This window comes from Mirounga leonina, unplaced genomic scaffold (assembly GCF_011800145.1).
Source record: "Mirounga leonina isolate KUSES-001 unplaced genomic scaffold, KU_Mleo_1.0 Mir_115, whole genome shotgun sequence".
NCBI lineage: Eukaryota > Metazoa > Chordata > Mammalia > Carnivora > Phocidae > Mirounga > Mirounga leonina.
This window is the reverse complement of record NW_023270268.1, coordinates 48,774,724-48,918,902: the sequence shown is the minus strand read 5'-3', so window position 1 is coordinate 48,918,902 and position 144,179 is coordinate 48,774,724. Positions and strand designations below refer to the sequence as shown.

Here is a 144,179-nt window from a genome sequence, read left to right as displayed (position 1 = left end):
CAAGAGAAATTTCTTCAAATAGACAAAATTGAAATAATATCTATTGCAAGGTATAGAAAGGAGATTTGGATAACTGATGGAGAGTTTGGTGTTGAACTCGTGATATATAAGAAACCAAACAAATATAAAAACTAGAAAACTATTAATTCCACCAACACAAAAAATATTCAGGGAAGGAAAAGTTATCAGAGCCTACTACATTACTCAGTCATGGAAAGAACTTATGTAAACTCTGAGTATTGGGAAAGAGAGGGAGAGGAAGTATACAGGTGTGCAATGGTGTGTGTGTGTGTGTGTGTGCACACAAGAGTTGTGCTTACCTTTTCTATGGTAAAAAAATCAATATTTAATGGTTAAAAGTAAAATATCAAAAAGCAGCCATGCAAGTGTGCTATTTAGAAAGCCAAAATTTTGAAAGTATTTGCTCCTGGAGAGTGGGAAGTAGGTTGGGAGGCTAGGGGATTATTGTTTCTCATAACAAGTTTTGTAAAACTATTTCACTACTGAAACCATATACATTTTTAACTTTTATTTTTTTATTTTTTTTTATTTTATTTATTTATTCATGAGAGACAGAGAGAGAGAGAAAGAGAAGCAGAGGGAGAAGCAGGTTCCCAAGGAGCAGGGAGCCTGATGCGGGACTCAATCCCAGGACCCTGGGATCATGACCTGAGCCAAAGGCAGACACTTAACCGTCTGAGCCACCCAGGCGCCCCATTTTTAACTTTTATTAATGTAAAATCAAAATACACAAACACCAGGAGGATGAAAAAAAAAAAGAGATGAGAAACTACCGAGGGATGACAGAGACAGAAATGAGAACAGACAGAAGCTAGATCATGCCTTGAGTTAAACGTTGGTATCAGGGAAATCAACCAGATCTTTCTACAGAGAGCTCTTTGAGTTGAGATACCAATACAGAAGACTTATTTTAGGATGAAAGAACTGTAACTTCTTTCAGGGAATAAGTCTGTTCTAGATTTCCTTTAAGGTCAGAGGATTTTATCAGAGAGAAGAGCCATCTATGACTTTTTATTTAGATTCCACATATAAGTGAAACCATGAAGTATTTTTCTTTCTCTGTCTGTCTTATGTCACTTAGCATAATGCCCTCAAGGTCCATCCACATTGTCGGAAGCTACAGGATTTCCTTCTTTCTCATGGCTAAATAATATTCAATTGTATATGTGTACCACATCTTCATTCATCCATTGATGGACACTTAGGTTGTTTTCATATCTTCTGTACTTTACCCAAAAAGAAACAGGAGATATTAAGAATTATACACAGAACTACCATGCATGGAATAGATTAGAAAGGACGAGGATGGATAAAGAAAGGCTCTTGCAACAACCATGTAACAGAGGCTTAAACTAGGGGAAGATGGAGAGAAATGGTGAGTTGTAGATGATACAGGATATACTGGAAGGCAAAATCCATGGAACTTAGGACTTCATGAATGATTGAATGTGGGCAGTAAGGGAAGAGGAGGGCAGGTACAACGTGGTACAATGTGGTTGCAGCAACCTGAATGGCAGCACCATTCTCAAAGATATGAAGAGGAGCAGATTCCAAGGGAAAAGTCTTTAGTTCCATCTTGGGCATATTAGGTTTCATATGAGAGTATAATAGCCAAGTGAAAATGTATGCTCAAATTTATGTGATTAGACCTCTAGAGAGAGAGAACTTTTATGTACAGGTGACATAAAACTGAGAGTCTTAGATAATAGTTGGAAGCATACATGTAGAAAAGGTTGTGAGAGGAAGGTATAGAGAGCAAGAAGAAAAGACACTCTTAGAACCATGAGAATCACCACCATTTAAGAAATAGAAAATTAGGTGGCTGAAAAAAGAAATGGAAAGAAGTAGCCCAATAGGCAGGAAGAAAACTAGAAGACAAAGTATTAAGAAGGAAGGATCCAATTAAGAGGGACAGAGAAAATATAGAAGAGTGGGAATAATTAATAGAACAATGTACTTGAGGAAATGAGAAGTGAGCTTCAGACAGAGGACGAGGTATGCTAGCTCCTCCAATTCAATATGAGAGAAGAAGTAAAGGATAGATGCAAATACATGTAAGCTTTCATTTAAGATGGAGGTAAGTAGACTGGAGTCCAAATCTGCTTGGTCCTTTCTCATCTTTGAAGTAGGAACCAGGTCATCTGCTGAGAGTGAAAGGGAATAGTAGGTTTGGAGGTCTGAGGAAAATAGAGAATGCTTGAAATTCCCTTGGTGGAAAATGAGAAATAAAGCTTATTAAGAAAATGTCAAAGGATTCCAGGTACTTTTGAGGGCTCTGGTGCTGTTGGGAACTTTGCAGTCTATGTTACATGACATTCTCCAGCAGTCTAAATCTAGCATTTAAATCTACCAAGCATCACAACATGCTGCCTTTATTTATTTATTTATTTTTAACATGCTGCCTTTAATTTCCTTGGCATTCTCAATCTGCACAGTCACATCCAAAGCATTCATCATTTCTATCAATTGCCTTGCTGCAAAAATTCCTGTCCCCTTCCACAGCCAGGTAGAGGGGGGTGTGGTTACTCAGGATTTGCCTGAGGGATTTCTTGTTGTAGATGGATAGGGAGGCTCTGGTAATTCTAGAAAAGTCAGTGGCTAAATTTCATTCTAGTGACACACATATGTAAAAGAAAGTTTAGAAAGTTGGGAATGATAACTCAGACCATCTATGACAATAAGACTAGACAACCTAAGTCAACATGGTTTTATTGCTGCCAGCACTTCACACCATTGCCACAGAACGGGACCCACAGAACACTAATATTAAGGGAGAAGTTTGCTTATGGCTGGAGACAATTGGACAGATATTCTGGCTAACCCAGTTTCCTCCTAGTTGCTCCCAAGACTGAAGAGATTAATATTTTGATTTGAACAGAATAATTATGGCAATGAAACTGAATCGGTAATCAAAAAACTCCCAATAAACAAAAATCCAGGATGAGATGGCTTCACAAATGTTCTACCAAACATTTAAAGAAGAGGTAAAACCTATTCTTCTCAAACTATTCCAAAAAAAAGAAGAGGAAGGAAAACTTCCAAAGTTATTCTATGAGGCCAGCATTACCCTGATACTAAACCCAGAGAAGGACACTACAAAAAAGAGAACTATAGGTCAATATCTCTGACTAACATAAATGTAAAAATCCTCAACAAAATATTAGAAAACTGAATCCAACAATACATTAAAAAAACCATTCAGCCACAATCAAATGGGATTTATTCTCAGGATGCAAGGGCGGTACAATATTTGCAAATTAATCAAGATGATACATCACATCTACAAGAAAAAAGATTAAAACTATATGATCATTTTAATGGATGCAGAAAAAGCATTTGACAAAATACAACATCCATTCATAACAACCTTTAACAAAGTAGGTTTAGAGGGAACATACCTTAACATAATAAAGGCCATATATGAAAAACCCACAGCTAACATCATCCTCAATGGGGAAAAACTGAGAAATTTTCCTCTAAATTCAGGAACAAGACAAGGATGTCTACTCCCACCATTTTTTTTTAAAGATTTTATTTTATTTATTTATTTGAGACAGAGAGAACGAGAGACAGAGAGCATGAGAGGGAGGAGGGTCAGAGGGAGAAGCAGACTCCCTGCTGAGCAGGGAGCCCGATGCAGGACTCGATCCCGGGACTCCAGGATCATGACCTGAGCCGAAGGCAGTCGCTTAACCAACTGAGCCACCCAGGCGCCCTACTCCCACCATTTTTATTCAACATAGTACTACAAGTCCTAGCCACAGCAATCAGACAAAAGAAAGGAATAAAAGGCATCCAAATTGGTAAGGAAGAAGTAAAACTTTCACTATTTGCAGATCACATGATACTATATATAAAAAAACCTAAAGAGTCCACCAAAAAACTACTAGAAATGATAAATGAATTCAGTAAGGTCACAGGATACAAAATCAATATAGAGGAATCTGTAGCATTTCTATATACTAATAATGAAGTAGCAGAAAGAGAAATTAAGACAACAATCCCATTTACAATTGCACCAAAAATAATAAAATACTTAGGAATAAGCTTAACCAAGGAGGTGAAAGACCTATATTCTGAAAACTATAAAACACTGATAAAGGAAATTGAAGATGACACAAATGGAAAGATATTCCATACTCATGGATTGGAAGAATTAATATTGTTAAAAATATCCATACTACCCACAGTTATCTATAGCTTTAATGCAATCCCTACCCAAATACCAATAGCATTTTTCACAGAACTAGAATGAATAATACTAAAATTTGTATGGAACCACAAAAGACCCTGAATAGCCAAAGCAATCTTGAAAAGGAACAAAATTGGAGGTATCACGATCCCAGATTTCAAGATACACTACAAAGCTGTAGTAATCAAAACAGTATGGTACTGGCATAAAAACAGACACATAGATCAGAATAGAGAGCCAGAAACAAATGCACAATTATATGGTCAATTAATCTTTGCAAAAGAGGAAAGAATATGTAGTGGGAAAAAGTCAGTCTCTTCAACAAATGGTGTTGGGAAAGCAGGACAGCCACATGCAAAAGAAATAAACTGGGCTACTTTCTTATACCATACACAGAAATAAACTCAAAATGGATTAAGGACCTAAATATAAAACCTGAAACCATAAAACTCCTAGAAGAGAGCACAGGCAGTAATTTCTCTGACATTGACTATAGCAACATTTTCCTAGCTAAGTATCCTAAGGCAAAGGGAATAAAAGCAAAAATAAAATATTGGGACTACATTGAAATAAAAAACTTCCACACAGCAAAGGAAACAATCAGCAAAAGTAAAAGACAACCTACTAAATGGGAGAAGATATTTGCAAACAACATGTCCAGCAAAGGGTTAGTATCCAAAATATATAAAGAACTTATACAACTCAAAACCAAAAAAGCTAAATAATCCAATTAAAAAATGGGCCGAGGATATGAACAAATATTTCTCCAAAGAAGGCATCCAGATGGCTAACAGACAAGTGAAAAGATGTTCAACATCACTCATCATCAGAGAAATGCAAATCAAAACTACAATGAGATACCACCTCACACCTGTGAGAATGGCTAAAATCAAAAACACAGAAAACAGCAAGTGTTGGGAAGGATGTGGAGAATAAAGGAGCCCTCATGTACTGTTGCCGGGAATGCAAACTGATGCAGCCACTGTATTAAACAGTATGGATGTTCCTCAAAAACATTAAAAATAGAACTACTATATGATTCAGTAATTATACTATTGGGTGTTAATCCACAGAATACAAAAACACTAACTCAGAAGGATACATGCATCCCTATATTTATTGCAACATTATTTACAATAGCCAAATTATGGAAGTAGTGCAAATATTGATAGATGAATGGATAAGGAGGATGTATACACACACACACACAGGAATATTACTCAGCCATAAAAAAGAATGAAATCTTGCCATTTGCAACAATATGGATGGAGCTAGAGAGTATAAAGCAAAGTGAAATGAGCCAGTAAACAAAGATGAATACCGTATGATTTCACTCATATGTGGAATTTAAGAAACAAAAACAAAGGAAAAAAGACAAACCAAAAAATAGACTCAACTATAGAGAACAAACTGATGGTTACCAGAAGGGAGGTGGGTGGGGAGATGGGCAAAATAGGTGAACTCATCATGATGCGCACTGAATAATGTATAGAAGTGTTGAATCACTACATTGTACACCTGACGCTAATATAACACTGTACGTTAACTATGCTGGAATTAAAATTTAAAAAAAGAGATCAATGTTCTGATGCACTGCAGATGCAGATGGTGTGTCTGTCCTGACACACAGCATAGGAAGCTCTGCACTAAATTCTCAGTGTGTTAGCAATTTAAGCATTTAGTCGTCTTGTATCACCAATTCTTAGCCATGTGTCTATCACATACTGTGTACCTAATAACTGTTGTTGAATTGGTACAAACTCATTTCTAGAGCTGGTATCTTGAAACACAGATTACTCATGTCATGAAGAGCGAAAGCTTTTGGGGAGCTATAATAAAGCCTTACTTCCACAGACCATCTTTTGCGATCCTCTCTCTTCCTCACGAGGCACCTTTTCAATCTGACCTGGAGTTTTCCTTGTGAGTACCCGGGATATCACCTAAGGCTCCCGGAACCAACTGTGCATTCTTACATATGTCTGTCCTTTCTCGTGTGATATCCTCAACGTAGGATGTCCTTCATATCATTTTTGGCCTGAGGAAACTTGCTGATCCTTTAAAACCAACTAAATGTCACCTCCTCACTTAAGTCTTCTCCAAATGACTGTCTCCTTTTTGTTTTTCCAAAGTACTTCATTAATAGTCTGTTGTGGAGATTTTAAAAAATCCTGTTAACAGCTGACAGTATTCTTTATTTTTTTATTTTTTATTTTATTTATTTGAGAGAGAGAGAGATAGCGAGAGAGAGCATGAGCAGGGAGGAGAGGGAGAAACAGGCTCTCTGTGAGCAGGGAACCCATGGGGCTTGATCCTAGGACCCTGGGATCATGACCTGAGCTGAAGGCAGATGCTCAACTGCCTGAGCCACCCAGGTGCCCTAAGAGTATTCTTTTTAGGGAAGAAATTGCTTTTGTTTAGGATAAGGTCTTGATAATCCTCCCAACGGGTAAAAGGAGAGAGAAAGATCTGGCAATAAAATAAGTTGCCCAACAGCTGTGCGTGAGACATGAGCAGGAGTATGCGAGTGCAGAGAGTAAGGGGTGGGACTGGGGGAAACGGCTGAGTAACATGGCAGAGTATCCTAAAGGGTTAAGACAGGGACTTGGATACTCCATTTTAGGATGTTGTATCATTACAATGTATTGCTAAAGATTTCAGTGAAGTACACCCACATTTAAAAGCCTCATGGAGGGGCGCCTGGGTGGCTCAGTCGTTAAGCGTCTGCCTTCGGCTCAGGTCATGATCCCGGGGTCCTGGGATCGAGCCCCGCATCGGGCTCCCTGCTCAGTGGGAAGCCTGCTTCTCCCTCTCCCACTCCCCCTGTTTGTGTTCCCTCTCTTGCTCTGTCTCTGTCAAATAAATAAAATCTTTAAAAAAATAAAAGCCTCGTGGATGTAGGCTTCATTTTATTTCATTTGTTTTGGGGAGGTACATTTGGTTTGAAAATGGTAGAAATAAAGGTACACTTAGAAGACAGTAAAAAATAAGGTGGCCGAGCAGAACATGGAGGCTGAAGGTGTTATGAGTTACAGGACAAACACGGGGATTTAAGTCGATCTTCTCTAGATCTCAAGGGGCAGCAAAGCCTTGGCTGCTGTCTGGGTTGCAACTCAATCACAGCAGTTATCATAATCCATTTTAGATTATAGATGATTATAGCTGACGTATATAGTCCCTGGGGCTGGATCCCATTGAAACATGGCTGCCTCCACTGCAATCATGGATATGAGACAATTGATAGAAGGAGAGTTCTAGGCAGAAAAGCAATGTGTGTCTGTGACAGTAATTGTGAATGTCACCTACTGGACTCTTAATTCCGGGCTGTACACTGTATTGCTATTTGAGAGCTCTTACATAGGTCTAGCCATCACAATACACCATAAACTTCTTGTGGGAATATCACACTTCTATGCACTCCCTTTGCATCAAACGCAAGTTTACAAACAAGCTCAAGGGTGGGTTTTATGAGGGCAGAGATGATACCTGTTCTGTTTAGCACTGTATCCAAGGACAGTGCCTGGCCTGCTCTATGAATAAAAATAAATATTTGTTAAGATAATGAAAAAAATTAACAGTTGCTCAGCAAATTTTTAACTAGTTTCTTGAATAATGCATTCTAATGATCTGGAACTGGAAGAAATGTGATTGGCGGCTGATGAGAAATAAGACAGGAAAATACAGAATGTGCTGATCTATATAACCTATTTTTTTTTAAGATTTTATTTATTTATTTGACAGAGACACAGGGAGAGGGAACACAAGCAGGGGGAGTGGGAGAGGGAGAAGCAGGCTTCCCGCAGAGCAGGGAGCCTGATGTGGGCTCCATCCCAGGACCCTGGGATCATGACCTGAGCCGAAGGCAGACACTTAACAACTGAGCCACCCAAGCGCCCCCTCTGTATAACCTATTTTTAAAGTTGCTTTTTCTTTTCTTGGTGCCAACCAACCTCACTTGATACACAATGAAAGCATGGTTATCTTAAATCTGTGTTTGATGATTTTCCAATTAATTCACAAATGAATTTCAATCTTTGCTAACAAATTGAATTGGGTCCACTAAGACACAACCTTATTTTCTGTGCTATTTGAATTCTATTCCCTTTGTGCTTTAAAGCAAACTAGAAACGCATATGAAAGTATGGCCTGAGTTGGGCTGTTAGAGGCTACTCCTAAAGGTTCAAGGGAAAAGTATCTATGAAGTGTATCCTTGCCTGTTGCTTTTCATTCCCTAGGTTTTCAAAATCATAACCTACCTGCACTTAGCTGAAACTTAGGACTGAGTTTCAATAGTTAAATATCTTCCAGTTTCTTGCAGTATCAATTTCCTCTGCGACTTGGAAACATATTTATTGATTTCACATGCATGAATCTTGGAGAATACAGTTCTAGGAGGCATTAAAATTACTTACCAGACTAAAAGCTTTTATTTTTATGAGCAATTAATGTAATTAAAATACTTGGTTACATCTGATGGCCTCGTTTTCCAAATACTCTCATAATCAGAGTAGAATAAATATTCTAATTTTACATTAAATATTACAAATATTACATTACTTTTGCCCTCTGAATTTTTATTTGAGTTTTCCAAATAATTTTGTGTTATATAATTAGCTGTTCTCTTGTTACCCTATATACTATTATTTTATAGTTTGCTGTCTTTTTTTTTTTTAAAGATTTTATTTATTTATTTGAGAGAGAGAGAGAGTGAGAGAGAGAGCGCAAGAGCGGGTAGGGTTAGAGGGAGAAGCAGACTCCCCGCCGAGCAGGGAGCCCGATGCGGGACTCGATCCTGGGACTCCGGGATCATGACCTGAGCCGAAGGCAGTCGCTTAACCAACTGAGCCACCCAGGCACCCTATAGTTTGCTGTCTTTATTTCCAGGGACATCCATAACAAAGTACCACGAACTAAGGTTAGTTCCTTCTGAGGGCAGTGCAGGAGAATCTGCTCCATGCCTCTCTCCTGGCTTCTGGTGCGTTGCTGACAAATGCTGGTGTTCCTGGCTCACAGATGCATCACCCCAATCTCCGCCTTCATCTTCATGTGTCATCCCTCCTGTGTGCATGTTTGTCTTGGTGTCCAAATTTCCCCTTCTTCTAAGGGCACCAGTCACATTGGATTAGGGCCCACCCTTATGAACTCCTCTTAACTTGATCATCAGAAAAGGTCCTATTTCCAAATAAGGTCACACTCACAGGCCTGTGGGTCAGGACTTCAACATCTTTTGGGCGGACACAATCAAGCCCATCATGGTGGCATAGCATTGTCAGGGACTGGTGTAAGGCAAGGTGAGTAAGAAATAGAAATTTCTTTGAAGCTTTGAGCTGGGCCCTGAAAGGGCAAAGTACAAGGCCTGGGGGAGAGAGACAGAACACTTCACAAGCTGTGGGAATAGACATTTACTGTGATTCCTTTGATTGCCATCTAACACCTGAACCAAACACAAATTGAAAGGTTTTTCTGAAAGAGATAAGTGGTAAAAAGGAGCTGGATTTCAGTCCTCACTCTGCCATTTTTCCAGCTAGGTAACCTAGTATAAGCAAACCAACTTCTGCAAGCCTCTCTCTTCTTTTCTGTAAATGGAAGATCTAATAGCTTGAAGCTTAAATGAGACACTCTATGCAAAGTACCCAGAATTGCACCTATAATTTAGCAGAGCTCAAAAATAGGTCCTTCTGGAGTGCCTGGGTGGCTCGGTAGGTTAAGCATTCAACTCTTGATTTGGGGTCAGGTCATGATCCCAGGGTCGTGAGATGGAGCCCCATGGAGGGCTCAGCACTGAGCATGGAGCCAGCTTAAGATTCTCTCTCTCCTTCTCCCTCTGCTCCTGCGCCCCCAGCCCCCACCCACTACATGCTCTCTCTCCCATAGGTCTTCCCTATCCTTTTCCTCCCATGGGAAGCCTGTACTTCTGGGCCCAGGAGGTGTCTGCCAGGCACAGTTCTGTATGTGAGGGCTGGCCGAGACCAGAGGGAGGGTACTGAGGAAAGTTATGGGTGACAAGGGTAGAGCTCCAAGAGCTTTACTTTTGCCTTAGAACATTCCTGATGGAAGGGAAAAAAAGACACAAGAAACTACACACGACTAGACACAAGAAACAATGTATTACCAAGGAAATGAAGAGAGAACTTTGAATCTAGGTACAACGGGTCTCATTCAAAGAGAAGGAATAAAGAAAGCATGGGCTTCCCTTGGGCTCTGTTTCTTATTGTTCGCGGTGATTTACCATTCCCCTTATTTAGTCACGCTGAGACTTCTTAAGTTTCAGTGAAATACAGTGTTAGACTTCAGACATCATCTATCCAGCTCCCTCAATTTAGAAACGAAATTGAAGCATGTAGAGACTAGGTAGCTTGCCCAAGGTCACAGCCTCCTTCCCTCACCTCCAGTCCTATTCTCTTTCCTTCTGGAGTTGTTAATAAGCAACAGCAATAAGATCATTTTAATTTTCTGATTGTCAATTTCTCTCTATATACATTTAAGTGGGATTTGATTTTCTGCTTTCTTTTCCCTGCTTCAATCAAAATTGAGTTGTTTGTTGGTGCAGAGATGCTCTGTGGTTTAAGCTTGGATTATTTGAAATAGAATTCATTACCTTGGGAAGCTTGAATTTTGTCCTTCTCCTTGTGGTGATCCTTCTTTTTTCTGTAAATAGTCATCTTGACATGGTTTATTACTATGTATTCCCACCATTCCTCTAGCTATTCTTACCATTTGATTTTGATTTTCATTAACTACCAGGTGTTAGGCAGCTGCTCTGCTCATTTTGGGTTCATCCTCATTTTCGAGTTCCTTCTTTATTGGCCTGGACGGTTTTGTATAGGCTATCTTTAATGGCTTGGCCCAATTTCAAATTACAAAATAGGTTTTAATTAGTTAAATGCTTGCCAAATCCAGTTGATTTCAGAATGAACCATGGTTTTAAAATATTTTTCACTATTTTTCATCACTGGCCTTATATGATGACTTTATTTGTAATCTTGGATTTAAAAAGAAGTTATCTCATACTGATCAAGACTGGGAATGCCAAATAATTCTAAATTTGTTTTTCATGGTGCATAAGACACAGGCATTCAAACAAAGGAATATTTCCTAATGAAGCTGGTATCTTACAGGAATTTATTGCATACATACCCAGTTCTATTGGTTTTCAGAAAGCAATAGTCTCAATCTTCCCTCAGTAGAACCAAGTAATAGATAACCTTATTAGCTATCAGGTCAACTTGTGGTGATAGACATTTGGTGATAGCATGTGGCCTACATTGTCACAAATGTTGTTTTATTTTGACTGTTGTATAGCATATTGGTAAGTCAATTAAAAATTTCTTGGATGGATGAAGTCTTCACCAGCCCAGTTTATTTGCACTGACCTCTCTACATGACTTACCAAGGAAGATGTGGAATCCTCAGAAGTGAGCAGTGTAAGTTGGTACCTGCCTGGCTGGACTGAGTCTGGGTTAAGGGGCCATGCATTTTCCTGCTCTCTACTCAGGTCAAAGGATCCCCGGGCATAAAGTCCTTTGGAACAAGTGCTATTCTTTTCACAAATCCCTCAGTAGTGTCTACAACTGGATTGCCCTTCTGGGTAATAGATCAGATATATATACTTTACAACAATTTTCTATGGGGAGGTCATGAAAGATAGTGTGAAATATTGATTGAGCAAACTCCCTAACTTTTTGTAGGAAGGGCTCAACTCACTGAATTTCTTTGGATCAGAGACCAATCAGTCTGATAGCCCATGTCATTTTTAAGGTATCTACTTCCCATTTTCTTGTACCTCAACTAGTGTAAATAATGTTTCCACATAAAATTAAATCCCCTTTCAAATCTCTAGACCCATTTAAATATGCCTAACTTGCTCCCATGGTCACATTCTGAGAACACTCAAGAACCTTCAAGGTTGCTGACCCACATTGCTTGACTACATCTTGGCCTCCTCACCAAGTTAGGCTACACTTTCTACCAATCCTATTCTAGCCTCTTTGGTTAAAATAGTGACTTGTATGGTCACTATTTTTAAAGCATAGAGTGTTCTAATATATGTTCCATTCCCGGGGAGCTCTGCATGATGGAACCCACAGAGTCATACCGGAATTTCTTTCATGAGAATCTGCAGAATGATTCTTTGGAGGACCAGTTCTCTATCAATATAGTGTTAAGGTCAATAGAATAGTTTAGGCTTGAAAATGGTTTTGGCTCCAAAACATGAAACTCATGTAAACTCACATATATTATATTTCATGTGGAATCTCAGTATATTTCAATATGTTTGATACGAAGTAGGATGGCGTTTCTGAAAGTAAGAGTATCCAAAGTCTAGGAAACTTAAAATGCCTTCTTTTTGCCCCTGCATGGCTCCTGCAGCCCAGCCAAAGCTGATGGGCCAGCGCCTCACCCCTATGCCAATTCCACAGTCTTGCCAAAGCCAGTGGGTGCATGCAGCTTATGGAGGAGATGCGCCTTGAGTGCCTGGCTGTGGTGGCTGGTGGGGTGGAGTTTCTGGGTCCCATGTGTCTGAAACAATTGGAGAGACAGTTCTGGGTAAAGGTTGTCATCCCCAAGGCACTGCATGGACAGCAGACTAAAACACCCCTCAGTCTTCCTGTGAGAAAGGCCCATTTACTCATCTTGGAGCTTTAGCCTGAGGGGCAGGCATCAGGTTTGCCACACATCTAGAAGCTATGGAGGTGCTCTCAGGGAACATAGGCCAGGGGACACCATCTTTGCACTGTCCTTTGGCCTCACTACTTCCCAGAAAGGAGCTCATACCTTCATTCCAAACCCCATTTTTTTTTTTTTGTATCAAGTTTTATTTACATTCTAGTTAGTTCATAGATAGTGTAATATTGGTTTCAGGAGTAGAATTTAGTAGCTCATCACTTACATAAAACACCCAGTGCTCATCACAACAAGTGCCCTCCTTAATCCCCATCACACATTTAACCCATCCCCCCCCCCACCAGTCCCCTCCAGCAACACTTAGTTTGTTCTCTATAGTTAAGAGTCTCTTATGGTTGCCTCCTTCTCTCTCTCTTTTTTTTCCCTTTCCTTATGTTCATCTGGTTTGTTTCTTAAATTCCACATATAAGTGAAATCATATGGTATTTGTCTTTCTCTGACTGACTTACTTTGCTTAGCATAATACATTCTAGCTCCATCCATGTCATTGCAAATGACAAGATTTCATTCTTTTTGATGACTGAGTAGTAGTCCATTGTGTGTGTGTGTGTGTGTGTGTATATATACATATACCGCATTTTCTTTATCCATTCATCTGTCGATGGACCCTTAGGCTATTTCCATAGTCTGGTATTGTTGGTAATGCTGCTATAAACATCCGGGTGCAGGTGCTCCTTCGAATCTGTATTTTTGTATCCTTTGGGGTAAATACCTAGTAGTGCAATTGCTGGGTCATAAGGTAGTTCTATTTTTAACTTTTTGATGAATCTCCATACTATTTTCCAGAGTGGCTGCACCAGTTTTCATTCCCACCAACAGGGTAAAAGGGTTCCCCTTTCTCCACATCCTCACCAACATCTGTTGTTTCCTGTGTCGTTAATTTTAGCCATTCTGACAGGTGTGAGGTGGTAGCTCATCGTGATTTTGGTTTATATTTCCCTGATGATGAGTGATACTGAGCACAGAACCCCAAGTTTTGCAACTGTCTCCAGGGGCAACCCCCAGATCCCCTGGTCTGGAGGCCAGCAGGGTTTATGATCAATTAGTGTGATATACTACATCAACAAAATGAAGGCTCAAAATCATATGATCATTTCAATAGGTGTAGAAAAATTATTTGACAAAATTCAACATCCATTTATAATAAAAACTCTCAACAAAGTGGGTATTGATGGAAAGTATCTCAACATAATAAAAAGGCCACATTATGTTAAACCCACAGCTAACATCATACTCAACAGTAAAAAGCTGAAAGCTTTCCCTTTATCATCAGGAGCAACACAAGAATGCCCACTTTTCCCACTTCTATTCGACATATTATGGAAGTCCTGGCCACAGAACTTAAGCAGGAAAAAGAAATAAAAGCCATCCAAATTGGAAAGAAAGAAGTAAAACTGTCACTATTTGCAGATGACGTGATTTTATATTTAGAAAACTCAGAGGATCTGAATAGATATTTTTTCAGAAAAGATGGCCAACAAGCATATGAAAAAATACTCAACATCACTCCTCATCAGGGAAATGCAAATCAAAACCATAATGAGATATCACCTCACACCTGTCAGAATGACTATTATCAGAAAAAAAGAAACAACAAGTGTTGATAAAGATGTGGAGAAAAGGGAGCCCTCATGCACTGTTGGTGAGAATGTAAGTTGGTGCAGCCACTGTAGAAAATGTGGAGGTTCCTCCAAAAAATTAAAGAGAACTGCTATTCCATTTCCAGGTATTTATCCTCCAAAAATGAAAACACTAATTCAAGAAAAATGTATGCACCTCTATATCTACTGCAGCTTTATTTACAATAGCCAAGATATGGAAACAACCAGAGTGCCCATCAATGGATGAATGGATAAAGATGTGGTGTATATGTATACAACAGAATACTGTTCAGCCATACATAGAATGAAATCTTGCTGTTGGAGACAACATGGATAGACCTTGATGGTATTACGCTAAGGGAAATAAGTTAAACAGAAAAAGACAGATACCATACGATTTCACTTAAATGTGGAATCTAAAAAACAAATAAAAAGAAACAAAACAAAACTCATAGATACAGAGAACTGGCGGTTTCCAGAGGGGAATGGAGTAGAGGGGCGGGGGAAGGGGGGGCAGAAATGGGTGAAGGGGATCAAGAAAAAAGAAATTTTAACCTCTTAACTTTCATAAAATTAGGGCCAATACTGTAAAATGGGGGCTATCCTGAGTCCTTCCTATTTGGCATATGTTACAGTTTATACTTCAGGGCATATTTTATGGAATTGCAGGGGACTGGGAGTTTCAGGAACAGCAGATTATAACTGATATGTTTAGGGCTGTTGCCTTCCAAAGCACTCAAAATGACTGCTGTGGAAGAGACTGTGGATACTCATGACTATCAATGAGCTCTCTACATTTCTCAGTCTTGTGACTAGTTCTGGTCAATAAAACGTGAGTGAAAATTTTGGCTCTCACTTCTAGCCTTGGGTGTTCTGTGTGATTTCCCCAGGATCTCTCTCTATGTCCCCCCACCCAGTCCATCTGGTGGGAAGCAAAGAATTCCAAGATGGTGGGTAAAAATGCTAGAAGGAGCCAGATAACAGTCATGAGTCAGAGAAGAACACCCAGGGAAAATGCCCAGCTGTACTAGATATCAGGTGAAGGAGAACAAAACTTTGATTGTGCTTTCCAGTTTGGGAGAATCTTCATTACAGTAGCTAGCATTGATTACCAGGACACATTCAACTGTCCTTTAAATTTTATTTATTTGATCATTTGAGTATGAGGGCATGGGAGTTAATATGAGAGAAATGGCTGCAAAAGACACCAGAAAATTTATTTTACTATAATTCTCTCTTGTCATATTAAGTCCTGAATAAGACTGATTGCCATACTGTCATATGGCTTGGAGTGTATAACATCTAACGTTTAAGCCCACAGTTTTCTTCTCAATAGATATTAGTCTCACAGTGGCTGCATGATCCCTAAGATTGTATCATATAGTTTCTCTGGGCATTCCTATACAAATATTTAAACTTTTGTTTCTTCCTTCTGGACACAGATGACTTTATAATGACTCCTTGTATTTGTTAGCACACAGGCTGAGCTGCTGTAACAAGCAGACTCCTGTCCCCCTAATAAAACACACTCAAATTCAAACTAGATAGAATTTTGTTTCTCATTTATTAGTCCAGAATAGGCCCAGAGAGAGCTTTGCCAGGGGCCCAGAGTCTATCTCTCTTGTGACTTTACCTGCCCAGACTGAAACTAGCTCATCAACACCACATTTGTATGTTCAGGGATGTATTATAGAGTACAAGAAATTTCCTTAAATAATATGATCCAGAAGTTGTATACTCTGCTTCTGTTCACATTCTATTTGCTGAAACATAATTACATGTCCAGCCACCCCTGAAACATAATTACATGTCCAACAACCCCTGACTATATTTAAAATATAGTCTCTAGCTGAGTAGCCATGTGCTCACAAAACTCAGAAATTCTGTTATAAAAAGGAAGAAAAGGAGAATGGGCACTGGGACACAGCAGTTTTTACCTGACAAATCACACTGGGACATTAGGCCACATTTCAGTAGCCAGAAGGGATCTGTTTATCATATTCTGTACTACTGTATAATAAGTACCTTTGTGAAGGAAAATCACTGACATTCCTTGAGATAATTATCATTGAGAATGTTGTCACTAGTTCTAATTTGAGTCTTGCATCAAGAGGTCTGCAATAACAAGGAAAACAAACACTATATATATATATAGCACCATTTCTTCTATAATGAAAGCATGTGTTATATATATCCTCCCCCCTTAAAATAAAAATCTTTGTGTAAGGTGGGAACATAAGGTGTCAATCACATGGTAGTTGCTGCAATGGAAAGATTCTGAACGGGAATCTCTGGCCGTAACAAGAGACAGAGCCCGCAGGTCAGATGACCATGCCCTCGGTGTCTGGCATCAGCACTCGGGGAGCCATATCCCTGGGACCAGGTAGCTGAGTCTGCTCCTTTCATGGGGATTAGCAGCAGTAGCCCCCTTTATGGGCACCAGAGCACAGCTACTGCATTAAGAATTGGCATTAATAGGAACAGTTTTCGCAGAAAACTGGAGCCAGAGAGGAGGGAATTCTTGAGTGGTCAAGCGTGCTGGACTTGGTTTGACATGGAACATGAGTGTGGTCCTCGTAGAACTCTCAGAAATATTTGGGAGGAAGTTGTGAAGATCAGGAATTTGTTCCTATGTAATGAATGGAAGTTAAGACAAAGGGAAACTGGTGACATTTGCTGTGACACTTTCTGTCCCATCTCTCCCTGATTTATAAATAGTTAATGTTCTTGATCTATTGTGTCTAGTGCTTGTGGCCTTATCTAATAGAGCTCCAAGTCTGCTGCCTCACTGCTCCTGGACTTTGTCATTGATTTGTCCTGATTCCCAGAAGAAGGAGGGGCTCCAGCATAGAACACTTTCTTTTCAGGGAACAGGTGATGCTGAAGCTGAAATTAAATGAGCCTCCTCACTAAAGTATCCTCCCCCTATTCTATTCAACTCTGTTTCTTTTGTGTTGCCTTGACCTCCCTTTGAGTACCATTGGCTGCTTCGGATTCAAGGCTCCACAACAGACTGAGAACCACACTAATAAGCAAGTCTCCCTTGTTCTAGTCTTTTGTCACAATTTCCTATTCTAATTATGTCTGCTTAGCACTAGTCTTGCCTCTTAACTTTAACCTGTTAATTTTATTTTCATTTTTTTCATTTAAATTCAATTAGCCAACATATAGTACATCGTGTTTTTGATGCAGTGTTCAATGATTCATTAGTTGCGTATAACACACAGTGCTCATCACATCACGTGCCCTATTAATTTTAACTGGCAAAATGTCTTACCAGAGGAAAAGATATTTAAGTCATTTTACAAAGTGACTCAGAAAATAGTTTAAGATTGGCTTAGGTGGAATATATTGGAAATATTTTGACAGGTGTGTTTGGTGGGAGAAGGATTAAGTACAGTGACATAAACTCAACTCATGGTCTCCAAACAGAAAAGAATTTGAGTACTACGATGTGCCGGATGCAGTACCAGGCCAAGAGGTACAGTGGTAAAGGAGACCGACATGAGTCCTCGTGTTGTTTAGTAGGTGTCTGGTGTCACGTTAGCAAAATCCCCTTTTCTGACAGAGAATCAGCCTTTAAATTTTAAATGCACTTACAACGTGTACACTTTGTAGTCTGGAATTCTAGATCCCCACAGTTTGGCCCCAAACTACTTTGAGAAGTGAATTTTCCTCTGGTTAATTTTAGACAACCCCATTGGCTCTTTGAAGAACTGTCCCATTTATCACTTCGACTCAAGTTGTTCCTGTCTCTTGGAATTCTTGCCTTGCTATTTTGAATGGAGCACTGGGTGTTATACGCAAACAATGAATCATGGAACACTTCATCTAAAACTAATGATGTAATGTATGGGGATTAACATAAGAATAAATAAATAAATTAATTAATTAATTAATTAAAAAACTAATGATATAACGTATGGTGACTAATATAATAAAATAAAATTTAAAAAAAATCTGTCCACCTTGGGGCGCCTGGGTGGCTCAGATGGTTAAGCATCTTCCTTCATCTCAGGTCGTGATCTCCCCGTCCTGGGATCCAGCACAACAAGGGGCTTTCTGCTCAGTGGGAGTCTGCTTCTCCCTCTCTCTCTGCCTCTCCCCTGCCCCCTGCACCCCACTGTGCTCGTTCTTTCTCTCTCAAATGAATAAATAAAATCTTAAAAAAATCTGTCCATCTTTAAAACCTAGCTTAATGATGCATCTTACTGAAGCCTTTGCTAATGATTTCAAGTGGATGTAGTCTCCTCATTTGAACTCCCTGGTCATTTCCATCATGACCAAATCATATATCATAGTTATTCCGACTTTAGTTAACCTCCTCAAGTTAGCATTAGCCCACATGTTGCCATTGCATGAATCGGAGGAAGCCACCCCTTTCTCAAAACACCTTATCATCGATTGGAAAACTGTGACATGTTAGAATAAGAAAATTAGAGCCACCTGTAAGAAAAGTTACAAATACACAAACCTGTTATATCTAAGACATATAAGAAGTCCCCTAGATTGTATTACTTCAGAAGGCCAACCCGGTTTCACTTACTAGATTTCAAGTTGCCTTTGGTCATGGCCAGTGGTGTGCTGGTAAATGATGAACAGCTGGATCTCTGGGAAAAATCAAACAACCAACCAATCACCCAACCAGCCAACCCTGATTTGCAGTGTTGGCTGATCTCAAGCTTCCAGAATGATATCAACTGGCTTGCAAAATTCATAAAAATTTAAAAATCAGCTCTCATCAGCTGGTCATAGCTGGCTCCCGCATACCACAGGCTGGGCTTTGTTCATTCATTTTTCTTTCTACAGAACTCAGCAAGAATGAGGAAGCCCTGTACACATGGAACTCATGGGTGTTGCACGTTGAGAAATCAGGAACATTCTTGGTGTTGCTACCCAGGACAGCTTGCACTTGCCAGTGTGACTATCTCCTCTTTGTTTTTAATGTTTGAGCACCGGGGCAATATGTCTTTTTTATGACATACTCCTGAGGCTGAAGTGCAGAAGTTCCTGAGAACACAGCAATTCATTAGCTTGCCCTAAGGTAAAAATAATACCCATAAATAACCTTTCAGGAAAACACAATATGCCAAGTGCAGTAAAATCTCAAGGCTGCTTTATAATTAGTATTTCCATAGTCCTGGGTTTCTATTTTCTCAAAGCTTTGCCTGAACAATTTCTATTTTAGCTACTTTAATGGACAAAGCCATAAATATTTTCCTGACATATTAGTGCTTATATAGGGAAGGCCCTGTTGGTAGTTAATTGGCTTGCATGCTGAAATGAAAGGTGGGTGATAGGCAAGGCTTGTTAAGTGTCAAATACCTAATCTCTGTAAGGTGAATTATGTTTATTTTATAAAGACCAGTGTTTTAGTCTTTGAGCGAGTGAATCAATTATGACTTTGTATTAGATGAGAATAATGAAAATTCATATCTAGTTATTTATTTCAAATTGATGTCATACCATATACTTCACTACCTAGTAACAGATAATAGTAAGTATTCTTTGATTTTATATAGTCGTGTATATTTTGCCATTAGAAGATAATATCCGAGCTTAGCATAATTTTCAAAACGTTTAAATAATTCTGAAGTATTATGTAACTTGCAATATTTATTTATATCATGTATTTTCTATAGCTGCTGTAACAAATTACCACAATTTGTTTGTGGTTGAAAACAATACAAATCTATTATTTTACAGTTCTGTAGGTCAGAAATCTGATAGGGGTGTCCTTGGGCCAAAATAAAGGTGTCAACCGGGCTGTATTCCTTCTGAAGGCTCTAGAGCAGTCTGTTCCCTTGCTTTTTCCACCTCCTAGAAACTGACTGCATCCTTTCCCTTGTGACCCTCTTCCTCCGCCTTCAAAGTCAGCCACAGCTGGTGGAACTCACATCGCTTCACTCTGGCCTTTACTGCCTGTTTTCATTTTTAAGGATCTTTGTGATTACACTGAGCCTGCCTGGATGACCCAGGATAATCTCACCCTCTGAAGGTCAGGTGAGCAACAACCTTAATTCCTCTTGCAACCTTTAATTCCCCTTTGCCCCATACCCTAACATATTCACAGGTTCTGGGAATTAGAATGTGACATCTTTGGGGACAAGAATGCATTTATATTTTTACGTTTACTTTGGAGCAAAAAAGTTTCAAAGGAGTTAAATAGCTTCCCCCAAATCTCTGGGCCAATGCCATTTTCTGAGCAAAGTGAAGGTGATTTGCTTAAATTGTTTTCCCCCAAATTATTGTCTCACTCAAATCTTCAATTTTGTTTCGAGTGTGTTCTTTCTTTTGCTCTTTACTTTTGAAGAAATTCTCTGCTATTTAAAGTTTGCAGGTTTGGGCGCCTGGGTGGCTCAGTTGGTTAAGCGACTGCCTTCGGCTCAGGTCATGGTCCCGGAGTCCTGGGATCGAGTCCCACATCGGGCTCCCGGCTCAGCGGGGAGCCTGCTTCTCCCTCTGACCCTCTCCCCTCTCATGCTGTTTCTCTCTCTCTCTCTCAAATAAATAAATAAATAAAATCTTAAAAAAATAATAATAAAATAAAGTTTGCAGGTTTTGTGCCTTTTCTGTTTCAAGAACGTCTAGTGAGGAAAATGATTTAAAAGGAATCAAGTAAACGACTCACCTAGAGCAACATGAAAGACAACATGGTAAAAAAGAAAAAAACAAAATTCTAGTCTTTTAGCTAAAAACCCTCATGTTTTTAAAGACCCACAGGCTTCATTAGTGTCAAGGAGAAGTCAGAGGTAACCATCAAGGTGTTAAATTTCAGTGCTGCATTTGCTGGCGACCAGTATAGTGACCTTCCCTGAGAGGTGCATGTGGTTATGGCCATTCTGAAGAGGAGGAAATTGAGGCATAGAGGAGCCAAATGCTTGCCATGTAGTCATTTGGCTGGTCTTTGCTTTGACCTTGTGTGTCCCTGGGTCTATCTGACTCTCTCTGGATTCAGATTTTTCCATAACACTGTGCCCTAGTTCCTCTGCATGATGCTATCTTTCATCATCTCCAAGGAGTTCATTTTGCAAAATATTCCATCTGCCTGCCTTCTGGTTTTGAAAAGGCTTTGATCTTAACTCTGATTTTAACTCTAAGACAATGGAAATGCAGAGAAATCGTTATTTGCTAAATGTAGTGATTTAGTAACAGGACTGGAATAAGAGTAGAATTCCAAGTTTCCAGGAGTGGGAGTAATATCCTTATCACACAACTTCTAGCAAATGCAAGAAATGCACAGGACTTCGTTCAAAGTGGAGTGATAATGAAGAAACTTTGAAAATAGCATAAGATCTCTGAATAAATAAGGGAAGCTTTTCTTTCAAGAAATGCTTACAAGACAGGTCAAAAAGCCAACGGCGGACAATGGATAGCTATGTCAAATTCTCAGCAACCTTAGCAAGAGTCTGTCTTTGCTAGTGTTAATGTGGACTTCTTACTCATTTGTTGGCTAATTTTCTATATGAGATACACTTAGCCAATATACTTCCTTGCCTCCTTCTCCAATTGTCAAAATCCCATCCATATTACCAACTGCAACATAGGTGTTAGTGCTTCTGGAATGCCTGGCATGCTAGGAAAGAAAATTTTTCTGAATTCTCAAAGTTTGTTTTCCTGTATCTCTTGGCACATCACACATTCAGCTGCATTTATTTGTGTACATTTTTGATGTCTCTACTATATTAAAAGGCCAGCTGTCTTCATTTATTTTTCTTTTCTAGTGGCCCAGTAAAAGATAATCTCATAGGCCTTTTTATGTGCTTAAAGGTGCCTGATGTTTCATCAAGGAAGAAGTGAATGGATGTAGTAAATAAGTGGAGTGCCAGCCAAAGACTATTACTTTGTCTTATTCTTCTTTTCTAATTATTTTTATTTTTGTTTCTAATACAGTACCTTGAAGAGCAGATGTTCTAGAAGTATCTATTGGTATAACTTCAAAATACTTAATGTTCTTTTAAAAATCACAGTGGCTTCTGTAAAGCCATAGAAGTATCGGAGAATACAATATTTTTCATTAGTTTTTCTTAAAGGATGTGTTTTGGGAGTTATTAGCCACAAATGAGTTTATTTTGATGGGCTGAAATGCATTTTATAGTGATACAGAGAGCTTTGATGGTAAATTTATGTAGATTTTGGACTTCAACACACCCTGGTTTGGTCTCTGGCCTTATCATTTACTACCTGTGTGAAATTGGGCAAATTAGTTAACCTTTATGAAACTCAAATTCACCATCTATAAAACAGGGGTACCAACATTACCTCACAGGTTAGTTATATTAAGTGGAAACTCTATACAAACAACCTATATTATTTGTCTTGCTCACAATAAATATTATTTCTCTTCCTTTTTACCCTTTTATTGACTTTCAGTCTGCTTTTCTAACTAAAATGCATATCTTCATTTTGATTACACAAAATTAAAGTTGACACTTATTCAAAATTTAGTATGTACAATGTAATCCAAACTGAGATATCTTGCAAAGCATTTAAGAAGTATCTAGTGTTACCAGTGTTTCGGATATCTGTTTCTTTTGCTTTCTCTCTTAGGAATGGTGATTTCTTTTCTTTTGGAAAGCTACCCTTCTCTGAGGACAGGATAAGGGGATCAATGATCATAGTTTGTACAACCTCACCACTTCCCCATGCCCTTTCCACTGAGGTAGACATGTTTCCAAAATGGGCTTTTTCTCTAGGATTTTTATTGGGTTTTCTCTAGGATATTAAAAGTGGACTGTAGTTAGATCCTGTCCTTCCCCTGTGAAGGAAGCAGAGAATCTTTGAGCCTGGGCACGGTTGACCATCATGGCTTTCTTTTGGAGAAAGGCAGTCTGCAACAATAAGGTAGGCACATGGAAAGAAGGACCGATCACTCAGACATACCCCACATTTGGTATCGTGGATCAAGAAAATCTCTAGTTTTGGCTAAACTAGCATGAGTGTGATCTTCATTTATGACCAAAGTAAAAAAGAAACACACGTAAGCAGGGAGTTACCTGGGATTCACTGTATCCTGCTGTTTCCTCCCTGTTCAGCCTCTAAATTTTAGTATCTGACCCCCAGGTAAATCATGGTGCCTCCCAGGTAGAGCATTTCAGCCAATCACTGTATAATTTACTGGCTACTGTTTTAGTTATAGGCTGTAACCTTAACCACGGCCAGGATTTGGTAAATGCTAGGGTGTTGTGTGGGGGGAGACCTGGTGGGAGAGAGTGGCAAGATTAGTATCTTCAGGGGGAGTAAAGAACAAAAGACCTCTGGAGCACAGGGTTTGTTCTCAGTGAGCCACTTTGAGCACAGTCAATGGAAGGTCTGAAAATTCCCCTGCTCTGTGTCAAGCAGTGTGTGTCAAAGCCACCTTGGGAAACAGATCTGGCCTGTTGTGGGGCAAGGGGGTTCCTGACCAAAATCTCCTTCACCGGATTCCTTGGGTCTAAGTTGCCTGAGCTGCGAAACTGAATAGCTTCTTAAATAAATGAAAGCATCTTAAATTCAAAGGAATTAGGTTTTTTTGGGGGGGGCTCAATTTCCCCCATTCCTCTCCCTTCCATCTTCTCTCCCTTATTTCCTACTTTCTTCCAAGTAACATTTTTAGATGACTTTTAAGGTGTAATGTTTTCACCTCATAGAAATATTTAAAATGCAGAGGAAAAAATGAAATAAGAATCACCTATAATACTACCACTCAGAGATATTCCCTACTAATTTCTGGCCTATATTCTTCCAACTCTTTTTTTTGCAACAATATTTTAACATAATCATAACGCATATCTATCATTGCAGCCTCTTGATATTTTCTTTGAACAAATCTAAACAGTTTCTCCTATTTCGTTTTTTCCTTCCTATTGCTTTGATATTAAAGGTAGAGCTGCCACGAACATCTTAGCATCGCATCTTTGATGCCATATTTCAGGAGACATAGAGCATCGATAGCATGTGTTTTGAAAGATTTGCACCAAGGTAAACAGATAATCCAGATACTGTACTTGACCCCATTTTTGTCTGATACTTGAAAAAATTATTGTTAGTTTCTGGGTGGAAAGGAAATTCAGAAATATAAAACTTAGTCACAATTGCTAGACTTCCGGTCTTCCCGCACTGTTCAAGCTGAGAGCCCATCATTATTTCTGGCAAGAGTCTATGCTCATTTTTCTGTCAGGCTTTTTTTGCACAACCTAGAGGATCTGCTTTGTCGAACAACAAAATAGAAGCACAGGAGTTTGGCTACAAAGTGGAAAATAACAGTAGTATTTCTCACTGTTTTAGAGGAAATGCAACATTGTTAAAGAAGAGATTAGAATGCAATATACATGTGCCACTTTGACAACAGTCACAGGTGGGTCCTCTCTTCACCTGATTAATCAAGTCAAATCCTTCAGCCCAGGGATGGTGCACAAAGACAACTTTTGTTTCTGCCTAAGCCGTCATCTGGTTATACCCGTGACTCTCTATAACACTTGGCAACCTTTTCACTGAACTTTTGCAAAGAAATCGGATCAGAAAACCATGGTATCTTTGGAAGAATGGGGTGGCATACCCAAGAAAACATTGGTGAAATAGTTTATATCATTCATTTTTAAAAGACCCAATTTGAGGCCAGCAGGAAGTGTAAGACGGCAGGGATGAAAGCTCCATTTGGCCATAACATTTTTCAAGACATAGGGGAGCCTGGAATAGGCAGAAAAGCAGTACTATGAAAAATGTTTGTTTTTATTTTGTATTTTTGAGACTGGAACTGATAAAACTTTCTGATTTTCTATCTTTGACAGGGCAAGTCTCATTTCCAAACTAACAGTTATCTTCTACTTTGAGAATTCCCTCTGAGACAACAGGAATAATAAAGGCTTTAGAGAAAACTAGTAAGAGCAGCATGGACCCTAAGGAGATCAAACTTTAGTCCTTGTCTTTGAACTACAATGTGGTCTAACTGGACTCAGGTATTTACATGAGTTCTGAAATTACCTTATGCAGTGGTTCTTCACTGGGGGACAGATTACAAGCAAAGAAGTATTGGACACATTCTCCTTCTCTTGTTGAGAATACTGATAGAATCTAATTTCTTTTATTTCAGGTGGGAAAAGCAAAGGCCCAAGAGAATGGATCAAAGGCCCAAGGTCACCTTGTCATTAATGGCAGACTAGGACTAGAATAGACTCTTCTCCCAAGATAGCATTCTTTCCACCTCATGCCCAGAATCCACATGGACTTTGCAGCATGGAGGCAGACTCCTTACCAATGAGAACTTCTTTCTAGCCTCATCCCTGAGTTATATTAGCTCCCAACCCTTAGTGTCTCAGCTTCTAAAGTCTTTCTTTGACCAGGATTCAGCCATAGTGAAATCGGATTTATGCGTGAGATTACAGATAGGCCTTATCTGATGAAACAACTCCAAATGATTGGGACTGGTTGAGAGAGACCCATACAACTCAACAACGATGCCATATACAATTAATAATATCCTCATGTGTGGGCGCCTGGGTGGCTCAGTTGGTTAAGCGACTGCCTTCGGCTCAGGTCATGATCCTGGAGTCCCGGGATCGAGTCCCGCATCAGGCTCCCTGCTCGGCAGGGAGTCTGCTTCTCCCTCTGACCCTCCTCCCTCTCATGCTCTCTGTATCTCATTCTCTCTGTCTCAAATAAATAAATAAAATCTTAAAAAAAAAATAATATCCTCACGTGTGAGAGAGGGGGAGGTACTGGTCTTCTCACTTGGGTGTATCCCTCACTCCCAGGAAATCTCCTATTTCTAGACACAGGAGATCCAGGCATTAGAAAGGCTTTTTCCCCCCCCCCGAAAATGTCACTCACGTCCTTCCATAAAGATGGGAGTCTGATGTTTTAAAGAGTGGGGAATCTAGTGTCTTTCTGTAATTTGTACTAGTTGCTCTTCAGCTGCTCTGACAGGATGGAAATTAAATGATTCAAAGGTAGTTGTTCTCTTCAGAACTGGGCGCTCCTAATGTTCCAACCACGAATCTTACTTCTAAGTGTTTTCAGGTTATTTAAGGAAATATATCCACAAGTATACTTTGAATTATCCATAATAATGGTGGTAGTGATATAAGAAGAAGAGGAGGATATCCATGGCTAGTTGAAAACTATATTTTCTTTTCTTTTTTTTTTTTTTTAAAGATTTTATTTATTTATTTGAGAGAGAGAATTAGAGACAGAGAGCATGAGAGGGAGGAAGGCCAGAGGGAGAAGCAGACTCCCTGCCGAGCAGGGAGCCCGATGTGGGACTCGATCCAGGGACTCCAGGATCATGACCTGAGCCGAAGGCAGTCGCTTAACCAACTGAGCCACCCAGGCGCCTCTGAAAACTATATTTTCAATATTTATAATAACTTGACGAAATGTTTGTGGAAATGAGTTCATTAAAATCTCAAGTTAAAAAAGATGGGTAATATGCAAGTATGTATACTCATAATTGCACCATTTGTAATAGCCCCAAACTGGAAGCTTCTTCTCACATGCCTATCAACAATGGAATGGATGAATTGTAGTATAATCACACAATAGGATATTATTGAGTAATGACAATGAGAGATCCACAATCGAATGCAACAATATAGATGAATCTCAAAATGTAACACGAGAGAAAGAAGCCAGACACAAAAGAATACATGGTAATCGATTAAAACTAATGTGTGATATTAGGAGTCAGGACAGTGGTCGTCCTTGGAGGAAGGAAGTGGTAGTTGGAAGAAGGGGTTTCTAAGGCACTCGTAATGTTTTGTTTCTTAAAGGTGCTGGTTACAGGGCTGTGTTCAGTTGGAGAAAGTTCACTGAGCTGTACACTTACGTTTAATGAAACTTTTGGGTATACGCTGCATTTTCATAACTTTTAAAAAAAGGTAAATAAATGCATTTTTCAAGAAGCAAGAAAACCAACACTCATATTTTGAATAGAAATTCCCTCATTTTCATTTTGTTAGGAAAAATAAGGAAAACGCCTCTTTTGTAAAATACTAATCAAGTAATGAAGTTAACCAAACTAGCCAAAATGACAGGGAAAGAGAAGAAGACAAAGCCTCAAGAGATGAGTTCCAAGCAGGGACTAGACAGGCCCCTCCCAGAACTCTAGGCGAGTTCGGATTTCAGAGGCAGGTCTGTCCGAGGTGGGCAAGCCTCTCATTTATATTCAGAAATGCACTGTCCAGAGCTAGACTGATGCCACAGCAGGCTCAGTGAGTAACGGGCTCACAATTCCAATTTAGGATCAAAATATTTCCATCAGATGACAAACCTGAAAAGAGAAGGAGATGCAGAGCTACACAGATGCAGTTTTGTCCTTTTCTCATAGCCACCTCAGGGACAGAGTTTATTTTGAAAATTCTGCTCCAGACAACTGTCCAATGGCAATTTTTAACCCAGAGTTTGTGCTTCAAGCTTTTTATCAATATGATTGATAAGCTTAAAAAGTCTCAAATCTTCATCTGTACATCACTTTACAGATCTTGGTCCGTAACTATTTATCTCTGTCGGAAATGTCAATATTCAATGATTACCTATAATAATAATTACTTAGCCATAAATGTAGTTAATAATTAAATATAAAAATTATTATTTATACATTACTACAAATCTCTTAAAAAGATCAAGTTTTGAGAGAGAGAGAGAACAAGAAATTGCTTAGAAAATTGCAGGGGCCCTCAAGAATTTCAGTATTGGTGAAAGCAGGTACAATGAAAACCAGTTTCAGACATTCATTTTAGCCCAAGAGGAGCTTAAAATAAAATGATCTCAGAATGAATAAACTGATGATTGGCAAAATCGGTTTAAAATTACACGAAGTCCCAAGGCCCCAGTATGTATAAGAATTCTTTGGAAGAGTTCTGTAGGAGTGAAAATGTTACAGATAAAAGTAAAAATAAGTAGTTAGGCAATGTGTTTTTAACCCTCATGCCACTGCTGTGCTTTTGGAGTCAACTGTATGCTTCAATCTCTTTAATTTCCCTTTGATTAGCAATCCCAGTCTACATCAAGGGGTTAACATTGTTTTTAAGAGACGACATCAACTGGCAGATCATATGAGGAACAGAAATGAATGGTAATATCTTTAGAGATCAAGCATTATTTACACAGTGAGAAGTGATTGATTTGATAGACACCAGACACCCCCCTCCTCTCTCCACACCTTTTCCAGAATAACCTAACTTCATTTCTAATATGATGCCCTGTCATCCTAAGTAATTACAATGACTTCTGTGGACAGAGTTCCCCATTTCTGTGGTGTTGGCAAGTCTAGCCAAGGGCCACATCGCTTTCTCCGAAGATCACCACACTCGGCATTTCTTTTCTGGATTCATGTATGAATTCTTGCGGCAGTAAAAGGCCTCTGAAAACTCAGGGGAGTTCTGCAAAGTCCCAATAATCCTGTGAAACAAACAAAAGCCACATCAGCATTTGATACTTAGGCCCATGCCATGTAGGAGGTTTACAGAATTTCTCGATGTAGGCCTATTGACGGAATTTGGAATTTACAGCCTGAGAGGAAAAAAAAAGTTCTATTCATTAACAGAATTTTTAAATGGACAAGTAATAAAGTATCAGAGCACAGATTTTGAAGACTGTGTGACTTGAATACCGCCTATGAGTTGTATTTATTTCGCTCTCTGTGCTTCAGTTTCCTTTTCTGTAAAATGCATATAATAATAGTACCTGCATCTTATGGTTGTCACGGGGAGTTAACTTATAAACACCCTATGTGTGTTGTAAAATAAATGAATAGTTCATATTCAGAATTGCAGTTATTATAAGAAGAGCTTGGTCAAAAATAAAATCACGATTTTTCATTACCTCTTGGAAGGGCTCACACAATTACTTACATATAATAGACTTTAAATAGGTATTTGTCGATTGGATCTAATAAGGAAGATCATTATTTTCGTTTTTCCAAAAGAACTTCATAGATATCAGAAACTGCATTCAGCCTGAGTAACTGGAAAGGGCTGGCAAAAAGTCAATGTCTTCTTATCTCTGACCCCAGTGGGCAAAAACAACACTGACCGACCCACTGGCGGCACCAAGCAGCATTTGAAGGGAGACAGAGGTCAGTACAATGATGCAGAGGTGATGCTTTCACACCAACCCCAAACCAGCTCCTTCCTTTCTCTTCCTACTGGGACCATGCCACCACACCCACCTTGGGCTGGGAGGAAGGGCAGGGCGGCAAACAGACGAGGGTGGTGGGAAGATCTCAGGCAAGTGACAGGAGAGTGTGTTCTAATTACTGAGATCTCCATACATGGCAGGTGTGCTGAGTATAAATCTTTGCAGTCTTACCTCCTCTGACCCATTCTCCACACAGCAGAATGACCTTTAAAGTTTAAGTCAAATCCCCTAATTCCCTTCCCTAAAATCTTCCAGGGGCTTGAATGAAATTCAACTCCTCTCCATGGCCTCCAATGTTCTGAGGGCTCCAGCCGACCTTCCCAGCCTCCTCATAGTACGTTTCTCTTCCTGTTTCTCATCAGGTTCAAACTACCCAGACCGACTTTCCATTCATCAAACCAGCCAGTTTCTTTCCCTCTTTAGGGCCTTCTGCTCCTATGGACCCCACTCGCTTGAAAGTTACTGCCCAGTGACTCCATGATTTACTCCTTCTCAGCTTTCATGCCTCTACTTAAATACCCCTCCGCAGAGGCTTTCTTCAAAGAAGGTCCAGATTAGTTCCTCCCACCTGTAGTAGCCCTATTGGTTCACAATGATCTGTTCTCCTTCTTTACTTCGTGACATCACCACTACACTGTAATCTGAGGGCAAAAGACTGTGTATCTCTTGCTCCCTGTTGCCCTCCCCGCAAAGCCTACCACAGTGCTTTGTACACTGTAGGAGTCAGTACGTACTAACTGAATAAATGACCCTGTCAGCTGGTCATGGTGATTACATGTACAGGAGGAATAGGTCATTATAAAGAAAAACACTACTTAGCATTTTTGTGTTTATTTGCAACTATGGACCAACTATGAGAAAAAGCAAGCATTTCTTTTCCTTATCCCCATTCCAGGAAAGACAGATCCATACCTAATTTCTAAAAGTCTGACTTCCTAATGTGTCAACCATTACCACATCAACTATCTCTCCAGCCCCAACATCACAACTCCCCTATCCTTCAGGGAGAATGTAAACTTTTTTGGTTGTGTGTTTTTTCTTAGTACTCCTAGAGGAGTCCTAAAGATTAACAGGAATCTTCCTGGTATGGGGGTGTTGAGGTGGGGTGGGGGCCAGAGCTGGGGAATTTATATCTATTAGTCCACTTGAGATGGAGAAGACTGGCCTCCCCAATGCTGAGGAGGGGCCCAGTAATTGTGGGTTGTGTGAATGACAAAGACATTCCTCCCGTTGTGAGCAGGGCCCTGAGAGGCCTCTGATAGGATGGCATGTAATGTGGGGGAGCCTGAACATCAAGAGCAGTGGTTCCTGAGGCTGTTGCCCATGACCACCAGAAGGAAATGGAGCCACCTGACTTCAGATGGAGCCTCTGAACTGCAGAGATATCAGCAGTGACCATGGCAGGCTGGAGGTGGAGACTAATTCCCTAATTTCTGGGTCTTTGGATTCCTGTACAACCCTAAAAAGGAGTACACTGAAAACTACTGAAATTAAGTTTCTTACCTCCCTGCTTAGGGTGGGAGTTTGGAGATTGAATTAATTTGCTATAATGATGATGATGATGATGTGTCATTTCTTATGTCTGAAAGTCCAGCGACAAATTCACCTGATACTTGGTCAAAAGTGGTCATAAAAAGATTTTATTTTATTTTTAGTAATCTCTATGCCCAACATGGGGCTCAAACTCACAACCCCAAGATCAAGAGTCCCATGCACTACTGAGCCGGTCAGACGCCCCAAGGAATAAAAAGATTTTAGACATCAGGAATTTGTATTGGTCTTTAGTCTTTTAAGTTTCTAGGCTCATGAACTCTGAGACAGAGAGAAACTTTGATTCATTTAATTCAATCCCCTTTCCACTTTAGGAAGCCCTATGCGCTAGCTGAGTGGCAGTCATCACGATGACCTGATTGTTCCTCAAATTGAGCAGCAAGCTCCCTGATGGACAGGGAAAGCATCTGGGATCCTGTGACTAGAAGAGCTGCTCTTTTTTGTCTTCATTTTATTAAACTTTTTTTTTTTTTAAAGGGCTGTATCTTAGATATAATCATATGGGCACAAATACTTCAGTAAAATGTCCAAACCCATGACTTAATTCTACATTTGTCATAAAAACATGAGAGAAATGAAAAAAAAAAAAAAAAAAAACCAACAAAAACCCCACACACCTCAAAGAAGGGAAGTCTTCACAAAGCACCAATGGCAGTTAGCCATGTAGCAACACTCAACCTAATGCGCACTCAGCTCTCCATTTCCATTCCAGCTCTTCTCTTTCCATCCAAAAGCTTCACTTAGATCATTTAGTTCTGAATAATTAGGTCAACCATGTACCAGGACTTCACTTACCTTCCCATGACTCTGATTAATGTCTTATTGTTTACATTAATTCTTTGGATAGATGACATAAATAATCTATTTCAGAAAGTAGATACATTATTAATCAAATGACTCCCTTCTCTTAAGAGTGGGGTCATCTTTCATTAATATTACATAAAGGACTTATATGAATTTCATGCTATATTAAAACTGTGAAATGTTTGTGTTTATGATAACAGAAGATAAATGGCTTTTATTGATTATGTCTTAAAGTGATTTACTTGAAATTTTGACTTTATTATATAAAATGTTTTATTATACTGTTGTTTATTCCCTTGGCAAATAATCACTTGTTTTAAAAACATCTAAGGGATACGGAGTTGAACATCAAGTGACCAAGAAGACTACTCCTGCCTGTGCCTAACTGGATTTTTTAATTACTGAATGAGATTTTTGCAATTAATTGGTCTTCTGACAACCTTTTGTTACTTCTTTTATTATTTATTTATTTAGTAAAAAGACTTTATTTATTTATTTAATTGACAGAGAGAGAGAGAGAGACAGCGAGAGAGGGAACACAAGCAAGGGGAGTGGGAGAGGGAGAAGCAGGCTTCCCGCCGAGCGGGGAGCCCTATATGGGGCTCGATGCCAAGACCCTGGGACCATGACCTGAGCCAAAGGCAGACGCTTAACCGACTGAGCCACCCAGGCATCCCTTGGTAATTCTTTTAAATGAATGACTTGTTTACAAGGTTAACTAGCTTCATTTATAAATAAACTATCCAATCTTTATCGTTAACTGTTGTTCATGGTTTTGTTAAAGGAAGGTCACATTGATCAGCTTATGTTCCACTATAAATTCACAAAGAAATAAATGCCTGAATAGATTCCCAGATGTGGTTTGAAGATTAACAAGTGCTACAAGGTTCACCAAAATCCAAACTGACATTTACAAATTATCAGAAACCAGTGCTAATATTTAAGGCAAATAGAAGAAACATTAGTATTTCAAACAGGATTTAGCATACATATACTAACTCATGGAATAATAGGGAAAAAAATCGCCATATTACCTAAAAATGTCTACATACAACGCTAGAAAGAATATCTTACAAAAAGTACTAGAAATTAAGCTGTGGAAAAAACGTCTTCCTTTATTAGTGGTGTTAGTTCTGTAAAGTGCTTACATAAAGGACTTACATGAATTTCATGTAAGCATCATAAGCATCTAAATGAGTACCTTTACTATTTAGGTAGTGTATACATTTGTATCACTTTGTGCCTTTGAACTTGCTTTAAAAAACTTATCAGACCCTTATATATTGTTTAGAAGTATTACATCTGAATAACTTTAGAGACACATCTGTAGATTATATGGTAAATATTAGCATAACAACCATTCCAAGTGATGGGGATGGCTAACAGAAACTGAATTTCCAAAAAGAAGTCATTTAAATTGTGAGTTCAATTTCTAGAACATCAAGGGGAAATGTTTTTATTTTAAATACTAAAGTTTTGGGGGTGCCTGGGTGGCTCAGTCGGTTAAACTTCTGCCTTTGGCTCAAGTCATGATCCCAGGGTCCTGGTATCAAGCCCCACATCAGGCTCCCTGCTCAGCTGGGAGTCTGCTTCTCCCTCTGCCTCTGACACTCCTCCTGTCTCTCTCTCTCTCAAACGAATAAATAAATAAAAAAATTTCTCTCTAAATACTAAAGTTTTAGAAGTTTATAGGGGCACCTGGGTGGCTCAGTCGTTAAGTGTCTGCCTTCAGCTCAGGTCATGATCCCCGGGTCCTACCTAGGATAGAGCTCCACATCGGGCTCCCTGCTCAGCAGGAAGCCTGCTTCTCCCTCTCCCACTCCCCCTGCTTGGGTTCCCTCTCTCACTGTCTCTCGCTCTCTGTGAAAAAATATATAAAATCTTTAAAAAAAAGAAAAGAAAAGAAAAAAAAAGTTTATCTAAAGTACGTAAGACTTTAGTTAGGAAGACTAAAACAATTACAGTTCAAACCTAACAAATGGTTTTATAGATGCAGCTTTATATCAAGTATATTTTGCCTTCTGTTTTAATACTGCCGTATTTAAGCATAAGGTTACAAAATCTCTATTTCAGAAATGTTTCTACACAAACCACTATGCACAATTTCTCAATAGCAATTCAATGTCTATTAGTTTTTAAGGCTTTTAAAAAAATATGTTTTACTTTGTACAGCCAGGAAGCAGCCTGTTTCCAAAACTAAATGTAACCTCAACCTTTTGCCGAGGAAATCCCTTTACCTCCAGAGAAAATAATAACTTCCTTGACAAAAGGTTGGCATTCCATTTACCCTTTTTAAAAAACAACACATACTTTTCTTACTAGAAACAAAAAATAGTCAAAGAGGCATCTTTTGCACTAGAACAAAGTTACAAATAAAGTTGTGAATAATTTACATATTTTATTTTATTTTAATTTTTTTAAAGGTTTTATTTATTTATTTGAGAGAGAGAGAATGAGAGAGAGAGCATGAGGGGGGGAGGGTCAGAGGGAGAAGCAGACTCCCCGCCGAGCAGGGAGCCCGATGTGGGACTCTATCCCGGGTCTCCAGGATCATGACCTGAGCCTAAGGCAGTCGCCCAACCAACTGAGCCACCCAGGCGCCCCTAATTTACGTATTTTATAAAAAAATAATATGTATTTTTACAGATAGCAAATTTTACATATTTATAAATAAAATTGTTTTCAGTTTAAAATTGAGGGTAGAAAACAGTTATGTATTTACCTATATATCATTTAATCAGTGATCAGTTATTGACATTCTGAACTATCCAGACATAAGAAATGAGCAACAAAAAGCCCTTGACTCTCAGGTAATAAAAATGTTGCAAAGTCCATATATTTACCCCTGGGGATTCTTATTCTGTTCACACCTTTCTTATCTAAAAATAATCCTAGCACTAATTTTCAAACACATATATGTAATAGACACTTCTATATTAACATTAATCCTCTTAACAACTCTCAGGATAATTTAATCCTAATTTAAAATATCTAGAAACTGAAGCACAAAGGTTAAGTAACAGCTTATAAATGGCAAAGCCATGGGTGGAACTCAAGTGTTTCTTCCTTCAAAGTTTACATTCATTTTTTTCACCAAGTATAAGGATCTGCTTTCTGAGCTAATCAGAATGAAGGAATGGGATGGCAAAAGGCAGGCAATGTAGTAACAGCCAAGAGAACTCGGGAAGAAACAAACAGGAAAACCCTAATAAAAAGCCAAAATGAAAAGTCAAAAAAGCATCACCATATTCCCATTGGTGGCTCTTCAGTGTAGGAATAAATAGCTCCCCATACTCTAGCTTTTGAGGATTTCACTAAACTAATAAGCACTAAAATGGGTGCCTGGGTGGCTCAGTCATTAAGTGTCTGCCTTCGGCTCAGGTCATGATCCCAGGGTCCTGGGATCGAGTCCCACATCGGGCTCCCTGCTCGGCGGGAAGCCTGCTTCTCCCTCTCCCACTCCCCCTGCTTGTGTTCCTGCTCTCGCTGTCTCTCCCTCTGTCAAATAAATAAATAAAATCTTAAAAAAAAAAAAAAAAAACCACACTAAAATGCCAACTAATAGTCATAACAATAGTCTGTGTCATTTAAAAAAAAAAAAAGTTAGGTTTTGTTCAGGATACTGTGTTTATAAGGCAATAAGGTAGAAAATGTATTTTAAACAGAGAAATTTTAATCCAGTGGTTAAGATGAAAATGTTAATACTCAAGCGACAAATTTTAGCTATCAAAATCTTTCAATTTGCAAGCCCCATTCTCTGAGGGTATGCCAGATGTACCAGGTACTACAATAATATTACTTAAATTCATTAGGTTTTTATGCACATATGCTTTAGTTCATGGGGATATGGAAGGAAGAGCTTTGACCAATTAGATTGTTATCATGGTTTATGTGAGCTTATAATAATTGCCCTCTGTTGTCTTCAGAATTAAATTCCTGTATTTTCACTTCTGAAGACTTCAGTAAGGAAAAAGACAACTTCTAAAAATGAAAACAAAAAGTTACTTGGGTAAACTACAATGGGAATTGATCCAGTGACTTTTGCTGCTCATTATCTAAAAAGAAGTTAATTTGATTATTCTAGCAAGACTGAATTTACCTTGGATTACACACTTAATGGGTATACAATAAACAGTTGTTGAGCAAATGAATTTTGAAAGAACAGTTAAGGCCAATACCAAATGATGGTGATTACGATGATGATACTAGAACAAGCTGAGTAAACTCTTTAATTTGTAAATATGCTATTTCATTGTTTCATAATTGAATGTGGTTTTTCCCCAGGAGTGAATGATCCAGGCAGTATGTTTATATCTATTTTAGGAAGGGCTTTTAAAACTCAGCCCATTAATTCTCTTTTGTTCTCAAGCTGTTTTCCAACCACTCTATGAAATTTTAAGTTTGTTTTTCAGAGTTCCTGCCTGAGAAGTGTTGTTGATCAGTAAATCAGTGATGAAGTGTTATAGTATGTGGGAAGGGGGAGCATTAATAATTTAGTCCTAAACTGGATACATGAGGATCCAGGATTTAACATTGAAACGCTGGTTAGAGTGATTCTTTTTCAATACATTGCTCTCTTAGATTTTCTGATCTCAGAAGGACTTTAGATTTCTTCTAACTCAACCTTCCACTCTACAGAGCATTTCTCTCCAGCACCCTTGATGGGTTGTCCTCTGACCTCTGCTTCAAGGTACTCTCTCCTGGAGTTCTGGGGATAACTATTTTATGTTGGACAACCTCTAATTAAACCACGTTTCTCTTTATGTTGAATGGAAATCTTTCTTTGGAATGGCGACTCATTGGTGCTAGGCCTAAACTTTTCATAGCCTCTTAAAAATGTCTTTGTGCTAGCTTTAAATAGGGACATGATTCTCAGGCAACATCTTTGTTGGAATCCATCAAGCACTAAGCACAGGTCACATAAATTCTGAGGATAAGAGCAGTCAAGGCTATGCTTATGTAAACATGACATTTATCCTGTTGTGTTCTGTTGATTCTATCCATGACCCTCAAAAGAAAAAACAAAACAAAACAGTGGATTTCCAAATTTTATAGTCAGAGTTAGAAAAGGCCAATTTCCAAATGTGGAAGTAATGGAGTCAATATTGGAGCACCTTGACTGCTGTTCAAACCCACGCACCTGAAATTCCCTGGACTGTGAACATCTGTTTTAATGGAGTTGACAGCATACTCTGGCCTGTAGGTGCCACACCACACCTAGGGATAGGAAGATAAAGGAAAGTAGTGTGCTTAGGTTCAATCAAAGATTATTTGTATGGGCAGGTCCACTTTCTATTGCAAAATTTAAATTGGAATTCTGCATTTCTCAACCATTTACTCTTCAAATAATGTTCAGTGATAGGCAACCAGGAACATAATTACCATTAATACGAGCTAATAGTCTGTTACAAACAGTGAAAGTCAGTCAAGTCAAATGCTCTGCCACAACTGATTAAAACAAGAAAACTCAGCATGCAATATCTCATTAACTATGAAATTATAACTCAAAATGATTTTCATATCTATCAATCAAGAAAAATACAATACCTGGGCAAAGTTCAAGAAGAATAGTTGTTTGTGATTTAGGTCAAGTCCAGGAAGTAATTTTTCTTCACCATTCTTTTTAACATAATTTTGATAGGCCTAGGCAGTTAATGAGATAGAAACATGATGTTTATAATTTTCTAAATTTATGTATAAATCTGTGCAAAAGACCATGTAATCCAGTAATTAACCTTTTATATTGGGATCACCATAATAATCTATTTACATATGGCAACCTACAACTATTTCATGGATTAGAAAGAAAACCAGAATTCATTTACAAATGTTCTGAAAATGTCATTGGTCAATAAACGTCAGTTGAATGAATGGATGGCTTATATAAATGATAAAAAACTTATCTAAATGTTGTTCTATAGATAAATGGATGAGTCTTGCCAGTTGGAAGAATGGATTGCCAAGGGAGTCAGTCTGTAATTGCCATATTTAGCTCAGTTACCACTCTTAGCAAAAAAGATTTACACCAGACTTTGAATGATTCATGCCAAAAGTCAAGGGATTCCTTAAGATCTCTTAAAAATTAGTACCCTACGATTCTAAGAATAAAGATGAGCAATTATTGTGGTACCCAGAAGACAGGGCAAAATAGACTGAACCTCAGTTACATTAGGAAGAAGGAATTTAGGTTACTAGAATGTCAGAAAATGTCCTTAATTCTTAAAATTCTATGAATACCATTGAAAAATGTAGTTTTCCTCTACTAAACATATTTAAGGAATTTACAACAAACTTTCTGAGATGTGTTACTTCCAGCTTAATACAAAGGAAAGTGATCAATTAGATAAGCAGAAAATATATTTCATTTCCTCCTCCTTGCCATTAACACAGATTTATTGAGTCTCTATTATGTAAAGATGCTAGGAACATGGGGAAGACTGCTCCCTCCTAGGGAGCTCACTATCTAGCAACAGGACAGAGTATTAGATGCTATGATTCCATGTATCACAAATTATAATCTGCTTCATTATAATAAGTCTGTACTTGTTTTAGGTGAAGGTCTTCATGGAAGTACCATCAACCCAGATTTTGGTTGCATTTTTACAGCAATGATTTTTAATCTGTCTGAATATTAGAAATAACTGTGGGAGTATTAATGGTGCCAACGCCTTCCACTTCCAGGCAAGATGGAGTCAGAGGGACTGGATTTACCTTCCTGCTGAAACAAACAAATGATGGACAAAATATATGAAACAATGGTGTGCATAACACTGGACATCTGGCAAAAAAGAGAGTGATCTCTCTGATACGGTAAACAAATAAGGTAAGCCCTATAATTGCCCCAGCTTACTGTCTTAAGCATTTCCAGGTGACAATGTAGAGAAGAGAAACTCAACTGGAGCCCAAGGGACTGCCTTAGTTGAGGAGAAGGACCTGAGAGTTCAAAGACACCAATGACAGGGTCCTAAAGAGGAGAAAGCTATATAGGAGAGGATCTCTAGAAATCAGATGGGCCTTTCAAGATTCACACAGTAAGGTCTTGCCTCAGCAGGGGAGAATAATTGTCCCTAGACTGAGCACTACCCTAGTCCCATCTAAAAAGTTGTAAAAGCAAGGTCCAAAAGGATCAAACCATTTCTGAGGAATTTAATCATGTCCAAGTATAAAGCTCAAAATATTTGTAGGAAAAAAAAATATCTAGCACCCTCAAGGTAAAATGCACATTGCCTGGCATCTAGTCAAAATATTACCAAGCATTCAAAGGAGCATCAATCTACCATCCTCCAGGATTCTGCTGGGACTCATTCTTTTGTAAACTTTGCAGGCAGCTTAATCTCCCAAACCACACACTTGGATCATCCATGGTCACTGCCAAGACACAGGCCCTCTCCCAGTCATCTCTCCTACACTGTTCTGAAGCTTCCCCTTTCCTGGCCCAATCACTGAGGCCCTCCCCCTCCCCTCTAACGCATATATTTCTATGGTGGACAAATAATCTTACATCCTCATCCATTGCATAGAATATTACATACATCTTTGTCTTAGAGAAGTCTGGTTTTTCCTGGGGCACTTTGTCCCCTGTACCTTCTCAAGCAGTTGCTGCTCATTGTCCCAAATGTCAGCTACCTCAGGGTTGGAGGAAACACTCAAAACTACCCTCACTCCTTTTTGTTGCTTCTAAGACCATTATTCTTCTACTCTTTTGTGAAAAATCTCTACTTTTTTTTGTGCACATGGCATCAAATAGACCATCCTTTAATCCCTGCTCTAATCATCAAATAATGACACATTTTATGGAGGATTCACAGGTGTGTCTCCAACACTGAGAATAGTGCCAAACACAGAGTAAAGTCCTCAACAAGTATTTGTTGAAAGCAAGAATGAATGGAAGGCTAAATGAGATTCTAAGGGATGTTTCATCAATATACTCCTCTGGGTATAATAGTTTGGATGACTACAAGGCCATGTGTTGGAGCTATATCACTTCAGTCTCTCACTGGGGCATTGTAACTGGACTGTGGTTTATGCTGATTATAGTTCCCAAATATTGCTTCACCTGCTGTGAAACTGAGGGTCTTATTTAGTACATTGATCAATGACTAAAATAATCCTTTTGATGACGCACCTTTCCTAAAACATTTATTTCAGAACTTATTTCTTAGAAAAATGTTGTTTCCTCTGTGAAACTTGCATGTCTCCTCATTTTTGCTGATATAACATTCCAGGTTTCCTCTTCTCAGCCTCTCAGAAACCTAGACTGTTCAGCTCAATCATAACCATACTGCCCTTTCTGGTTAGCATACTTACCATCCCCTTTTCCCCCATGTATTTTTTACTTTCTATTCATTGTTCGCTGCCTACATTATATGTGCTTTTTGCAAAAGGCTTTAAATGAATAATTAAATATGATAAATATACACTCCAATCACTACGATGGGAAAAAATATTATTACTCACTCTGTATGCTTGGCCAATACCTCCATTATCAGCAATATTTTCGCCCAGTGTATTAATTCCATTGAGCTGTTAAAAAACAAAAGATGCTTAAAGATCCTTACCTGTATTTGGATTGTTAAGAAGGCATCGATAATGCACTTAAGATTGGATATATCTATTCTTCAAAAAGTTAAAAATAGAAATACCATATGATCCAGTAATTTCACTACTGGGTATTTACCCAGGGGAAATGAAAACACTAACTTGAAAAGATATATTTACTTACTGCAGCATTACATTAGCCAAGTCATGTAAGCAAACTAAGTGTCTATGGGTAGACGAATGGATAAGGAAGAAGTGAAACATGGCAACACATATACACAATGGAATATTATACAGTCATAAATAAAGAATGAGATAACATGGATGGACCTAGAGGGTATTATGCTAAGTGAAATAAGTCAGACTGAGAAAGACAAATACCATATGGCTCCACTCATAAATGGAATCTAAAAAAAAGTGAATAAACAAACAAAAAGCAGAATCAAAACTATAAATACAGAGAACAAACCGATGGGTGCCAGAGGGGAGAGGGTGGGGGTTTGGGCAAAATGGGTGAAGAGGAGGGGGAGATACAGGCCTCCAGTGATGGAACGTGTAAGTCACAGGAATAAAAGCAGAGCATAAGGAATACAGTCAATGATACTGTAATGGCTGTAATGGGACAGATAGTAACTATACTTGTGAACATAGCACAGTGTATAAACTTGTCAAATCATTAAGTTGTACACCTGAAACTAAGGTAACATTGTGTGTCATCTTACTCAAATAAAATAAAGGCAACAATAAAAACAACAACAACAAAGATTGAATATATCTAAAACTTTTCAAGAGAATGTGAACATACATGCTGTCCACCTGCTAGGTCCCAGGAGAAGTTTCCATACTGGTACACCATGCATTGGGATTGGTCTTTAAAGTTATTTGCCGACTGTTGAGTCCACCAGTCAACAAGGTCTCCATCCTTGTTGAAATTTCTGCCTGTAATATAATGATTTAAATAAAAGGGGAACTCATTACATCAAAAATTACAATAAGATATCTTTAATTCAAAAAGCAAAGACTGAAATACCACTGTGTGAGAGAACACTCAATTGGACAGGTAATGAGAGGAATTGCTCCCCTTTCTCATCCCGTGTTGATGAAACATGGACTGTGAGGGCCTGCTTTGCTGATGGGCCTTAGTATATTGATCCAGGCTTTGTACCCACGTGGTTCCTGATATCTCAGCCAAGGCCACCAGCTAAGCCACTCCTGAAATCATGCCTTGTTTCTCTTGGATGGTTTTCATATGGATCAAGTCTGTTTAGTTTGATATTTTGAGATTGAAAAACACTATTTTTATTCTGTGTTCATTTTGTATCTCAAAGCCCTCATGAGACACTGAGGACTCAGAGTTTCCCTCTACTTCAAGCACAAAGAAAGAGTCATCCTTCCTCCTGGGGCTTTCCTGCTAAACCTAAGTACCTCGATCTTTCCCTTTTTTGAGCTATAGTGGCATTTATTAGATGCCGTGTTTTAACACTTCATTTTATCATCCTTTTAAGTAGTTACTTTATGATGTAGTGAAAGAGAAGAGGGCTACAAAGATAAACTACTTGAACTCACATCCTGATTCCACTAATTCCTAGCTTTGTAACTTCGAGCAAGTCTTTCATGTGCCTCTACTTTTTTCTATTAAAAAAAAAAATGGAAGTGGTATTAGTACCCACCTGAGAAAATTATTATATACTTGAATTGAGTTGATAAACATGTAGTAAGTCCTTTCCAAAACTGTACTCTTTTTTTGTCACCTTTTCTTTATATTCTAGTGAAGGTTTAATTATTTTCTCCCTATTATTTTCTTCCTATCTTCTCTCCACTTGCAAACCAATTTTTGTCATAGATTCAACTATCACTTCTCTATGTATCTCATGTCTTTACTTCTATGCCTCTCAAATTTCATCGAAACTCTAAATCTCTTTTTGCCATTTGAGGCAGCATATAAACATTTAAGTGTCCATTATTTGCAAGGTCCTGAATTAGGTAAAGGGTGCCAAAAAAAAAAAAAAAAAAGTCCTGTCCATTAGCAGTTTAAAAGTCTTACAGGCACCTTACTTTTTGATTTTACATCTGATTTTAAGACATGAATCCTGTCCTCTAGAAGTCCAGATAGATAATACGTAAACAATCACAAAATAAGACCAAACATTATCATTGGTGTTGACAAACATCACAGTGTTTTCTCAATGTGAATATTTGTGTTATTCTGTCAGAGTGCAAAGCACACATTGCTCATCTTACAACTAGACATTTCTAATCTTCCTAAGCAACAATTTAAAGGGAACGTTAAAAGTATGATTATTAGCCAATGATACCCTGATGATTAAATGTGTTCTTGTATTGATCAAGTATAATAACTCTATTCAGGTTTATTAGGATGTGTCTTAGCCAAAGGAAAGTGTCCGCTGAACTTTACCATTGTCATCGAAGCCATGGGTGATTTCATGTCCTATGACCATGCCGATACCCCCGTAGTTCAATGAGTTAGACTGCTGGGCACTGAAGAAGGGGGGCTGCAGAATGCCAGCTGGGAAGACTACAAGGAAAGAAGATGGTTAAAGATGATTTGTGGCATTCTTCTTTGATGGCAGGCCTGGGCTGGGCTTTCTGCCTGCTGAGCTACTTTCCAGTTTTGTCAGTTTCACTTAATTGTATACAAAAATCTTCTGTGACGAAACAAATGTAGGTCTTTTATGATTGATGACAACAAAGAGTTCATCCCAAAGCGGCACCATGATCTATGATTTATAATCACAATTCACTTTACAAACTCTGCTAAGATTGTTTTTCTCTATGAGGAGTTTAGAGCTAGGGGAAACTATCATCTTCACTCAGAAGGACTTTTCCCCACTGCAAATACTTGGGAGAAACAGTTACTTAATAACACAAATACTACTTTAAAAAAAAAATAACACAAGTATCACTTTTAATGTCATCTCTAACATTTTATCCATCTACAGTAGCTTGTTAAATAAACAGAACTACTCGATCGGAGGCATCCCCCAACCACATTGCCCTGTGTTATTTTCAACAAGGCATCTATGGCTATTTATTTCCTCATTTTTGGTTGTTGTCGTTCTTATCATCCTCACTTGCTCCAGCGCTTCAAATATCAGTCCTTTGAGAGCAGACATTTGTGTGTCTATAGGTATATTTGTTTGTTTATTTGTTGAGCCCATTTGTTTTTTTTACTCTTTATCTCCAGCACCTAAAACTAGAATGGTGCCTGGAACATAATAGGTGCTTAGGAAATATGTTGATAGGTGAATAATCAACGATAAATGAGTGAGCAAATAAATTTACCAGGGTGTCCCAGAGACTACTAAATAAATAAATCACCTATTTTTTATGTCTACCCTGACATCTGCATTAACTTGGCTAGCTTTCTACACTTAGATGTCTCACAAACTTTAAATTTCATGTGTCAAACATCAAACTCATCATTTTCTCTTCTAAGCCATCACTCTCTTGACTTTATTTCTACTAGTGGCATTTGAAGGGTCTCAGTCACCTGACATGAACATTTTCTACTTCTCTTACATACCCATTTTTTAATTTTTTAGGTATTCTATTTATTTGTTTTTTACCAGGTCTTACACAGTCTACTTAGGAAAAGACCAGGTCATGTACCTTCCTTCCAGGAGCATCTCTTCTGTTTATTTCCTCCTATCAGTCTTATTGTCATCATCCCACTTCCTATGATCATTCTTTGTCTTAAGAATTACTTGATTTCCTACATGATCTTTCCATTTCCTGTCTCACCCTACTGTAACCTATCCTAAATCTAATACATCCTGCAGCCAGATTAAAGTGTAACTTTGGTCATTATCACTCCCCTGCTAAAAAGCCTTCCAAAGGATGGCTTTGATGCTTTCCAACTAAATACAGCATCTTCTTCCTGGCCTTTGGCTCCATGGTCCTCTTCTACTTCATCTCCCTCATGCTCTCTCCTCCCCTCATAATGCTCATAACTTAACAATTTCATCTTTCATGTTTTAAAATTCTAGTATCTACTGAATTATGTTCTGTAATTAAAAAAAAAAATCTTTAGCATCAACACCTATTGCATATAAAGCCCTAAGGGATCACTATGTGGGACTCCAAGAACACAAGAGAAGAGCCCTGACCTTAAGAAATCTAAGATCTAGTTCACATAGTAGCAAATGTTGTTTCTTTATCTTTCAGGTGGGGAGAATATGGCTGAGCCTTGCATGGATTTCAAAGATAAATATTAGAGGTTTACAGAAGAGACTTTAAAAATATGCTGGACAATTTAAGTGCTCTTCAGAACTTAAAAAAAAATCTGGGAAGTTGCCATAACATCCAAATGACAAAATAATTAGAAAATAAATACTGCTGTCCTTGGAGGATTCTGATGAAAGTTATACCTCACATGTAGCTGCCTGAGTTATCAACAGTGCCAAGAAATTATTTTTAGCTTAAAGTATTAAAATTATGTGCAGTACTTTATTAACTTAAAGTGAATACTATCTCCCACACTATGTACTTTGATTAAAATCCACTCTTTATATAAAATGTTCTTGTGAAACGTGCTATCAGGACTAAACATTAACTGTAAAGATCCTGTAGCTTTAATCATATCCTGATATGTCATTCTTCAGGCAAGTGATAAGATTTTTATGGCTCATATTAAATACTAGTCTTCAAGTTCAGCTTTGCAAATTATGATTTCTCCTTTTACACTGTCAGCTAAATTTCAGTGATGAGGATTTTCCCCATTAGCCTATTGCTGTTACTAGTAGACTTCATAACTGTTGATAACAACCAACTGCTTAGTTGTACATTTTTTATGTTCACGATTGTCAACAAGTTAGTTAATTAAATAAGTCATTGGTCCATGAAACAAAAAATTATGTTTCTTCCTATCTCCCATGCCCTCACTTCCCTGGTTTAGTTTTTTAAGGCTGCAAATAATTCAATTTTAGAATCTTTGATATAAAGTTAGATGACATCAGGTAAAATCAATTTTGGGTGGAAAAAGTTAAATATTATTTTTTACATTAAATGGATATCAATATGTTTGGAAACATTTGCTCTTGATTTTCAAGTCTGAAAATAAGACTCCTAAGAACAAGTAAGGTAACTTTACAAAATTTAATTATTTCAAGGTAGTCATACACCACCCAGGCTGAATACACTAAATAATCCATAGAAGGTTTTTGAAGCTCTATGGAGCAAATGTATGGGGAATAAGAGACAGTGAATTAAACACTTTCGGTACGCCTTGCTGTCTGGGAAATTGATTTTTTTTTTTAAATTGATGTGAAGTGGCAGGGGTGCATAAAATTTAGAATATAGTCTATCTGTGTGAGTTATAACAAAAAGTGGTTGGAATTGAATTAAAAAGAAGAAATTATTAATATTATTAACTCCTTATATGATAATATGATAATAAAACAAGTTCTTTTTTGCCAAAACAAAGAAATTCTTGGCCAATCCCATGAGAAATTGCATGTGATCTAATTTAAGGTATTTGTGTGAGGATGGAAGGGTCACTTGTGAGACATATGTTATTGTTTTTTTAAAGATTTTATTTATTTATTTGAGAGAGAGAGCACAAGCTGGGGGAGAGGCAGAGGGAGAAGTAGACTCCTCACCAAGCAGGGAGCCTGATTCGGGGCTCGATCCCTGGACTCCGGGATCACAATCCAAGCCAAAGGCAGATGCTTAACTGACCGAGCCACCCAGGCGTCCCGAGACATATGCTATTCTATACCAATTCTAATTCTATAATGCATGATATCAAAATTAAAAGTTGTATGTATGTAAACAGACACACACACACACACACACACGCACAGCCACAAATTCACTTTTTTTTTTTTTGAAGGATTTCCTTCTTTTCTAAATTAAAAAAAATTTTTTTTATTGACATATAATGTATTATTTGTTTCAGGGGTACAGGTCTGTGATTCATCAGTCTTACACAATTCACAGTGCTCACCATAGCACATACCCTCCCCAATGTCTATCACCCAGCCACCCCGTCCCTCCCACCCCCCACCACTCCAGCAACCCTCAGTTTGTTTCCTGAGATTAAGAAGAAAGATGGAGGTCTGGATCTTCAATTATTTTTAGTTAAGACAATCTCCACTTTGAAGATTTAAAAGAATTATCAAAGAGAAAATGTACACATGTCAAAGATTTCTCCTCTTGCATGACACTTTCCCTTCTTCTGAACTGCTGTTATTAGCAGATAAGCATATGAAAAGACATTAACAATTTTTCAGATTTCGAATTTCTATCTAATGAATTTATCTTGAGAGTCTTTAAAAGGTCTTTCTTATTAAGAACGCTTATTGTAGCCAATTCTTGATTATTCAGAGGATAACTATCTATTTTGTGAAATGTTGGGCCACTTTTACCTTCTTTTTCCTTTTGCCATGTGCTTCTTTGGTTTGAGGGTATTAAGTTCAAACTGAGAACATTCCCTGGTCTTCTCTGATCAGGGAATCTCTGAGGTGAACCAATTTTGAGCTGGCTCTTGGGATATGGGGTAATTCAGAGCCGAGCAAGGTACTGTCTTGATCTAAACTGTGTGGATCTGCTCTACAGAGGGGCTGAAGAGATGAACATGCCAGGGTGGTCCTACTGAGGGTCTGTATGGGTCTTCTTGTTGGAATGAATCAGCGTCAGGTCTTATAGGATCCAGGGTCCTTCCTGAGCTGGATTAAAATGAAGCTATATCCCTTAGTCTATCCTAATACAGAACAAAGGCCAAGCTGTCTCACTTTGCCTTGGAATTCCATTAAAAGGTCATTATCCTGTTTAAGTTCAAGTCCAGAATGAACTAGATCTTACACTGACAGAACTACTGAATATCAAAAAGAAGTCTTCAAAGTGGGGGCACCTAGGTGGCTCGGTCGTTTAAGCCTCAGACTCTTGATTTCGGCTCAGGTCATGATCTCAGGGTCATGAGATCAAGCCCCGCTGTGCTGGGTGTGGAGCCTGCTTAAGATTCCTTCTGTCCCTGCCCCCCACTCCCTGCCTCCCACCCCCATACACGTGTGTGAACATGCATGCTCTCTCTCTCTTTCTCAAAGAACAAAACAAAAAACAAAGGTAAGCCTTTGCAGAGAGAAAGATGCTTCTAAGAAAGGGTCTGAATGGTTTCTGGGAATACATTGCAAAAGATAGACTGCATGGGTTCTGAGTTGATCAATAAACAGGTGCTGGTCTGAGTTTAGGTAATCATTGCACTAGCTAGGAAATGTATTAGCCTAGACTTTGAGCTAATTGGTTTTGACAGGTGCACATGCCTTCCTTATTATTTATACGTTATATAAATAAACTTTTCTGATTATTTTATATAATTCATTTTCATGTCATGAACCAAAATAAATTCCAGATGGATTAAAGATTTACTCCAAAAATAAAGACCATAAAAATACTAGAAGAAAATGTAGGTAGTTTCTTACTTTAACTCTTCCTAGGTTTAAAAGCAATGGGGAAAGCTATAATCAAACTTTAAAATAAAATAAAGGTCATAATTTGTTTTAAAATTTGTATGAAAAATCTAGCAGGATTTTTCATCATTTCTAATCTAATCTAATTAGTAACAGAATTCATGAAAAATGAGGTTCAGGGCAGCCTCTGAGATGTTTGTTTTAGAATAATGCTGAAATTATCTTCCCTTTTGATTCCTGACTGCACTTAGAAATGAAGGGCTGAACTAGGTGCACCCGGAGAAGCTGACTGTAGTGTTTTTAGTATACCCTCGGTAGTACTGAATCTGTTGGGTGCCTTTCCACATATTTAAAATCCTTGGGAAAAAATGGGTCTAGCTATGTAATACTTAAGAAAGAATTTAAAGATCTCAAGGTCTTCCCAGGAAGAGAATCAATATATCTTTGTTATAGTAAGCCATTTAGTTATTCATTATATCATTCACTCATGTATTAATTTCTACAGATTCCTATAGTATTACTATTAGTGAGCATTTATTTTTTTCTTTTTTGATTAAAAGTAGTTAAGTAAATGCAATCTCACACGGTTCAACCTGATATAACCAACTTTTCAACTTTCTGAGACCTTCTGGAGTTGTCTAGAAAAATGGGTGATACAGATCAGGACCATCTCCACCAGAGCCAGCTTACAGAATTGCCAGAAGAACTGGATCTCTGCAAAGCTGGTTCTTGGAACCTTAAACCCCTTTAAGATTCTGATGCTTAGGGAGTCCTAAAGTCAATATAACTTAATGGAATTATAAGAGATGTTTAAAAAGTATTTAGAAATAAAATAAAAGCACTTAGACATAAGATAAACCACTTAGCCACAAATGAGAACATTGCAAAAGAAAGAAAATCACTTAATGTAATTTGTACTAACTTAAAATTTGCTATTATAGTGAAAAGAGGTACATGGATGCATTTACTTTCAAGGAGTATATTCAATAAATCAATAACTCAGCCTCAGCTGTGCTTTTATGGGGAGTGCTATAAATTGGACATGCAATGCACTACCAGTTGGTTAACAACAGAGGCATATTAAAGAATTATTTACGAATAGGCCTTACCTATCTGATTTCTGCCTGAAGAATAAAATGCATTGACTACAGCTGCTCCGCTTATCCACCTATGGAAAACATAAGAACTTGTTACAAATTATACTATTAGTGTCTGATTCAATCTGCTTACCACAATAAAAGCATTATTGCTATTCCAAGATGAATCTTAACTTTCTTTTTGAAATATGATCAACAAATTAATACTAGCTCACTAGGTGAGACATCTCATTTGAAAGTATTTCTACTTCTTGAAAAATCAGAATATATCCAGGTCTGCAATCCGTTACCTCACTTGTAGGAATTTTTGTGGAGGCATCTCATAGTACAAAACCCAGTCAGATGTATCGTTTTGGAAATTGCAAATGGATTGACATTATATTGAAATATGTTTACCCTTATGTTCCTAATACTAGGTAAGTATACCAACAATTCTGGAGCAGTTGACAGAATATTGAAATTCAAGCTGTTAAAACTTCAGATTCAAGTATAAATTTTTCTTAATTTCCTAGTTTATTTTGACACTGAGATATCCCCTTGTCAGGTAGTTAGTTTCAGGTAATCTGCCTCTGATTACTGCCATCTTAAATTATTTTTTTTAAATGCAGCATTCCAGCTAATTGAGCAAAGGTATACATTTGTATGATAACTGCAAAATGAAATCCAGGTGGTTCATAAGTAGATTTGTCTGTCTGTCTGGGGGTGCCAACATTCCCATATCTTTCTGCTCAGATGTTGTGACGATGGCATAACAATAGGCATTGTCAGAATATTACTCAGCCTTACAAAAGAATGAGATCATACCACTTGTGACAACATGGATGAACCTAGAGAGTATTATGCTAAGTGAAAGATGTCAAGCAGAGAAAAGCAAATACCACATGATTTCACTTATATGTGGAATCTAAAAAACAAAACAAATGAACAAACAAAAAGCAAAAACAGACCCTTAAATACAGAGAACCAACTGGCGATTGCCAGAGAGGAGGGGTGTGGGGGCATGAGCAAAATGGGGGAAGGGGAGTGGGAGGTACAGACTTCCAGTTACGGAATGAATAAGTCACAGGGATGAAAGGTACAGCATAGGGAATACAGTCAGTGGTATTGTAATAGGGTTGTATGATGACAGATGGTAGCTACACTTGCGGTGAGCATAGCATAATGCATAGAGTTGCAGAATCATTGTGTTGTACATCTGAAATTAATGTAACATAGTATGTCAACCACACTTCAATAAAATAAAAAACAAAATCATTGTTAAGCACCTTTTTGCAACAGGAATAATATCCCCATCTTAATACACCATTACATATATCTCTATACAGTCAATGAAAAATGGACAATTCTTGACTTCAGATAACCTCTTAAATGTCAGCACACATGCATACACTTAAGACAATCTTATATTATTAGCTAATGGGTTCTTTGTAGTTATACCACTTTCAGGACAACAATTAATGGGCAATTATTATCCTACTCATGGAAGGAGTTTACAGTAATCAGTACAATGAGATTAAATCAGAACTGTTTCCAGACCCTGCTTTGCAAGGTAAGCAGTACAAAGTCAGCTGCCCATGTCAGCATTTTAGCTACAATTTCAGTAACTATTGTGGGATGTCAGATGGGAGTCTTATTTTGATCTCTCAAAAAGAACTGAGAGAGGGCCATATATAACAACTGTCTGATAAATTCTAATTAAGTATGGGCTTTATCTCCAATAACATGATGAAGACATTCATATAAAAAATTGGGGAATTAAAAAAAATCCAGGTAACATTTCTGTGAATTTTTCTTCAGAAAGAAAATAAGTTTGAAGACAAAGGGGAGATGGTTGATCAATGTGTTTCTTTAGTTTGACATCACTGTCATTTTAAAAAGAGAAAAATATTTTCAAACAGGATGGTGTGACTGATAGATACATCAGTTTGTCCCAACTTCATCACAGCTGAGTCATCCGTATTTTAATTTCTTGCAGGTTGAGGATTACAAGCATATAATTGTATTTATTTTAATTCAACTGTACTCGATTTCCACATGATTTGTGGCGACTCACAACAAAAACATGCAAACCCGGGGATGGTAAGACTAAAATCAAGAGATCAGGAACTATACAGAACAAGTAGATTTTGTTTGCGTGACCAAAAAGCATTACAAAAGGAAATACTTATATAAGTAAAAATCCTGATCAGGAAAAATGATTTATCAGGACTATGTCTACCTATATTCACATAGTTATTATGACTTAGGTTCAAGTATGGTTCTAAGTTGTCTGGCAGGAGGGACAAAATGGAATATGTGCTCAAGCTCCCTGTGAGGAGAAACAGCATTCCTTACAGTGACTCTTTAGAAAGGTATTTCTGATGTGTCCTCAACATTTTGATAGCAAATATGGCAGCAGATTTTATGCATAAATAGCTTAAAATTATTAATTTTAATTGTTATAAAATTGATTTAACATGTTTCCAGATCTCAGTTGTTTTAAGGTTCAGTTTCTCAATTATGAACTGATTTAGTAACAGTATACTCTGCATGGACTTTTACAGCTAATCATAAATAATAGGCAAACTGGTTCTGAACTCAGGCACATGCTAAAAAGGAAAGACAGTGCGCCAATCCAAAATGTTTTCTTAAAATAGAGTACAGAGGGAAGGAGTTAGATTTATGAAACTAATGTTTCACACAACAACAGCACTCAAAAGCAGGGCATAGATGAAGTTTATACACCCTTCTCATGTTTATTCCTTTTGTAAAAATAAATGTCATACCTTTGTTTTAGTGCTTTTCTGCTCTTCTCTTATATTACTGTGAGGCGTTTAAGATTGCATTTTGATTCATGTTTATAACTTTCCAGGACAGAGTGTTTTACATATTAAAATGTCCACGGTGAATTATACTTTCAAGAAAATACAAAGCTATTTATGACCACAGAACTCTCAAATAAAATTAGAATTATGGTGGTTAGTTCACGGAGCACTGGTGTGTAGTGTTTGCCTTTTCTTCCTTGAGAACTTTCATGATGCATCATCAGACCACCCCTGGGTGATTACCTGGATTCAAAAGCACAGAGCATACTGTTCCTGGGAATGACAGGAACCTATAGTACTGTGATCGGACCATTACATCTTTTTTTTTTTTTTTAAGATTTATTTATTTACTTGAGAGAGAGAGAGAGTGCGCATGTGTGTGAGTGAGGGGCAGGGCAGAGGGACAGGGAGAGAGAATCCTTAAGCAGACTCCCTGCTGATCGGGGAGCCAGGACGCGGGGCTCCATCCCAGGACCCTGAGATCATGACCTGAGCTAAAACCAAGAGTCAGCCACTTAACAGACTGATCCACCCAGGCACCCCTGGATCATTACATCTTAAATAAAATGATAACAGCTCGAGGTTCAATGTCTAATACGTCTGGTCAGTCACGAAATATCTCATTATGTTAAAGTAAAAGCTAAATTAGGGCAAAGAAAATATTTTTCAAGTTAAATCATGATGTAACAGAAACTATAAGTTATTCCGATTTGGATGTAGCCTCAAAGTTTCGGGAAAAGCTTCCATTTATGGGACACATAAATTTGATGCTGAATACCAGCACAGAAAAGAGAAAATGCACAACAGAAGAGAAATGGAGGTGATTCTCGCCCTAAAATACTGGAGCGTGCAGGTTACCTGAGAATACCTTTCAAGTCCAGACTGGAGGCCAGACACTAGCAGCCTCCTGGAGTAGGTATTAGACCCAAGAGATGAAGTAGGACCCTGTTCTTTGATTTTTCTTCCAGCCTCCCATGGTCTCTGTGTGTAGGGGTTTGGGTGTGTGTGGTATTCAGTGAGGAATCGGAAAGCAAGAAAGAGGAAAACTTTATTTTTAATTTTGGAGACATAATTTTGTCAGGTGAACTGATTCTTGTTTGGGGGCATTCAACAGAACAAAGAAGGGCCCCTATAAGTAGCATGGCCCTCAAAGCTGAGCTAACAGTGTGGATGGGAAATACAACTGAAATACACTTGAGAGGGGGACCAGGTGTTTCTCTTCTATCTCTTATTACCCTGAAGAAGCCAGGCGGTGAGGAAATGAAAGCACAAAGACATCATTTTTATAGCAAGGAAGAAAGGCAGAAGTCGACAGCCTGATCCTGCAGCCTTTTGGATGTAATAAACCCACTGGATTGCAAAAGCACCTGGAGTAAAACGCCTCTTTCACCCACTCATGTGTAACTTTCAAACTTAAAACAACAAAATTGTTAATGCCCCTTTCCCTGAAAGTGTTCAGTTTCCCAGCATCTAGTGGTCCCAGAGCAACTCCTTTAAAATCAGCAGAACAAAACAATGGTTTTCTCTATTTTCCTCAAGTACTGGTGGAAAGGAGAATTCTCATTTTGCAACTGCAATAACCACTGTAACCCTTTACATTTATTCATATTCTCTCACCAAGCCTTCAGAGTTTCCTAGATACCATCCATCTTTCAAACCAGTCATGGAAGACAGATGACACCTCCAGTTTTCAGGTATAGAAACTAAGGCACAGCATGCTTTTCTGTCTTTTTCCTCATACACTTACACAAGAAGTGATACAATTCGGAAAGGCATATGTAAACTAAGGGGAAAGGGGAGCCTCTCATCTTCCATTCCAGCTCAGTACGATGATGAATGCCATTTCCTTGCCAAACTCTTTAAAAATATAAGTGCTCATTTTTGTTTACTTATCTTCAATATACAAAACTCACTTTTATTTATATACACTGGCAATGAACAATCCAAAAAGGAATTAAGAAAACAATTCCATCTACAGTACTACCAAGAAGAATAAAACATTTAGGCATAAATTTAACAAAAGAAGTGTAAGATGTGTATGCTGAAAAGCTACAAAACACCATTGAAAGAAATTCAGACTTGGATCAGAAAAGTTAATTTTTTTAAATTGAGGTGTAATTAACATATAACATTATATTAGTTTCAGGTATATAATATAATGCTTCGATATTTGTATACACTGCAAAATGACCATCACAATAGATCCAGTTGCCAGTCATTATACAAAGTTATGAACATTTTTTTTTCCTTTTTCTTGTAATGGCTTTTACTCTCTTGGCAACTTTCAAATATACACTACACATCATTGACTATAATCAGCATGCTGTACATTACATCCCTATGACTAATTATTTTATAACTAGAAGTCTGTACCTCTTGATCCCCTTTACCTCTAGTACCCACCCCCAAGCCACCCTCTGCCACCCTGGCAAGCACCATTCTGTTTTATGTATCTATGAGTTTTGTTTGTTCATTTGTTTTTTAGGTTCCACGTATAAGGGAAATCATACAGTATTTGTTTTTCTCTGTCTGCCTCATTTCCCTTAGCATAATACCATCAAATTCCATCCACATTGTCAGAAATGGCAAGATTTCGCTTTTTTATGGCTGAGTAGTATTCCATTGTGTATATGCATGTGTGTGTGTGTGTATGATGTATATGTATAAATATATATATATATATATATATATATATCCATATCTTAGCTATTGTAAATAATGCTGCAATAGATATAAGGAGTGCATATATCTTTCTAAATTAGTGTTATTATTTTCTTTGAATAAATACCAAGAGTTGGAATTGCTGGATCATATGGTAGAGTTCCATGTGTACTTTTAGGAAATGCTATACTGTTTTCCATAGTGGCTGCACAAATTTATATTTTCACTAATAGTGCACAAGAGTTCTCGTGACAACACTTATTTTTTCTTTTTGGCAATCGTCATTCTAATAGGTGGAGGTAGTATCTCATTGTGATTGATTTGCATTTCCCTAATTAGTAACATTAAGCATCACTTCATGTGCCTGTTAGCCATCTTGTAGGTCTTCTTTGGAAAAATGTTTATTCAGATCCTCTGCCCATTTTTTAATTGGATTGTGATATATACATACACACACACACACATATGTGTGTGTGTGTGTATGTATTTTGGATATTAACCTCTTATTGTATATATGATTTGCAAATATATTCCCCCATTCAGTAGGTGACTTTTTGTTGAGTTAATGGTTTCCTTTGCAGAAGCTTTTAATTTGATGTAGTCCCACTGTTTATTTTTGCTTTTGTTGTCAGATCCAAGAAAATCATTCCCAAGACCAATGGCAAGGAGCTTACTGCCTAGGTTTTCTTCTAGGAATTTTAAGTGTTTCAGGTCCTACATTCAAGTCTTTAATCTATTTTGAGGTAATTTTTGTGTATGGTATATTTCTCTAGTTTTATTCTTTTGCATGTGGCCATTCAGTTTTCCCAACACAATTTATTGAAGAGATTATCCTTCCCACTATATTCTTGCCTCTTCTGTCATATATTAACTACCATATATGTGTGGATTTATTTCTGGGCTCCCTGTTGTTCCATTGATCTATGTATCTGTTCTTGGGCCAATACCATACTTTTTTTTTTTATTACTATACCTTTGTAATATAGTTAGATATTAGGGAGCATGATGCCTCCAGCTTTTATCTTCTCTCTCAAGATTGCTTTGGTGATTTGGGATCTTTTGTGTTTTCTATACAAACTTTAGGATCTTGTTCTGTTTCTGTGAAAAATAGCTTTGGAATTTTGATAAGGATTGCATTGAACCTGTAGATTGCTTTGGTAATATGGACATCTTAACATTATTAATTCTTCCAATCCAGGAGTATGGAATATCCTTCCATTTATTTGTGTCTTCTTCAATTTCTGTCATCCATGTTTTTTTGGTGTAGAGGTCTTTCACCTCCATTTCTCTCCTGAGTTTGGTGACATCTTTAAGACCATTACTTTTAACTCCTTATCAGATAAGTTAGTTATCTCCATTTCACTATAATTTTTTTCCTGAGGTTTTAACTTGTTCTTTCATGTGGAACATATTCCTCTGATTTCTCACTTTGTTTGACTCTTGCTTGTTTCTATGTATTAGGCAAAAAACTGTTAAAGGAGTGGTCTTGTGTAGGAGAGGAACCTTATCTTTCAACTTTGCCCTAGGTCTTTGTTGCCTCTCACGCTTTGCAATTGTCAAAGCAACTTGATTTATTTGTCATAGGTCCCAGTTGTTGATGGTGTGCCAAGACTTGTCAGTGCTCCAAAGGGCGGAATCTCATTTAGTACACAGTTTCAGGTTGATTGGAAGGCCCTCAGGCAGCAATATCTGAAGCGTGCAAGTATATACAGTTTTGAGGGACTACAATCATAAACGCTGTTGGCCTCCAGATCAAGTGATCTGCAAGTGTCTCTGGGTTATAGTTATAAAAATTGGTACTTCAGAAGAGTGTATAAACTCCTTTTTGGGAGGTACTGGGGAGATGTAGTGAGGCCGAGGGAGAGCACAAAGATGGTGTCCCCCAGCCTACATTCTCTGAGAGCACCTCCATAGTCTTTAGATTTGTGGCAAACTTGAAATCTGCCCCTCAGACTGAAGCTCCACGACAAGTAAATAGGTCTTTTTACAGAAATACTGGAGATGTGTTTCAACCTGCTGTCTGTGTAGTGCCCTGGGGGTGCCTGCCTGCCAAAAACCATCTCTCAAATTGTTACAGTCCTATGGAATCCAGGAACACAAGCCCCTTGGCCACCAGAGCCAGTTAACTAAGGAACACCTCTGTGTTTCCTGCGTGCACTCACTGGTTTCAGCAAGGCAGCAGAATAGCACAGAGTGAGGCGCTCTTGCATATGCTATCAAGGTAGAGAGAGCAAAACTAGTACCCACCCCCACCTCTGTCCCCACAGAGTCCCAACAGGCCAATGCCCTCTGACAGATGTGTTAAGATTAGCAAATGAATTTCCTTCACATATAATCTAGGCCCTTTTCAAACTGCTACTTTTGTACTGGTCTCTGGAGTGAATTGAGTCTGCAGGTGAGCCCTTTAAGAGAGTTATCTCCATTCCCTCCACCCCTTTGCATCTCTTGGATTTGAATCCCATTAGTTTTCACAGGCAACATCTCTCCATTGCAGGTCTCATGGCTTGGGGTGCCTGAGGTGGGGAACAAACTCCTCACTCCTCAGGAGGAAGCTCTGAATTTATGAAATCCCTCCTGATTGTGGGTCACTGTACCAGGGATGGGTTTCTGGCAAGACCACCTATCTGCCTCTCCCACCCATCTCAATTTGGGCCTTTTACTGTTTGTCATGAAGAAACTATCCAGCTAGTTTCCAGGTCTTCATCAGAGGGAATTGTTTTATATGTAGCTGTAGATTCAGTGTGTCCATGAAAGGAGGTGAGTTCAGGATCTTCCTATGCCTCCATCTTGGACTGCCCCTTTGAAAGTGCTCCTTTTAAAATTGCCTCACAAAAGAGCCTAGATGTCCATCAACAGATGAATGGATAAAGAAAATGTGGTATATGTACACAATGGAATATTATGCAACCATCAAAAAATGAAATCTTGCCATTTGCAATGACATGGATGGAACTAGAGGGTATTATGCTAAGCGAAATAAGTCAATCAGAGAAAGACAATTATCATATGATCTCACTGATATGAGGAATTTGAGAAACAAGAGAAAGGACCATAGGGGAAGGGAGGGAAAAATGAAACAAGACAAAACCAGAGAGGGAGACAAACCATAAGAGACTCTTAATCTCAGGAAACAAACTGAGGGTTGCTGAAGTACAGGGGGGTGGGAGGGTTGGGGTGGCTGGGTGACGGACACTGGGGAGGGTATGTACTATGGTGAGTGCTGTGAATTGTGTAAGACTGATGAATCAAAGACCTGTACCCCTGAAACAAATAATACATTATATGTTAATAAATAAATAAATAAATAAATAAATAAATAAATAAATAAATTGCCTCACACTTACGTTTCCCCCTTACCCTAATACACTTCAGTATGCAATGCCTACACTACATGAAGTCTTTCTAGAAGACCCATCATGACCAGACTAAAACAACAGCTACTATTTAATGAGCACCTAAGTTATATGACAGGCACATTATATGATATATAATACAACAACCCGATAAGGCAAAAATAGATGTTATTTTCCTCAGTTTGTAAAGGAATCATTGATGCTCAGAGATATTATGCAGGTTGTCGAAATTTACACAGTAAGTGTCAGAGCAAGAATCTTAACCCAGGGCCACCCACTCTAATTCCCACGTTCCACCATCCCCCCATCCCTAACCTGACTGCAAAGCACAATCTCTTTCCACTGTTCTGTAAAAGGGCAGTATTTTTTACCCAAAGGTAAAAGCACAGTAGGACCAAAGAGTCCCATTAAACTATTCATTGTTGTTGCATAACAGTTGTTAACATAACTGAAGTACTCTGACTCCTATTCTGACATGACATTGGGAGAATCCACTTCTCTTTCAACCAAACCCAACAAAAATCACTAACCTGGTTTTCTTCCTAGAAGTCAACCAATTGCATATGGTTCTAAGTTTGGCAACAAGACACAATCTTGTACATTTATATGCACGGATGTATGGCACCTTCACTTGTGTGATATACCAAATTCAGAGAAATTCCCAAACTGGGAAATATATGAGTGGGTGGGTCACTTCTGTCAGAATTTTCTTTTTTTAAAAAAAAGATTTTATTTATTTATTTGACAGAGAGAGACACAGCGAGAGAAGGAACACAAGCAGGGAGAGTGGGAGAGGGAGAAGCAGGCTTCCCACTGCGCAGGGAGAGCGATGCAGGACTCGATCCCAGGACCATGGGACAACGACCTGAGCTGAAGGCAGATGCTTAACGACTGAGCCACCCAGGCACCCCTGTCAGAATTTTCTTTTGGTGACTTTTTTCCTGATTTAGAATAATCTTGGGATCTTTCAGGAAAGAACTGAAACTTCTTCCATCCCATATAACCCTTAGCAATGATATAACTTGACATTATTGTCTGTCTAGCTCATTAGACAGTAAGTCCATGAAGGCAGTGATGTTCTTTTTTTTGAAATTATAGTAAGAACACGTACCAGTAGGTCTATCTTTTTAACACATTTTACCACATTGAAGTATACATTATCGTAAACTGTAGATACAATGCTGTACAGAAGGTCTCTAGAGGTTATTGATCTTGCTTAACTTAAACTTTATACCTGCTGATTAGTAACTGCTCTCTCCTCCAGTCCCTGGTAATCACAATTCCATTCTTTTATTTTATGAATTTGGCTATTTTAGATTCCTCATATAAGTGGAATCATGCAGTATTTGTTTTTCTCTGTCTGGCTTATTTCACTTGGCATAATGTCCTCATGTTCATCCATGTTGTTGTATACTGCAGAATCTCCTTCTCTTTAAAAGCTAAATGGTATCCCATTGTTCGCATATACCACCTTTTCTTTATTCATTCATCTGTCAATGGAAACAAGTTGTTTCCACATCTTAGCTGTTATGAATGGTGTAATAAACATAGGAGGGCAAATATCCTTTAGAGATCCTGATTTCAATTCTTTTGGATATATATTTAGAAGGGGGCTTGCTGGGTCATACGGTAGTTCTATTCTAATTTTTTGAGGAAACTCCATACTGTTTTCCATAGCCACTGCACCATTTTGCATTCCTACCAATGGTGTGCAAGGGCTCCAATTTCTTCACATCCTTTACCAATACTTGTCTCTTTTGTTTTATCATGATCATACTGACAGCAGTGATGTGTTAGCTCACTGTGATTTTGACCTGCCTTTCCCTGATGAGTAGTGATGTTGAGCATCTTTTCGTGTGTCTGTTGGCCATTTGTATGTCTTCTCTGGAGAAATGTCTATTCAAGGCCTTAGCCCATTTTTAAATTGGCTTATTGCTTTTTTCGTTATTGAGTTTTAGAAGTTCCCTATATGTTTTGGAGATTAACATCTTACCAGAAATATGATTTGCCCTATTTTCACCCACTTCATAGGTTGCTTTTTCATTCTGTTCATTATTTCCTTTGCTGTGCAGAAACTCTTTGGTTTGATATAGTCTCACTTGTTTATTTCACGCTGTGTTCTCAATTGTATCTCTAGGGCTTAGAACAGTGTTGGGAACATGAGAGGCACTCAATAGGTCCTCCAAGAGAGATGACCCTCTCATCCTGGGACTCTGGGAGGGGGGAAGGCACTAGGCCGAGGTGAAGCACTGCTGCTATGCAGGCTGTAGAGAGCCATGGCCACCAAGAACCATGCACCAACTGAACATCATCCCCTCAAGATGGTGCCCTAGTGTAAAGGTTCCAGAATTCTTTTGCAAAATTCTTCTAGTTTAAAACTTCAATCTTTAAATTATTTAATTGCCCTATTTCCCCTTCCCCTATAAAAACCAAACCAAACCAAACCTTCCTTGGATGCTAATTTAAAAAGCAGAAATGGGGGCACCTGGGTGGCTCAGTTGGTTAAACGTCTGCCTTCGGCTCAGGTCATGATCCCAGAGTCCTGGGACTGAGACCCGCATCGGGCTCCCTGCTCAGTGGGGAGTCTCCTTTTCCCTCTCCCCCAGCTCATGCTCTCTTTCTCTCTCAAATAAATAAATAAATAAATAAAATCTTAAAAAAAAAAAAAGCAGAAATGTTTTACCCCTATCACGATGATCACTATGTACAGAATGGTTGAATCACTATATTGTACAACCTGAAACGAATATAACACTATATGTTAACTATGCTGGAATTAAAACAAAAAAACTTAATTTAAAAAAAAAAGCAGAAATGTTTTTACTGCTAAGATGTGTTTTGCTTATGGTCCCAAAACACACTGTAAAAGCACAAAGCCCGTCAGTTTAATGGGAGCATAAAAGATTGGAAATCTAAAATTTTAATCTATTACAACATGTGTGGAACATGAGCATTCCAGGGCTGATACTGCCATGGGGGAAGTAGAATGATTTGTCCAAGTTTGCTCTAGCTATTATTCTGTCTTTCTGGCTCAGTAATACTTGATGAGCCAAATAATCTTTTTTGTAAATCTTCCCCACATATCTATGTTCATGGAGATTCATTTGTGTCTCAAGTCTCCAGCACTCTGCATACCCACCCTGGACAGTTCCTATCAACGCCACCTCTGTACCACCTCATTTACCCATATATAATTTCCATAATATATATAATGCCCACCTACATAATATAATAGCCCTCCATACTGTTTTTCTTTGGATAACCAAGTTCACTGATACAGGACTTCATGAGAAAGAAGACTGACTCTAGAAATAATACAGTGAAGGGGAAGCATCAGAAGGGATATTTTTTTGGTATTATTTATTTATTTATTTATTTATTTATTTATTTATTTATTTATTTATTTTTTAAAGATTTTATTTATTTGTGAGAGAGAGAGCACAAGCAGGGGGAGTGGCAGGCAGAGGGAGAAGAAACAGGCTCTGCATTGAGCAGGGAGTCTGACGTGGGACTCGATCCCAGGACCCCGGGATCACGACCTGAGCCGAAGGCAGACGCTTAACTGACTGAGCCACCCAGGCGCCCCCAGAAGGGATATTTTATAAAGAAGTGAGGTACTTCTCTACCTCTGGAAAGTATGTTCCTTTTCTCTCGAGTCACTTGATGTGTAGAAGCCAAGGAGGAAAACTGTTTGGCTCTTATCAACCTTCACAGTTAGGGCCACAAAATTTTAATGCTGGAAAGCACCTTAGGGATGTTAGACAGTCTAAATCAACCCGCTCATGTTATAAATAAGGAAACTACATGACCTTTAAAAGGCCACAGGTAGTAAATGGCAGCACCAGGACACTGAGAGAGTTCATGACTCACTGCAGTGGCAAAACTACAGTGTCACTTCACAGGGTGCCAACCTCCTTGTCGCTTTTGGTGGTGTCGGCCTTTCGGGAAAAACCACAGAGGGCCACAGCTGTTGGGCTGCCAGCCTCGGGGGGCCAACTGCTTGTTTGGGGGACTGCTGCCACCCAATTAGCTCAGATCAGAAGAAAACAGCAGGCTCGAAGAAATAAAGGGGAAGACAAATGAGCCAACCATTCTGTTTTGTTTTAATTCTAGAGGCTCCTCTCGTCTCATCCATATTAATTTAAATGTTGACATGTTGGGGCGCCTGGGTGGCTCAGTCGGTTAAGCATCTGCCTTCGGCTCAGGTCCTTGCTCAGCGGGGAGTCTGCTTCTCTCTCTCCCTGTACCCCCTCCCCCTCAGCTCCTGCTCTGTCTCTCGCTTTCTCACTCTCTCAAATAAATAAATAAAATCTTAAAATAAATAAATAAATAAATGCTGACATGTCGCTTCCAGAGAATGTTTCACTAGTAAGTAAAGGTTTAACTGTCGTTTTAAAAAATGTGCTGTCCGATGAATGGATAAAGAAGATGTGGTATATATATACAATGGAATATTATGCAGCCATCAAAAAGAATGAGATCTTGCCATTTGCAACGACGTGGATGGAACTGGAGGGTATTATGTTGAGTGAAATAAGTCAAACAGAGAAAGACATGTATCATATGATCTCACTGATATGAGGAATTCTTAATCGCAGGAAACTGAGTGTTGTTGGAGTGGGGGGTGGGGTGGGAGGGATGGGGGGACTGGGTGATAGACACTGGGGAGGGTATGTGCTCTGGTAAGCGCTGTGAATTGTGCCAGACTGTTGAATCTCAGATCTGTACCTCTGAAACAAATAATGCAATATATGTTAAGAAAAAAAAAAAAGAAGAAGAAGAAGAAGAAGGTAGCGGGAGGGGAAGAATGAAGCGGGGGAAATCGGAGGGGTAGACGAACCATGAGAGACGATGGACTCTGAAAAACAAACAGGGTTCTAGAGGGGAGGGGGGTGGGAGGATGGGTTAGCCTGGTGGTGGGTATTTAGGAGGGCACATTCTGCATGGAGCACTGGGTGTTGTGCACAAACAATGAATCATGGAACACTTCATCTAAAACTAATGTTGTAATGTAAGGGGATTAACATAAGAATAAAAAAATTAAAAAAAAAAAATGTGCTGTCCTAGGGATGCCTGGGTGGCTCAGTCAGTTAAGCGTCTGCCTTCGGCTCAGGTTATGATCCCAGGGTTCTGGGACCGAGTCCCCCCTTGGGCTCCTTGCTCAGCCGGGAGTCTGCTTCTCCCTCTGCTTGTGCTCTCTCTCTGTCTCAAATAAAGATAAAACCCAAAATAAAAAAAAAAAAGATGCTGTCCTAGCACTTTGTTTCTTTGTTAATAGCACCAACCAAATTCTGCCTTTTATCAGATTTAATTGTTACTCACTTGCTTCTTGCCCTAGATGGTGAGCTCCTGGATGTAGGGCCACATTTAATTTCTCTGCATCCTTTACAGTGCTTAGCATAGCCGCTCAATAAAATGCTTATTGAACTGGTTCCTGTCAATGTCTCTGTTTTTATTTTGATGCATAACAGTGGGAAAGATAGAGCAATGAAATAAGTCTTTGTAGTTTACAGTAAGTAACTCCGTGGCTCAGTGGTCATGATTTACAAACACTGCCACATCACAATGATATCACAGAAAGTTCTGTCCCAGAAAACGAACAGAATAACATCAAGTCTAAAAAACAAGAGGGGCGCCTGGGTGGCTCAGTCGTTAAGCATCTGCCTTCGGCTCAGGTCATGATCCCAGGGTCCTGGGATCAAGCCCCGCATCGGGCTCCCTGCTCAGCGGGAAGCCTGCTTCTCCCTCTCCCACTCCCTCTGCTTGTGTTCCCTCTCTCGCTGTATCTCTCTCTGTCAAACAAATAAAAATCTTAAAAAAATAATAATAATAAAATAAAAAACGAGAAAAGGAATTCTTTTTTTGTTATTATTCTTGTGCATTTTTTTCTTTTTAGAGTTTTGTTTATTCTATTGACTTTAAGTGAATAATCATGTTACTGGAAGTAAATCATTATAGATCATATCTAAGTAATTTTGCCAATGGATATTATGTTCTCAACTTAGCACTATTATTATCTGATAATATGACATATTTGAAATTCTTTACAAACTGGCACCAAAAACCCAGAGAACATAATGTTTGAGATAATTTTGGAAACACTAGGCACTCAGAAACCGCAAGAACCAAGCTTTTTAAATTTAAATCCCTGCCCTTTGCAGTTGTCAGCTGCTCAGATGGGCAGGAGGCCGTTTTAGTGAAATGATTAAATCAGGTATATCACATTCAGACTTCCTGACTTTCTCAATTTTTTGAATCTCTTAAACAAGGAGAATAGCAGAGAGTTGTTGCATAACTTCACCAACCATGATGGCGAGATGGCGGGATGCGATAATCTTTACCTTAGCAGCCAAGTCAGCTTCATTAGCATGATCACAAACTGGCTATTGTAACATTTTTTAACCCCATGAACACTGAGGAAGGGTCTACATTCCGTTCATCAGTGTTCAAGCTCTGGTGACACAAATACATGGTTTTCTGCTTTTAACAAGGGCTAGTGCAGGCACAAGGTGAAGAGAAAAATGCAATGGGGTGTTATGAATAAGGAAGTAACATTCCAGTTGAGTCCAACAATGTATATAGGTTTCTGTTAGATGAACAAGAGCAGAAAGGGTGGTCTGAGGGAAGGGACAAGGAGGAAGAAAAGATGGAGCAATCACTTAAAATAATTCCTATGGCTGGAGCTTTGGGTAACGGTGGGGGTGGGGATAGGGTGAATCTAAGGGAATTCTGGAGAGCTGGTGGGAGGAATGCAGAGCTTTGTACCTGTTTCATGGGGCAGGCAACATGGATATCCTGAAAGGTTTTCATCAGGATATAACAAGACTCAATCTGTGTCTTTAAAACAAATCTCTAGGCTTGACACAGGACCAGAGCATGTGAACACATCTAGATCTCAGGATGTCAGGCGCAGGGGACCTTCCTAAAGGAAAGCACCAGAAGCATTCCCAAAGGAAACGAACAATGTTCACTGAGTAATAACTGGCAGATCTGGAATTCTTGTTCAGCAAGAACCCCTACCCCGCTCCCAGCCTTCAGAAAGAAATGGCCTCAAAACTGGAGATACATCCCACGGTACCGCAGGTTTGGTTCAAGACTCATAGAGCAAAACTCAAGAAAGTCAAACAACAGCAATTAGCTGGGGTAGAAGTCAAGACCAGCTCTTCCAAGAGAAACATGGATGCACCTCCAGCACCCCCTGATGGTGCCTACCCTGCTTCCCTGGTTTATACAGATCACCCGATACCTTCCTTCCAACTCAGCACATGCTCCAATTTTAAGGCTCTCCCAGACCATTCTGTTGGCCACACAGTAGTCCATTTTGGCTACTGCCAAGATCCTAACATTTACTCCCTTTGTCCATTATGGAATCTCAAATTCTTTCCATAAGCATCACTGCTAATTCTTTTGGTTCTTCATCTCCACAAAGAACTTAACAAGAGAAGCTAGACACAAAAGGTCAGATATTATAATGATTTGCAATGATTCCCATACAAGAGACAGATACAAGATCTGCACAACATGGATGCATTTCAAAAATATCTCCGTGGAAGAAAAAAGACACAGAAGTGCCCATGTGGTGAAATTGAGTGGAAAGAGGTGCTAAACAAACATTGGGATGGGGATGTTTCATGTTGTAATTAGGATGGCAGTAACCTGGATGTATAAATTCATCCAAAGACACAGAACTGTAACTCTATTATTATGCACACCACAAAAAACAAACAATCATGTGACAGGATGGAGGTGTTAGCTAATGTCACGGCGGTAATCATTTTGCAATATATAAATGTATCAAATCAACACATTGTACACCTTAAACTTGCACAGTGTTGTGTGACAGCTGTATCTCATTAAAGCTGGAGAAAAAAATTTTAAATTATATCTCAATAAATATATATAATGGGACTACTAAAAAAATAAATAAAAATAAAAAATAAAAAAATCTCTAGGGCCGGGCGCCTGGGTGGCTCAGTTGGTCAAGCGACTGCCTTCGGCTCAGGTCATGATCCTGGAGTCACGGGATCGAGGGGGTCCCTCGGCAGGGAGCCTGCTTCTCCCTCTGACCCTCCCCCCTCTCATGTGCTCTCTGTCTCTCTCATTCTCTCTGTCTCAAATAAATAAATAAAATCTTAAAAAAAAAAAATCTCTAGGGCCATAGTATGGAGAATAAGCTGAAGGAAAGATGACTGGTGATAAGATTAGGAAAAAATTTGTAATAACTCTGGTGAACAATGAGACATGTCTGAATTTAGTCAGTGACCATGGAGATGATAAGCTGCAGATCCCCTCACAATACCTATATAATATTTAATCAGCAGCTGGTGGGCATAAACTTTTTTTTGTGAATGGGGATTTGAAGTAGATATCACTGTCAAATGTCAGAGATGAGAGAGAGGGATCAGTCTAGAATGATGAGTTCCTGATTTCTGTCTTGATAGCAATAAGATGAAAGTTGATGAAAATATGGGGAAATATGAGGATATAGGGAGAAAGATGATCAATTTTTGCCCAAAATGGCAAATGCTGTGTTTGTAGGGTCAATGGAACACCTACATAGAGGTGTTTCATAGGTAGCTAGATATTTGGGTTTGAAGCTCAGCAAAGAATCTGGGCCAGGTGCAAATATTCAGTGGTCATAACGATGGTAGAAGATGCCAAGAAGCACACGAGTTTGCTCAGTGAGGGAAAAAAAAGGTCCAGAAGTTTATTATTTGGATAATTGACTGAATTAAATTAAATTAATTGCTGTCTTGAAAATTTAATACATCATTTCTCTACAATACCCTACAGTGCAAACCCTACATAATCAATAGTTTTTCTCATCTCTGTCCCCTCAGTTGTGGGTATGGACACCTATTTCTCCTGCAAGACCGTGGCAGTGAGGACCTGAGCATCTGCAAATGTAATTCTCTGAGAGGTAACTACAAACAACGAGAACAAAGTAGACATAGTAGATGTTTTCTGCCTGGACAGACACAGTGAGGATCTGAACTTGGTGCTACATAAAAAAGTAAGGAAAACATAGTGACTTTCTTACTATTAACCAGGTACAAAATGGGTCCAAAACCATCAATCACTACAAGAAACCTCAAAAAATACAAGGAACTGTACAGTCCTAATGATTTGATGTGATAATTGTCAAAAGTGCTTGCAACATTTGGGAAAACAAAAAATAAATTTTAGGGGCGCCTGGGTGGCTCAGTCAGTTAAGCCTCTGCCTTTGGCTCAGGTCATGATCCCAGAGTCCTGGGATCGAGTCCCGCATTGGGCTTCTTGCTCAGTAGGGAACCTGCTTCTCCCTCTGCCTGCCACTCCCCCTGTTTGTGCTCGCTCTCTCTGTCAAATAAATAAATAAAATCTTTAAAAAAATAATAAATAAATTTTAAACCTAAATTGCCAAATTAAAGCTTCACCCTGTAAAAAAAATTTCACAAAATTAACAACGGACAGTATCATTAACAAAAAGGAGCTAACACTAACTCAGGGGTTCTCACCTGAAGTTGGGGGGGTGGTACTGAAAAAGATACCAGTATCTGGGTCCCCATCCACAGGCAAGTACATCTCAAGTGAAGGTGGTGAAGTTGAGGCCTCAGTACTATTTCTATGGCCCCCCAGGTGACTCTGATGTGCAGCCAGAGTTTAGAACCATTGTACTCAGTACACAGGCAGAAGAGGGAGAAGAAAAAGAAACTAGGCTGGTATGGCACAGAAGACCTTAGAAGACATATTGCACTTGTGATTGACTATCAAGAATCTCATGGGAAGGGCCCAAAAGGTTCTAGTGAGCTATGCATGCTACCGATGAAACATTCATTAAAATATTGTAAGGGCACCTGGGTGGCTCACTTGGTTAAACATCTGCCGTAGGCTCAGGTCATGATCTCCAGGTCCCAGGATCAAACCCCACATCGGGCTCCCTGCTCAGTGGGGAATCTGCTTCTCCCTCTCCCTCTCCTGCTCCCCCTGCTCATGCTCTCTCTCTCTCAAATAAATAAATAAAATCTTTAAAAAAATATTGTACACAGCTTTCACTTGTGATTATTATAAGGGAAGAGGACTCAGGAGAAAATCAACACATATGATGAAAGGGAATGAAAAATGCAAACTGTATTACAAAATGATTACAGAACTTTGGGCTGCATTAACTTTAAAAGAAAACATCAAGTAATAATTCAACAACTATTTTTAAAATTATGAAACAGTCTTCTGGTGTCATATGGGTGCAGGTTATATTAGCTATTTTCAGAAACACCACCTGACAATATTTCTCTGTAGATATTTTACACGGTACTGACAATTATGAATTGTGAGCATATGTATTTTTAAAGAAATGAAAATCTTCAGACTTGTAAGAAACTTCTCAGATTATAAATTTACCCACTGCATATTCTTTTTGGTGACTTTTTGTGGGTTTCTAGAAATAGGTTTTCACAACTGATTATAACACAAACCATATGCACCCATTCTTCTTCCTTCTTTGCTAGCTAGGGCACAACATTCTCCAGCCTCTGCAGCCCTGTTTCTAGCACCAGACAATACAACATTTGCTACAGTATAAACCGTGAGGTGAGCAAAAGAAATCAGTCTCTCTTTCAGGGTACCTGACGGATTCAAATGTTCTGTAGGGATTAAAATGTATTGGCATTGTCATTTAGGAATTTTGTCCAACCTGTACTTGGTTTAACTGGGAACAGAACAGCCTGCCATCAAACAGTCCACTATCACTTTGTACCTTTCCTGACACAACATTTCCTTTCTGGTGGTAGAGTTTATTATATCATGTCTTTCTTACCCTCTGATCTTATAATATAATATAATATTACCAAGGTCCACCTTCGATTCTCCTAGTTCCCAGTGACACCTGGACTTAGTGTTCTAGAATAGTAGTTTAGTAAATGAATAAGTGAAAGAATAAATGAGCGCATGAGCGCATTGGTTTCAAGCACCTCACTGGCATTATTTTGTCTGTTACCATGCAAATCAAGGTAGTATGTTTATTTTTCATTTGCTCATTCATTCATTCATTCATTCGGTTTTAACTGAAAAACCTTCTAGGTGTTCAGCACTGTGCTGAACAGTCAAAAGGAAGGATAGCCCCTGTTCTCCAGGAGTTAAGAGCCTAGCAAGAAAAAGTCAACGTAAGCAGCTCTAGGGATCCAAGTGCACAAACACACGTTGATAAATATATTAGCCACACCCATTTAGTTGAAAACTCAAGACTAAACTAATGTTAATGTTAATATGAAGTACGAATGCTACTAATAAGCAGAGATGAAGAGCATTTGAAGGCGACTCCCACGATCTATTTGGCTGCCACAAGGTTGACGGTGTTACAAGGAGCAGTCTAGGAAGGGGATGGGGCTGTGGGATGACTGGCCCATGGAAAACAGGTGGGGCTGTGGGTGCAAGACCATTCTCAGTATTGCAGGTGCGGCCTCACAGAAGGCTTGCAGGAGCTCTGGGTTGCTTAGGCTAAGGTGTTTTTTTTTTTTTAAGATTTTATTTATTTGACACACAGAGAGAGATCGACAGCCAGAGAGGGAATACAAGCAGGGGGAGTGGGAGAGGGAGAAACAGGCTTCCCACCGAACAGGGAGCCTGACGCGGGGCTCGACCCCAGGACCCAGGGATCATGACCTGAGCCGAAGGCAGATGCTTAATGACTGAGTCACCCAGGCACCCCAGGCTAGGGTGTTCTTGAGAAACTTGTCCACAAACAGGTAACAGTCTCACAGAAGGCTTGAAAGAGCTCTGGGTTACCTAGGCTAAGGGGTTCTTGAGAAACTTGTCCACAGAGTAGAGGAAATAGGCAGTAAATGAGAGGAAACCAAAGAAATGGGGGTAGCCTGAGGACACCTTAATAAAAAAATTTTTAATTTTCTTAAATCTTTGACCCATCTCTACTATGATAGTCTTAGATGCTCTTGGAGGTACTCACTCCATTGACAGACATTGTACTTTTTAAACATTATTTTAAATTGACTTCTTTTTCTTAACCCAACTATGAGGGACAAAGCCCCTTTTCTGAATGAACATATAAGAAACGAATATACATACTCATCCTTGTCCACCTTTTCTCGGAGCTTCTTTAGCTGTTTATTTTGGCTGAACTTCAAGTTTTGAATTATGTTCTCAAAGTATTTATCTTCCTTGTAGTTCAACTATATTACATAAAAGATTTTGGGAAAATTAGGCAAAATTTTTGCTAAAAGGATAGGGGATATGTTCTTAATTTGTATCAGTTAATAAAGTTAACAGAGAGCATTAAAACTTACCAAAGAAGGATTTAATTCTCATTAACCTAGTTCTATACTACATGTCACTGCTGCTTTAACTGAATTACTACTTTAGCCTATTCTTCTGTAACTAATCAAATGAAACCAAGTGTCAGACAAGCTTTCCTATATTGACATTAACCCTTACATGACAGATGAGACAAGAGTCCATTCTTAATTTAGCACTTACTATGTACCAGGCACTGTTCTCAGCACTTCATATATTACATGTTTTTAATCCTTATAATATAATATAATCTTATGAAGATGGGCTGTTACCACCATTTTAAAGCTGAAGAAACCACGCAGACAATTAAGTCACTTGCCCAAGTTAGTGAGCAGTGAAGCTGGAATTTGAACCCAAGTACCTGTCTGTGAGTCTTTGCTCTTAGCCACTGGACTCCTGAGACAAGGGCCCCCGGGACTGACATGCTGCAGCCTGTTCATTTACAAGAAATAGTCAAGCTTTTCTACAAATTGGAAGAGAGGAGAGGACACTGTGGTTTGCAAACCCCCACGTGATGCTAGTAATCAATGGATTAGGAATCACTGTCATCCCCAGGTCTGGGCAAGGATCACCTTATTGTCACCAGAGTTTCAAAGTAGTTGCGGGGACCACAAGGTTAGCAACAGGACCCTCAGCTGGGTCTGAAATCAATAGCATAGTGACTTGAATCGATTCTGTTCTCTTTTCATTGTTACATTACCAGAGGGGAATAAAATCGCTTCTGGTTTTCAAACAGTAGGTTTTTGTTTTGTTTTATTTTTTAAATAGAGGCATGACCTGGTTTTTATCCAGTGGAGGAATAATTGGAAAGTGGAGGAAAACTGAAGACTTGACTTTTCAGGCCTGTACTAGGTGAGATAAGGAGCCTGAGGGCCGCCTGTTGCTCATCACTCTGATGTCTACCCCTTGATGCACTTTAAAGGACACCAGATTTTCCCACTACTGTTCAATGGACTATATGGAAACCAAAATAACAAAACCCAAATATGAACCAGGCCGGTGAAACAAAAGGCTAAAGCTAAAAGATAGTTTTGGCTTCAGTGTAAAAGGCTTTATATAACGAGATCTTTGGCTTTAGGCTACTTCACATAATTTCTGGCACCCCACAGCTAGAAATGACAATACCACCAGTCCCAGGTATCATTAGCACAGTCTTCATAGAGACTTACCTCGAGGTATTCATTATTCAGTTTATTATCATTTGAAATAATGTCATCAGGATAGCCAATTCTTTCTTTAATGGCTAAGGCCTAGGAAAATTAAAACATTGAATGTAAGGGCAATTACATAACTTCCAAATGCAAACATTATAATTTGCCATGACTAGCAATTGAATAACTTGATCCATATTGCTTACAAAAATAGTATTTGACAACACTTAAATAGAGATCTTTGAAATGGCTTCTCCCTGGGGTTCAAAATAAACAAAAAACAGCTCTGAAGTTTTGCTTCTAATACCCTATTCTCATAGGCTCCACCTTTCCCAAGAAAATCAAAATGAAAACTGACAAGTCATCGTTCCACATGTATTGTACTTCAATGAACTTTTTCTCTGAAAGGCTTTTTTCTTCAATTTTATAGGAGGGGTAATATTTAGAGCTTCCATTCTAGCAGCTTATAATTATCTTTCCACTTCACTGAGTTGGCTGAGAAAACAGATATGGGCTTCTAGGGTTAGTGCTAATATTCTTTCTGAATATTGAGTCCTGGAGTTTGTATGTTCTCTTTTGGTCCCCAAAGCCAACATACCTACCTACCCACAGTTAAATGAGTGGCATTATTTAAAAAAGTAGAGAACAGGATTTTCCTTGCTATACCAGCTCATATTGACCGCTTGCTTACTATCATTTCTAATTTTTATTTTTATTATTTTAGAATTGTTTACTTTTATTATTTCATTATTACTACTTGTTTCCTATTATGATCTCTATTTCTATTTTTTTATTTCTCTCATTTTTCTCAAAGATATTTAACTTTTGATTCTATCATATTACATTGTTCTTAAATAATTTAATTATGTTACAAATCTGTTTCATAAGCACAGGATTTCCGCAGCGGATCAGACAGGATATGTGTCAATAAGCCAGTTTGGCCCAAGTCTGTTTTCTTGTAGATTTCCACACCATTGCCCATTACAAGAGCCTCCTCTTGAAGGTTTTTTATTTTCTAGAAGACACTTCCCCAAAGAGTGTCCTAAGAGGCACAGACTCTAGAAATGGGTCTACATAAACAGGATTTATTGTCCAATACTTTGGGTAAATACTGTGACAGAAACATTAAGCAGGCTTCTTTACTGCAGTCTAAAATGTAATGAGTATTAGATATGGTGCCTTAAGCTCATACCCTAGGAGCATGTAACCTAGGGTAAGGTGGGAGCAGGGAAGGCTTCCTACAGGAACCAGTTTCCTAAATTCTTTGAGCAAGGGACCCTTTTTTCATGGAACTACTTATGGGTCCATTGGCTTGTGATACCACCTTGGGAAATGATGATCAAGCACAATCCAGTTGGCTACATCAAATAGAACCATGTCACAGATAGCTAGAAGAACATGAAAGGAATAAATCCAGCCTGAACTTCTGAGGACCTAGTCAGTGATGGAAAGATAGGTATATTGTAGTGCCTAAATTCTAGACCTAACCTAGCCACAGCTTTGGGATAGCTGAAAAAGATAGTCCTTTCACATGCTTTAATCCTGGAAAAGAACTAGACTACCACTTGGTTTTTGTATTATAATAGGTTCATAAAATCTTTCTGTTTCAGTTTGAAGAATGGTCTGTTCTTGCCACCTCAACTACAGTGGAATTATCAGATTGTATGTGAATACTACTCCCAAAGCATATACAATTTCCACTGGACATGTTCCTTCTAGTTTTATATAGTTATCAAGACAAATGATCATAGTGAGTTTAAACCTAAGATCTCCTTAGACATCTGACACCTTTGTTCTTAGGCAAGATATTAGAAGTCCCAATAACAGGTGCACAGGGGGGGTAGGTAGGAATAGTTATAAAAAGGCACCCTCAACATCTCTTTAACTGTAAATCACCATGTAATACTTAAGTAATACATCACCTTACCTTTGCTTGACAGAAATTTAGTATTTTTCTCCCTGGGTCATATAAAAATTTAAATAAGGCATGTTTTAAAAATTGAGCTGGAAATCTGCGGTAAAAATTGAAAGGATATTTTTAGGCTTTGGCAGAGTCCTTTTGGATATGTTTTATAAAAAGAGGAAAAATATGAACCACTGATAGTATCTTTCAGATCTTTATTGTTCATATAGGATTTTTTTCTTATTTTCTTAAGAGTCCTTTAAAAAAAAAAAAGGAAAATAGGGGATCTTTCAAAATTTTGAATTGAACATGGAGAGTAGGAGTTTTTATTATCTCTTTGTAAAGAGATAATAAAAGGTGAAAATCATAGAAACAAATCTTTATTCATGAAAACTGTTCCTGGAAACATGACATCTTGAAGGAGATTGCTTTCATTTTATGCAATCCCTGAATTTTTTTTCTGAACTTCTTTTAAAAGTTGATCTTTTCTTGTAAAGAAATTGTTTAATAGTTAGCTCTGCCTTTATTTATTTATTTATTTGTTTGTTTGTTTGTTTGTTTATTTTACCTTCTCCTCAGCTTTCTTTTTCGTTTCAGCATCCATCCAAGTGAGGTCATCTAAAGTCTGAATAAACACCTCACGGATTTGAGTAATCAAATCCTCAACCTAAAACCAAAGGAACAGAAGACAAATTTAGGAGATGAATTAATTTTTGGTAACACAGATTTTAAAAAATAGGGCTATAAGCTGTCTTTATAGGACTCAATAATATGGTTTTTTTTTTAAAGATTTTATTTATTTATTTGAGAGAGAGAATGAGGTAGAGAGAGAGAGCATGAGAGGGGGGAGGGTCAGAGAGAGAAGCAGACTCCCTGCTGAGCAGGGAGCCCGATGTGGGACTCGATCCCGGGACTCCAGGATCATGACCTGAGCCGAAGGCAGTCGCTTAACCAACTGAGCCACCCAGGCGCCCAGGACTCAATAATATGTTAATACATGCAAATTTATAGATAAACTGTGACATAAACAAATGGATATATGTGGATAATTATATTTTTAAAGGAATTTTGCTACCACCAACACTAATGATTAAATAGGTCTTATACATGTGTTAATTAAAAAATCATCTTTAGGGGCGCCTGGGTGGCTCAGTTGGTTAAGCGACTGCCTTCGGCTCAGGTCATGATCCTGGAGTCCCAGGATCGAGTCCCGCATCAGGCTCCCTGCTCGGCGGGGAGTCTGCTTCTCCCTCTGACCCTCCCACTCTCATGTGCTCTCTCTCATTCTCTCTCTCTCAAATAAATAAATAAATAAAATCTTTAAAAAAAAAATCTTTAGAATGTAATAGTTTCCACGATTATAAAAGAATTCACATGAAATAGTAACTGTCATCACTGTTAGTAGTTCAATTAAGAAGTAGTATTTTAATTTCACTTTAAGTTCCATTGTCTTCATTTCAATAACAATGAAAAATGGAGTACATTTTTTAAATATTTCAAATAAACTCTGGTTTACTTTCAAAGTTTTTCAGAAAACACCGATTCTTGGTCAAATGTCTAACAGGAGACTTTACAAATGTCTCTATCACCAGAACACATGAGTGGATACTCTGAATACACTGCTTTTGGAAAATGGACAATTGGTTTTGGACTAGACAATCTTAAGATTAGAAACATAACCAGACCCTTGGGGGAAGGAGGGGGAGATTCACTGAGAAATAACAACAAATTATGATTCCGAGATTCTCTGCCAATTAATAAAACTAGCCAAATTATGAACTATTGTAATTGCTAATCGATGCAAACAACTACTGATATAGTATCGTGCTGAAAACATTACCACATGTTTACTCTCTCCAGCAAATGCTGCTTCCACGTACAGCCTTCCCACAGCATTTTCCATATTTCCATTGACATAGTTTGCACAACGTCTCCATGTTGCTGTTTCTGATGTTGTGCCATAAAGGGCCTATGGGTAAGAGAAAGGAAAGGACGTCTAAACACAAGTAGATGGCCACAGCAAAGGAGAACACACATTCCACAGAACTCTGTTCTTTATGTCCCTTAAGTTCTTGCAAATGTTCATTGCTTCTCCTCACAAGGCATGTTGTCCTTGCCCATGACAAAATGTAATCCAATTGGATAGTTTACTTATAAATAGTCCGAAAACAAGGTATATTTTCGGTAGCATGTCCCAATAGAACTTTAGGCTATTACAGGTGAATATCCTTCTAGACAGCTTCAGAAAACAACAACAACAAAATGCCCCCCCCTCCAAAACCAAACAAAAAAATAATAGTTCCAACTGCATAAACATAAACATGAAGTAATGTTCAACTTATGTAACCGGGGAGAAATCTGGTATACAAGAAAACACATTCCTGTTTTTTAATGTTTTGGCTGAACTTTCAGTACTTAGAAGAACTGTACGTATATAAATTTAAGTACTAATGAGGGGATTAACTGAAATAAGGGAAATTGAGCAAGATACCATTTTTACATTCTTTAATTTTAAAAATTTGTCTACATTTTCTTTCAAAGGGTAAATGCTAAAAATTTCAATTAAACAGTTATTTCCTTTCCATAACACCACCCAGTACATTTGCCAAAATGTCTCCTTCTTCTATCCCTCCTGCCCTGTCCCCTCACCACAGGACTACTAGGATGATTGTTTAAATAGTGAAGGTACAGCCTAACAAAAGGCCTTATGGTTGTCCCCAGGTAGGTGTGCTCTCAGTGGATTGTCTATATCAATGCAGTCCATCTGTCTGTGTGTCCAGTGTGCTACAAGCACCTGGAGGTCAAGTTAATTGAGATATATACCCTTGCAATTACTTCCAACACAACAAAAAACCAAGCCAGTACTCTTTCACAAACTGCTCCAATAACCAAATGCATCTCCTCCTAGAGCAATTCAATCATGGTGCCAGAGTAGACAATCACAGGACGGCAAAGCCCATGAAAGCTGGCTTTCCTAGGCAACACAGCCTAAATATGGGCGAAATAACCAATACTTGGCATGTTGACTCTTGGCAAAGTTCACCACATTCTAGCACTGTACATGGCAAGCCTTCATAACCATGTATCTCTTTATGCTTTAAGTCTTAAGAAAAGAGATTTTTTCTTCACCTTGCGGAAAGCATTTCTGGACTCCTTGTAGGTTCGGCTGAGGCTGCTTACAAGATCCATTATGAACCGCCAGGACATTAAATTTTGAAGATCTCTGTATAAAAAAACCCACCACCCAGCAACAGAAAAGATGAGGCTGCAAAGCTTCTAAAGAGTGATATTAAATGTAAATTTTGAGGACATAGACACTCTGACATACCTACCTGGCAGAATATTTGGTAAGAGTGAGCTTAAGTTTGGTTAAATATTCTGGAGCATAAACAACCACATCTTCCTCATTTGGAATACTAATATTCACAGTTGACATGATTTCATTTGTGAAATTTGACCAGCTGAATGGCTGGAAAAAAGCAGGCAGAAAACATTCAGTAATTTTGGATTTCTCTTCTTGGTTCTAAGACTCAATTATGGTTATGGAGTCAGACATGGTTAGGGTGTCATTTGCATCACTATATAATTATCACGATGGTCAGTGTGACATTTGTTTGGAATTTTTCCTCCATTGTTCCAATCAGTTTTTGAATAAAAATTAGTTCTGTAGCATGATTATTCAGATAGCAGCATTAAGCCAACCATTTAAGAGCAAAAGCAAAGCTTCTAAGGATAGAGGATATACAGCTAGAAATTTAGCTCAGTGTCATCCATCTTGGTCTAACTCACACACACAAAAAAGAAATCTAGCTTTAAAAATAAAACTTCCTTGGTTTATGCAAAAATTAAAATGGGTATAAAGTGTCTATCTTTTAAAAGTAGATATAACAATCCATTCAAACACCGTAATACACCTCAGTGGAGATCCTGCTATAAATGAAAGCATACTGTTGTCATAGGAGAGGTACAGTAATGTTATAGATACAACACGAATGGTCCAATGAAGCCAAACAACACATTTGAAACTATCAATATTGGGTCTATAGGCGTGCAATTTTTACACTTTGGAGCTGCTAAAAGATGAAATCTTATCTTTTATTCTCTAAAAGGGAATTGTGGTTATTCAACCACCAGTAGATATAAGAAAAAACCCATAGACATGGAGATTATGCAAGTCTTGCAGCCATATTTCAGTGTTTGAGAAGTTTATACATTTGTAAGTATATAAATATACTGATCACTTATTAAGTATTAAGTGCTATATGCTTTTCTTGATTCTCTTTGGTAGTTTGGACCATTTTTTCAAAATGGATTTATGAAGCCCTTATTATATTAAACAGTTCTATGTGACAAATTCCTAACAATAGGTCATGCCTTTACAAAGTCCTTTTTTTTTTTTTAACTGTAATTAGGGCCAAAGAGAATTCTATCACTGAATGTGATAGTTTGTAGATTTTCCTATCTTGCTTCACTTCCCGATCATGTGCATCAACTAATACACGAGGATACATACATAGTCCCCAAAAGAGATTACTGCATCCTAGCTAATGAATTATTACTATTTATAATGGAATTTAGGAGACAAATTTTTCTTATTTCTTGTGTTCTATTTCTCCATCATGGCTCTGAACATCTCGATAGATGGCCTTGATGAGAATATGGCAAGTTCTATAAATAAATTATCCTTTTTAGGAGTTAAAAAGAAATCTAGTGATTTTATTATTTGACTGTCCAAATCCAGGGGCTATATAATGGTCTCTCAGAAGGATTTTCCATTTTAATGTTTTCCAAACCCTTTGCTACAACAGTTCCTAGTATCATTGCACAGCTGCTTTGAAAGGAGTTTTACCTTTGAAATTCACTTTAACTAAAGCAAATACAGTGATTTCACATAGGTCTGTGTTTTTTTTTCCAGTCTTATCATGAAGTCAAATGGTTGGTGTCATCTAAATTCATTTTAAAGTTCAATTTATTTCAATAAATAAGTAATCACTGAATTTTACCAAACTGTATTTCATTGTTATAATTTTAGAAACGGCACAATAACAGAGAACACGAAACTTGCTACTTACCTTCCCATTGATCTCTAGTGAAAAGTTATTTTGGATCTGGGCTAATGTCATTTTGTTGTAAAGAAGCATGGGGTCATTTCGATCTTCAGGTTTAGTTGTAGCCTATGGATTTAATTTTTGATCATTATTTTAGAACCAAGAATACTTCAGAAAAATGTAACTCTCTATGAGGGGAAAAGAAATATGGAATAGACACAATATAATTTAAGTTCTGTTTTGTATACTTGTTTATGGTTAAAATAAATTCATATCAAAAAGAAAATTCAGGAGACTTTAAGTATATTCAGTAACAATCATCAAGATTTGGCTACTGTGTCAAGTATAAGATTCTTCAAAAATCTTCTTATGCTTTGACAACCGCTGAACCCCCTAGGCAGTGTCCACAGTCCTCTTTCCTTCTAAGGGTCATGGTCAGTTCAGTTGTTCTGTGATTGTTTTATATGATAACTTTCTCAAATACAGTCATCTGCAATGTATCTCTCAAATACTCTCTCCCACTTCCTCATTGCCACCATTCAGTATCCCAGTTAAAATCCAGACAAGAAAAAAAAAGAGCCACAATGACTTCTGCAAGAATTTAAAGCAAGAGAAAAAATTCCTAGTAAACCGCACAGTTATCTGAGGAGAGTGCTAGTACCTTCTACTTTTGTGCTGTCCTCCTATCCTGCCTAACCAGTTTAGTATACTCTATACTCAACAGCATCCAGTTTTATTTATTTATTTATTTATTTATTTATTTATTTATTTATTTATTTTTCACGGAATCAAAAAAGAAATGCAGTAACAACTCCCCAACTAGTGGCTGAAATAGGAAAAAGCAAGAGAGATGAAAGGTGGAAGTTTAACATGGGAATTATTTCTCAGAGACAATGGCTCCAGTTTCCCCTTTAGGTCACTTATTTATTCACTATTTAAAAAATCATTTATTGAACATCTGAACGGGATAATAAGCTGGATAACGCCAGAGATGCACAGGTGATTCAAAGAAGACTAAGGCCTTACCCCAGCCTGAGTCTAAGAGAGGAGGAAAAACATAGACACAAATCATTTTGAGGTAAGATACGATTATCAGAGAGCTAAGGCTGATCAAAGGAGAACATGGTCTGGGAAGGTGCAATGGCAGAAACCCAAGGCAATACACTGTTCTCCTCTAACAATTCCGTTTTCAGCACAGAACCACATGTAACCCATCCAACTGCCATTCATCCAGCCGCAGCTCCAAGCAAAGTCTGGTTCTGACTGGCGATTTTGGGTGTCACGTAGCTCCAGGAAACCTAAAATTGCCCTCAAAGATCTTTAGTCTTCAAGATTCTGATACAGTGGCAAGCACCTGGGGATTCAGGAGCACAGACTGTTGTTCACAATGTCAGGGAGAGCCCTGTAGACTCTAGACTGAAACTGACAATGGGTTTAATCAGTAACCTTGATGCTGCTTAGACAGAGTTCACTCCTTGAGACTGCAGACTCTGTCAGAGGAATGTCAGACAAGAAAGTGCCAATTCAGACTCTAAGCGTTCATCTGAAACTAGAGGAAACTCAGGAAAACATCCTATGACTTTGCTGATCCTGTCAGATCCTCTGAGCCAGGCTGACAGTCGGAACTCGGTCACACTGAGCCGTCACGTGGCAATGTTCAGGGACTAATATTAAGCAGAGGGATGGTCAATCTCTGTGATCACCTTAAACTTAAAATAAAACAAAGTAAAACTACACACATCAAAACTAAAACAACTTTGCTCAATAGTTAGCAATCACATGTGCCCTGAGTCTCAAGGACATCTCAACAACTGTTTGACTGCAAATAGTTAGGCTTTTGGTATAATCCACTTATAATTGGTAATTAAGTGTATCTGGTTTAATATTTGTCAAACTTAGTTATGTCTCCTTGATGTCAGGAACCCAGTTTACTACAAAATTCTACAGTTTCAAAGGTCTTCTTAAAGTCAATGATTCATTACTGAGCTAGGCATTTTTACCAGTTGTTTAAAAAGTTGCACCTTTTACCTTTGTAATATGATAGAGGAGAAAGAAAGAAAAGAGTGATACACTGGGGCGCTTGGGTGGCTCAGTCAGTTGAGCATCTGCCTTCGGCTCAGGCCATGATCCCAGGGTCCTGGGATCCAGCCCCACGGGGTTCCTGGCTCAGCGGGGAGTCTGCTTCTCCCTCAGCCTCACCCCGCCTCCAGCTTGTGCACTCTCTCACTCACTCTCTCTCTCTCTCAAGTAAAAAATAAATTCTTAAAAAAAAAAAAAGAGTGATAACATTATTCAATGAATTAGAGAAAATGTGTTTTACATTGGCAATTTCTTTTTCCAATTCCATAACTCTCTTCATTTCCAAAGAAAGTTGGTTTTCATCGATGGGCAGTCCTCTCTCCTTACGAATCAACCTGGCCACAGAAATCATAAAATCCACATATGCTGTACAAGCCTGGAAGAAAGAAATAGCAATGAATTGCTGGAGAACATTCTAAATATTTATCATGGTAATTTAACTTAAAATTTACTTATTAATTTTTGGTAACACATAAAGCACAATAAAATAGAAGGCCTTTTCTAAATCCTGAAAGAAAGGCCCTGCACAAATTCTTAGAAAGTCATCAGGTGTTTGAATTAGAGCAGAACAAAAAAGTATCACTTTGAAAGTACCAAGTAATTTATAACCATTTGGTTTGGGAGTTCTGTAATTTTCCATTTTTAATCATTATTTTAAATTGCCTTGCTAAGAATACAGTTGCAAAAACACTTGATAAGCAATAACCTAGTATTTTTTCTTAAATAATCATAAATTCCTTTCCCGAATTCCATTTCTCAAGTTTTCTCTGTTTATATATATATCTTATATATCTTTTTAAACTGTTCATGAAGAGATGGCCACAGACTCACATAATATCATCAGGACATCTTTACATCTCTTCTGGCCAAGCAGTTGTTTTTTGTTTGTTTGTGTTTGGGGTTGTTGTGGAATTTTTTGTTTTGTTTTGTTTTGTTTTTTGTTTTTTCTGTAAATGAGAGTGTGTTCTCATGAGGTCCACAAACCTGGGGGTTTTAGTTAATTCTATAGCTGGCTCACGTTAATACGCTAATGTAAAATTTCTAGATTTCGATATTGGCTCTTTCCTAAGGACCTAAATTCTTTCCGTTTCATCTTCACATGCATTTGAACTTTGTGAAGTAAGCCATAAACTGGTTACATTATCAACCTTTTACAGAATATATAAGTGCCTTATTCAAATTCAGAGTGGCATCAGCAGCAGGAAATTGAATACCACTTCCGTAAATCTCAACCATTGCTATTCAGCCATTATTATCCATCAGCAATTAAAATAAATTATGGTCTCACCTTGTTAAAATTTACTCAAAATTCAAGTTCCCAGCACTAGCTTAATGACAGACAGACAACCATGATTGGGGAAGTCATGCCACACAAGGGTGGGATTAATGGGCATTTCTATGCTTCTAATATTCATTCCCAGGGCAAATACGAAGGAAGGTTATATAGTGCTTAACACTTTGTAATTTCAAGAGGGTTTTATACCCCCTACTCATTCATTATCAGTGAAAGGGGCACACTTATATTCACTGTGAGTATGAAAGGTACATCTGAATTTACAGCAACTCATCAAGAGGATCAAACATAAAACTTACAGGGAAATAAATATTTTATCAAGCAAGATGTATAGGTATTATCAATTTGAAAATCAAGAGGACAGCTTAAGGTAAGGTTTAGATACTGGCATTCCATGACCTTCAGTAAATGCTAAGTAAACTGTTCCCCAGGGAGAGGGTTTCCCTTTTTACAGATACCCTGTAATGCTGGGGTATCTAGCAAACATCTCCATACATGGATCTGCTACTCAGTTGAACAAACTATTTTCAGCTGTGGGCCTGTATTAAAACCTAATCACTAAGGTAACAGGGATAAAAGGATGTTTGTATGTGTATTCTCACCAAGTCCACTCTTTTCCTATTAAAAGGCGATCAGAATTCTTGTTTCACTTGGAAGTAAACAAATACGTCTGAATTCATATCTCACGGGACCGACTATTCCAAACTATAAGCATGCAGTGTTTTGAATTAACTATATTTCAAATAATACGAATTCATCTGCATTCAGCAGGGAATTACTACTATGAAGGGAACGGTAATTTGAATTTTCCAATATCAGCCTGCTGAGATTTTTGTTTTTTTATTCTGTGGGACGCTTTTTTTTGTTAATGAGGTAAGAAAGCAATAACAAGAATGCTCTCCTGCACTTCCTTGACTCTGCAAACTGGTTCTACTCCAGTATCTTTATCTTTACAGATACATTTAAAGACTATAGAGCTTGGCAAAAGGCAAGCACAAGAACTTTGGATGGTGCTTCTAGTCTGCCAAGCAGGTGAAGTTTCCCAGAAAACTGGAAGCATAGGATATCAGCAGCGTCTGGGATGCTGGACTCTTTAATACAGCTACATGGAATACGTTACTTCCTCTAATGAGCTCCATTACCTGGCAACTATTCCAATGTGACTGATTAAAACATGTGTCTTAGTATCTTGATTATCTTTCCTGGCTTCCAAATTTATCTAGTAGCTGTCAGAACCCAGGCTTACTCCTGCTGTTAAATCCTTTTTACAAGATATGATTCTCTACCCTAAGGTTTTAATTTTCTTCCTTAAGATATTTTGTAGATATGTAATATGCCAAATGATAGTAATTGTCATGATTTGGGGAGAAAGTAATCAACATATACTTTAGCATTTAAATAGTAGGTTGGCTAGGATATTTTTAAAATTGAAATTCAATTTTTCTATTTTGTCACTGAGAGAGCAATTAGTTACCAGGACAAGGTCAGAGCCAACTATCTTGACAATCATTAGGTAGTTTTTGTTGAAGCCTTCAAATGGCGAATCCTTTATGTGAAAAAGAATCCACCTAAATACCTACATAGCCCTTCTTTTAAAAATAAGACATTGTAAATCCCAACTCCTGCAATAGCAGGTTCAAAGATGATCATTGGTTTTACATGGTTTTATGGTAAAATCCATAATAGCAGTTTGTGAGTTTTTAAATTACACGCTATCAACGAGATGATATTTACTAACACCCAAGACCGTGAATTGTCACTCTAAGTAGAACAATCTTCATTTTGCAGGACCAAGCAATGGTATTTATAAATTGGCTCTGTTCAGAAATTGGGCTTCTCCTGCTTAGAAAAAAGCTGGTATTTGTTGGTTGCCAAAGAGAAAGACAGCAATGACATTTGACTATTGTCCTTTAAACTTTAGTATCTTTGTCTATGAATAACAGCAAGACCCAGGAATGAACAGATAGCTTTCCAGTTAGATTGGCTGATATTTGGGTACTTTGGTATGACAACCACCTAAGGATCAGGAGTTTCACTTCCAAAGATTCTGTTCTGGGACACCTAGCTCTTACCAATTTTCTGCCTTCCGTTTCTAGAGAAGGCATATGGAGCATGAAGTGACTGAAAAGTCACAGAACTGTGCTCTTCTTAGCTACCGATGCCCGGGGATTTTTAATAATGTTACACAGAAAGTTTCCTGAAGGAACACACAGGGGACATCAAGCAGGAAAGATAGGTTTCCCATCAAAAAGATCCCCCTCCCCCCCGCAGTTTAAACACCACTGTCAGGGAGCATGCAGCTGCCAGTACATGGAGACTTGCTGACTTATACTTGTTATCAGTTATCAGAATCAGAATCACACAGCCATTCCTGGGGACCACAATACAGAAAGAACCCCTGATCTGAGCAGGAGAAACACAGGAACAAGAGGATCCACTGTGGACCAGCACTGGGACTCTTTGGAGCTTTCATCAGATTATTAATGAGGAGAACCTTATTGTGTGACTTCTAAGGTTTATTGCACATTTTGGGGAAGATGCATGTAGTTCCTTTTATAAGCCAGATTCAATCCATCTCAAAAAATTCTCTTGTCAATGTCACACAGCCAAAACGAGTCTTGTCATATTCACTAGGTCTCAAGTTTAAAAGCTCCTTTATGTCTCAGCTTCCTGTGGCAATGATGAAGTAGTGGGCATTCTCTGAGGAGGGGTGCCCTGACTCAGAGATGCTGGGAATCAGGAATTATTGTCTTCCCTCACTCAAATCTGGGATAGAAATCCTTTCCATGCACTCGTGTAACATCTCATCTCTACTGTTGTTCCAGGTAGCTATTGCAGAAAAATGAAATCACTCCAAAACTCAGTGACTTAAAACAAAAATACTTTTTTTTAAACACAATCATTATGAAAAATTAATGAGTATGAACTTATAATTTAATAAATTATATTAAAATATAAAAAAATAAAAGCTCCTTTATGTTTTGTTAAATACAGATACCTGGGCTGGCTAAAACCTCTTATTAGTCACCTGGTGCCCAGAGGGGACAAAATGAGGTCAGCAGGTTCCTTTGTAGGATCTGTGGTATCAAGTCAGCCAAGGAGCAGCCAGAGTGATCTTTTTAAAAACCAAATCAAATTACATCGAAATTATCCACCCACCCCTATCCCTAGTCACTCACCTTATATCATATCACCTTGTTTTGTTTCCTTTATAACACTACTGTCTGCATTCATCTTATTTCCTTAAATTATTTACTTGTTTCTTTGTTTTCTATCTCCTCCCATCAGAACATGAGTTCCAGGTGAACAAGGACTTTTTTTCTGTCTTGTTTCCTCAGTATCTCTACTGCCTAGAAAACTATCTGTCACATAGTAGAAGCTCAATAAATACCTACTGATTAAAAAAATGAAGTTAAATTTTAAGTATATTAAGAAGTAAGTTTCCCTCACTTCCTGTGACATCAGATTCTCAGCCCAAGTCTGGAACAGTTTCTCTCAGCTTGTATTTTGGATAAGTGGGCAAACAAAATCCTCTCTAGGTTTAACTCAGTTCCAGCTTGCACCTGTTCATCTAAAGGCCTGCAAAGCTCAGCCTGTGCTCCTTCCTTCTTTCCTGCTCTGCATTTTCTCTTATTCAGACATGCAGACTCTGGATCATCTCTTTCTGGCTTCCAACCATCCTGGCCATGTTCCAAGTCCTCTATCCTTAACCCTCAAACACCTCCATTTTTTTATAAACCCCCAGTTTTTCTAAGAGGATTCAATTTCTTCCTGACTCTGAACTCCTTCTTCCCTGCCATGCCTCATAACGCTATCTCCTATAGTTCTCATTTCCCATTCCTGTCCCACCTCCTTGGGCTCTCATCCACTAGACCCAGTGGTTCCCTCACTTTTCTTTTAGCCCTGAAATGCTCTGTTCAAATAATTATCTTGTTCGTGTACAAGCAAGTAACATAAATCATGATGGATTGTCTTGGAGTATGTAGACGTAAAGGTGTGGCTCCACAGAGCCCTGCCATTGACACGCAGAGGTCTTAAGTTTGGAAACTGATACTCTGGCTGATTCTACCCTCTCAGACAAACACAGAGCATATACATATCTGTAACCCGGTTACGCTCAAATATTTAGGGTTGCTAACCTACAGATTTCTTTACAAAAGAGGACAAGGTAAGAATTAATCTAGATAATCTAAAGAGAGAAAGAAAGGGAAGCTTTGAAAACAATTCCAATTTATCTCCAAATACAGAGTTCAGAGACTCTTCTGAAAGTAAGTGATTCCTTAAGAAAATTCAGGCTGTCATTTCTTTCAGTGAATCAATCAATATACAAGAGCTTCCTCACATAAGTCTGGGTGCATTGAAAAATTCCATGGATGGGATGATTATTTTTTATGGGTAGTGTGTATCTTTCATATTGTTTTCCTTGCATGAAATTTATACCCTTGGAAGGGATCGAATTGTTTCAAATCTCACTACTTCTGTCCTTTGACGTAGTAGCGTGTCATTCAAGTTAATCAGAGTAGGTTTCTATTGTTTACAATTAATGTTCTTAACTGACACCTGGATCTTTTAATCTGTGAGTTTAAGCAAGTCATTTTACTTCTTTGGGTCTCTGTTTCCTCATTTGTAAGATAAGGGTTTGGATCAAATCCTCTAATGTCCCATTTAGCTCTTTAAGTCTGTGCATGAGTAACCCTAATTATTAAGAAAATATAGGACCCTGGGGTGCCTGGGTGGTGCAGTCGGTTAAGCATCTGACTCTTGGTTTCAGCTCAGGTCATGATCTCGGGGTCATGAGATCGAGCTCTGTGTCAAGCTCTGTGCTCAGTGTAGTCTGCTTGAGTTTCTCTCTCCCTCTGTTCCTCCCCACTGCTTTCTCTTTCTTTCTCTCGCAAATAAATAAATAAATCTAAAAAAAAAAAAAAAGAAAACATACAATCCTGTCATGTAAAAAAAATGTAAGAATATATATCTCTGGTTTCTATTGCCCTAGAGCATGTTCCCTCTTTAAGTGAGAGGAAAAGTACAGAAAATGAAAAGGAAAAGAAGTGTTTAAGTTTAGAACAATAACCAGAGAAATACAATATGCATTTTTCAAAATACAACATTTAAAACTGCCAGAATAAAAGCACATAATAAGTTTGAAAGGCAGGAAGGTCTTTTAACAAGAGAAAAATAGGTTTTGTCTTTGAGGAAGAAGGTGAGAAATAGTTCTTGGAAAAAAATGCATCATCTATTTTCATTACTTAGTTATCTAACAGCACAAGGCATTTTACTGTTTTGAATGCCACATAATTAGCACAACACAAAAATTCCATTTGGAGGGTATCAAAAGCAAAAAAAAAAAAAAAAAAAAAACCTAACAAAAAAAACAAAAAACAAAACCCACGCTTCCATGAAGCAGAATGGGCTTAGGAGGTCAAGGAGGACCTGGGGAAATGGGCTTAGGTAATGATTTGATCAAGATCTATGATTAGGGTCCTTTTGATCAGAGAGGGTGTGACCCTCCCTCATCCCCAGCCTCTGAAGCATATCTGCAGAACCAGACTCCGCAGTAGAGTTTGAAAATCATTGGCTAGTGTGACAGGCAAAGAAGCCAGGCTTCTCTAGTCAAAGATGGAACACCTTTCGTGGTAAAAAGTTGGTGACCTCACGTTAATCCTCAAAACTTCTCTTGGTTATTTCCAATAAAATAATGTGGAATGCAAAAGTATGGGACCCACTGAATGTGTGAATACATCTCAGGCAAACTGAATGTAGCAGAGAAAGAACTGGAGATTAAAAAGAGGAAAAAGGGAGGCACAGTTTGTGAGATGTGTGTAAGATGCTTAGGAAATACAGCCTGTCAGCTACTGAGGTTCTAGATCTCACACTTGCCCCAACATCAAGAGGAGGAACTAGGAAGGACCTCGAAGGATTGGGTGCTTCTACCTTCCCTTTTCTTTCCTCTCTTCTCTGCCATCTTCCCCTTCAACTATTCATCCACTGATTTATCCCCTGATTCATTTAGTATTCATTTGATAATTCATAAGGGTCAGAATCTGACCTGGATACTGGAAATAAAGCAAAGAATCAGTGAGACATGCCACTGTTCTCACTAATTTTACAGTTTCCTGGGGGGGGCAGGGAATGACCTTAAATAAAAAAGTATCCAGAAACCCATGTAATATGGGAACATAAAGGTATCTTCATCTAGTTAAAAGTTCCAGGGAAGGCCGTCATGAGGAAGTACAATTTAAATGTCAATTTAAAAGGTGAGGAGAAAGGAAGGGAGCTGGGCAGGCGGCAGGTGTGTATGGAATGTTCCAGACAAAGGGAACAGTATATATAAAAGCCTATAAGGGAGAAAAATCAATGCAGACCAGTCATACACAGATACAATGATATTAAGACTTCTTCCAGCTTTATGACTTTCCCACTAGCTGTCATTTCGTTAGTTTATCCTTTTCACCATTTTTTTTCATGAAGCAATAAAACGCTGAGGAAAAAGTATTTAAGGGGGTTAACTTTTTTCAGAGATAGCAAGGTAGTGGGAAAACTAAAACTTTTACCTGATAGCTGGCTAGGGATGCAGAAGAGAAACTAAGTGAGGGATTACAGGTGGAAGTGCCCATCATCGAAGGGCACCTAACTTGAACCGATGATTTCCAAGCTGTAAATGCCAGTGCTGCTGAGTTTTCTCTATCACTTGCTCATTTAAAGAACCCTACTAGTATAAATTAATATTCTTACGAAGTTGGAATGATGTAATGGAAGGAGCGATGGACAGGGACAAAAGTTCTAGCTCTGGTTCTACTATTGCTTTTCTGAGTGTTCTAGGGCAAACCTCAGAGCCTCAGATTTCTCTCCCATGAACTTTATAAATATATTACTCATTCCAGATTTGATCACCAATGTGTCGTTTGACTATAAATATAGCATTTCCCAGACCAGGAGATGCAAACTGTGGCAGGACTGCTGAATGCCTTTAGTGTCCAAGATCCCCTTCTTCCTTTTAGTAATAGAACTTTCCTCCCCATCAACCAAATTTTAAAGAGGCACATATGTGCCACCGAGCTGAAGGCTACATTTTCCAGCCTCCTCAATACTTAGTTGTGGCCACATGACAACGTGCTAAGCAATGGAATGCATGCAACTTCTGCATCCCCACTTACATAGAGAGAAATCTCTTCTTTTTCCTGTGGCATGAAATGTGAACAGAGCATTGGTGAACCAAACCTGCCCAAACAGACTAATAACAAACATAAGAAGAGGTTGATGTTCAAGCAATAAGGTGGTCAAGGAAGCTTCCTTCCTCGCCTGGACTGCCTGCCTCCTTCTGTACTATCACGGGAGATAGAAATAAGCTTCTCTCTGGTTGGAGCTTCACTATTTTTAGGTCTTTCTGTTACTGTAGCTTCACCAGGATCCAACTAACTTACAAACTCAGGGGCATACAGGGACCAGGAAGTCAATATAAATTAATAGTCATCTAAATAAGGACTGCTCAAACCTAGAGAACAAATGCCCAGTGGAAAGAAGCAAACAGCTCTGTCCATCCGCCGCCACATGGGAATGCAGGCCTAAGGTTTCCAATCCTACTAATTTGTCAAGAAATCTGGATTCTCAAGCAAAATCTTACAAGTTTTAAAAATATTGGCAACTAAAAACTTGGAAAATAAAATGTTTTCTTAACATTTGGTGGCAAAAAAATAAAAAAAATAATAAATAAATAAAAATAAAAATATTGGCAACTAGTCCCAAATTTAAAAACACAACAAAACTGCAGGTTAAACAAAAATGCCTCTATACAGACTTAAGCCTATGACGGCCAGTGTGTGACCTGTTGTAGATGATGAGATAGCACTGAATATAAAATGCACAAATACACCCTCATCTTAACACACCTTTTTTTGGGGGAAAAATAAACTTTATCACATTAAATATATACACTGACTGCCAGGTCAGCCTTGATATCAGAGATGTTAAAATACAAAAAAACCACATATTTTTAGGATTGAAAAAATCTGATGTTTTTAGGGCACAATCTTAAATATGAAAAACAACCCAGTTGATGATGATGACAATGTAATATAAGGAGTCAAAAATTCCTCAATCACCCTCAGCTCTGCAATAGGAAGTAGCTCGAAAAGCCTATAATAGCTGCAACCCACACAGTAACTAGATTATCATGAACTCAAATACCCCACCTCCATTTGACTGTGCTACTGATTGTCGCCTTTTATAATACATCTTTTTCTTCATTTCAATGTTGGGTAGCCACTCAAAAAGATACTGTTTTAGTCCATGTCATTTAAATAAGGCATTTAATAATAAGGCAAAATAAATTTTGGCATAAACATATTTAGCTAATCATTTTCGCTAAGTGTAAGTTCAGCCATAACCAGTACATTGTAACTCATCAGGATCATCAAATGTAAACTTAACTTACTTCTGAGTTACAAAATAATGACAAGGAAAACATTTATAGAACTAACGTCTTTCACAAGTATCTGATAATCCATCCCATGGCTGAGTTTATCTTCTGTTGTTTTTTTTGTATCAATAAGCCTAGGCACATGGACATAGTGTGAGCGCAGTAAGGCTCTGAGACAATATGAAACACCCCAGGTTGTCCAGCGGTTTTCTGTGGTGTAGAATGCCCCTTGGCTCACTGACCAGTGTTAGAGTCAGGAGGTGGCTACAAAGGTTTGTCTGAACCCGAAGCTCCTACCTAGGTAGTTCCCTAAGTGTCACATCCAAAAGCTCTGAAAGGGTCCGCAGAATAGGATGTGTCTTAGCACAGACCACTCCCCGATCCTCACGGGCACCACCCTAGACCATGATTCGTCTGTTCAGTTTTTAAACGACTCAATTTATAGAGGAAATGAAACACTTAAAATGCACTTTTCAAAATGGGTCATCTGACTTCAATAGTAAGAATCGAGACACAAATCAGGACTTCCAAGTTTTCTTATTTCTCAGGAGACTTTCATTCAGTCTGCTGAAAATATTCATTCAGTCAAAGGAAGCTCACTATTATGTATAATATTAAGTATCTGTTCTGAGTGAAGAACACAGAGGGTTAAGTTTAAATCTGGCCTTAAGTCTTTTTCATTATTTATAAGTTTACACCAATTGTTCCCGTAGTTTTGTGTTTTTGTTTGTTTACCTCTTCATATATTCCAGTGCAGTCATAATAGTCTCTGGAAGGGAGGCCAAGTCGAGGCTGGTCAATCTATAAAAAATATACAAGGAAGAAAATAAACCGTTCAGTTGATGTGGGACAGTTGGACAACATATAAGCATGTTTATCTATGTATGAACAAGATCCTAGTGTTCTTGCTGCTTATAAGGGTGACAATCAGACAATGAGTGAATACAAATTAGGCAATGGTTTCCACACCACTTGGAAGTGTCACACTGATGGGTAGTTAAGCAATCTGGAAGATTATGCTGCAGGTATTTGAGGAAAACCAAAGAAAACTTGAATGAAAATACACTGGGAAGGATTTTTTAATGCAAAATGGAAGGGGCAGGTGGACAAAAACATGTTAGAATCTAGGACTTGGAAGTTTCTAAATTATACATTTACAGGACATTTGGCTTCCTGAGATCCTAATATGCTCTCCTGGGGGACATTCTCTTCTACTCTCACCCTTAATTGGGATGGAAAAAAACAAAAATTGGAAACCTCTATGGTAATTCTAAAACTGTTTGGCTAGGGGAAATCTTGCCAGAGATTTTTTTTACATCTCCTACCCTAGGGGGATAGAGGAGACTTCTCCTCAGTTCTCTCCCGCTCTGCTCAAATCCTGGCAGCTGGGTGTGTGAAAGAAGAAACAAGGCTCTGCTCTGGTGTGTCTGGTCCACTGTCTTCCAGTGAGAGCCACCTGGACACACTCCCAGCTCTGTGAGATTGCTTCCTATGCACTGCATGGTTAGATGGGTCCGGGGCAAGTGAGAGCACGGATGGATTAGAGTGAGAAAGCCAGCAGCTGTAAAGAGCCCACGACAATACCAAAGAGCCAGAAGGTGTCACCACAGGTAGGGTTCAGCCCCTTTCCAACCTTCCAATTCCCCCTAGGAAATCTCTCCATGGTGATCATGGGGGATGCTGGCACTTAAGAGCCAAAGGAGTGAATTCTGGAAGGAGAAAGTGGTCCACTGTAGAAAAGAGCTGGGTTCAATTTCTTTTATGATTTGATAAAAATGGCCATAAAGATTTATGCAATAGTGACATAAATATGAATCTGTGACTTGCAGCTTTTGGGGTACTTTCTTTTACAGGAAACCAAATAAAAGTTCTGTAAATGTTTTAGTCCATTCCAAACATACTCATTAAGTATTAATCTCATCTTAGGTGGCACCTTAAGTAAACCTAAATGAATGGCTTACATGAGAAAAAAAATCTAATAAATCCATTTTAAAAGAATATTTTATTTACTTTCACCCAAAAAAAAGTTCAGATATTCTTTAGTAACAACCAAAATTGTATTCAAAAACCCTTTTCTATGTTCTTTTTGGAAGCAATTAGAAATTTTGGTTTCTAGACTTGCATTACTTATGTAAACCAAACCATGCTCTTTTCATGAACACACAGAGAAATCGGGCGCTTTTTCTAAATAGGAGGCCCTTTCATTTCTTTATTTTATGAAGAAAGCAGTATCTAGACCAACGGTAGCAGAAGGGAGAGATGAATGTCTAAAACACAGCATTAAGAAAATACTTCCAAAATTGGAAATCCAGGTATTGGGGACAGAGCACAAATTTATTACTATCTTGCTCATGCAATTCAAATGAGAATATGCATTATTTCTAAATATCAGTAACAATGTATGTAGACATTTTATCACAATTTAAAGATAACTTTGGCTGTCAGCCACACAAACTTACATGAATTATATGGTTCACAGAGTTCTTATCATCAGTGCCAACAAAAAAATTAAGAATGACCTTTTTCCCATATTTAGAATTCAGTTGTGCAATAGATTTCTCAGCCGTCCAAGAAGTACCTAAAGCAACGAAAGGTGAAGTATACTTTTAGAAGGTTTAGTGCATTAATATGATACTATAATAACACAGATTTTACGTGGAAATTATTTTTTTAAAAAAGAAGAAAAAATTGCCTTACCATATGTTCGCTCCCAGTTTTCTGTTGCTACTGGCCAATCGTATATATTTGGTAACAGACTGAGTAGAGGTTTTCCGCCTCTGCTATCAATGGCAGCTTTTGAAAACAATGAAAATAAATTCATTATGAAGTCTTTGCATATTTGGGCACACTGTTAATGAGATAAAATGGAAAGCACTTACATTCATTTATACAAGATCTGTACAATGTTTTTGCTTTCTGCACTGCTACTATATCTTCAGTTTTGGGTTCTTGAAGAACATCTGAAATAGAGCATTTAATGAAACACATCAATAAAATTGCTCTTTTGCAGCTGTAATTAACATTTGCAATGTGGGTTCAGAAAAAAAGCTTGTTTTTGTGTATGCAGGTTCACTCCGTCCTCATTCTAAACTCTATAGGAAAAGCTAAACCCCTTACCTTATTCCTAGTGCAGAACTGGGAGTTGATTTCATTAGCCAAGTTAGATGAAAGTCTTTTCGACGAGATTATCTTTTTTTGTGAACAGTGAGGTGTACTGCTCTGCCATACATAAGTTACTGTTTTTGAAATTGAAATTAAAAAGAAATAATAATGCAGAGGAATATGGAATTTAATATGATAGTCTTCTATCTATGGCTGGAAATAATTATCTTTGTGTGATTGTACTATTCATGCTCCAAATAAACTGACTGAATTATTCTACTTGGTTGGAGTTTGAAAATAGCAAAAATTGTGTTTCTACAAAGTAACTTCTAGAAGAGGGGAACAGAAGATGGAGGATAGCAGAAGACTAGACAAGACTTCCTCAGCTTCCCAAGGAGAATGTCTTAGATGGGTTAGAATAAATATACCTGCTCTGGGATGCAAATGTCAGTAACATCTTCAACACAATAATGACTCAATACTGACTTCGACCCAGGACCAGAGTGGAAAAACAATGGAGGTAGTGTTTAGTGGCAATCAATTAATTTCTTCTTATGTGAAATGGCATAAAGATGCCATCTGTAGGAATAACAGAGCTTTATCGTACGTGTACCCACACATGAAAGCAGGAATGCTGAGATGCCAACGTATCCATTTCAGTGTTACCACCCTCAGAGTGACTTAGTGGTGAGCCACAAAACTTGGAGGGATTATCGACTTTAATCTTCTGTGACATTCTCCATAATGGCTAAGAGTTGTATCTTTAAAAAATGGATATATTAAGAGAGAAATCTTTGATGCATAGACACAAACTCCACTAACCTTTCAAAATGACTTCTAGTTCATCTCTTAAAATGTCAAAGTTACTGTAACGGGAGCTGGTCTCAGGAATGACGTTGCGTTTCAACCAGCCTCCACAGGCATATTTAAAAAAGTCTGTACAAGGCTCAGCAGTAGCATCCATGTTCTGGATCAGTCGAGCGGCTGAAAGACCAGAGAAAGAACGAGATAAAACGAAGGGTGTATTTCTTAAGTAGTTTGGAAGGGGGAACAAGAGCCTTGTTGTTTCTCTTTTATGATCAAGTCAACTGGACTGAGGCTCCTTTTTCTTTCTTACGTTACTGTCAATTGAAGAGGAATGATGACTATCTATGTATAGTCCTCCTCTCCTTTATTATAGTTGGTTTGGTTTATTTCTGAGAGGTCTTGGTCCTCCCATCCTACATCTCACCCCCACCTCCAAATAACTGAAGTTCTTGCTAGTTCCTATCTCAGATGAAAAAAAGAATACCAGTCTGCCTTAACCAGCCTGAGCCTGGGGGCTGACACAAGGTGTCTCTTTACTCTAATACCTTTAGCTGCTGACTTTACTCTTCAAGGTGCTGTGACTTTTGAATGTCTCTGAGACTCCAAGGGATGTGGGATTGTTTTTTGTTTTTTGCTTGTTTTTTGTTTTTAAGTAATCCTTACACCCAACATGTGGCTTGAACTCACAACCCCGAGATCAAAGAGTCGACAGCTCCACCGACTGAGCCAGCCAGGTGCCCCTGTGGGACTGTTCATGGATTTTATCATTTTAGTAAAGATCTGAAGCTGCCGTTATTACTTCTTGGACCTTGCTTACAATATTTTTGCAATTCAAATTGGACATCTGATTTGCATTTGTTTTTGTAGAGTCTGTCATTATAAAATTGGCTGTAAGCTTGTTAGCTTTTCTTATGTCCACTCTTTTATCTTTGAGAACCACGATGAAAATGGAAATGAGCCAACAGGGAGTATTTACAGTGTGCAAAACACTGTTCTAGGTACCGCAGTTGATAGAAGGATGCATAAAATAGGAATTACTGCCTGAGGAGGATATTACGTCCAGGAGGCCCAACGCCCACAGTTTCTAACACCTGGAATAGTTAGAAAACCTTCCCACTGACCTCCCCACGTTCCTTCTCCTACAAGTTGAACTGTTCTGCAGTGAAAACAAAAGAGCAATTGAGAATGCAGCTGTATCGCGAGAGGGTAAGTTCTCAAACAAGCTTTTGAAAATACTTCGCTTTCTGAAAAAATTAATTCATTAATTAAAAACTTCAAACAATTGCTAAGGTGCGCGGACTTTTTTCAACTGGGAATGATGGTTCAGTCTATATTCCAGCTGAACGTCACGGCCCCGCTTCTCATCACCTTCTTTTGGGTGTGTTTGCTTGGCTGCCCCCTCAAGCTCCATGTCTCTGACGCTTAACTACGGGTCATCTCCAGACCAGTCCTCTTTGGGCTTGTGCACAATGGTGTAGAGCACGGCCCGTATCACGGCCTCCCAGGTTTGAGCCTTGGGTAAAACTCTGTATTTCCCCCTGCCCTTTAGGCTTCTTGGTAACTCTTTTACCTCTTTTCTGTACTCTTGCCTTGATCAGTTTTTATTCTCGCTCCCTTTTAACTAGCAGTCCCCCATCTACTCATCATGCTAGCACCCTCTCTCCCTCCTTGGATATATCCCACACATCTTTCACAGATGAAACTTCCCCAGATACACTTTTGCTAGTCACTCTCTCACTGGAAAATGTCAGTGGCTTGACACTGCCCAGGTTAAATTACAAAACTCTTTAAGTTGGCCTCTAAATCTTTCCGAGACTAGTCAAAAGTCTCCCTCTGCCTTTTCTCTTTATATCCCGCCTCTGTGTTTTTATACAAACTCTCTGCTCCAACCAGATAGGCTTGCTCCATGTGCCACAAACACTCCTGTGTTTCTCTACCCGGTACTATTTCCTCTCTCTCCCTCACCCCACCCTTCTAACTTCTCTTCCCTTTCTTCCCAAATGCTACCCACTATTCATTGTTCAGCATATGTCCCATCTTTTCCCTGAAGTTCCCATGACTCCACACTTCAGGGACTCTTTCTTTCTCTGAACTCCTGAGAGCTCATGGCCTCACTCAGTCTTGAATGCTCAGATGAGGTTTCTGATTGTGGACACCTACGGTGTCTTCCTGACCATTCTGTTGATGAACTTAGCCTCTTTGTATTCCCATCATCTAGCACCTCATAAAAGGCATATGCACAAATGGTTATGTGTGACCACGGCACTGAGTCATCTGTGAGTCCTACTCTCTCCTCCCACACACCCCCTCCTCTGCTCCTGCAGGTCAGACCAGTTCTCATCTCATGGCCTCCAGTCCATCCCATCCTTGCAATGCCCACTGTTTCTGCTCTGTTTTGGGCCCTCCTTCTCTTAGGCTCTATCTAGGCCCTTTTGCCCAGGTTATGGCCCCAGGCCTCTCCCTACTCCAATCCATCCTGTGTGCCAGCCCGATTATTGCCATAACATTTTCACATGCCATTTCCACTCTGAGGTTTTCAATATGCTCCGTCTGCATTTATAATAAAATCCAGAAAAATATATAAATAATACAAATATAATAATAAAATCCACACCTGACACTAATATAACACTGCATGTTAATTATACATGAATAAAAAGAAAACAAATAAAATCATGGATGGAATAAATGACTCTAGGAGAAATTTAAAAAAAGAAGAAAAATCCAGATCCCACAGCATATTCTCACTCTGATTTTATCCCGTGAAGCTTCTCTCTCCCCACTTCCTCACATGTGCCATTGGGCCCAGTTTAAATGACTGTGCTCAGTTTCTACTGTGAATGCCTATAGTTTTCTGCTTTTGTAACTGACCATGGTGCATCAACCCCTGTTAAAATATCCTTTTTAATTTTTTCATGTTTAGAGATTTCAGGCATTTCCAAGGCTCAGTTCAAATCCTCCTTCTTTAAGGACTATCCTCACAAAATCCGTATCAGCTGCCATCGTATTCATTTTTGTTGTTGTTGGAAAAACCATGATCTCCTCACCTAGACTGTGTGGTTCCAGTAAAGAAGGGAATGCGCTTTCCAGGTCTCTTACAGAGCCTCATGTTGCACTCAATCAAGATTTGTCAGTAAAAACTCTAACTTGAAACATCAGGTAGAGATGAGGAAATTGATTTCAAAAAGGTAGAAAAAGTAATTCCCTTAAACGTCGAAAGAAATGAAGAGATGATGACAGGGGAAGTGAAAATAAAGACCCTCAACACTTGAAGAATTATCATATAAAAAGTGAAAAACCAGTAAATTGGAGCCTGAAAGAAGTGCTAACCAAAGATGTTCTAAGCATACATTTTTAGCAATTTTATGTAACTCTTGTCTTTTAAAATACTTTTAAGTATTTAAACTGAATGTTGTAGAGGCAACTGCCATTTTCGGAGCACTTCCATTTTCTTCTCCTCCCTGGGGAAATGGATGGTTTATGTCCTAACACCACAAGGAGCAATAAACTCCAAGGAGGGGAGAGCAGTGAACGAGTAATGAGTGAGTAGAATGAACAAGGACACTAATGAGCAAGTCTTACTGCCAGTTTGGAAATATCTCATGCTCTTTTAAACACCTTGAAGAAAAAGGAGGAGCAGTGGAGCAGCTCCATGCTTGTGAGCACAAGTCCGCTGCCATGTGAAATGCCTCTACACTTCTCACATCTCCCACAAAGGAAACAAGTGATCTTTCCCCGATCAGGTTGAATTCGTACTTGACACCCAGTTAAACGACTTCTATCTGGAAAACAAACCAAAGAAGCAGTGTTCAAACAATTTGTGAGGGCTGTGCAGGCCAGAGATAGGAAGAGGCAACTTTGCCAACTCCTTCCTGTGCCACTTTTTAAAACTTCCCTTTGACCAGAGAGCTCATCTGAGCATGGGCGCTTCCAATCACTTCAAAGAGTGCTCTCTGTTCTGGTGAATATTTTGGGGCCGTGGGCCAAGGCAAGTCATGAGCTAGCACTTTTATGCCGGGTCTTTGATCAAGCTTCCTTTAATCTCTTATCGTGGGTTTGATTCTCGGTTTGCACCTTATCCTCCGGACCTCCTCTGTGCTGACTTTTCTTTGAAGTCAGCGGTAGACCTGTGGGTAGAAGGGCTGTAGGAAACAGACACACAACTGTCAAACTGGTTGTAATTGTTTTTATATTTTGCACTTTGTTTTGAATTACTCAACCTCTCCACAGAGCCACACCTGGGCTCTTCAGATGTTTCCTTATCTGTGTGTTTCTGACTTCTGAGTAAACAAGTGTGGTTTAAAAGCAAATAAAAGTATTCACCTTCATCAGCAGACATAAAAAATGATGTAGGAAAGGCAAACGTATTGACACGGAATGTTGCTGACCAGATATTTGTGAAGTGAAAGAAACAGTACTTACACTTTTTAAAAATCTATATAAAAGCACAGAAAGTCTAAAAGACGTTTACAGCAGTTATATCTAGGTTGGTGGATTATGAGTGTGTTTAATTTTGTATTAGTTGCTTATCTTTATTTTCCAATTTGTATTAGATGAACATGCATTGCTTTTGCAATAAGAAAAAAAAAAGCATTTTTAATTTAAGAAAATAGTCACATAAAGACAAGAAAAGTAATCTTCTATTAATAATGAGCTTATTTCTTATGAATGACAATTCCAAATGTTCTAGGCTGATAATCTATGACACACAATTTTTTCCCTAACTAATCTTCTTGTAACATTCTCCCAAATTCCTTGACTATAGGAATTTTAAAACAAGCTCAACTACCATCTGGGAAGTTATTAATTACTGTATTCATTACCAAGGGTCCATTGTGTGGGTATGGATTAGAAGGTGCTGTATAAGCTGGGAAAATGTTTGGGTTCCTTAAATCAGGCAGACCTGTTTTGAATCCCTGAGCTTCACCACTTTTCAGTTGTACAAGATTAGGTAATTTCCCCAGGATCAAGCAGCTAGTAAATGATGAAGCCCCAGGCCTTGCACTCAGGCTCCCACGGGGGCTCCAAGTTCACCACCCTCTTCCCTCCATATTTTGGGTAGACCAGATGGGGCTGTGTGAGAAGCAGTGATCTGCATTCTCTCTTCTTTTCCACTCCTTCTCAGCTGCCTTTATTTTCCCCTTGCCCTCTACTTCCTCCCCTGCCTGCCACTATGTAAGCGCGGCTGCCCTCCTTCCCTAATGTCAACCTTATCAGCAGCAACTAGCCCTGGGTCAAAGGTAGTCTCGAGAAAGCATCAGGACTTGGAAGGTCTGTAGTATCCAGGAAGAAGGAAGAGGTTAAAACAACAACAGATGAATTCTTCACAGCAGGGCAAGCAGGGAGGTGAGTGGCAATGGAGCCGATTTGTACTCAAAGGCACATCCAGAAGTGTACCTTCTTGAAGTGGGCATGTAGCAGGATTCCTGCCTAATCAATCTTTGGATATAATCCACTGGGTTCTGGAGAGTGAAAATTCTCAGGGATATGTTTCAGAGCAGTACTTTTCAACCCTGGTTAACCATGTGAATTACCTTAGAAGCCTTTTAAGCATCCAGACACCCAGAATTCACCCCGATCAATTAAAGCAGAATCTTCGAGATGGTCCAGGCATTTTTTTAAGGCTTCCCTAGTGGTTCTAATAAGCAGCCAGGGGAAAATCATCAGATTAGAGAACAGAGAAACATGGAAAATGAGGACAAGAGAATCCAATACCATATTCATACTTAGATGAATCAGGCATATTTCTTCTTGCTTTTCCAGTCTGTGTCAATGGGCTCCCATCATGACAACCTATATTTCTAACTGCATTTTAGTCCCTTATAAATCCCTGGCACAGTATTGCAGGAAGCCACACATGTGTCTCCTGTCTACAAGCCCACTCCCCACCCTGCAGGCCTCCACTCTATTCTATTGCCTTTGGCTTCCACAACCTCTCACCCCAGACCCCACCCATGACCCAGCTCCTGGTGTAGGAACTGTGTGAAACTGCCTTTCTGTCATCTGTCATTGTCCTAGAGGAGTCCCAAAGAGACTCCTGGTGCCTCCGGGTAAATAGCTGACTTACATTTTACCTCCATGCCTCCCTCTCCCAAGAACCACAAGGACAAATAGGCCTGGTTTGGGGGAGACTATAATAACAAAACCTCCACTCCATTCAGAACTATTTCTCTTCTCTGATGGGCAAGGCTTTGTTCAAGGGACATTTTTGTTGAGCTTGACTTTCTATTCCTCTACGATGAGCTCTCTCTAATCTCAGGAGGCTTCTGGGCCACTCAGGGGACAGACCTGAGGCACAACCACTCCACCAGTGGCCAGACATAATTAGACATGATGAAACGCCAGTTACACTAGAATTCCTCTGCCTGTCAGCTCAAGAAGGGGAGACCCTTGGTCTGTCTTTGAATGCCGATGGCTTCCATGCCACATGATCCCCCTTTCCTACCTGTATACCCTGCTTTTTATAATTTTATTTTATTTATTTATTTATTTATTTATTTATTTGAGAGAGAGAGCGCGCCCGTTCACACACGAGTGGGGGTGGCAGGAAGGGGCAGAGGGAGACGGAGAAGTAGGCTCCCCCACTGAACAGGAAACCCAATGTGGGGCTAGATCCCAGGACGCCAGGATCACGACCTGAGCTGAAGGCAGACATTTAACTGACTGAGCCACCCAGGTGCCCCTATACCCTGCTTTCCAACAACATCAATAGTTTGCTAGCTGAAAACAGGATTTTTGGCACTATGCACAAGAAATATTTCAATGTTTATACATGTACATTCCCTAGAGGCTAGTTTTCTGGTCTTGTGTGTGTGTGTGTTTAAAGAAATTTCTGCGTGTGTCAAGTGCTCCTGGGGAAACTGTCAGTAAAATAAGGGAAATTGGAAATAAATATGATTGCCACAAGCAGCAAATAAATAAACTGGATAACATAAAGCTTTGTGTTGTGGCACTTTATTGTGGACTTAACCTTATTTAAAGTTGGTTCCTACTTAGTAGATCACTGATGCTTTTCCATGAGAATGAATTCATGGGAATTATGAATATGGTCAACTCTTTTTATTTGATGGAGTTTGTTGTAAAGTCACAACTAACACTGAATTAGCAAGTAGAGTCATCGACCCTTGGGAAAATACAGGGTTAGGTTCTTATGAGCCCCTGATTACATAGCATTTTCATCAACTGATCAATACATAATCTTGTTTTATGTGTGTTTTTATTTAATTGAAAGACATTTTATTTAATATATATCATTGACTCATTAATACTGAACTCACGGCCAATAATGCTGTAACTCATGATGGAACAAAGCTTACTAACAGGTTTTTTTCTTTGTAAGGCACAACACAGCTTTCTGGTGCTTAGAAACACTAACAGCCCTTCAGCACTATGTCTGGGAGCCATTTTAAACCAGGAAATAACCAATAAAAAGCACAAAAAATATGAAAAATACGGCATTAAATAGACCAAGAGAAGGACCCTTGCTTACAGTCCTTGTTGGACCTCAGCCGGGGACACAAGTGGAGGGCGACTCACATCTTTCACCAATCTGCTCAGGTCTGCAAATGACCTAAGAGCACCACAAGTATTGATTCTGGGGTTACAAATAAATTTTAGCCAGTAGGTGAGTTAGCACATAGGGAATTCGCAAATAATTAGAATTGACTATACTTTTTCCTTCATTCCTTTGAGGCTTTTGAACTATCCAGGAAATGTACAAAACGGGCAACAATATTAAGGGGGAATGGATTCAAAAAATTTCATCCTCAATTATTACAATTATATGTTAGTGTCAAACATTTTAAATAGGTTAGGCATCTATTTACAATATAAGTGCCACACATCTGATTCTATGAAAAAATTTCTTTTCTGACCCTCTTACTCTGCATGGAGCTAAGGTTTAGGGAATGGTATATGAGCAAAACTGTTTTCAGCTTGTTCTCTCCAAATCAGCCCAAGCCCTTGGCTTTTTGACTCCAAGCCACACATTTTCATTTCATTTCCTTAAAATCACTATAATCAACCTGGCTTATGACTGTTCTGGAAGTGTCTAGAAGAGGTCAGAGAAACGTTGGGGTACCCAGGAACAAATGCTCTTGTAAAGACCTTAGGACACCCATTTCTGACCCAACCTTCTGTCTTAAGTGTTTGTCTTATTAATAGACACTGAGCCTGATATTAGTTACTAGGCAAATTTGACAAGTTAAAAATCTTTTTTGACAACATTCTGAAAGTATTGTCGACCTCATTCCCCTGCTGCTACCCTCCTCCCACCATCCCCCAGCCAAAATTAAGGCAAAGTCAGAACGTTTTGAAAGAACACAAGGAAAATGCAATGTAATCACAACGGGTCACAAAGGACTCCATTCAAAAGGCAGTAATGTGGAAACTAGAATCTAGGGGACCATTCCTGAAGGGAAAATGACTGAAAATTAGCAAGCACACAGACTAATGCTAATAAAAACCAAATGGTTTTCGTTACAAACATTCTGGATTCTTCCACGGTCCACTCCTCACTTTTAAATGAAATCCTTGTCCCCAAATTGCTTTTGTGATACCTTGGTTAAAGAAAGGTTGGGGTGGGGGGGGGGGAGTACCTCATGCTGAATGTAATCTAGACTGTTAGTTTATCATTTAATCAACCACTCCCTGTCAACCACTAGTTAAGTTCCAGCTAAGCCAAGGTCAAGTCTTACATTAGTCTAAATGATCAGCACCAAGAAAAGCCATCACTATACATTTGTTCAGAAACTGTCTGTGGACTTATACAAGTAGATCTGAGGGAAGCATAGGGAATTATTCTGCAGAACAACTCTCCAGAAAGGAGACCAACTGGGGCACCTGGCTGGCTCAGTTGATAGAGCATGCAACTCTTGATCTCAGGGTTGTGAATTCAAGCCCCATGTTGGTTGCAGAGATTACTTAAAAAAATTTTTTTAAAAAAAGGAAACCTTTTATTTTGTGTTTTAGCTTGAGCAATAATTAGTTTCTAACTATTTTATATAAGCATGTGACCAATTTACCTTAAATGTATAGACAAAAACACACACATGCACATGCACACACTTCTAAACGCTTAACCTGGAATCCATCTGCTATCAGATTTACAGATAAACTCAATATCAGGTTCACATATAGAGTGTAAAATATAGGATCTTTTTTTGGGTTCAGCCAAAGATGCTCATGTAATACTACTACTACTATTACTAATAATATTCAGTGGTTGACATGTGTTAGGCACCGAGCACTTACTGCTCGAGAGGCACGTTTCTAAATTCTTTAAAATTTGTTTTTATTAAACTGTATATGGTAACTCTACTTTTGTCCCCAATTCTAGAGCTGTAGAAATTGAGGATGGTTGTTGAGCAACAAGACCAAGGTTTGACCTCAAGCAGTGGTGGCCAGAGTCTGAGTTCTTCTGTGATGTTAAATTGCCTCTCTGGCTTTAAACTTTTTTTCCTTATTAATTGCTCCACACAGTAAGACATATTACCTCTGTTTTAAGGAAATCTAGGCACAGAGTGGTTACATGTCCAAGATCACCAATATGACTTTAGGTAGAACGTAGGTCTAATTTTAAGTTGACGTTTTTAATACAGTATCATTCTTCCATATCCAAATAACATTAATTTCAGAAGCTACACAGAGAGGGTAAGAGATTCCAAATTAAATTATATGGCAACCAGTTTTTTTGGGGGGGTAAGGGTTTGATGCCCAATTAAGGTTTTAATTGCTCTATAACATGAATATAGCTACATGAATTCTTTTCACCTCATTTGGCCTTGAATTTTAGAATTTGTTGAGATAATCACAGAAATCTCAAGTCTAACGGACCCACAATAATAATCCTTTTTTGGCTCTCCCCAAATTCTTCAGCCTTATCTTACAGCCCATTTAAATGAATGGCTCACAGCAAAGAGAGGACAGTCAATAATTTTCCAATAGGGATTCCTCCAAAATTCACAACCCAAAACATATTCTGTTAATAATTGAAAGCCCTGAAACTGTGTTACTGTTAAGTTAAAGTGCCATATGTCTAAAAATAATTTTTCTTTTCCAGGTCCAATTTGCATTTTGAATCCTAAAAGATTCTTTGCTAGCAAAAAGCTATTAGAGATTCTCCTGCAATTTAAATACAATATATCACTTAAAATAAGTTACCAGGGCTGCACGTTGATTATAATGTTAATGAATAAAAATGCTCCTTTTTGAGGAAAGATATTGAAGGTGATGAAAAAGGCTATGATGTTCCCTCAGTCACTCCCGTCAGGTAGACCCCAAGCTCCCCGGATACTGGCAGGTGTGTCTGAAGAGGAAGCAGGGAGCTTACATACCCATGTTTCTCCCATGTAAGCATTTTGTTATTTCAGGTCATGTTATTGAAATAGAGTGATCAGAGCAACTTCAGTAATAGGTAATTACTGAGAATAACTCAAGACATTCTGCCTTTGCATCAATTTTGGTTAGAGAGTGGTGCAAAAAAGATCGCAGCAGGAGGATAAGCTGGGTCATCAATGCTTTTAGAACACTGTAGTCAAAATCAGTTAAGAAGGCTCTTCTCTAGTGAGCACTATTCAATTCAGTACGTATAACAAACTAAGTGCTGAGTTGACATAAGGTTGTGTTTGGCTCCACATGTTTATATTTTGTAATGAATAAATAGCTCTTTTATATTATCGAAAACACAGAGGATTAGGCTCAATCATTTGCCTTCTCCAAAAAAATTTTCTCCTTGCGGAGCATGAAAAGACTTGGAAAATTTTCATTTCATCTTGGCAAATATTTTTGAGTCCCCCTATATATCGAACACCATTCAGAACTAAATACACCACGGTGAATAAACAGGTATAATCTCTGCCCTCAGAGCTTGCAGATTTTCCTCTGAAACAAGACTGCTTCCTTCATAATGTACATGAACTCCTCTAATGTAACTGTATCTAGCCATGCTCAGTTCTCACTTTCAAATTGCTAAGCTTACCCAGTATTCAGCAGACGGGTAAAGCTCTTATTTTATATGTAACCTAAGGCAAGGAGTCATGTGCAGTGTGTCTGTGTGCCTGTGGTCGCATCTGTGAGCTGACCGGGAATCTGAATGAGCATGCTGTGAATGAAGCAACCAGGGATAGAGAAAAACAGCAATGCTCAGCTAATTCAGGGCACCCAAGAGAAGGAATGCACAGGGGCTTCATGAGACAAGAGTGGAAATGGGTTATGGAGAAGGGTGGGAGCTCCGAGAGAACTAGAGGCAGACAAGAAGAGCCAGACTAGTGGTAATGTGGGTCCTAGAGAGCTGGAAATGCTTACCTGAGTAGGAAATGAGTTGCAAATTCTCCCTGAAACAGGAAAATAGAGGGAAAGAGAAATACCCCCAGAAATTGTTTCCTTGCCGACCTGATTCGAGCTTAGGAGCGTAGAATTAGCAAGGTAAATGAAACAACTGGGAAGAGAGTGACTGACTTCCCTGCCAGCAGAGGAGACAGATGAGACAGAGGAGGGCTGAACTCAGGACCCTCGACAGAGAAACACAGAGCCAAGAAATCTGACTTCTGTAAGCAGGACAAAGCCTGAATGAGGACACTTCTTTGTGGCCATATTTGTGTATTGGGTGCCCTGACAAATCACTTTGCCTAGACAGCAGTGGTTCTGTGACCTCAAGATAAGGAACCCAAGAATAAATATAAGAAAATAAATAAATAATTTATTTATTCAACCAATATGTATGGGCAACTTACTATGTGCCCTGCACCATGCTAGGCCCTGTAAACAGAATGACAAGTAAGATAGAAAAGCCAAAGCTTTTATTGCAGTTGGCAAAACTAGACATTGGACAACTAACTACAAGTGAGATGTGAGTTATGGGTGTACAAGGAGTGCTGGGAGTGAAGGAAGAATTAGCTGGGCAAAGGTGGAGAGGAGCATTTCATTCATTCATTCATTGGTCATTCAATGAATATTTGAGTAAGGTACCGAGCTGTTTTCCAGGTTGAGAAGGTGGGTGATGGCCTTGACATATGAGGACTGGAGTGTAAGAGGCTATGGGTGTGGAAAGGTAGGCCAACTCTGAAGGAAGGATGCAGGATGGATAAAGGATGAAGAGCTACATTCCCAAAGATTCAGCACCCCGGAAGGAGCCCTACCTCTCTGTGACTAGTGGAAACAGATAGGTGGGAACTAATAAGCAGGGGTTTGGCCTTTGTCACCTTGTCCAGTGAAGGGGAGGGATTTGATCATGGGAAAGAGCATTTACTCTTGTGGAGGCTGCAGGCAACAGCCAGCCTTGTCCTGTAAGTCCTCATCATGGGCATGCCATGGAGACAGCTTTTCTTTTATTTTCTGTCTCCATGGCTAGTCACAAGGTTCTAAAGCATCTCTTGGACACATGCCCTGCCAAATCGGCTTATGATTTTCTGAGCCCTCGCTTGGATGGATCTTCTCCATGAGTCCAGAGATCTGGTGGACCACAGACGTTAAGCTGCCGGCTGACTTCCTCTATGTTTCATACATCACGGCACCATTTGTATGACCACATGGTGAGGTGAAAGATGGAGCCTCAGATCATCAACGATGACAAGAGTTACCAGTATGAGATGTGCAATTCCTGAGAGATAACTCAAAGTATATTCCACAGAATATAAAAGCAATAATAATTGTAGGTACACTCCCCACCCAGAGCAAGGAATCTAATCCCAATATTTTGCACAACTAGTCGATAATGGACATTCCAAAAGAATCCTTCCTTCTCAGTTAAGTCAAGTCTTTTCATAGTAAATTATCACCATCTGTTATTTAAAAGCTTTGAAAAGCACACATGTACTCTATCAGCATCTTAAAACATTTTGATATGACTTCTTTTTTCTGTTACTAAGCTTGAAGTAAAAATGACTTTTATTGTTCATTTAAAGTCAGATAGGCAATATCTGAAAAAATTTTAACTTTCCACACATAAATTAGATTTTTTTGTATTAAATAAAACAAGACAAAAACCTGATTCTTCCAAGATTTTAAAATTAATAGGTGTGGTAGTTGATGGCTTAGGGAAAAGCAGGATCCTTGGCTTTCTGTGTTGACATACAAGATTAGTGAGCTGTTCCTCCCTCGGTAAATGAAGAAACATTTAGGCTCAGGTGGAAGTAGTCTGAGCCAGTCCAGTGAGATTGAATCCTATTTTAGATAGACTATAAGGGTCAGCAACAGAAGAAGTTCCCAGCTAAGAGCAATGGAGGGATGAAAACCCACAACCAGTTGTGACAAAGGAGCTGTAACCAGCAGTGTGCTGATCCAAGGAAGTTCTGCAAGTTCTGGCAAAAGGCAATGAGGTTAAGAGCTAAGCTACATTTCAGGCCCAGAAGACAGGGAAAGAAAAACTGAAACTGTTTCCAAAGGTGGGGAATGAACCAGAAGTGAGGTCCCAAGGGACAAGGTAAGAACCCCCGTAACTGGAGCTGGGGTCTGCGGCAGCTCAGGAGGCATGAGACTGAGCAAATTTGGAGTCAGAGCCACTGACCGTGGTCTGAGTGAGTGCCTGGGCCTGAAATGGGTCTGACCCTGCCCCACGGGCCCTGCATGGAACCCAACCAATTTGTAAACTTTGCAAATCTTCTCACTTCTTTTCTTGGTTTTAAGTTTACTACCATAGTTAAAATACATCATGTCAAGTTTCATAGTGTCTATTTCTACTATCTTATAATCCCTTTGAAAAGATTCATATTTGCATGGATATGAGTTTATGGGGGCTTTCAAGGTATCACTCGTGCCATTTCTTCTAGACATATTGTTATATCCTTGCTACTGGATAATATAGATAGTGCTATGAGAAATTTTCAGTTCGGTTAATGACTTTTTATATATTGCTTCCTTTACTTGATCCACTCAAATATAATTAAATTATTTCTCTGAACAAACACAATAAATATTTTGCTTCTTGGCTTCTAAGTTAGTGAAATCATTAATTGCTATATACATATGCTTGGGGATAATGAATTCATCTGGTCTCAGACTAGCAGAGGTATCAAAACATCCTAATTTCACTCAGGTAATTTCATTATACCAGAAAATTAAGCCCATGGATTTAACAAAAGCTTTCTTTTCTGGAAGTATTTTTAAGTAACTACTGGATCCTCAAGCACATCTTATTATAAGCCTTTAATGATTTGGGAGTTCTTTAAATAAGAATTTCTTTGAAGTTCAGGAAAGCCTTGATTAACCAAAAAAACTATTTAAAGATATGGCTTGGGCCGTATCCATCATTTTTTAGTTGACTTGCTTGTTTCTGCTTTAAGCATCAAGCACAGAGAAATAGACGCAGGGCTGGCTATTGGTTGCTTGCTAATTGATTCCAATTTGACTGCCCAATGATCTAGTCTGTGCGGTGGACTGAACCCCCTTTTTTAGCTTCACAGCTAAGGTCCTACTACTGTTAGACTCCTCTGGACTGAAGTTTTTTAAAAAGATATTTTGGGGTGCTTGGCTGGCTCATTTGGTAGTGAATGTGACTCTTGATCTTGGGGTTGTAAGTCTAAGCCCCACGTTGGGTGTAGAGATTACTTAAATATGAAATGTTTAAGTAAATACATACATACATACATACATAAATTAGGGGCACTTGGGTGGCTCAGTCAGTTAAGGGTCTGCCTTTGGCTCAGGTCATGATCTCAGGGTCCTGGGATGGAGCTCAGCATGGGACTCCCTGCGCAGCAGGGAGTCTGCTTCTCCTTCTTCCTCTGCCCCTCCCCCTGCTTGTGCTCTCTCTCTCTCAAATAAATAAATAAAATCTTTAAAAACAAAATAAAATTAAATGAATAAATAAAAATTTTAAAAGATATTTGGATTTCTAAAATGTAACAAATCTGTTTTGGGTTGTTTTCTGTTTTTTTTTAATTTTGAAGGAAGATTGTGCCTCTGAGAAACGTTTAAACAAACATTTTGTTTTAAGATAAGAACTCACGGATTCACTCTGAGTGAAAAGATAAGTAAAAATGAATTCATTAGTAATTAATTCTCTCAAGTGGAACTCAACAATAGTATGCCAGACAGGTGGCCCTCCACCATTTCCCCTCGCTGGTTGCTATTTACCCACTTGAATTATATTCGGTTACATATGACAATGCATGAGCCAAAAGCCCTAACCTGTGTGAACTCATTTCTAGATCAGGTGGCACATCCTAAGACTCTAGAATCTTAACTCTTGTCAGCAAACATTTACCTCCATTCAGAAGGAAATCTCCTGCAAACTTTTCTCTGGAGTAGGAAAGATATGGGTCTGGGATGTGAGAGGAAACAGGATTAAAGGAGCATTTTAAGTGTTTAAGTAATAAATAAGTATTAAATTAAGTATTTACGTATTAAGTGCTCAGCCTGCTCACTCAGTGCTGCCATCAGCTCTCTGCTTTAACCAAAATCCCTCCTCCTGAAGCTCCCGGGCCCTCTAGCATTTCAAGACACTGAAAGGCACAACTAGCCTTCTATTATCACTCCAAGTAGCATCCAAATCATCACTCGCCACAGGGCTTATTTAGGCTTCTGCCAGTCGACCATTCCAGCCTCCACTCCTTATTTCTTTAACTTTCTAGACATTCATCGCTGTTTATTAGAGACGGACACCTCACTCAGTCATCCCCTCCATGAAAGTTCCGCCACCTTCCCAGGTAATATCAGGGTCTGTGGAGACCACCTCTGCTCCTCTTCAGCTATAGAATTTCTTAACCTTCTGACCTGTCATGACCTTCCCCTCCACTCCACATCAGCACATGCATTTTTTATGGTAACATCCTGATGTTGCCATCACCCAGAATAGTTCTACCTTTGAAATCTTCAACTTGAGTAACCTATCCTCTGACCTTCTGATCCTTAGAAGTGTTTCTCTTTCTTTATTCCCTCTATACCTGCCCTTGAACTTCATTGAGAACTCTCACCCTACGCCCACTCTGTTTTCCCTTTGCCTTTATCTTCTATCCAGCCTACAACCTGTAGTGCCATCATTTAAACCATCATCTCATCAAAGTATTTCCTTCCCTTGCCCCCTGCAAGTAAGCCTACCCTGAATCTATCCAGCTGCCCTCCTTTCTCCTCCAACTCTAGGCTGAGATATTTAATATGCATTTTATATATTGATTGATTGACTGTCTCCTTTTTTATTGTGAGCTTCTTGTGAACAGGGACTTTGTGTTATTCGCTTCTCCATCCTCAGCAACTAGAGCAGTGCTCAATAAATATCTGTAGAAGATACTATCAGTGATGCTGGGAAAACCCTGTAACTGCCTGGTTTAATGCCATTTCAAATAATGGCCTTCAGCTTCAACAGGATTATCAATCCTGTGCACAGCCTTCCTACATACTTGGCCCTGTTTAGCCTTCCCTTCCCTTCTATACACTGCCCCTTTCCAGCCTTCGATACTCCTGCTTTCTTTGCCAGGTTTTGCTTCTTACTTCACAGCGAAAAGTGAAGTAACTGGATGATGAGTGACACACCTTCCTATCCTTCCCAGCCTCCAAACGTATTTGCATTCAGACCACCATTGCCTCTTTCCTCCTGGTAAGAGAGGAAGAGGGGGCCCTCCTCTGTCAAAGAGGAGTCCTGCCATCTTTCCCCTGGATATATTCTCTTATGTCCCCAGGAACAAGACTTAGCAATTTTCCCACCTTCCTCCTGAAACTTCAACTTCTTCCTTTCTGCTTTCATTTCTCATCAACCTCTCAGCTGCACTTAACTCCAGTGATCTAATTTTTAACATACTCTCTTCTTTTTGCTTTGGTGATTTTACACTTCACTGCTTTTTCTTCTACCTCCCCAACTCCTCCTCCTTCGTCCCTTTTGGAAATCTTCATTTCTTTCCTGGTAAATCTCAATCACATCATGCATATGCTGATGGTTCCTGAATCCTTATATCCAACCCTAACTTTGCCACATGGAAGACTTACTAGTATCTCAAGTCTACACTGTCTCAAAAGGAGGGACCTTTTACTGCATGTTAAAATCTGTCCATTCTCTCCACCCTGTTACCATTCAAACCCAGGCAACCATTAGTTCTCATCCAGATAAGTGGGCAGTGGCCTAATTTCCTGCCCACAGACATTCCTTAGTTATAGTCAGTAATCCTTCCCAACAGTTCTGATCAAGTCATGCTTCATTTAAAACCCTTCCTTCTGTAATTTCTCAGTGCTGTTAGTAGAAGGTCCAAACACTTTAACATGCACTACAAAATCCGACACCTGCTTATCTCCGTGCCAACATTCAACACTTCCCTGGCTCTTCCCCACTTTCACATCCTCATACACACCCTCTATGACTTAGCCCTACAGCTATCCCTTCAGTTCCCCAATCTTGCCAGGCTCCCCCTCACACTTGGGACACAGAAATGCTATTCCCTTGTATGGGTAAGTCTTTGCCTCCACTTTACCAGGTGTGAGCTAGACAGCAGGCAAGCTTGAGAATGCTACACCTCCACTTAAAATCCTTCAGATTCTCCCTGTAAGATATTTCTTTATTTTCTATAGACTTTGGGAGGAATTACAAGCTATGCAGTACATGATCAAGCCCCCATTTACTTTTCCAGTACCATGACTTGCTAGCCTGGTGCATCCTTCCAGCCATCATGAACCATATGCAGGTCCTAAGCTCACCAAGCCTTCACTGGCACGTTGCATCTAGCGCCATGTACGTGCTGCTCTCTGCTCCACTAGCCGGGCAATCTCTGACTATCCTTCAGAACTTAGTGGGTGACGTTTCCTCTTGAGAATGCTTTCCCGGCCCATTACAATCGCTCTAGCTGCCCACCCCCATGACTGATCTGGTTCAGCTGCTCCTTTCTCAGAGGGCCTAGAGCACATTCTGCTTGTCTCTGTCATAGCACTTATCCAAACCATGTGGTCATTTTGTTTCTTGGTCTGTTATGCTGACTGGACTACCACTTTCCTAAGGTCAAGGGGGTATCTGGGTTCACGTTCCTGGGTATCTAGAAAAGTGTCCAACATTTAGAAGGTGCTCGCTTAATGTTTTTAGAAAAAAAAAAAAAACCATTAAATGAATGGAGAGATGAAGGAATAAATGAATGAACGGATGAGGAAAGAAGTGGTTCTGAAGCCTCTATGAAAACATTCCTGCCCACATTATTCCAGGGACATTCAAGAGGACATGCCAGGTTGAACTTCTTCATTACTAGCAGACAAACTGGCCCAGTGCCTCACCCACTCTAACTTGCTTTACACAGGGTAGCACAGCCTGAAATTGCACCTGTTAAAGCAATTCATTGGTTAACATACACTTTCTTTTAAAAACGCAAACATCCGCATAATTCTTACGTACCTTAATGTCAGTTGATTTAGTTAAAATGTTTTTCTTCCTGACACCTAACAGAGACCACTCCATTGAAGGAACATGAACTTTTGTGTGTCAGAGATGGTTTGGCATGGGCATATTTTAAAAGCTTCCCCAATTATCCTAATAAGCACCCCGAGTTGAGAATCACTATTCTTCAGCACTTTTCAGACTTTATTGTGCACACTATTCTCCTGGGGACTATACTAAAATTGCAGCTGCAGATTCAGTAGGTCTGAGGTGGGGCCCGAGAATGCACACTTTTGCAAGTTTCCCAGCTGATGCCGATGCTGATGCTGTTGTCCTATGGACCAGACTTTGAACAGCAAGGATCTGGTTATTCTCTTATTGCAGCAGGTCTCTGGCTTATTTACTTTCAAGGGGCCAATCAGTGGCAAGGGAAGGGCTAACGGTGAGAGTGTGCAAGGGTGAGCATAGGGTAACTACGCATTCAAATCAGTGTGCCTTTGGGTAGGTTTTGCTTTATAGGAAACATAGATCTAAGTGCCCATTTCTGAATCCGCTCATTTTAACTTCTTCACAGGCTGACCTCTCATCCCCTGTGCTAAGATAGAGCACAGAAGTCAAGGAAAATGTTAATAAGGGATGACAAATTTTACCCGAGAATATATAGAATGTACTACTTTCTCTCCGTCCCCCTCCCCTTCCCTCTCTTTTTTTTTTTTTTTTTGAGATTTTATTTATTTATTTGACAGAGAGACAGCGAGAGAGGGAACACAAGCAGGGGGAGTGGGAGAGGGAAAAGCAGGCTTCCCGCCGAGCAGGGAGCCCAATGCGGGGCTCGATCCCAGGATCCTGGGACCATGACCTGAGCTGAAGGCAGACGCTTAACGACTGAGCCACCCACGCGCCCCTTTCCCTCTCTCTTTTGACCACGCTTTCGTCTTTAAAAATATATTGGCTGCTTTTTGATTCTCCATAAGTAGCTTTAAACAGTGCATCTGTAACTTGCATGAAAAAAACACATAAAATGGAATATATCTGTGCATTATACCTACGGGGCACCTCCCTGAAGGATGTGTAATGTGAAATGGGCTGTCATTAGTCTTCACTGTTTCTCTGTAAAATGAGACACTATAAATCCAATTTTGTAGATAAGGAAAATAAAACACAGAAAGCTAAACTGACTTAATTAAGATCACATGCTAACAACACAGGATGTGGCCAAAACTTGCATCCTAGTTCCCCCATGCTACGTTGGCTTAGTGGGAAAAGAAGCCATAATCTTTCAAAAGATTGTGCCTTAATTATTCATAACACTTCTATCTCTTTGAAATAAAGCTTACTATTTAACAGCCTTTCTTCTACCCATATCTACTGCTGGAATTTGTCTATATCCTATTCATCCAATTATTAACCTATTGAAATGAATCCAAAGTGGCCTTACAAGGCAACATAAACTAACTCCTATACAACGGATGAGAAAGAAAAAGGAGGATAAGAATAATGCTAATGAATCAAATGGCATACAAAGAGGTCCTATGATTACAGGGTAGAAACAAATTTGACTCTTACTAGCAGTCCAGGTGAAAATGGAAATATTTCACTGAACCCATATATGAAACCAACACATTTTTCCCAAAGCAGGACTATCCATGGTAACTGCTCTGTGGTAGACCCCGTATTCTGACCTTTTTTCAGAAATGGCTGGTTCACCTAGCCTTCTGATACCACATGCATCTCTGACTCCCTCTGAAAGTGAAACCCCAGCTCATGCAAACAATGCGTCCCATGTCCGATTCTGATGTAATTTTAACTTCCTACTTGATTTTCTGTTTTCAGAGACTTTCGTCAACATTACCCTCATAAAATCCAAGAATAGATACTAGCTCAAGTGGAGAAGCTTGAGTTAGGGTATTTAGTGAAGATTTGGTAGGCACTGAAAACAACACATACTCATTTTGAATTGCAGAAATGGGACTCAACATACAATAGCAATCAGAGGATCAAAATATAATTATTTATAGATGGACACTGGGGAGATGAAAAAAAGGGATGAGGGTGGTTTTGTTTTGTTTCTTAATGGTTGTATTGAGTTACAGTTTGCATACCATAAACTTCAACCAAGACTTTTTAGTAGATTTATACAGTTGTACAAAACCATCACCACAATCCAACTTTAGAACACTTCCACCACCCAAAAGGCTCCTTGTACCCATTTGCAACAACCCTGCCCCACTCCCAGCTCCAGGCAATAGCTATCCTGCCTTGTGCTTCTTTTGTAATTTTACCTTCTCTGGAGATTTAATGGAATTGTATAATAGGCCAGTTTCTGTGTCTGACTTATTTCACTTAACATAATGTCTCTGAGGTTCACACATACTGTTGTATGTGTCAACTTTTTATCATTGTGTGGTATTCCCATTTATGGCTATACCATATTTTGTTTATTCACCTGTTGATAGACATTTTCATGTTTCCATGTTTGGGCTATTATGAATAATGCCATGTGAGGACATGTGTTTTCATTTCTCTTAAGTAAACACCTAGGTGTGGAATTGCTGGGTCGTATGCAAAGAGTGTGTTCAACTTTTTATGAAAATCGCCAAATGTTTTCCAAAATGATTTTTACATATTCAGCTGGGATGTACTGAGGTGTTTTCCATTCCAACAATGTATGATGGCTCCAGTCTCCACATCCTCACTAACACTTAGTACTTTTTTTTTTTATTACAGCCTTTCTAGTGGGTATGAGGTGTGGTTGTGTTGAATAGAGAGAATATATTCTAGTTTTCAGTCAGTCAGAAATAGGATCAAAAGTAGTCTCCCCCACTCCACCACTACACTGTTGTTATCTCCTTTCCTAAATGATTGGAGGGAATGAAATCTTTCAGGATTCAAGGGTTTGGGAATTTCCCCCCTATGATTTTTTAATTCTCTATTTTTAAATTTCCCTTAAATAATCTATTAATATTATCAACTTGATCTTCATATTATATCAGAGGGTTACTGGAAAGCACCCTGCTAGCCCACGGATTTGGTGATGAACAGAACAAAGCAAGACCCTTGAGCCACAGAGGCGTCTTCCCCATACCTCTCATTCTACAATGGTAAGTGTAAAGCTAGGGTCCTCATCCCAGCCTAAGCTACAGTTTATAGCCACTCTCCTTCCTATACAGGTAATTTTCACAGCTGTAAAACAAACCTTAGGATTCCAAATAAGCTTACCAGGCATTGCTAATTTTCTTCCCCTGTAGTCATTTCATTCAGCTTATCTATGTTTTCCATGCCTTGGCCATGCATTTAGGGGGAAAAAAATGACAGTGCACTACTGCTTAAATTCTACCCAGCAGGTAAGAAAAATATGTTACATATGTTTGTATTTATCACATAACTGATTCCCTGCTTGGAAAGGATTTGATTGACAGATGCTAATTTTAACTGGAGAATTTTTAAAGCAAGTATTGCTCCACAATCGTCAGGAGAATGGCACCAGGAAAGCTGCCCAAAGCAAACTGTCACATGCCACATTTAAATTAACAAAGGTGTGCTTCAGCCGGCTTCCACTAAGATACCTGCTGTGGATACCTGCTGCGTTCTTATTGGCTGGGGGATTTTTTCCATCTTAATTACATAATGAAATAGCCTCATCTCCTCCTCTGAAAGGCTGGCCCGTGCCTGGTAGCCCTCCAGAGTCGTCTGCAGTCATTCCTGGACTGATCTAGTTGTGCCATTTTTCTTCATGGAGACTTCTGGGCTGTTAACAGGCAAGAAAGGAGAGACCAGGGCCAATAGTGAGCCAGAGAGTCCTTGCTGCTTCCAGGAAAAGGCCAGCTGGTGCCAAGATACCTCACCTAGGGCATTACCAGACTCTGACCCTTGCAGAAATGATCAGGAATTTGTAGGTTCATATTCAGAATATGAATACATTATCTCACCATGCTGATTCTATCCTTCAAGTGAACAGAATGTCTCTTTTCTTTCTATTAATAATTAAATACTCATCAAAAGTTTGCTTGGTAGAAAAAAAAAGTTTGCCTTGGTGAGTAGAAAATTAAAGAGGAAAGGAAACGAACAGTTCTGAGAGGTTTCATCCAGGTCTCGATGCTCCGTGAACCAGTCTCTCGGGGCTACCATAATTATGCAATATACAACCTGCACAATTATACAGGCAGTCTTTCTCTCTCTCTTGTGCATTGTATTGCTCATGTATCTAAACTTGGCTTCTCTATCCCCTGGACAGTCTAAGACAACACTGCTAATATTTGCTTCTTTAGACCCCTCAATTCCAGGTTGTATCTGATGTACTAAAATCACTGATGAAGATGCTCAATGTTCTCAGTAAAATAGCTGGTTTTTGGATTGAAGAGAGATTTATCTATTCTCCTCCTTCTCCGTGTGGATTTAATTATTTCCACTCTCAGAGAGTCTTCTAATGCCTCTGAGCATTAGGTTCTAGCAGGAGGGGAGGCAATCTGCTTTCATATGTACAGACATAGGGTACTAAAAGTTGGATAGACTCTAGTCTCCTTTGAGGCAACATGGAGAAGTGGTCATGAGTATAAGTTCCAGAACCAGACTGCCTGGGTTGGAATCCTAGCCCAAGTTTGATCATCTGTAAAAATAAGATATAAAGGTACCTACCTCACAGGGTCATTATAAGAATCAAATGTGTTAATACATATAAACTTTTTACAGCAGTGCTGGACACATAAATATTCACTGTTAGCTATTATTATTTTATTGTATTATATTCTATTATTATTCACCTGTATTCTATTATTATACTCCTCTACAAATCTATTTAACATTCCTTCCCTGTATCTCTGTATTACACCCCTCAATTTAGTAATGAAGGGGCAGCTTGATGGGAAACACGTGTGTGTATGTGTGTGCATGTTTGAATTCTTCAGAGATAGCCTTAAAATAAGTAAGTATGGAGGGTGTCTTAGGTCCCTCTCACTGCTCTAACCAATTACCACAAACTTACTGGCTTAAAACAGCAGAAATTTACTATCATAGAGCTCTAAAAAAGTTATCAATGCTGCATTCGTTCTGGATGCTACAATGGAGAACCATTCCTTCCCCTTTCCAGCTTCTCGAGGCTGCACACATCCCTTGGCTTGTGGCTGCCTCACTCCAACCTCTGCTTCCTGCTCTTCTGTGGTTGTATTTCCTTCTCTGTTTCTAACCCTCCTGCTCCCTTCCCCTTAAAAGAATGCTTGTGATTACATAAGGCCGCCCAAATAATTCAGGATGATCTCCCCATTTCAAGATCCTAAATCAGATTTGCAAAGTCCCCTTTTTCCAAATAAGGTAACATATTCACAGGATCTGGGGATAGGAAGTGGGTATCTTTAGGGAGGCATTATTCCACTACAACAATGGAAAAGGCACTGGATGATCTCTTGAGATCATTCAAGCCAGTGGTACCTAGTTGGAGGTGATTCTACTGTCCCAAGGGGACCATAGCAATGTCTGGAGACATTTTTTGGTTGTCTTGAGTTGGGAGGGGAATGGTACTAGACATCTAGTGGGTAAAAGGCCAGGGATGCCACTAAACATCCTATAATGCACGGGACAGCCTCCTCCCCCAACAAAGAATTATCCCGGCCAAAATGTCAACAGTGATGAAGTTGAGAAGCTCTGATTTAAAGCATGTGATTCCTTGAAATCTTCTGAGTTAGTAAGGTTGCAATGCACAGGAAGCCGGTTTCAGGATTTAGATTTACATGGAGAAGTTTGAGGAATCACAAGCAAGCTCTATAACTCCATATTTTTGACAATCTTGTAGGGTAAATAAGAGATGAATAATATTACTCATGCTTTAATAGTAGGGTTTTGAACACTGCCTTAACTTGTTATTTGTTAAGTAGTGTTTGTTTTATTTTAGGTTTGGTGTAATCTTTCAAACTGATACATTTCATACACAGGCAAATTATCTTTAAGTATGTATTGTAAACATCATTTGTGTATATTATAAATATTTAAATTTACAGATGCTCAGATTTAAAGTACCTAACACCAAATACATTTCAAGATGCTCCACAGCCTTCTACAACATTTCATTTTTGCTTCAGTATGACTTGACTTCAAAGAATCAAAGAGTTTTTGGTTTTGTTTTCCCCTGGCTTGTAATTTATTTATTTATATATTAAGCTAACTCTACCCCCAATGTGGAGCTCTAACTCACAACCCCAAGATCAAGAGTCACATGCTCTACCGACTGAGCCAGCCAGACAGCCCCTCGTTTGTAATTTAAATGTGTCCGGTGATCCTTCTGAGTGGCCCAGAGAGCAAGAGGCACATAGACTGTCTATATGTGAGCTCTTGTGGTGATTTCCCATCAGGTCATTCATATTCAGTTTACAGGGCTGGTTAGGCTGCTAGGAATCTTGTAAGCAAGGTATCAGGCTGTTTTTTCAAGAGCTTTATTGGCTCCATAAAGTCAACTTTAGCTCCTTAAAGATGTATGGTCATACCTGAGTCTATGCATGTTTCTCTCAAATGTGACATTTCAGTCAAAACCTGGGTGTCATGACCAATGTTTCCAATTATGTCCACGTCAGCCCTTTGCAGGCAGCTGGGTCTCTGGGAGCCTGTGCAGCTCAGTGATCACTTGCCATGACATCCTTATCCACCCAGAGAAAGATTTAAGTTAGAACCAACTTTCACTGAAAATAAGCACCTTGTCTAGCAATACCTATTTTCCAATTTTCAAGGATTTCTGTGCTTAGGTTTGAATTCCCCCAGTCTTTTAAAGTCATCTAGAATTGTCAGTAGGAGACTTCATATTCTTTTCAACATCCTTTTTTCCCGTCTTTCTCTTCCTTTCCATCTACTGGACTCTGCTCATTCCCTTTCTTTCATACTTTCTTCTGCCCAACAATTCCCCTAGAATTTTGTTAATTTGCAGCAACTTCTAAAAACAGTAGTTGTATCTTTTATAGCAGAAAAAGTTTACTAACCAGCAGGGGACTGTGGGTGTGTGAACAGTCACGAGTGTGAATACTGTATCCATGAGAGTGAGTTTCATCTTTATTTTTTCTCCCAGGAAGAGTAGTAAACATGAAAGTATTCTAGCAGCTTGTAAACAAACAGAGCTGAATAAAAACAGAGTTATTCAGCAACTTTGTTTACCACTGACACTATTTCTATAGTATACATTTCTCTGCCAAGAAAGAGTTTTGCAAGTGTTTTACATTTGGTATGATTTCTAACCTACAATTAAAGGATACATGTCAAACATGTCTTAATGAATTGAGATTTGCCAAACACTATTAAAAAAGGCCAGAGCCCCACCCCTAAGCAGTAAGTCACATCTGAGATTCCAGATTCCAGATATCACATTGCTAATTGGGGTAGCTACCACTAGAGGAACCTACCTAGATCTCTATGCCTAACTAGGGAAAGGATTCGTTTCTTCAAAAACAAAATAAAAAAGAAAGAGAAAAACGGAGTGAGAAAGAGAGAAAGTGCGAGAGAGAATCTATAGACTAAGAGACTTAAAAAACATGTCAAGTGTATTAAGGACAGAGAAACTTGGAGACAATTAGAGGTTGATATGTAAGCAGGAGTTTCTTGAAACAGGATAGGTCATGAGCATATAATAAGAGCAGCAGGTAGAGAGAAAAGTGGGGCAGGGTTTGGGGGAGGAGCAAATGGTAACTGACAACTTGGGCCCACACCGATTCTGGCACAGTGACCCTGGACATCTCCCAGCCAGGGTATCTGTGCAGCCATTTCCTGGGGAATAAAGAAACTGCTCTTGTTCTGGGAAAGCCCTTGGATGGGCAAGTCCCTGTTAGTATGTTGAGCAGCCAATGGCTGATGTCCCAATCAGGCCTCCCTCCAGCCACCCATATCATGTCTTAGGTGTCCTGCCAGTGCACATGAGATCCAGAATGACTATAGCAATGAAAATATCAAAAAACAATACAGAAAAACAAAGGGCAAACATTCAGATCATGACTATCACCTAAAATCCCGAGATATTTTCTTAACATTATTTTGCAAAGGTCAATGAATAGCAAAAGCCCAGATAAAACCATCTAAATGGTTCAAATGGTTCAAAATCATTTGGGACAGGTTATTTCTTGGAAGAAATGTAAACATTAGGAAGGAGGTTTAGAATCTCCTGCCAAAGGAGACAAGATATAAATACCGTATTCATATCCCAGGGTGTTGTGCTCAGCTGCGAACTTTCTTCTTGTCAAAATGTTCTCTTTTGCACCACACTCTAATTGATGTGACATCTTATAACTCCACACACTTTCTCTGTTCCTTTCTCTGACTTTTCTTTTCCTTCCACTCTAATTCTCAGTGTCTTCTTAAGTTTGGCCCTTATAGCTCATCTCCATTTTGGGAACTCAAATACCCGCAAGGCTTCACCTATCACCCCTGGACAGATCCTAAATGCACTGCATGAGAGATCTTCTTACACTCCGTCTCTACTTTTCTGCTGTCTCTCCCCACTTGCATGTAACCCCTGGCTCAGACCCCACATGTCCAAATCCATATTAATCACATCTCTCCCTAAAACAAACTTACCTCCTAACTTCTCTATTTCTGTGCACATTGCCACCATTCTCCTGAGTCCTTAGGTTTTCAACTTTGGCCTCATTTTCAAATCCTTCATGTCCTTCATTGAGTAAGTCCATTCCACTGAGCCATCCCATTCTCCCCTCATGTTGTCACATAGCTTTCTCATCCCACCACTGCAGGCTGGCTCTTCAATGCACACCTGCATTACAGCGGCCCCCACCGGCCCACCCTCTCTGGCTCACGGCTTCGCACTCAACCCACCCAACCCCACAGTCGTGGAATCATTGTTCAGCTTTTGCCTTAGTGAGTGATCTGTTCTGTAAAATAGCCATTTCTCCTTCACTACAACATCAAGGCTAACACATGGATGTTCAAAGCTCTCCACAATGTGTCCCTATTTATCAAGCCTACACATTCACTGCTTCTCAACAACATGACTTACTCCTGTTGTTCTTTTTCGCTGTATGGCATCCCCTCTTCTGTACCTCCACTTCCAAATCCTAGCCCTGTTTCAAGGCCCCTCCCAAATCTTCACTTCTCCATCTAGCTTTACAGACTACATTTCACTCCCTCCTTAGTTCTTACCCCTCTCATGACCTGCATCGAGAAAGTAACATAATGATACAATGCTCACCATTTCAGTGTGTTGATTTTCTTTCTCCAACTATATGGCAAGCTCCATAAAGCTAGATACAGTTCTCTATCACCCTACTAAACACTCCAGGTATGAAAAGACTGAATTCTTTTTTAGAATAAACTAGCTAATTAATCTACTACTTTAATACATTTAGATTTTCCTCTACTATAAATAAATGAGGTATAAGGAATAAAAGTATAAACAAAGAAAATGTAGGGATGGTTGCCTATTAGCATTTGATTTTTAAATGTTATGCATTACTTGTAAAACTATTAAATTTAAAAACCATCTTCTTACCTGATTTTATGCAGTCTGACGACTTACAAATACCATCTAGAAAAAGAAGGGTATATGTGTAAATATTTGCAGTACAGTCTTCTAATTTCTCCCTATCTTTTGTTCTTTTAAAAACTGCCAAGTAAATAATCAATTCCTTAAAGGAAGAGCTAAAACCTGAGTATTTTATATCATTGTCAATAGCTAGAAAAAAAATACAGAAATAAAATAGGCAAATCCTAAATTTAAATTTTTTCTTATGAAGAAAGCAGTGCATTCAGCAGTATCATCTCTACACACTAAGGTCTATTAAATTGAAATAATCAGTCGTTTTAGTGTGGTAATCTTTTTTTTCCTGTTAAGGAACCAATCTTTTCTAATCCTTATTGTGAAAGACTTCCAAGATTTAAATTAGACCTCTTAGATTCTTGTGAAGCCTTTTAGAATTTCAATGACACAACAAATTTCACGAACTGAGGTTGGCCATAAAATTGTGTACACTTTAATCAAATAAAATTATACATTAGAATCCTAATAAAATAAGCATGAGTGCACTAAATACGCTTGGCAATTAATAACTTAGCTGAAACATAAAAGACGTTGTACTTTAGTCAGAGTTAATTGTTTTGACATATTGATGTTACATTTTATAAAGGAATCTTTATGCCACCATCCTTAAGTGTCCCTCTCCTTAACACATTCGTTTGGCAGATGAAAAAAGCATAAGATGAAGATTCCACTCTCTTGTGCATGGATGTGTGCACAGGTGTGGGAGTAACTCACCATCATAGGTTGCATAGAGTGCGATCATCGTCACAGCGATGATGGTAAGGAGCAGGACAAGGACGGAGAGACTGATCTCCAGTGGGGTCCATCGTTGTTTCTTTGGCCTTGGAGTGCTGATATCAGTTATATCCATCTGACTTTCTGATCTGCCCATCACCTAAAATCTGTAAAAAAAAATTTTTTTTAATCTTTAAATACTACTAATAACAAATTAATAAATAGAGAAAAAGAAGAGGAAAAGTTTGTACAATTTTCCAAATGCTTAATGCAGCTAAATAAAAGTAACAGGTTAATTCATTTTAAATAGAAATAAATTGTAGTAGTTGTTGTTGAAAGTCAGAATTTTGATTCTGAAAACAAAGAGTATAGAGCCACTGAATCTAACATGACAAGTCACAACCTTTATTTCTTCCTCCTTTTCTTTCTTTGTCTCTCTTTCTTCCTTTCTTTCTTCCCTTCTTTTTTGATATATCACTGAAGACACAAACAAAATTAGACAAGAAGACTCGGGTGATACTCACATAGGATTCCTTCGGCAGCTCATAAGCAAATAATTGCTGCACCATCACACAGCAAAGTTTTAAACTCACCCTTCTGAACTTTGGAGAATGTCAAAGGTGAATTTTGTATCTTGCACCAGTGGCTTCCTTTATAAGCATGGGAATCAATGACTAATGCTTTGAGGTTTTGACTAAGCAATAATTTGAAACACGAATACAGATAAAAACAAAAAGGAACAAACACTTGTGATAGTTAATTTTTAGTCTTAAAAACAACTTTTATTTTTACAGTTCAAAATTACAGCTACTGCTGATGTGGGTATATATATATATATATATATATATATATATATATTAAAGATTTTATTTATTTATTTCAGAGAGAGAGAATGAGAGAGAGCACACGAGAGGGGGGAGGGGCAGAGGGAGAAGCAGACTCCCTGCTGAGCAGGGAGCCCGATGCGGGACTCCATCCAGGGACTCCAGGATCATGACCTGAGCCGAAGGCAGTCGCTTAACCAACTGAGCCACCCAGGCGCCCATGATGTGGGTATATATTAACTGGTTAGGCAACATTCTGAAAATGGTCACTCACTAAGTCAAAAGTCAGTGGTTTACACCCAGGGATGAAAGATATTAGCCTTAATCAATGTTTCTTGTGCAACTGAAGAAGGAAAAAATATATGATTAAAAAAAATTCTACCCTGCAGGTCAGGGTAACTATTGTTAAGATACTTATTTAATTTGTATTTAAATTAATATTAATACTTCTACTAATACTAGCTGACATTTATTGAGTACGTCCCATGTGTTAGTCACTAGTTCTTAGTGCTTTACACGTACTAATTGATTTAATCTTTGTAAGGTGGGCATTAATATTCCAATTCTGTACTTTAGGAAACTGGGGCACAGAAAATTCAGGTAATTTGCCCAACTACACAACTAGTAAATGTCCTTTAAAAAGAACACATTTGGTCACTGCTAGAAATAAAAATATATCATCACACAATAAAAGCTATTTTAGATCTTATTGCAAAAGTTTGGGGGAGGGGAAGGGAAATCGAGGGGATGTAAGCTTAAATATTAAATTTCATTATGTTTCTTTTAGAGGCCTCATGATTTTTTATCGACCATCCACCAAAACTCAGACTTCAATTTTTCTGCATGACTGTAGAAAAGAGCATCGTAAACTAACAGACTAGCTGTTTATAGCTTGATACAAATTAAGCGTATAATTTAGTTCCTAGATGAAGCGACCACTCAGAAATACTCTTAAAGATCTTTGTTGAATACCCACAATTCCCTGAGAGTGTGTTTTGTGGAAACTGAGGCACAGGATAAAGTCGAAATAGAGGCTATATTTGAAGTGTGGCCTGGGGAATCCCGCTGATAACTAGGACTTTAATCTCCCCAGTGAGTTATTAATAAGTGAACAACAACTGGACTTTAGAGTTCTGGATACAAAATCTTAAGCATGCTGTTCTCTTGATTACACGAGGCTATAACCAAGCCAGACTATCAAATAAAAATATTTTATTAGACCATGAAAACTGTGTCTGCTCAATAAAAGTGGAATGTAATGTACCTGAAGGTTAAAATGTCTTACTTAATGGTTATGTAACTCATGTTGGCTTAGTTTCACAGCCCCTGAGGTTATGATATAGAATTGCATTGATCGTGGTCCTTGGAGTTTTAACAGGGATGGTGATTGGGGAAAGAAAAGATGGAACCGAATTTAGTACTTGGACACTGTATTTTCCCAGTTTCCCCAGAAGAATTCAAGAGTGACCTAAAGAGCATCTGAATATTAATCACATTTCCCTTTCTGGAGCATTTGTCCTCCTGCTCTAATGTTTCAGAAGACAATCTAGAGAAAAGCATTTCTGAAATAATATGACCCACTTCTCTTTTTAGTTCTTAGAAACAACAATCAGTTTGTCTAGAGCTAGGAATCAGGGCAGCCACAGGGTTAAATTAAAGGTGCTCTTTGGCACCACCAGGCTTCCAACTAGCAAGAAAACTAGTAGGCAGGCATGTCTTTCTTTCTCCCTGCTGGGTGACTTTTTCCTCACTTCTCTTCCTTGCCCTTGAGATGGGGGTACAGAGGCAGCTGGGCTCTCAATAGCTGTGCACCTAAGCCTGCAGAAACTGTTATAGGGAAATAAAGGCAGCGACTAAAGCTGTTAGTTCTTTTACTGGCATCAAAAGGATATCATCTTTGAATCACCTGCAAACTCCCCATCTGCCCCTCTTGTAAATGCTCTGCAAAATTTTAGTCTTTTGCTCCTAAGTAGCACTTTTGAACCACACTGAGCAAAAACAGAAATGATGCCAGTGTAACTTCCTAGTTAACTTTGTCACTCATGTCCAGATACCTGTGGTAGATTCACTATTTTCTTGTAAGAAAACAGGGGTCAGAATCTCGAACATCAGGATGGAACATATCACCAACTCCCAGCCACTGGAATATCCACTTCAACCACACCCAAACCCATTTTAGGGAAGGCAGGGAAGGGAGAAATTACACAAAAGAATACAAAATAAAATATGAAGTTGGTACTTACAGTTCCATATAAGGTAAAACGCCATTAAAAAAAAATGCCTAACACGTTTAAAATACTGCATCTCAATTTAGAGATATGGTCAGAAAAGCTTAAACAAAAAGTAGACACGTCCACAGGAGAGGACAGAGTTCTAGAAGCTCTAACCCAACAAGAAATCTGTGAACTTCAGCTTAACAACATCACCAAAAGAATAAATGATTATTTTGCTTAAGTAGAAACTGCATTTCAAAGCAATATAACTCAGCAATTCTTACACCAGTTGAGAGTCAAATCAAATACCCTACAGGATAACCGTTTTGTTACAGGGAAGTCTATAAACCAAAGCGATTTTCATCTTCGCAGCACTTGACCACTTTAGCATTTCTGCAAGCCCCTGAGGGTACACTACTGAAACAGTTTGTATTAGGGAAACTGAGGCACAGGAAGCAGGAGAAACAGGTTCCATATTTAGGCTGTGGCTGCAGAAGCTGAGGAGGCAGGTATTCAAGAGAAATCATCTCCCTTTTTTTGCCAGGACATTAATTTGTAGGTGTTCCCCGGGCCTGGGATACGGAGTTCTGGACACAAACTACCAAGCACATTACTCCCATAGGCAGTGTAGCTATTCAATAAAAGTCACAGCATCGAGTTCAAGAAAGTATCGGACAAATTTCTGTATGTGCTGGAACCCAGAAATAATGCAAGAGAGCGAAGACGCTGCAAGCCTTCAAAGCCGATCTGCCGATTCGCAGGTTCTAAATGCTGACATTGCAAGTCAGGTACTACTTTTCAGTTTAATAAAATTACCGTCTGCATCACCTATGGGGGAGGAACAGACTCAATCAAGTGGCTAAAGAGGAACGTTTGGTTGCAATGACCCTTGTTTCCAAATAATACAAATAGAATGAGACCGATTAGGTAAGGAAACTCATCTACAAAGGAACTCCCCTCTACTCCCGCCAACCAACCCTCCGTGATTCAAGCACGCTCTCAGCATAAATTATGTAATAGGAAACTAAGGTTAAGGCAAGATGAAGAGGTGGGATAACGAAAGGATCTTCAGGTTAGGAAAAGTAAAAATAGAAAAGTGAGTTACAAATGAGGAGAGAATCCGATAGAGACCAAAATGAAAACAAACCTTGCTTTAAAGAGGAAAAAAAAAAAAAAAAAAAAAAAATCAGTGTCTGTGCAGCGGATTGGCAAATTCCCAGCCCCCAAATCAGTCCCCCTGCAATTCGGTAGCGCTGATGTCGGCAACCAAACCTAACTCCCCGAGGCAGAGGCTGCAGGGAGCTGTGGCAAGGAACCTGAGGAGTCGACCCCACATCCCTCGCAGAGCCCTCCTCCCAGGTCACCCTCTTTGCCCCTTTCCCTCACTCTTCAGGTTCTAGTTGCGGCTCCTTCCTAGGGCACGCCTCCCTCGCCCACGGCCGCAGGGTCCCGGGCGCTCGGTCGCGCAGGACCCGCGCCGCCGTCCCTGCTCCGCGCGCCTCCCGGGCAGCCGCTCCCCTCGGTCGGCTGTGCCCGCCCCGTGCCCGTCCCATCGGCTCCCACAGCCCGCGCTCTCGCGCTCTCGCGCTCTCGCGCCCTTCGGACCCTTCTCCCCAGCTCCCAGGTGCTGGCTCGCTCTCCCAGGACTCACCAGTGGGATTCGGGAGAAGTTGGAGGCTGCTGAGCAGACACATCCCGACCAATGAGCGTGCGGGGCCGGGCGTGGGGAGCCCCGCCGAGCGCCGGTCGGTCCGTGCGTCCGCCCCAGCGCGCCCCGAGCGGCGCGGGCTCCGGGCTGCGGGCTGCGGGCGGCGGCGCCGAGCCAAGGCGGGACTCCGGGGACGTTCCGGGCCCCGCGGCGGCCGGGGCCCGGCGGGGAGCGAGGGGGAACCGGGCATCCCTCGGACCCGCACCCGGAGAGACTCACCGTGGCCTCTCAGCAGATCCCGCGCCGGGAGTTGGGCGGCTGCTCCCGCCTGCGCTCGGCCAAGCTTCGCCACTTGCACATCTCCGCGCCCCGCGCGTCTCGGCGCCCTCACCCCCCCGCCTCACCGCCGCAGGACGAGCGAGAGGAGCAGTTCCCCGGGTGACCTGAAGGTTTCCTCTAGGTCTCCCGAACCCTGTCACATCTTGTGTGGGGGCCGGGTGTGCGAGTGTGCGAGAAAGCACCCACCCCCCTCTCCACCTCACCCTTCCGAAAGGGCTTTGCCAAATATTCTTGGAATTGCTTAGCTTCGGGGCTTTCAAGAAAACAGTACATTGCCTCTACGAGATTGTATAGTGCTGATGAAGGTTCCGTTGTTCTCCCTAGTCAACCTGAGACAAAAATGATTCTCTTCTCACATTCTTCTTTCGCTCTCTTTCTCGCTCCTTTTCCTCCCTCCATCCAAGCTTCCTTCCTTTCTCATTGTTTAGGTTCTCTCCCTTCCCCTTTTTTGTTTTCTTCCTGTCTTTCTTTTCTTTCATTACCCCCTCTCCCCCTTTTCGTTCTTCCTATCTTTCTCCTCCTCTCTTTGCTTTCCCTCTCTTCCTTTCTTCTTCTTGGTCAGACCAAAATGATGCCAAGAGCTATATTCTGTACTGAAACTCCCCACTCCCACCTCTTGACTCTTGGGAATCTAGTGATGTGTATATCTGAAGGCTTGGGGATGGGGAGTGAGAGAGTCACAGGAAAAATAGGCTAAGGTGTGTCTGCTCTACCTACTAAATAAAATTAGTTATGTGTCTGGACCCTTGTCATTTTAATGGAGCCAAGCAGCACACCATTTTCATATAAGACGTGCGATTCCTTCTCAAGGAAGTTTTAAGAAAAAGAAAATACTTTTTGTACAGAGGCGATTCCTTTATAAAAGCTGCCTTTGGCAGCTGTAAGTGTCAAGGAGCTCAGAAGAACTAGACCTTCCCTATTGGTTTTGTTGTTGTTGTTTTGCTTACATGATTTTTAGTTCAGTTATTCGATGCCAAGCACATATGAGTAGCTTTAACAGTGATCCCTTTCCTTTTTCGAATCATGTCTAATTGCAAACAGAGACACGCACACACACCCCCTGGGGAAGTCATACTGAAATACAAGTGACTTTTCCTGAACTTGTAATTATCTGTTTTTAACATCAAGCGACTGACAGATTTTACATTCTTTACATGGTAGAGCTGAAAGGCAAGGAGAAAAAGTGATACTTGCTAATGAAATAGTAAATGGAGTACAATGGAGAGATGTTTTTTAAAAGTTAAAGCAATCATTAAATAACTGGATTAATATAGATAAATCTAATATAAAGGCTTCAAGAGTACTCTCTCCATATCCCTATGCTTTACTCTTTCTTGGTGCATGTGGTAGACGCCACTTAATCCTCACGCAACCCTAAAATACAGACATAATTGCCCTACAAATGAGCATAAGGAGCTTGGCTAAGTTAAAACCATCCGGAACTGTTTCAACTGGAATGTGAACTGTTGAACCCAGTTCATTCTCTCTCTTTTTTTAAGATTTTATTTTTAAGTAATCTCTATACCCAACGTGGGGCTTGAACTTACAAACCCCAAGATCAAGAGTCCTGTGCTCTACAGACTGAGCCAGCCAGGTGCCCCTGAACCTTGTTTATTTTGATTCAAATGCTGAGTTACTGGTATCCTCATTTTACAGAAAGGACTGAAGCATACATAGGTGATCTAAAATTCATTGTGTGAAAAACCTAGATCTTCTAACACTCCAGTGCTGAATTTTTATTACTGTTCAGCTAAATTACCAAAATGTTATTTCAACCTTACACAATCAACAGTGAACTAAAAGGAATTAGAAAAGTCCTTTCTTTTTTTTCCCCATGTAGCCAGTCCTCCGTTTCTTCATAGCGAGTCCCATGTATTAAAAATGTAATACATTTATTCTCATTAACATAATAATGAATGTTGGGGGGGTGCCATGGCCAGAATAATCCCCAAATTTGCATATCAACAGGAAATGCAAGTCAAACTTACGCCTGATCTTAACACTTCTATTTAAACTTTTCAAGCTACATTTTGTTTTCCAATTTGCACAAAAATTTTAAACAGAAAAGTTCTTTTGGAAGGTAATAGAATATCCTTGGAGTTCATGAATATCTTATTACCAGTAGAAAATAAGGCAGTCTGGTTGGTGTATAGTGCCCCTAAACTTATAGCTGAAAGTTGAAAATAAAGGTGATTCATTTAAATTCTTTTGAAAATTAAAGATTTGTTAATGAGAATTTTTTAGACTATTCTGTTATAAGCATATATCATAGTTTTAGTCCTGTCTTGTTGCTGGAAGAAAAACCCTACAGGAAGCCAATTCAAAGATCCACTCTTGATAAAGGTATTTTACAGGAAAAAAAGAGTGGATATATAGTGTACAGCAAAAGAAAAATGGCATGGTTAGTTATCTGTAGACTGTCTTTCAGCTGATAGTCAAGTATGTTTCCCACAAGAAATCTAATCTCATTAAAGTTTACCAGAAATTTAAGGGTTTTATCAAATATGCTAAATCCCTTCCCAGAAGGAGGTTATGCCAGTTTGAGAAGATTTCTCTTTTGAGGGATCTAATAAAGAGCCCCTACATGATGAAACTCAGAAAACTGAGATTTACAGAGGTTGTCCAAGGTCATGCAATTTGGGGAGTTATAGAAATGGAGGAAAAAGTAGTCCTCCTGGCTACCATGCTTAAGTTATTAAGAATGGAATGCATTGGTTCTGGCGAGTTGCAGAATAGATCCTTAAAAGCTGTCCTTATATGCAACACTTATAAATGCTTGATAACTTGATAAAAGTCTTTTTTTTAAAGGTCCTTTAAATGCACCACTGAGCCAGCAAGAAAGTGAAGGAAAAGCCAAAATCGTAAAGTGCCAGGAATTCAGACAGCCTTGTAAGTACTGAAGATGGCGCTGCCCTGGGGGCATCTCCCTATCTCTGTAGGCCTCACCAAACCTAGAACTGCAATTTTAACAGGACTTAGAAGTGCCAGGGACAACTAACAGAGCAAGGTGAAAAGTCAGGTCACAGACTCTTACATAAAGCTGAGGCCACTGAAAAGAAACATCTGTAGTGCAAAGGTGAACTAGAAAAAAGAAAAAACAAAACTCAAACCCTATTCCCACCCCCTCCCTCGCCTGCCCACCCAAACATAAATATGTTTGCTTTTTTCAGCTTTACTCAGGTAAGTATATTTATGCCAAAAACTCCTGGTGAAAATTCATAATCAGGCCAGACTTCAGATGGACAGTAGGGCTAGGATTTATACTAATTATGTGACTTGAGAATTCCCAAGTTAAAAATCTATAATAAAGCGGTTCCAGCTAGACTATGCCAGACAAAAATTGAGAGAATTATTATTACTTAACTCTCACTAAAGGAACTTACTGAGGATGAATTTATAAAACAAAATGATACTGAAGTAGGGAAGCTGAAGGCACTCCATTTTAGAAAGGCTCCGTCTCTGCTGTTTGTCTGCTAGGCCCCATTTACTCAAGTTCCACATTTTGCCTCTGAATAAGTCTAAGAAGGTATGTTCCCACTTCAAGGGGAAGCAAGAAAATGAATTGTTCTCTGAATTTTGTCCTAGGCCTCAAACACCTGATAACACCTAAAATGAGCCAGATCCCAAACATTTTCCAGGACATTAGCTTCAAACAAATCTCAGCTGACGCCTGGTGGCATCAATACCGCTACGTTCAGTAATTTATGGAATAACACCTATTGTTCACCTGACACTCACCTTTGATTGGACCCAACCATGGATTCCTGAAGAAACACATACCCTAGACCCTTTTCCAATATAAACGCCTAGCCCCAAGCAATGATGAGACTCATTCTCCTTTCCTTTCCGAGTCTCCCAGATGTTCCATCTGCTGCTATTCTCTGTCAGTCACCCTATTCAATAAACTGTTTTCACTTTCTCCAGCTCACATTTGATTTCTATCCTGTGTGAAGCCAAGGACCCTCTTGATAGGTCCTGTGGGACCCTCCCCTGGGTTCCTGGAGTCAGCCTGCCTGAGTTAGTATTAGATAGATCAGATATTAAGGAAGGAGTGGTAAGCAAAGAATATAGTAACAACATAGGTAAATCTAAGCAAACATTGACTAAAAAAAAAGTCTGGGCATACAGATGGCCAACAGACATATGAAAAGATGCTCAGCATCACTCATCATCAGGGAAATACAAATCAAAACTACAATGAGATAAATACCCAGTAGTGCAATTGCTGGGTCATAAGGGAGCTCTATTTTCAACTTTTTGAGAACCTCCATACTGTTTTCCAGAGTGGCTGCACCAACTTGCATTCCCACCAAAGAAGGTAGGAGGGTTCCCTCTCTGGGTATTTACCCCAAAGATACAAATGTAGTGCTCCGAAGGGGCACCTGCCAATGTTTATAGCAACAATGTCCACAACAGCCAAACTATGGCAAGAGCCCAGATGTCCATCGACAGATGAATGAATAAAGAAGAGGTGGTATACAATGGAATATTATGCAGCCATCAAAAAACGAAATCTTGCCAATTGCAATGACATGGACGGAACTAGAGGGTATTATGCTAAGTGAAATAAGTCAATCAGAGAAAGACAATTATCATATGATCTCACTGATATGTGGAATTTGAGAAACAAGGCATAGGATTATAGGGGAAGAGAGAAAAAAATGAAACAAGATGAAACCAGAGAGGGAGACAAACCATAAGATACTCTTAATCCTAGGGTTGCTGGAGTGGAGGGGAGTGGGGGGATGGGATAACTGGGTGATGGACAATGGGGAGGGTATATGTTGTAATAAGCACTGGGTATTATATAATAAGACTGATGAATCACAGACCTGTACCACCCCTGAAACAAATAATACATTATATGTTAAGTAATTGAATTTAAATTTTAAAAAATGAAAAAAAGGGGCACCTGGGTGGCTCAGTTGGTTAAGCAACTGCCTTCGGCTCAGGTCATGATCCTGGAGTCCTGGGATCGAGTCCCGCATCAGGCTCCCTGCTCAGCGGGGAGTCTGCTTCTCCCTCTGACCCTCCCCCCTCTCATGCTCGCTCTATCTCATTCTCTCTCTCAAATAAATAAATAAAATCTTAAAAAAAAAAGAAAAAAAAAAAAGAACTACAGTGAGATATCACCTGTCAGAATGGCTAAAATCAACAACACAAGAAACAACAGGTGTTGGTGAGGATGTGGAGAAAAAGGAACACTAGTGCTCTGTTGGGGGAATGAAAACTGGTGCAGAGCCATCCTCTGGAAAAAAGTATGGAGTTTCCTCAAAAAGTTAAAAATAGAACTACCCTCTAATCCAGCAATTGCACTACTAGGTATTTACCCAAAGACTACAAAAATACTAATTCAAAGGGATTTATGCACCCCAATGTTTGTAGCAGCATTATCACAATATGGAAAGAGCCCAAATGTCCATCAACTGATGAGTGGATAAAGAAGATGTGATATATGTATACAGTGGAAGATTACTCAGCCATCAAAAAGAAAGAAATCTTGCCATTTGCAATGACCTGGATGGAGCCAGAGTATAGTGCTAATCGAAATAAGTCAGTCAGAGAAAGACAAATATCATAAGATTTCACTCCTATGTGGAATTTAAAAAACAAAACAAACAAGCAGGGGTTGGGAAAAAGAGAGAGGCAAACCAAGAAGTAGACTCTTAACTAAAGAGAACAAATTGAGGGTTACCAGAGGGAAGGTGGGTGGGGGGATGAGTTAAATAGGTGATGGGGATTAAGGAGGGCACTTGTGATGAGCATCAGGTATATGGAGATGTTGAATCACTATATTGTACATCTGAAACTAATATTACACTGCATGTTAATTGGAACTTAAATAAAAACTAATAAAGGGATAAAAAAGATCAACTGGAATACTAGACAATAATGGTGTATAACTTGAGAGTTTAATTAGAGTTAAAGCACTTTACAGCACTCACTTATGTTGTTAGAAAGGAAGATAATGATATTGATTAATTTTAGACTTTATTAAATTAATTATACATGCAAAAATTACTAGTGTAACTACTCAGGAGAAATAGAGTGCATAAGTTCAAATGGTGCGGAGAGAAAAAAACTAGAATTAATAAAAGGCAACCTAAAGGAAAATAAGGAAAGAGAAAAAAATGAAATACTAGAAAAGACATACAGAAAGCACAAAAATAAGATGGTGGAAATAAATCCAAATATATCAATTACAATAAATATAATTGGACTTAATTCTCCAGTTACAGGACTAAGATTGTAACATAATAAATAAACAAAACTGCAGCTAGCTATCTTCTATTTAAGAAACCAACCTAAAACATAAGACTATAAAATGGTTGAAAGCAAAACAATGGATAAAGATACATCAAACAAATATTAACCAAAAGAGAACTGGTGTAGAAATATTGTAATCAGACAAAATAGACTTAAATTTGACCAAAAAAAAGACAGTAATCAGTTCAGCAGGGTAATACAATTCTAAACTTGATTATATCTGGGAGCATACATTTTAAATATGACAAAAAATGACAGAAGAACTACAGAAGAAAATTAATAATTCACCACAATAGGATGATTTTAACAAACTTTTCTTAATATTTGATAAATCACGTGCACAAATCAGTAAGGACATAGAAGATCTGAATAACGATACTAACACCGTATCTAATAGAAACATACTGAACATTTCACCCAAGAATTGGAGAATACACACTTGTCCTTGATAATTAATCTTATGGAAGCTGTAGGCTAGATTTTGGGTAAGGGAGCTTCTATAGTAGTTTATATCTTAAAGCTTCTTTCCTTTTTTTTTTTCCTATCTGTTGAGAATTACCTCCCTGAAGTTTGCATTTCAAGGAGATGGCCTAGATAAGAAGATAAGAGTTAGTCTGGCTTAGGGGAGAAGACCAAAAAATCCTATCAGGTTCTGAATATCAACTTCTAGTTTGACCAACAATTTAAAAAAATCCTTTTAAATATTCTTCAGTTTCAGCTGGGAAACAGTGAATATTTCTGGCAATACTAAACAGCACCTTGGACTTAAGAGACATCCACAAATTGGGGCGCCTGGGTGGCTCAGTGGTTAAGCGTCTGCTTTCAGCTCAGGTCATGATCCCAGGGTCCTGGGATTGAGCCCCACATCAGGTTCCCCGCTCAGCGGTGAGTCTGCTTCTCCCTCTCCCACTCCCCCCTACTTGTGTTCCCTCTCTCACTGTCTCTCTCTCTCTGTCATATAAATAAATAAAATCTTAAAAAAAAAAAGAGAGACACCCACAAATTGAGTGCAAAAGCTATTTTATTTTTCTCTCTTTATCAGGCGCTACACACAGAGATCTGAAGAGCTAACTCTGGTGAGAATCCTCACCCTTAGCTGGCTTCTGCCAGTTTTCCTAGGATTTCATCCGCAGGCTACATGTAGGGTTTAAAGCAGAGGATGTAGCTCTGGTATCTACCAGAATTTGGCAAGGTTTTCACTAATTTTAATTTTAGTTTCCCTTAACTGTTTAAGGGGATAACGTAGAAGTTTACTGGATAATTCTCAAGAGTCTCATCAACTCTGGGAGGAGTCCATACGGAGGTCCTCCTTTGACAGTAGATACAGGGGTATCCATGAGACCTCTGACTTGATGAACTTTTGTTTATAGTATTATAGTCTCTTCAGAGTGGAAGGACAATTTAGACAGAGGATAAATGATGGAATGAGTGCTATAAAGGAGGAAGGAGTGGGGCTATAGGAGTTAGGTCCATCTTTCGTTTTAGGTACTTCTTGTGTCATTTTTGTGTGGGTGATTTTTTTTCAACACAGTTATTTTGGAACCTTGAAGCCTTTTGAAGCCTTCTGCATACCAATTAAAATAGGTATCTCATTCTGTTTGTTTAATTTGGGAACACTATTTTTAAGTGCACTTCTTAAATGATCTTATCTAATTGGAACAGTCCTCATAATGGCCATTGTAAATTCCCTCCCTGAGGGCTGGCAGAAATTTTGTAGGACCCTAACCACAAATGGAATCCAACCCACATTTCTGTCCAGCCATATTTTGGAAACCCCAACCTGAGAGTTATAAGTTCTCAGGAGACAAAAGTTTTTTGGCAAGATTTTGTCATTATTGTAGATATTTATAAGTTCCAGGACCATAGCAATTAGACATCAAATAAGTAGGTGTGCTGGAAGGTGGTACACTTACCTCCTTAGAACAAGGATCCCATTCTTCTTCAGCTAACCCTTTGGGTCTCTTGGAGCCAAACTAATACTAATGAAGATGTGCTACTGGGATGGAGATTGTGTGGTGTTTTAGAGTGAACCTCATTGCCCAGAGATTTTCTTAAGGTTGGCAGGTGAGCTAGTGTCAATTTAACCTATTCTGGGACCAACTTATCCTAACCTGGGAGTCTTTAGAGTTAGGTGGCAAACACTCTAACAGCTTTTAAGTGCTCACCCCATGCCCATCAAGTTTTGTGGTTTTTTATCTTCCAAGATTCCCATATCTAGCCTTTACTTAGAGGACCCAGTCCAGCTTAAGCTGGACCCAGTCTGATCCCTGATCCAGTCCAGTTCTTAAGTTGGATCCAGTATGATCATGGACCCAGCCCAGTTTTTAAGTTGAACCCAGTCCAGCTACCAGCATTGCCCAATGTGGAATCTAAGGGTTGGGGAGACGACTGAACCAATGGACCCCAAAGAATGGGGACTGCAGACTCATTGCAAACAAATGGGGAAATCCAGCTGCCACTAGCAGTTCCCAACATGGAATCTGGAGAAGGATTCCAAACAAATGTGGAACTGCCAACTAAGTCACCAGCAGTTCCCAATGTAGAAATCTGGGGACAGAACCAAGGGCTGGGGTTTCTAATCAAATAGGGAACTGACTGGAAAGTCAATTAGATCTGGAGCTTGACATAAAGAGAGTGGAGCCCAGAATTGAGAGGAACTTACCCAGAGCCCTCAGAAATGGCAATGGCGAGAAGGACTGAACTCAAAGGGTTCTCAGGTTACCATTCCTGTTTTTCTTGTCCTCTCTGAAGCTATCAGGAGTTTGCATCTGATGTTTGCCCCTGCTGCCACCAAATCTGTTTAAAAAAAGTCAGCTGTGGAAAGTTGAAGATCTAATTGGCTTTATTCAATGACTCATGAATCAGGCAGCATCCCAGCTAGCAAAGAGAGAGGAGCTTCAAAGAGCTGTACAAAATGGGAGATTTTTAAAGGCAAAGGGGTCAGGGACAATGGAAGAGTGGGTTATGTCATCTTCCTCTGCGGACTGAAAGGGGTCTATCAGGCAGATTACTTCTCTACTGCTTAAACCAGATTGACTGGTTTAAGATCACATTCCAGGGAGAGGTTGAAATTGCAATTACATTAGGTATTAAGTCTTGGTTTGCTGAAGTGGGGCTTAGCACAAGTGACTCGATCTGGGACTTATTTCTTCTTTTTTTAGCAGTATATATAAGAGAATGTCTTTATGGCCTTGCAATAAGGAATGATTTCAAAGCCCAAAAGGTTTAAAACATAAAGAGTTGGATAAATTTAATTACAAATTAAATTCTATTTGCTTGCCAAAAAACTTTGTAAAGAAAATAAAAAGCAGTGCACTTAGGAAAGATCTACAACATATTAAATGGAAAATTATTGGAATATATAAATGACTGCAAATTAAAGCCAGATAATCTCCCCAAATGGATAAAACACAGACATTAAAACAAAGGCTAAGTAAAAATGACCATAGCATATAAGAAGATACACAATCTTATTAATAGGTAAATGCCAATTAAAACTCCAACATAAACCCAAGTTTTATTCAAGCTGACTTCTTACACATCACTGGGAAGAGTATTTGTACAATCTGCCAGAAGAGGAAAAAAAAAAAAAGTTGTCCTTGGGGCTCCTGGGTGGCACAGTTGGTTAAGCATCTGACTCTTGGTTTCAGCTCAGGTCATGATCTCAGGGTCCTGGGATCCAGACCCACATTGGCCTCCACACTGAGCTTGGAGTCTCCTTAAGATTTACTCTCTCCCTCTCCTTCTGCCCCTCCCTCCCGTGCTCTTCCTCTCTCTCTCTAAAATAAATAAATAAAATCTTAAAAAATAAAAAGTTGTCCTTATAAAGGGCAAATGATATTATTGGCTATCTTTTCAATGGAATTTGGGGCATTGGCTAGCACAGGAGTAGGAAAACTTGCTCTGTAAAGGGCCAGATAGTTAATGTTTTAGACTTTGTCCACATATATTTCTGTTGCATACCTTTTTTTTTTTTTCCTTTTAAAACTCCTTAAAAATATTTTAAAAAGTACCTTAGTTTGTGGGCTCTATACAAGCAGGCTACTGACCACTACTGGATTTGGCCAGCCAGCTACAGTTTGCAGATCCCTGGCTAACAGATCCCCCAGGATAATCTGACTTTATTGGGATGTATACCTTGGGTGGCTTTCTATTGACCAAGCTATTTTGCAACTATAAAAAGGTAGCCTTTAGTGGAAACCAATAGTAATGCAAATGCATTTGTTTGGGAATTTGTAGGAAAATGAGAGCAATGGAAATGGTTCTTGTTTAAAACAATGCCAATAAATCTTTTCTGGCAAAGACAGTAATGATTTCCATTGAAAAGACAGCCCCAAACATTACATTTCATTGTCCTAGGCCAATAAAAGTTTGACAGACCAATATAGATTTGGGAAAAACCACACTTTAGCAAACCATTTTGGAAAACATTTGCATTATCTGCAAAGTTGAAAAAGCACATGATTTACAATCCAGCAATTCTACCTGCAGATACATATTCTAGAAAAAAGCCTGCACATGTGCACCTGGAGATATGAGCAAGACTTCATCACAGCATCATCTATAATAATAATAATAATAATAATAATAATAATAATAACTAGAAACAACACAAAAGTCCATTGATGGGAGAGTGGGTAAGATATTGTAATACATTCACAAAATGGAATACTAGACTATTACTCAGAATGCAAAATAAGTAACTGCAGCCAAACAAATCAGGATGAATCGTTCAGAAAAATAATGTTGAGTGAAAAAGCAAGCAAATCCTGTGCAGGATTGTACAGATACAAAGAAAACAAAAGATATGATGATTTCGTAATCAAGGAAGCCATAGATTAGTGGGTAAGAGAAATGCAAACAAGCATTTACAATAGAACATGGTAATTTTCATAATTGAGTTATATACAAAGTTCTTTTGATATGTGATAGGCAACTTTTTACCACCGGGCATATCAGAATACTTCATCACTTAACACATTTTTTATTCGATTTGAGGAATTTGCTAGATAGAGGAGAGGAAAACACATTCAAGACAGAGAGAACATAGAGAACATTCTCTCTGCCTTGAATATTATATGAGAGATACATTGTAATATTTTGATGACTTCAAATGGTTTAGTATTGCTGAAACACAAAAGGCATGGGGAGGGAGAACAGATGGGGAGCAGTGTCTTGAGAGAAGACTGAAGAGGTAGGGACCAGATAATGAAGGAATTTTTACAAACCGTGTATACTTTGTTGCAGGCGATAGAAAATCAGGTGGAATTTGATCAAGGGAGCAGGAAGCTCAGAGTGTACATGAGAACGACCAGGCTGCATTGCTAGTCATGGAAAGCATGGACAGAGGAAACAAAAATGTAGGCAGAGACGTCTGTTAAAAAGCTAGTGCAGTGATTCTTATAAGAAATGTTTTTGAGGGCGCCTGGCTGGCTCAGTCAGTTAAGCATCTGCCTTCGGCTCAGGTCATGATCCCAGGGTCCTGGGATCGAGCCCAGCATCGGGCTCCCTGCTCAGCCGGGAGTCTGCTCTTCCCTCTCCCACTCCCCACTTGTGATCTCTCGCTCTCTCTCTCAGATAAATAAATAAAATCTTAAAATAACAAACAAAAAAAAAGAAATGTTTTTGAAATAACTGAATGATCTAAGAAGGTTAAAGATTTTCGAGGTGGAATCCAGAGGATTTGTATTTTTTTAATATTGAAGGTAAAGAAGAAGCAGGAATCTAGAGTGACTCCTGCAGTTTGGGAAAACGAGGTGAATCTGCCACTTCACTAAGATAGGGAACATTTGGCGGTGAGCCGTGGATAGGATGTTGGACATCTTGTTGAAATTGTAGCATTTCTGTCATGTGATAGAATATAACAATGGGATGTTTGTTGCTTCCGGCAGGTCAGCAAAACATCTACATTATTTGTTATGGGCCAAACACAATTATTAACTGTGACGATGGGACAAGTAAGACTCAGAAACATTGTAACTTCAAGTTTCAGTCACCAAGCAGTTTTCTGATTGACCATAACTGATGGATCGAAAATTAAATTTCAAAACATGGAATTGAGCCTATTCTCCAGCTAAACTGTTCCATGTGGTCTGATATTGCAGGGCAGCAAAGTCCCAACGGGGACATGCTGCACTTTCCCCTCACATGAGGATGTGACTAAGCTCAATTACAGAGCTGCGTTCATCCCCCCACATTCCTGAGCAGCTCTGAAATTCCTTTATTGACAACGAATAGAGAAAGGGGAAGAGTGGGGACTCTGCAGCACGGCTTCTGTGGACACTTGGCATTCGCAAGCCTGGAACCAATTCTAGCTCGGAGGGAGGGCTGTCTGTGGCAGGCACTTTGAGGATGCCCATCACCACATACTAAGGAGCATGTGCATCTGATTCCCTCCCGTTAGACCTCTCTGATGCATTTCCTGTGGACATCTGCGGCAAGAGCTGGGGGTTGAGTACTACACCACAGCAGCGACAGGAAGAACCGAGATTGGGGACAGCTGTTCAGCCTTGGCACAGCCTACCTTTAAATCTCTGGTTCTTTCTGACTCTGACCTTGAACGGGGGTGCTGATTATAAATAGTCGAAACTAGGACAGGGATGATAAAGAAAAGGAATGTGGCTTCTAAGCAACCTCTGAGTGGGAAAGTTTGCATCTTACCTTGATATAATCACATGGTAAATGTAATTAATTCCCAATTTCTCTTGGATCCGTAGTTTCCAGGAAAAGTGCCAAATGAAATAGAAGTATCTTGATTTTCGACTCTGACGGTTTCTACTTTATGCCCCGGAGCAATTCATTTGCAAAGATAAAGCTTATCTTTAACCCCAACATTCTTAATCCCTTCCACCAGTCAGTCAGTATTCTTACCAGTTCAGATTATTGCATTTACCTACATTCTTTACGTCTAAATGAAAAGTCTTGAAAATTCACCCTGATCTGTACATGCAGATGTATGCACATAGAGGCTTTTAGTGTATATTTTTAGTATAACGTTTAAAATATCTGAATGCCAAATCCTAAGCAAAACTCACTGCTGTAACTAATTGTTATAAAATCTTGCCCAGTATAGTGATTTGGGAATATTCTTTCACAAGTTTGTTCAGTATGCATTAATACACCATATCTTTTAAAATTAGGCCAGAAAAATTAAAGAAATGAAAGAATTAGTAGGATCCATTTGACTAGGGCAAAATTTATGTAATTGAAAGCTCCAAAAATATTAAACAATGTGCTCTGTCTTGTTTGCGCTCCTAGCAAACTAACTGTATTATCATAGAAGAGTTATTGTCTGTCCCCCAGCCCACCTGTGATATCTATGGTTATTGGCAGAGGAGGCAATTACATTCCTAAGGGAAACTAATCTCTTCCTGTTCCCTCTGGTTATGCCCATTTCCCTGCTTCTGGAGCTGGGGAGGGAGGCAGATCCCAATAAGGTATTTCTGCTGGGGTTATCTGACATCACAAAGATAAGGGATAGGTTTAGTCACATTCTTGCTAAATTGAGCGAGTATCAGGGTATTAAAATAGCTAAAGGTAATGGAGCCTATCCCTAGTCTGTTAAACTGACAGTATTGCTTTTTACTCATTTGAAACTCAGTGAGTTTCTTTCTGCTAAGGAATTCAGGGTCAGATTAATTTCTCCAATAACACTTCAAAGTAGGTGTTAATAAAATTAAAAAAGGTTTCTCAGTAAAGTACAATTTTTCTCCCCCTCTAATATCTCCAATAAATTGCTAAGACACAATTTCACATTCTAGCAGGGAGTGATTAATATTACTCTAAAGTCTCAAAGAAAAAGGATCAGGTTAGTACTCTTCTATGACAAGGATGCTCATCTGCCATCCAAATCAGTCGCTTGTGGGCTTAGCCTTATCCTGGGCCTGGACAAACCTCTCAACTCTGAGTTGTCCCGCTCTGACTAATCCTCTCCCCTTGTTATGGAAAACCTTCTTGAATTTTCTCCATTATTTCTAGCCCTGTGATTTTTTTAAAGTCTTTAATACATGTATTTCCTGAATTTTTCACTTCTCAGTTCCAGAGCATAGTGCTAACCCTGGCCTATCCCACCCTTTTTTTCCTCCATGTGTCCACTGAACAAAGCATCTTTTCTCCTCCTTTCATTTCCCTACCATTTCTTCCTTGATTGTGCTTACCCATCCTTCTTTATAATTTCATGAGGCTTCAGGTCTCATGGCACACTACTAACTAACCTTCATCAATTAGTCCAGCGCTTTTCCTGAGTGGCAGACCTCCTTTTTCCTCCAGTTGTGGGACACTTCACATGCTCACGCTCCTGTGACCCAGCAAATTTCACAGAATCAGCATTGCCCAAGTTCAGTTAGGTTTGCCACATCAAGTGGTCTTTAATGACTTCTTTTTTACTGCCCATATAGTAAGTTCCCACATCCTAACATTTTTATCTCTATTCTTCCCTACATTCCGTTCTCAAAGCCAACATTAGCCAGCATGAGTTCTTTTCTCTTACTTTTCCAGGATTATTATATCAATATTTTAACTATTATCCTTACAAAAAACCCCACAACTTCGTCTTTTCTTTATCTCAATTCATTGTTTACTGTAGTCCCTGGTTGATCACTAGATGAAACAAGGAAGAATTCTCCCCTACAAGTTTAAAAGAAGCGTGGCTGTCCTAACACCTTGCTTTTGGACTTCTAGCCTGGAGCCACGAGACAAGACATTTCTGTTGTTTTAAGGCACCAGTGGTGGTGTTTTGTTAAAGCAGCCCTAGGAAGCTAATGCTGACATCTAGGAGCTCATTAAATAGATTGAGGGGGAAAATCTTCCAGGTATAGGTCACAGTATGTTCAAAGGCATAGAGAAGTGGAGAAGTACCCAGAGGAATCCTATCAAAGCAATTGAATTGCTTAAATTCAACAGGATCTGTGTAGTTGAATGAATAATAAATACACAAACAGTGTGTGCTGTTCCTTATTATTCCACACAATGAGTATGTGCCTGAGAGTGAACAAATAAATGAAACACAAAGCTTGCCTCTTTTTTACTTTTCCTGAGCCTGTCTCTTGTGCCTCTCCTGAGTATTTTGCCAATTGGAGGAGTAATACAGTTGTGAAATATACTTAAAAAAAAAAAAAAAAAAGGCCTCTAAACATGAACCGAACACTTTATTTGGTTCTCAACTAAACAAACAGGTATCTATTTCAATATGGACAAAACATCGGGCATATTTTAATTACTGAGGTCTTTTACAGGTTTCCAATTTGACACCTTCCCAATGTGTTTTCAAGGGTAATTTTGGCTCTACATAATTTTTGTCTACCTGTTGATTTGAGTTTCTAACTCCTTAGTAAGATTCAACTTTATTGTAAAAGGTTATGTGATGCCCAGTTTTCTGTTTCTAAAAGTCCTCAAATGTTGGTCACTCATCATCAGGGAAATGCATACCAAAACTACAATGAGATATCACCCCACACCTGTCAGAATGACTAAAATAAAAACACAAGAAACAACAAGTGTTGGCAAGGATGTGGAGAAAAAGGAACCCTCTTGCACTGTTGTGGGAATGCAATCTGGTGCAGCCAGAGTAGAAAACAGTATGGGAGTTTCTCAAAAAAATTAAAAATAGAACTACTCTACGATCCAGCAATCACATTATTGGGTATTTACCCTCAAAATACAAAAACACTAATTCAAATGGATACATGCACCCCTATATTTATTGCAGCATTATTTACAATAGCCAAATTATGGAAGCAGCCCAGGTAACCATCGATAGATGAATGGATAAAGAAAGGGTGGTATATATATATATACAATGGAATATTATTCAGCCATATAAATTAATGAAATCTTGCCATTCATTTGCAACAATATGGGTGGAACAGAGTATAATGCTAAGTGAAAAAGAATTAGAGAAAGACAAATACGATATGATTTGACTCATATGTAGAATTTAAGAAACAAAACAAATGAACCAGACTCTTAACTATAGAGAACAAATTGCTGGTTACCAAGAGGGGAGGTGGGTGGGGGATGGGTGAAATAGGTGATGTGGATTAAGAAGTGTACTTGCTGTGATGAGCACTGGGTGATGTATGGAATTAAAAAAAAAAAAAAGACCTCAAAGTTGGAGGGTAGGGTCATCAATAGACTGGCAATTTTTATTTTTTTACCTGGCCAGTGAAATTCTGAGATATTTTAACAGAGCTTTTTTTTTTTTTTTACAGTTTATTCATGTATGGTACTTTTAAGTATAAAAAGAACTGCCACATATATTAAATAGCTACATATATTCATCCATATCATATAACACGTATGTGTGTGTGTGCATATGTGTATGTGTGTGTGTGTGTGTGTGTACCTACAGTGGGGGAACTGAGATGAGGAAAAATCAAGGAATTCTCTGAAGTTATGGAACTAATAAAGGGAAAACCCAGGATATGAATTTATATATTCTAACTTC

General features: G+C 39.0%; 2 protein-coding genes across 5 annotated transcripts; one reads left to right on the top strand and one right to left on the bottom strand.

The window, feature by feature from the left end:
* Nucleotides 1–28,257: 28,257 nt before the first annotated feature.
* Nucleotides 28,258–136,419, bottom strand: MME (membrane metalloendopeptidase). Of its 4 annotated transcripts, none has more exons than XM_034997485.1 (23): nt 136,398–136,419; nt 122,445–122,611; nt 121,683–121,718; nt 93,946–94,107; nt 92,901–92,981; nt 92,719–92,814; nt 92,481–92,599; nt 90,757–90,822; nt 80,553–80,687; nt 78,257–78,358; nt 76,517–76,653; nt 76,314–76,407; nt 75,025–75,153; nt 73,753–73,851; nt 71,300–71,380; nt 69,906–70,009; nt 49,040–49,098; nt 42,920–43,039; nt 41,309–41,442; nt 40,423–40,488; nt 37,513–37,608; nt 37,106–37,182; nt 28,258–28,872 (listed from the first exon to the last, which is right to left on the bottom strand). In XM_034997485.1, exons 2-23 carry the CDS (start codon nt 122,599–122,601, stop codon nt 28,773–28,775), a joined length of 2,250 nt encoding a protein of 749 aa, XP_034853376.1. In that variant the 5' UTR covers nt 122,602–122,611; nt 136,398–136,419; the 3' UTR covers nt 28,258–28,772. The 4 variants fall into 4 exon arrangements, with proteins under 4 accessions (XP_034853376.1, XP_034853346.1, XP_034853355.1 ...); XM_034997455.1 differs by lacking the exon at nt 136,398–136,419 and adding an exon at nt 127,409–127,844; XM_034997464.1 differs by lacking the exon at nt 136,398–136,419 and adding an exon at nt 127,133–127,237.
* Nucleotides 64,635–65,234, top strand: LOC117999052 (divergent paired-related homeobox-like). Its single transcript, XM_034987966.1, is given in 1 exon segment — nt 64,635–65,234. A coding segment is annotated over 1 exon segment (489 nt). The 5' UTR covers nt 64,635–64,745.
* Nucleotides 136,420–144,179: the final 7,760 nt, after the last annotated feature.

Coding starts and splice junctions, on each gene's coding strand:
- MME (XM_034997485.1), bottom strand. CDS start 122,601: ATGGGCAGATCAGAAAGTCAGATGGATATAACTGATATCAGCACTCCA. Junction 92,815..92,900: donor CAGATCTTGTATAAATGAAT/GTAAGTGCTTTC, acceptor TGTTTTCAAAAG/CTGCCATTGATAGCAGAGGC. Junction 76,408..76,516: donor CTTACCAAATATTCTGCCAG/GTAGGTATGTCA, acceptor TTTTTTATACAG/AGATCTTCAAAATTTAATGT.